This window comes from Dermochelys coriacea, chromosome 24 (assembly GCF_009764565.3).
Source record: "Dermochelys coriacea isolate rDerCor1 chromosome 24, rDerCor1.pri.v4, whole genome shotgun sequence".
Taxonomy (NCBI): domain Eukaryota; kingdom Metazoa; phylum Chordata; order Testudines; family Dermochelyidae; genus Dermochelys; species Dermochelys coriacea.
In genome coordinates, this window is record NC_050091.1 from 16435070 (window position 1) to 16570914 (window position 135845).

The window sequence follows — 135845 nt, forward strand, 5'->3', positions numbered from 1 at the left end:
CTGTCCCTGGCAACTCACTTCCCTGCACTGGAGCTTCCACGCCCCCCTGCAGGGTGGATTGCCGGTGCCAGGCCAAGTGGCTCTCCCTGACCTCAGCCACAGGCAAGGACCAGGGCACCGTCTGGCCAGTTCTTCAGCCCATCCCCCACCTGCACTTCTGCAGGTAGCTGATCATGCACCCCAACCTCTTTGGGGCCCCCATTCAGATGTGTTCTTGCTACAGGATCTTAACTGAGGGTCCAACCACCCCCAGCTTCTTAGTTTTTCCCTTGTGCTACTAGCCAGGGGGAAAAGTATCCACCTCCCTGCCAGCCAGGCCATTTATGGGCCATTCACATGCTCACTGACTCCTGCCCTCTGCACTTTCCTATCTCTGGGTTCAGCTCTTTGGCCGTTCTTGGCACGGGGTACAGATTCTGTCTTAAAGAGACACTGTCACTTCCCAAGAGTACATCTTTCGGGAAGGGATAGCCCAGTGGTTTGAGCATTGGCTTGCTAAACCCAGGGTTGTGAGTTCAATCCTTGAGCGGGCCATTTAGGGATCTGGGGCAAAAATTGGGGATTGGTCCTGCTTTGAGCAGGGGGTTGGACTAGATGACCTCCTGAGGTCCCTTCCAACCCTGATAGTCTATGATTCTATGATTTCAGAGTAGCAGCCGTGTTAGTCTGTATTCGCAAAAAGAAAAGGAGTACCCGTGGCACCTTAGAGACTAACAAATTTATTAGAGCATAAGCTTTCGTGAGCTACAGCTCACTTCATCGGATGCATTTTGTGGAAAAAAACAGAGGAGAGATTTATATACACACACACAGAGAACATGAAACAATGGGTTTATCATACACACTGTAAGGAGAGTGATCACTTAAGATAAGCCATCACCAACAGCAGGGGGGGAAAGGAGGAAAACCTTTCATGGTGACAAGCAAGGTAGGCTAATTCCAGCAGTTAACAAGAATATCAGAGGAACAGTGGGGGGTGGGGTGGGAGGGAGAAATACCAGGGGGAAATAGTTTTACTTTGTGTAATGACTCATCCATTCCCAGTCTCTATTCAAGCCTAAGTTAATTGTATCCAGTTTGCAAATTAATTCCAATTCAGCAGTCTCTCCTTGGAGTCTGTTTTTGAACAATATAACCACATTTGCTCCAACCCCTCAGACAGAGACAAACACCTACAAGATCTCTATCATGCATTCCTACAACTACAATACCCACCTGCTGAAGTGAAGAAACAGATTGACAGAGCCAGAAGAGTACCCAGAAGTCACCTACTACAGGACAAGCCCAACAAAGAAAACAACAGAACGCCACTAGCCATCACCTTCAGCCCCCAACTAAAACCTCTCCAACGCATCATCAAGGATCTACAACCTATCCTGAAGGACGAGCCATCGCTCTCACAGATCTTGGGAGACAGACCAGTCCTTGCTTACAGACAGCCCCCCAATCTGAAGCAAATACTCACCAGCAACCACACACCACACAACAGAACCACTAACCCAGGAACCTATCCTTGCAACAAAGCCCGTTGCCAACTCTGTCCACATATCTATTCAGGGGATACCATCATAGGGCCTAATCACATCAGCCACACTATCAGAGGCTTGTTCACCTGCGCATCTACCAATGTGATATATGCCATCATGTGCCAGCAATGCCCCTCTGCCATGTACATTGGCCAAACTGGACAGTCTCTACGTAAAAGAATGAATGGACATAAATCAGACGTCAAGAATTATAACATTCAAAAACCAGTTGGAGAACACTTCAAACTCTCTGGTCACTCGATCACAGATCTTAGAGTGGCTATACTTCAACAAAAAAGCTTCAAAAACAGACTTCAAGGAGAGACTGCTGAATTGGAATTAATTTGCAAACTGGATACAATTAACTTAGGCTTGAATAGAGACTGGGAATGGATGAGTCATTACACAAAGTAAAACTATTTCCCCCTGGTATTTCTCCCTCCCACCCCACCCCCCACTGTTCCTCTGATATTCTTGTTAACTGAAGGAATTAGCCTACCTTGCTTGTCACCATGAAAGGTTTTCCTCCTTTCCCCCCCCTGCTGCTGGTGATGGCTTATCTTAAGTGATCACTCTCCTTACAGTGTGTATGATAAACCCATTGTTTCATGTTCTCTATGTGTGTGTATATAAATCTCTCCTCTGTTTTTTCCACCAAATGCATCCGATGAAGTGAGCTGTAGCTCACGAAAGCTTATGCTCTAATAAATTTGTTAGTCTCTAAGGTGCCACCGGTACTCCTTTTCTTTTTATGATTCTATGAGTACATCAAAGCTGATGTGCTGAAGGACCCCAGCTAACAGTCCTGCACCCCAATCCTTCCTGTGTCTGCACAGGAACCCCGGGTGAATGGCTGCCATCTGGGAGCCTTTCTCCAAGTTATACAGCCCCATAACAGCTGGTGAGGTTGAATCACACCTACAAGAGTTTCAGTCCCAGAATCGCTTCACTCCGTGAATGTCTCCTCACTGACCTGGGGCCTGAGTCCAGGGGTCACAAGCAGACATATTTGCTGGGCTTGGAGGGGAAGCCTGTCTGCCTTCCCCCTTCCCCTGGCCAGCTCTGCCCCAGGAGCCGGCTGGGTGACACGTTCCCAGGTCAGGTTTCATAGTAGCAGCCGTGTTAGTCTGTATTCGCAAAAAGAAAAGGAGTACTTGTGGCACCTTAGAGACTAACAAATTTATTAGAGCATAAGCTTTCGTGAGCTACAGCTCACTTTATCGGATGCATTTGGTGGCTCACGAAAGCTTATGCTCTAATAAATTTGTTAGTCTCTAAGGTGCCACAAGTACTCTTTTTCTTGTTCCCAGGTCACTCTCTCAGCCTTTGTTACAGGCTGTCTCCCCTTCACCCGTTAACCCTTTGAAGATTCTCTTGGGTGAAAATTTCCTGTGTCTTTGGGCATGACACCACCTTGGATCCTTTTTAGCCACGGTAATTACATTTCAGGTCCCTCAAATCCCTCAAGGGGGGTTGGCTCACCCCAGCCTTCATGGGCACCCCTGAGTTGGGCTTCCTGGAGTCCCACCTTTGAGAGGTCTCTGGGTGACTCCCCTTCTGAGTCCTGATGTGGGTCTCCCTCCCGCCCTGAATCTGCTGTCCACAATTCATCCGCCAGTGCCCCTGCACAGTGCAGATCTTTAGGCTTCCAGTCCACTAACCACATCTTAAGGTCTGGAGGGCAGATGTCATACAGCTGCTCCAACCCCACCAGGTTATACACGTCCTTGACGGTAGCGGCTCCTGTGCCCTTTCCCCACTTGCAGAGAGATGTTCCCCCACCAGGTTGGCGACCTTCTAGTAGGTGATGCCTGAGGTCTTGAGTACACCCCCGAATCGTTTCCTGTATGCCTCAGGGTCAGTTTGAACTTCAGCACCAAAGCCTGTTTGAACAGGTCATAGTGCCCCGTCTCAATACCATCCATTTGGCTGACTGCATCTATGGCCTTGGGATCCAGCAAGGGGGTCAGACAGTGGAGCCTGTCTGCAGGGTCAATCTGGTTCAGATCACAAGCCTTCTCAAAAGATGTGAGGTAGACATCAAAATCCCCCCCTTAAACTGGGGTAGCAGTTTGGTGTCTAGATTCCCTGCAGAACTGGTGTCTTGGGGCCCTTCCCCACTTACCCCCCGGCAGGCCCTCTTGGCCCACTGCTCATCCAACTCCAGCTCATGTTGTCACTGCTCCAAGCAGTCAGCTAGACTCTGCTCCTCCAGCTCCAGCTCCAGCTCCTTCACTCTCAACTCCAGTTCCCATCTCTTCACACGCACTGGGGGGAACCCAGGTGGGAAGCCCCGATCCTGGCTGCGGAACTGGGTCCAGTGGACCCTCTGCCACTACCCCAATTGCCCCCCTGCTACTCCCAGGCTCTCCGGGCATCCCAGAAGCCCTGCTGGGATCTGGAACTTGGCCCTTGGACAGGTCAAGCTCTACCAGACAGGCAATCAGCTGCTCCTGGGTGAGCCACCCAATGCTCAGCTCTCTCTTCCTGCATAGACGTGCCAGGTCCCTCTTACGGAGCTGGTTATAGGCCATTTCTGCCCTGGTTCTTTTAATTCCATCGTTTTATCGCGGGCAGCCACTCACTGCAAAGCACCTGTGCTCGCAGCCAAGTGTCTACAGGGTGCATCCGCCAACCATCCTCTGCTACCACATTGTCACGGACTCCCAGGTCATGCCCACTCCTGGCCCCATAGGGTCCCTGGGGGAACCCCCTTCAGTGAGACAGCCCTTCTCGGTGGTCCACTCTCTCTCTCAGGTTTAAGTCCTCTACCTCCTGGAACTACACCTCTCAGAGCCTTAGCACACCTGTCTCTTGCTGTGGGCCCCCTCAGGGAGTCCACTTGCTCTGAACCCCTGGGGCCTCCACTCCCAGAGGGAATAATGCCCCCCTGTTCTCTAGACCGGAGCGACTCTCAGCCAGAGTAAAAAAGGAGGGTTTATTGAGCGTCGGAACCCAGCATAGGAAACTCTCAAGACCCTCAGGCCTGGCCTCCCTCAGCAAAGTACATCTAAGCCTCCCCTGCATCCAGGTGGGCTCTGTCTGCTCTCCCTCTCCAGTCCAGAGACCCTGGGCTTCCCAGCTGGGCATCTGATGTCACCGGCCCCAACAGCTCCTCCCCTGTCCTTTGTCTTCGTACCAGGTAAACAGGTCGCTGGGGTCCTCTCTCCTCTGCCCTTTGTCCTCCCACTGGCCAGAACAAGTTGACAGCCAAGCTGGGGTGGGCCTCTTAGTCACCAGGTCACCAGTTGTTAGGGTTCCCCATCTCCCGGTCGTTGTCCGGGGTCCCAGCTGCTAGGCGAGGTAACATCTGGTCCTCTGCAACAACAAACCCTCTCCCACCATGCAGCACACAGGGAAACTGAGGCGCACACACGTTAGTCATGTAAAACACTACAAAAATCCTCAGCTTTGTCACACCCCATCCTGATGCTGGGCTGGAGGTGACCCATGGCTCCCCACCATCCCACTGCGGGGCTGACTGTGACCCATGGATTCCCTCCCACACACACACGTCCTGGTGCTCAGCTGGCTGTGACCCATGGCTATCCCTATCCTGGTGTGGGGCTATCTGTGACCCACAGCATCCCCCATCCTGGTGCGGGGCTGGCTGCGACCCACAGCATCCCCCATCCTGGTGCGGGGCTGGCTGCAACCCACATCTCCCCCCTATTCTGGTGCGGGGCTGGCTGTGACCCACATCTCCCCCCATCCTGGTGCGGGGCTGGCTGCGACCCACAGCATCCCCCATCCTGGTGCGGGGCTGGCTGCAACCCACATCTCCCCCCTATTCTGGTGCGGGGCTGGCTGTGACCCACATCTCCCCGCATCCTGGTGCGGGGCTGGCTGTGACCCACGGCATCCCCCTGTCCTGGTGCGGGGCTGCCTGTGATCCACAGCTCCCCCCTATCCTGGTGCGGGGCTGCCTGTGACCCATGGCTCCCCCTATCCTGGTGCGGGGCTGCCTGTGACCCACAACATCCCCCGTCCAGGTGCGGGGCTGCCTGTGACCCATAGCTCCCCAAATGTTGGTGTGGGGGTTGCTGTGACCTACAGCTCCCCAAACCTTGGTGTGGTGCTGCCTGTGACTCACGGCTCCTCCCTATCCTGGTGCGGGGCTGCCTGTGACCCACAGCTCCCCCCTATCCTGGTGTGGGGCTGCCTGTGACCCACAGCTCCCCAAATCTTGGTGCAGTGCTGCCTGTGACTCACGGCTCCCCCCTGTCTTGGTGCAGAGCTGCCTGTGACCCACTGCTCCCCCCTATCCTGGTGCGGGAGTGGCTGTGACCTATGGCCTCTCCCTATCCTGGTGCGGGGGTGGCTGTGACCCACAGCATCCCCCATCCTGGTGCGGGGGTGGCTGTGACCCACGGCATCCCCCGTCCTGGTGTGGGGCTGGCTGTGACCCACATCTGGTCCCATAGCCCCCCCCCCACTGACTCAGCCCCAGTGGCTGGGCGGTTTAGGGACTGTCCCGCGGGCAAGAGCCGGGTGAGTCACTGCAGGGCCTAGCAGACATTGTCGCCCATCTTCCCCCCTCCCTGCCGCCCGCGGTACCCATTGGGAAGGAGGGGGAGCCCCAGGGCCTCATAGCTGGGGGAGGGGGACTGCTGCATCCCCCCTGGTAGATTCTCTCTGAGGCAGGCCACTAACCCCCTCACAGGCCTGGGGTTCCCAGCCAAGGGGCTGAACAGCATCAGGGCTGGCTGTGGGCAGAGGGAGAGGAATGGGATGATATGGGGTCTTTCCCCTCCCGGGGGAGCCAGCTCTCATCTGGCCCCAGGGTTGGGGCAGGGAATGGGGCTGGGTGGCTGGGCAATTGAACCTGTCTGCCTTAGATGTCAAGACAATTTCAGACCGGATTTGGCCTGGGGCTATGACCCCTCCGCCCCCAAGTCTCCTCAACCAGCCCCTCTGGGAAAACCCTAAGCACCCCCTGGAGTACCCCTCCCTGCCCTGCCAGCAAGGGGGTTTCTAGCCACAGCTGCTTCAAGGGAGGTGGCTGCAGAGCCATTGCTATGGTGATGACGACCCCCCTGCTCCTGCACGGCCCCCATCCCACCCTGCTGTCATGGGACTAGGGCCATCAGAGGGTCCTGGGCAGCCACACAGAGGAGGAGTCAGGGGCTGGATGAGAGACTGAGCAGCAAACTCCAAACTGGGGGGCTCAGCAGGGGGCGCTGGGCTGCAGGGAGCAGGGTGGGGGCTCAGCAGGGGGCGCTGGGCTGCAGGGAGTGGGGCAGGGGCTCAGCAGGGGGCATTGGGATGCAGGGGGCGCTGGGCTGCAGGGAGGGGGCGGGGGCTCAGCAGGGGGGGCTGGGCTGCAGGGGGCGGGGCGGGGGCTCAGCAGGGGGTGCTGGGTGCAGGGGGCGGGGCAGGGGCTCAGCAGGGGGCGCTGGGCTGCAGGGGGCGGGGTGGGGGCTCAGCAGGGGGCGCTGGGCTGCAGGGGGCTGGGGCTCAGCAGGGGGCGCTGGGCTGCAGGGAGGGGGCGGGGGCTCAGCAGGGGGCGCTGGGCTGCAGGGAGCAGGGCGGGGGCTCAGCAAGGGGCGCTGGGCTGCAGGGGGCGGGAGCTCAGCAGGGGGCGCTGGGCTGCAGGGGGCGGGGCGGGGGCTCAGCAGGGGGCGCTGGGCTGCAGGGGGCTGGGGCTCAGCAGGGGGCGGGGCGGGGGCTCAGCAGGGGGCGCTGGGCTGCAGGGGGCGGGGCGGGGGCTCAGCAGGGGGCGCTGGGCTGCAGGGAGCGGGGCGGGGGCTCAGCAAGGGGCGCTGGGCTGCAGGGGGCGGGGGCTCAGCAGGGGGCACTGGGCTGCAGGGAGGGGGGCGGGGGCTCAGCAGGGGGTGCTGGGTGCAGGGGGCGGGGCGGGGGCTCAGCAGGGGGCGCTGGGCTGCAGGGAGGGGGCGGGGGCTCAGCAGGGGGCAGAGCAGGGGCTCAGCAGGGGGCACTGGGCTGCAGGGGGTGGGGCGGGGGCTCAGCAGGGGGCGCTGGGCTGCAGGGAGGGGGCGAGGGCTCAGCAGGGGGCGGGGCAGGCTGTGAATAGCGGTCGCTCTCCTCACACAGTCAGTGCCAATACTGCACTACAGCACTAGGGGGCGCTTTGCTCCCACATCTGCACCCAAGACCCTTTTCCCCAGGGATCCCACTGTCCCAGCTCAGGGGATTTCAACCTTTTTTCATTTGTGGATCCCTAAAAAATTCTGATCTGTCCCCAGGATGTGTGTGGGGGCGGTATGGCTGGCTTAGGAGAACTGGGAAAGGGGCATGAGGTCTTTCCCCTCTAGGGGGCACCGGCCCCATCTTGCTGGGGTGGGGGGAGGTGGCTGGCACAAGTGGGGGGCAGAGCTTGGTTACCAAGGGGAGGAAGGGTGGCTGCGTGCTGCTCCCTCCAGCAGGGGGGTCTGAGATTCAAGTGGCAGCAGGTCAGCAAAACAATTCTCGTGGGGTTTCATTTCCTGGAAATGGGCCCTCTGCCTGGGCGATGATTCAGCCTGTCAGTGACGCCCAGTGGGGCTGAGCACCGGAGCGGGGGCAGGAAATGCTGCCTGGGCCTTGGTGATGACAGTGCCTGGCCTCACCAGCTCCTGGAAATGCCCCATCCGCTGTCACTCACCTAACGGCACGGGAACCAAGCGCAGCATGTCAGCAGACGCATGGGGGCTGCGGGTCGGGAGTGAGGGGCAACGGCAGAGCTCGGGGGGCAAGACTGGGCTAGCAGGGGGCTGCGGGTCGGGAGTGAGGGGCACCGGCAGAGCTCGGGGGGCAAGACTGGGCTAGCAGGGGGCTGCGGGTCGGGAGTGAGGGGCACCGGCAGAGCTCGGGGGGCAAGACTGGGCTAGCAGGGGGTTGCGGGTCGGGAGTGAGGGGCACCGGCAGAGCTCGGGGGGCAAGACTGGGCTAGCAGGGGGTTGCGGGTCGGGAGTGAGGGGCACCGGCAGAGCTCGGGGGCAAGACTGGGCTAGCAGGGGGCTGCGGGTCGGGAGTGAGGGGCACCGGCAGAGCTCGGGGGGCAAGACTGGGCTAGCAGGGGGCTGCGGGTCGGGAGTGAGGGGCACCGGCAGAGCTCGGGGGGCAAGACTGGGCTAGCAGGGGGCTGCGGGTCGGGAGTGAGGGGCACCGGCAGAGCTCGGGGGGCAAGACTGGGCTAGCAGGGGGCTGCGGGTCGGGAGTGAGGGGCACCGGCAGAGCTCGGGGGGGCAAGACTGGGCTAGCAGGGGGCTGCGGGTCGGGAGTGAGGGGCACCGGCAGAGCTCGGGGGGCAAGACTGGGCTAGCAGGGGGCTGCGGGTCGGGAGTGAGGGGCACCGGCAGAGCTCGGGGGGCAAGACTGGGCTAGCAGGGGGCTGCGGGTCGGGAGTGAGGGGCACCGGCAGAGCTCGGGGGGCAAGACTGGGCTAGCAGGGGGCTGCGGGTCGGGAGTGAGGGGCACCGGCAGAGCTCGGGGGGCAAGACTGGGCTAGCAGGGGGCTGCGGGTCGGGAGTGAGGGGCACCGGCAGAGCTCGGGGGGCAAGACTGGGCTAGCAGGGGGCTGCGGGTCGGGAGTGAGGGGCACCGGCAGAGCTCGGGGGGCAAGACTGGGCTAGCAGGGGGCTGCGGGTCGGGAGTGAGGGGCACCGGCAGAGCTCGGGGGGCAAGACTGGGCTAGCAGGGGGCTGCGGGTCGGGAGTGAGGGGCACCGGCAGAGCTCGGGGGGCAAGACTGGGCTAGCAGGGGGCTGCGGGTCGGGAGTGAGGGGCACCGGCAGAGCTCGGGGGGCAAGACTGGGCTAGCAGGGGGCTGCGGGTCGGGAGTGAGGGGCACCGGCAGAGCTCGGGGGGCAAGACTGGGCTAGCAGGGGGCTGCGGGTCGGGAGTGAGGGGCACCGGCAGAGCTCGGGGGGCAAGACTGGGCTAGCAGGGGGCTGCGGGTCGGGAGTGAGGGGCACCGGCCGCCCTGCGGGATGAAACACTCGCTCCCTTGGGACAGGGCTGATCCTGGGGCGCTGGAGCTCTGGCTCCCCCTTGTGGACACTCTTGGGAACCACAACCGGCTCCAGCTGCCCCGTTCAATCCACCCACCCAGGTGCAGACTCAGAGCCTAGCCAGGCCCAGCAGAGCCCCTGCCCAGCACAGAGCCCCATCCCCGGGGGCCTGGCTGTAGTCTGTGCTCCTCCCACCAACCAGCCGGGCTGGCCCCTCCAGCACGTTCCCGCCACCAGCTAAATGTCCGCCCGGTGCCTGTTTGTACCTGGCAGGTACCAGCCCGTGTTTTCTTGCCAGCTTTTCCCCCTGAGCCCTCGTTGCCTGGTTCGTGACCCTCCTCCTTTGGGGGAGCAAAGCCAAGTTTGCTCGTGCCGCCGAGCACGGTTCTTCCATCCCTGGATCCCTTCTGGGCCTGGCCCTGCACCCGCCCCTGATCTTTTGCTTTAATCTCCTTCTGCAGCATGCTGGGGCCGGTGCCTCGTCCCCAAGGAATCCTCCCCAAGGAATCCTGCTCCCATCTCCCCTCCTCCCCCCCACCTGCTGAGTCTCAACCATTTCCCGGCCCTAAAGCCATTTGCCCCCAGATGTGGGAGCTGCCCTTGATATTGGTGTCATAGACACACAGGACTCATGCTCTCTCTCGGCTCCATACGGTCCCTGGGGGAAACCCCCCGTCAGTGTGACAGCCCTTCTCAGGGGTCCACTCTTGGGCTTAAGGCGTAGGCCCCTTTGCCTCCTGGAACTGCACCCCTCTGAGCCCTCAGCACATCTCTCACTGTGGGCCCCCACAGGGAGTCCACTCGCTCTGGACCCCCGGGGCCTCCACTCCCAGAGAGCAAAGCAACCCTGGTCTCTAGCCTGCAGTGACTCTCAGCCAGCGTCACATAGGAGGTCTGCCTGCTCTCTCCTCCTAGCCCCTGCTTTCTCCTCCCCGCTGGGCATCTGATATCACTGTCCCCCAAGTCCCGCCTCTGTCCTTTGTCTTCTCTCCCAGGTAAACAGATTGCCTCAGCCTCTTCTCCTCTCAGCCTCTCCTCTCGTCTCCTCCGTCCTTTGCTCCCCTGTGGTTGGAACCGGCTGCTCAGGCCACCGGGATCCTCTCTCCGCAGCCCATTGTCCTCCCACTGGCCAGAACCCACTGTGACTCCCGAGCTGAGCCTCCCGGTCACCAGTCTCTGGGGTGTCCATCCTCCAGGCCGTTTGCTGGTCCTCTGTAACCAGAAACTCCCTCCCCCATCACCTTGTTAAACTAAAAAGAAAAGGAGTACTTGTGGCACCTTAGAGACTAACAAATTTATTAGAGCATAAGCTTTCGTGAGCTACAGCTCACTTCATTGGATGCGTGAGCTGTAGCTCACGAAAGCTTATGCTCTAATAAATTTGTTAGTCTCTAAGGTGCCACAAGTACTCCTTTTCTTTTTGCGAATACAGACTAACACGGCTGCTACTCTGAAACTTGTTAAACTAGTAACACCCAGGGAAACCGAGTCCCACCCCCTCTGCATACAAACCACTGAAAACAATAAGAAACACGCCTGCTTCGTCATGCTTGGCCAGCCCCCGCCAGGGGACCAGAGGCCATTCCCGGTGCTGCCCAGCAGTGCCCAGTACATTTCCATGCCCCAAGCTGCTTGAGCACCACCATTCCCTGTAGGGCTGCAGCTGTGAGACTGCCCTGTGGTTCCTGCTGCCAGCCCCTGGGTTTTTGTCTCTCAGGCTCTGGCAGCAGGGGCAGGGTCTACCTGGACCGTGACTGCAGACTGTCAATAACTCTAAGCGCAGTGGGCAAGGACAGGACGGAAGTGAATCTTGTGCCAATGTCTCAGAAGGGTAAATGGGACCCTGGGGTAATTCTAGACCAGCCAGTCTGACACTGATCCCAGCAAAGTAATAGGATGGCCAACAAAGGCTCCAGCGCTAAGGGGATGACGAAATGAATCTCACCAAGCTTTCTGGATACCTTCTTTGCCGAGTTTGGCCGACAAAGACCAGAGTGCTGAGGTGCGGGAACTTTAACAGGCCTTCGCCTTGGTGCCACACGGCATTTTGAATGAGAAGCCAGAACGATGCATAATTAACGTGGTTTACAGTAAATGGATTAGAAACAGGTGGATGTATGTCAAGGTAAAACTGTAACCAGAGAATCATCACTGAGTAGGTGCGTTTCCAGCAGGTCCTGTGGGGAGCAGTTCTGGGCCCTGCTATGTCACATCTTTAGCAGTGACCTGGACAGTTCGCAACTGACACAAATTTGGGGGAGTGGGAAATACTGAAGAGGGCAGCCAGACGCAGACTCACCAGCGGCGCCTCCGGCTGCTCATCTTGGGGAATTAGCATTCCAGCCTCTGGAGCACCCTCTTCAGGGTGGTGTCTCACCTTGCTGCTGGCTCCCATGTCCCTCCCAGGACCCCAGGACCCCTTTCACTGGGTGCTACCCCCTGGCAGTATACCACAGTTCTGGGTCTCCCCCTTCCAGGGGAACCCCCCACCCACTATCCCTACCTTGCCTCAGTCATAGGCTCCAGTCAGTCACCAGCTAGCCCCTGCACCCTGGGGCAGACTGCAGTATGAGCCACACAGGCAAGGGGATTTGGACCTGCTGACTCTGCCTACCCATGGCTGCCCCTGCAACCCCCATACCTAATAGGCCTTACTAAGCCCTCAGCCTAGGGCTTTCCTAGGCCAGAGCTCCCAGGCTCTAAAGTGGGTGTCCAGCTTGGCACCTTACAACCAGACCCTTCTCTCTCAGCAGGCAGAGAGAGAGTCTCCCTGGGCTTCTGGCTCACAGCCTTTATCGAGCCAGCTGGGCCCTGATTGGGGTGTGGCACCCAGCTGAGGCTGCTTCCCCGATCAGCCCCACGGCCTTCTACAACAGCCCTCGCCCAGGACTGTTCTAAACCTCTCTGGGCCTGAGTAGGTGTCCTCCCTGCTCTAGGAGGGAGGATCAGTCTGCCCTGCTGGCTGGAGCTCTCTGTCTCCCTCCCTGGAGAACCGCTGCTGGCTAAGACCCCTTCTGGGAGCTGCTGCTGCTACCGCTGTGGGGAAGGGGGGGGGCTTTGCTGGCCTGCCCCATTCCCACCCCTCTAGAGGAAGAAGCGAGGACCCCACCACCACCGTTGTCACCTCTTCTGCCTGGGTCCTTACCTGGCTGCTTCTTTGCCCACCACCATCCAGCACTGTTTCCAGCAGCGAGCAAGGACTGGAGTGAGCCCCACAAGCACTGGTGGGTGCACTCCCCCCTCTTTTGTTTGGATTTGGCCCCCCTCCCTCAGTTGCATTTGGGTGCGGGGCCTCCCCATTACTCTCCAGCCCAGTTTTTTCCTCCCTCCTGTGGCTCCCTGGAAGATTTTTCCCTGGTTGTTTGCCTGTCCCACCTTGACCCCATCCTAGGTTTTTGGGTTTGTTAGTGTGCCTGCCCCATCCCAACTCTTGCAAGTTTGTTACTTTCCCTGCCCTGCCCTTCCCCAGGAGTTTGGTTCCCCTCTCCTTGTGCTCTACTTGCCCCGTCCTCAGTTGTTTGCTGTTTCCCCTGATTCCTGCTGACCCCTGCCTCACCCAACCCGCAGTTTGGTGTGCCCACGTCCCCTTTTGAAGCGCTTGTGCCCCCCCCCTTTTAAATTGTTTATCCTGATCACTGCACCTCCCTTGATGCAATTGAACTCCTTCCCCATTCGAGTGCAGCTGGAGGAGCCGGCGCCCCCCCTCCCGTGCCCGTGATTGTCCCCCTCTCCTTTGTTGTCCCCATGTCCTTCTGTTGTTAGCACCCTCCTCCCTTGCCTGCAGCCTAGCGGGGAGGAGTTGCTTCTTCCCTTTCCCCGGTGCCCCCTCTACTGTTCCTCCCCCCCCCCGCCCACTCTGGTGCCCTCCTTCCTGTATACAGTCTAGCAGGGAGGAGTGGTTGGCCCTGTCCCACCTTCCCTATTCCCAATACCCTGTTTGCTGGATGCTCCTCCCCTGCCTGCTGTCTAGTGGGGAAGAGCAGTTGTCCATTGTCCCACACCTGATTTAGGGCCTCCTCCTGCCTCTTTCCACTATGGAGGAGGACCCTGCCCCTGGCCCCACCCCTGTTCCTGCTCCTGCCCCTACTGCTCCTATAGTTTCCCCTTTGCCACCACCCTCGCCCACCCCAGTGGCTACCCTCTCGGCCACCACTAGCCTAGACTCCGCCGCTGCCATGGTTGCCCCTTCCACTGGCAAAAAGGGCCAGGGAAATAAAAAGGGCAAAGTCCCTGCCCGGAAAACAAAACCTCCTGCTGGCGGGGCTGCCCTCCCTGCCGCGGCCCCGACATCTGCCATGGCCCCTTCCTCCCCAGCCGTTCCCACCACCAGCTCTGGGGGCGCTCCATCCCTAGCCCCCAGAGTGTATGCCCAGGTGGCCACTGCCCCCCCCCGCATGCCACCACGCCATCTGCCCTGATTGCCGACTCCAGTACTATTCCTGGTGGCCGGGGCCCCTTCCCCTCCATGCCGTCTGCTGCCTCCTGGTGTCCACCTTGCCCCACGCTGAAACGTACATGCGGGCGCTGGCGAGGGTGGTGGGGCCCATGTCCATCGTGGCAGCCTCCAAGATGTATGGTAAGGTTGTGTCCTTCCTAGCGTCGGAGGCCGCCGCTCAGGAGGCGGTGGAGAAGGGCATGGCGGTGGGGGGCGTGTTCATTCCCCTAGAACCCCTGGAGGACTTGGGCGTACGGGTGGTATTGACCTCTGTCCCGCCCTTCCTGCCCAACGTTGCCTTGTTGCCTGCCCTCTCCACCCTGGGGAAACCTATCTCCATCATCAGCCCTCTCCCGCTGGGCTGCAAGGACCCCGCCCTCTGCCACGTTCTGTCCTTTCACCGGCAGGTGCAGATTCAAGTGCCACCGGTGACACATGGCGGGGTGGCGCTCGAGGAGTCCTTCTTGGTGCCCTATCAGGAGGCCCATTAGTGGGTTCATTATTCAACAGGGGAGAACCGGTGCTTTCTCCGCCGGGCGACGGGGCACATCCAGAGGGACTGTCCCCTGGTCTGGCCTGGAGGAGCGTTTGGGACCCCCGAGACCTGGGAGGGCGCTGGCCCTGTCACCGCCGGCATCCCTGGCAGCCTGGCTGCCACTGCCGCTGTCCCTCCTCCCATGGAGGAGAGGGCGGCAAGACCTCTGCCAGCTGAGGGAGAGGGCCCGCCTCAGGGGGAGGTTTCCCTTCCTCCCGTTGTCCCGCCTTTGCCACCCCGAGCCCCAAAACGATCGCCCTGGCCCTGCCGCTGCTGACTGGCCCTCCACCTGCTCTTCGGAGGGCTGGGTGCTCATCCAGGGGAAGCGTGGCGCCTGTAAATCGTGGGCTCGATCCCTCCCCTCTGACGAAGAGGGAGAGGAGGCCCCCCGAAAAATGCTGCGGGGGGCTGACGCTGTTACATCTTCTGCTGCGCCCCCAGATGGAGCCCAGCAGGAGACGCCGGCCATGGCAACAGACGGAGGTGTCACCGCCCCCATTGTTAATTCTCCTCCTGAGGAGGCCTCTGTAGGAGTTCCTCCAGCCCCTTTGCTATCTATGCCCCCTGCTGCTGTCAATACTGGGGCTATTACTGCCCCAGTTCCTGGAGGAGAGGACTCTGGGGCCGCGGGGACTGAATTTACTTCCATATTCGAGGAGATTGAGACCTTGGGTCTGACCCTGGTCACCCAGGGGTACGATGACACACCCCCACCCCCCGCCAGCCTTGATCTGGGCAGCAGCTCCATTCCACCGCTCCCTCTCCCTGCCCCTCACTCCCAACTGTAGCCTCTGCTCTGGACCTGGGGGCTCCCCTGGCTCTCCCTATTTGCCCGGCCGCGGATGGCACCTCACCTGAGGCTACCGAGCCCCTAGAGGCGACAGCCGATGCCAAGCAGTCGGGTCCCAAGCCGCTGGGTGTGCCCTCTACACCTGGATGGAGCGGTTGGCTTCCCCTCCAGAGGGGGGCCCCACTGAAGTTTCCGTAGTGCCTGACACCGTGGCTGCGGGTGACGTGTTTCTCACAGCTCCCATGCCCAGCGTCAATGAAGGCCCGTCTCTAACCCCTGTCCCATTGTCCCCCACTCCTAGCCGAGAGGAGCCGCACCCCGATAGCCTGACTGCCAGGGACAGTGACCCCATCAGTGTCCTCGCTCCTGTTCTTAACCCTGCTCCTGGCCCCTCTCCTGCCCTGGTCCCAATATTAGCCCTTGTCCCTGCTCCCATCCCTACTTCTGTCCTCATCCCTGGCCCCGCCCCGATCCTATTTCTGTCCCCAATGAGTCACTCGCCCCCTTCCCTGCCCCCACCCATGTTATTGCTGCCCCCGAGGTTGTCTCGTTTCCTCTGTCTACGGACAATTCTCAGGGGACGGTTTTTGTGTCCTCTCTTCCCAACATCATGGGGGCTACACTATTCCGTCTGGGGGGGCCCCCCCCGCCTGTGCCGAGGATGGGGACGGGCTGCTCGGCGCAACTGGGCCAGGGTTCCACTCCATGCCTGCCCGTCTCTGCAGGCCGCGAAGATCTTTAGGCGCCTCACCGGAGGACAGCAGTGGGTTGGCTGCCGCGTCCCCCTCTGTGCTGAGGGAAGAGCTGCGCCATTTCCTGCTGGACCCTCGTGGTTCAAAGGGCAAGGTGCAGCTCGCCCTCCAGCGCTGGGGAGACTTCCATCGCGTCCTCCGGTGAAGGGCCTTCTCGGGGAGGGGAGAGGGACCAGGAGGCATGGCCTCCTGGCCTACCGGCGGGCCCATAAGTTCCGCGACTCCCTGATGACCTTTGGGGTCGAACATGGGTTGTTGCGGGGCCCACTAGAGGCCATCAATTCCCCTGCCTGTGAGGATTCGCCCCAGCCCTCCCTATGAAGGATCACCATCTTTGCTACGTTGAACACCAGGGGCTGTAGCGTGGGTCTTTGCAGGAGCCAGGTGCTCTCCTTGCTTCTGGATGGGGGTTGATCTTCCTGCAGGAGACCCACACGGCTCCAGCTGTCAAGGCTAGCTGGCGGCTGGAGTGGAGGGACGAGGTTTACTTTAGCCACCTCGGCGCCCATTCGGCTGGGGTGGCGACCCTGTTCTCCCCCTGAGCTACAGCCCAAGGTGCTGGGGGTAGCCGAGGTTGTGCCGGGTCGCCTGTTGCATGTCCGGGTCTGCATGGAGGGGCTGAGATTAAACCTGGTCAATGTTTACGTCCCGAACGTGGGCCCGGAACGTGTGCGTTTCTATCAACAGGCGTCAGTCTTCCTCGGCACTCTGGATCCTCACGAGTGCCTGGTCCTGGGCGGGGACTTCAACACCACCCTCGAGGAGTGGGACCACTCAGGAGTAGACATCCCAGGCAGCCGCGGGTGTCCTCAGGGAGATCGTGGATCATCACTTCCTGGTGGACATCTGGCGCGACCACCACCTGGACGACAATGTTACCTTTACTTATGTCCGGGTGGAGGGGGATCGGTCGCTCTGCTCTCGGTTGGACCGCATTTATATTTCGCTCCTGACCGCCAGCAGCTTCATTGTCCCCACTGACATTGAAACCGTTGTGATAAAGTATCTCCTGAAATGTTCAATCCCACATGTCCCAGTGACAGAAATACGTCCTCACTGGGCTGGGGAACAGGGCTGGCTGTCTCGTCAGCTTGGCAAGAATCCCTCACGCAAGTGATGGAAGACCTGCTTGGAGCCTGGAATTTACTGCTCGAGTGACAACCTATGACTGATGCAGGCACATGGAACGGCAATGCCAGTTTCCTGCTCTAACTGCCAAGCCTCCGCTAGCTCCAAGCCTTGCCCATCAGTGGCTGCCTGCCTGAGCGCACGTGGAAGCCGAAGCATGGCTGTGTCAGGGGTTTTTGGTGCCCTCCCTCTTTTTCTTCACAGGCCTCGCAAACGGGATGTAAGAAGTCAGATGGCTCTGCCCTTCAGCAGTTATGTGGTAATTCACGCCAGCAAAACAAACACTTGTTCTGTGGTCAAAGGCAGCCGCCTTTGTTCTCTGTTCGTTGATCTCAAAGGCAATTGCAGAGTCTCTTTTTAGGGAGCATTTCTGGACAAAACCACGCAGCATCTCCAGGCCATCGGTGTCACAGAACCAGATTGTCTAGTAGGGAAGACACTGGTGTCTTTTTCTGGGATCACTGCACTCACCACACGTGCTCCATCAGTTGCAGATGTGCTTGCTTTCTGTAACCAGTGGATTTTGCCTTTGTCAGGGGGTTGGGCACAGCAATTTCTATGCCACACAACTGGTACTGTCTGTTCTGAATGAAAGATGGACTCCGTTCTGTCAATGGTCTCGCTGCATTTGACATCCTGCAGTTTCTTTCTACTGGCTGTTGCCTCCTTATTCTATGCAATCACACACATCTTCTTTACTCAAGAAATAAAATAATGCAGCGAGTGCAGGAAACTGGCACAGATCTCTTGAGATTTACAACTGGTTCCATGGTTTACCTTCAACTGGACCCAATCTGAGTGGCATAAACCACCACCTCATCTAACTCCATCCCCATCACATCTACGTTAATTCTAGTCTAACTACAAAGCCTCGTGTACAATAAAACAAACACTAAGCATGTGAGAAAATGATTTCACATATTACAGGAAAAAACTTTTTTCTGTGTCATGATTAACGTAGTTCGAGTGTTCCACGAGGCAGATGACTAAACACTGTGAGAAGTTGCAATCAGGGTGCAGTAGATGTTAAGACCATGGTGCATGTCCTCTCATTTCTGGTCTGAATAGACTGAACAGGAGTTTTGCCAAACCCTTTGATTTTGCTGACAAGTCCCCACACACACAGTTGACAAATCAGCCATTGCTGGTGAATGTTGGTGACTATATTTATATGCATGGGCCTAAACACCAAACATTTGTCTTGATAACAGCCGGGTTTAAAACCAGGAGGGTCAAATGATGTTGGAAAAAATTACCACCAAACTTTTAACACAAACTACTTCTGGGGCCCATTTTCCCCCCCTGCACACTCTTGTAATAATCAGACCCCTTAGAGAGGTCAATTCTGCAGTTTCTGTCTAGTCTATCCGTGGTTAAAATAGTTCAGGGTGAAGTTTGGTTCTCCAGCAAAGGGTTGAGCCAAAGAGTTTGACAGGCGCTTGGGGCTCTCTTGCAAACCAGCGGGGCTCTTATGTCCGCAGTGGGGTGACTCAAGGTGACATGCTTTGGCCATTGAACTTGAACAGCACTTGCACAGCATGAGTTTGAGCCTGGCCCTGTGCAGTGTCCAGAGAACGTGTCTTGGGTGTGTGTATCCCTTGCATTCTGCAGGAGTGCCTTCAGGAAGCTTTGCCCTTTGACCCGAGTTTCTGGAGTAAAAGGCGATATTTCAATAGCTCCAAAATCCACTTTGGACCCTGATTCTGCTTCACAAACACTGACTAAGAAGAAAAGGAGTACTTGTGGCACCTTAGAGACTAACAAATTTATTAGAGCATAAGCTTTCGTGAGCTACAGCTCACTTCATCGGATGCATTTGGTGGAAAAAACAGAGGAGAGATTTATATACACACACAGAGAACATGAAACAATGGGTTTATCATACACACTGAAAGGAGAGTGATCACTTAAGATAAGCCATCACCAGCAGCAGGGGGGGGAAAGGAGGAAAACCTTTCTTGGTGACAAGCAAGGTAGGCTAATTCCAGCAGTTAACAAGAATATCAGAGGAACAGTGGGGGGTGGAGTGGGAGGGAAAAATACCATGGGGAAATAGTTTTACTTTGTGTAATGACCCATCCACTTCCAGTCTTTATTCAAGCCTAAGTTAATTGTATCCAGTTTGCAAATTAATTCCAATTCAGCAGTCTCTCCTTGGAGTCTGTTTTTGAAGTTTTTTTTGTTGAAGAATTGCCACTTTTAGGTCTGTAATCAAGTGACCAAAGAGATTGAAGTGTTCTCCGATGGGTTCTTGAATGTTATAATTCTTGACGTCTGATTTGTGTCCATTCATTCTTTTATGTAGAGACTGTCCAGTTTGACCAATGTACATGGCAGAGGGGCATTGCTGGCACATGATGGCATATATCACATTGGTAGATGTGCAGGTGAATGAGCCTCTGATAGTGTGGTTGATGTGATTAGGCCCTATGATGGTATCCCCTGAATAGATATGTGGACAGAGTTGGCAACGGGCTTTGTTGCAAGGATAGGTTCCTGGGTTGGTGGTTCTGTTGTGTGGTGTGTGGTTGCTGGTGAGTATTTGCTTCAGATTGGGGGGCTGTCTGTAAGCAAGGACTGGTCTGTCTCCCAAGATCTGTGAGAGCGATGGGTCGTCCTTCAGGATAGGTTGTAGATCCTCGATGATGCGTTGGAGAGGTTTTAGTTGGGGGCTGAAGGTGATGGCTAGTGGCGTTCTGTTATTTTCTTTGTTGGGCCTGTCCTGTAGTAGGTGACTTCTGGGTACTCTTCTGGCTCTGTCAATCTGTTTCTTCACTTCAGCAGGTGGGTATTGTAGTAATTCAGGAATTCTCTGATATTCTTGTTAACTGCTGGAATTAGCCTACCTTGCTTGTCACCATGAAAGGTTTTCGTCCTTCCCCCCCGCCCCCCCCCCCCGCTGCTGGTGATGGCTTATCTTAAGTGATCACTCTCCTTACAGTGTGTATGATAAACCCATTGTTTCATGTTCTCTGTGTGTGTATATAAATCTCTCCTCTGTTTTTTCCACCAAATGCATCCGATGAAATGAGCTGTAGCTCACGAAAGCTTATGCTCTAATAAGTTTGTTAGTCTCTAAGGTGCCACAAGTCCTCCTTTTCTTTCTGCTCCCAGCTGAGGTGCAGGTGACCTCTAACGCCTTGCCAGCCTTGACCCTCGCCCCAGGGCACGCTGGGAGTTGTAGTCCCCACCCACAGTAGGCGAAAACCGGTCCTGCCCGGGATCCCCGCCTGGCACCCTCCTGAGCCTCGCGCTCTTGGGGACCGACGAGCCCAGAGGGACAGCGGGGAGCGCGCCCCGCTCAGTCCCGCCAGAGAACGAGACCAGAGCGCCCAGAATGCATCGCGGCAGGATGGCGGCTCGCCCATTGTATTGTGAAGGAGGACTACGGCCCCCAACATGCACCGCGGGCCGGAACCGATCCCGGGACTACAACTCCCGGCATGCAGCGAGGCAGGCGTCTGCGCTAGGCCAAGCTCAGGGAGTCGAGTAAGTGCTTCGATGGGGGCAGACGGGCCCCCTGCCCCCAGTGCGGGGCTCTTCACAGGGGGGCGCTCTGGGCTCCCCGTCCCCAGCGCGGGGGGTGGGGGGCTGCGCGGGGGGGGCTCCCCGTCCCCAGTGCGGGGGGTGGGGGCTGCGCGGGGGCTCCCCGTCCCCAGTGCGGGGGGGGGGCTCTCTGGGCTCCCCGTCCCCAGTGCAGGGGGGGCTCCCCGTCCCCAGCGTGGGGGGTGGGGGGCTGCGCGGGGGGGGCTCCCCGTCCCCAGCGCGGGGGGGGCTCCCCGTCCCCAGCGTGGGGGATGGGGGGCTGCGCGGGGGGGGCTCCCCGTCCCCAGTGCGGGGAGGGGGAGGGGCTCCCCGGGCTCCCCGTCCCCAGTGTGGGGGGTGGGGGGCTGCGCGGGGGCTCCCCGTCCCCAGTGCGGGGGGGGGGCTCTCTGGGCTCCCCGTCCCCAGTGCAGGGGGGGCTCCCCGTCCCCAGCGTGGGGGGTGGGGGGCTGCGCGGGGGCTCCCCGTCCCCAGTGCGGGGGGGGGCTCTCTGGGCTCCCCGTCCCCAGTGCAGGGGGGGCTCCCCGTCCCCAGCGTGGGGGGTGGGGGGCTGCGCGGGGGCTCCCCGTCCCCAGTGCGGGGAGGGGGAGGGGCTCCCCGGGCTCCCCGTCCCCAGTGTGGGGGGTGGGGGGCTGCGCGGGGGTGGCTCTCTGGGCTCTTCAGTGGGGCGAGGGGTGTGTGGACGCCTAGGCTGACCCCATTGCTCCTCCCCCCAGCTGTCCGTGGGGCCGGGGCTGGCATGAACCTAGAGCGGGTCTCCAACGAGGAGAAGCTCAACCTGTGCCGGAAATACTACCTGGGTGAGTCCAGGGGGCCCCGGCATGGGGCGGTGGGCAAGGCCCACGACACCAGGTTGCAGGGGGAGATGGTGCGTGGGGGCCCCCGTAGTTGGGGTACTGGGTTGGGGAGTGGTGGGGGGAAGGAGGAGGAGGAGAGGGGGCACCAGGCAGGGAGGGTGGGGAGGAGAGAGGGCATGGTGGGTGCCCAGGTACTGGGATGGGGGGTGGAGTAGGGGGTACTGGGCAGGCAGGGTGGGAGGAGAGGGGGCGTGGTGGTTGCGCAGGTGCTGGGATGTGGGGGAGAGGAGGGCAGGCAGGGTGGGGAGGAGAGGTGATGTGGCAAATGCCCGAGTGCTGGAGTGGGGATTGTAGGTTGGGGAGCAGGGTTGGGGGGTAGGGAGTAGAGGAGCAGCGGGTGTAGATAGCAGCCACCCAGTGGGCCATGTTTTTCTGCCAGCCTTGGGGCTGCCTGCCATGTGACCCCTATGCTGGTGCCTGGAGTGCTGTGAGCTCCTAGTGGCAGTGCCCTGACTGGCAGCCTACCACAGCAGGATGGGGTGGGGGTCAACTTCCTCTGGGGCCTGACCCTCTCTGCTGCCCTCTCCCCAGGTGGCTTTGCCCTTCTGCCCTTTCTCTGGCTGGTCAACGTGCTGTGGTTCTGCCATGAGGCCTTCCTGGCACCCGCCTACACCGAGCAGCCGCAGATCAAGAGTTGTGAGTGGGACAGAGCCTGCTGAGGGGTGTGGGGGGCTGGGCACAGAGCTGCAGTGGGCTGGGGTGGGTATGGCTCTGTGATGGGAGCAGTGCCAAGGGCATCAGGGGCAGGGAAAGAGTAGTGGGAGCTGAGCTTGGGGGCAGGCACCAGGGGCATGACAGGTGGTTCCTGGGAGGGCAGGAGGGGTATTGGGTGTAGACCATGAGGGTAAGAGGGGGGCATTGGTGGTGCAGTTAGCAGGCATGGAAGATAGTGCCCAGTTGACTGGGAGAGGGTATTGGGAGCTGAGCTAAGGAACAGGGCCCTGGGGGGCCATTGGGGCAGGACCCTGGGGGCAGGAGGGAGCGGCCATCAGGGCAGGACCTACGTGTGGCGGGCACCGCACTCAACCCTCCTTCTCTTTCAGATGTCCAGCGCTCGGCCGTGGGGCTGCTGTTCTGGGTGATCATGCTGACCACATGGGTCACCATCTTCCAGACACACCGGGCCCGGTGGGGCGAGTTGGGCGACTACCTGTCCTTCACCATCCCACTGGGCATCCCCTGATGGCGCCCGGCGTGCTCAGAGGACATCCAAGAGGCCCCCTCCAGCTGGGACCAGCAGGGGTCACATCCCTGCCCCTCCTGCTAGAGCTGCTGTTCCTGGCTGGGGGTGCTGGTCCTCCGTGTACCCAGTTCTGCCCTGTGATCCCACCTGGGCTGTGCCCCCCACTCCAGGAGAATCAATAAAGCTGAGGCCCGTTTCACCCTGTCCCACTGGCTCTGCAGCTGTGTGGGGGGTGAGTTCCTGGGGGAGAGGTGTGTAGGGGCCCAGAGAGGCAGCGGGACAAGGAAGGACACTTCAGTGATTCAAGCCAGCTGAAGTAGGGGGGAGAGTAGCATGTGAGGAAAGGGGGCACCCCCAACACGATAGTCTTGGCTTCTGCCTTTCCTGGGGGACATGCACATTCCTTGCAGGGGTGGAGAGCAGAGTGGTGTCATGTAACTACGCCTGGGCGAGAACCAGAGCTACTGCTGCACAGCTATGTGGTGAAATGGACCAGGGGTGGGAGCAGGGAGTGCTGGGACACAGTCACCCCTGGGGAAGTTTAGCTGTGGAACAACAGTACATAACACCACCCAGGAACGACTACCTTAGTGCTGAGATGCAGCCACATCTGCAGGGGAACAACCACCCATAACACTGCATAGGGACGGCTCACCCAGTGCTGAGATGCAGCCACTTCTGGGGTAGGGCAGCTGGGGAGCAGCCGTACAGTGACATTCCAAAGGCAGCTGAGTGCACTCTGTACAATCATAACTGCAGGGGGCAGGAAAGAACCCTCGGCTTGCTAATGATAATGAAGGATCCCTCCGCCATCAAGCCTCTTATGAAAGGCAGGGCTGTAAGCTAGGAGAGGAGGGGGCAGATGCTCCTGTCATCTCCACGCCTGAGTTCAATAGGAGGATAATTATTATTTTTGGCAGCTTGGAATCCTGGGCATTGAGCAGAGGGGCAGGGAGAGAGAGTGAGGGTAGGATGTGGCCAGGAGCGGGACTGGAGAAACAACTGAGATGTTGGCACATTAATGCCATGCTGAAGCCTGGGCCCCAGAAGGGAACTGGGGCAGGCCATGACACTGGATATAGACTGGCAGGATTTGATTATCAGAGGTAAACGTGGATTTCACTGTGGCTGGCGCCCAAGTGTCTCCATCCTTGAGAATTGCCTGCTACAGCGCGGCAGCATAGTGAAAATGCAAGTGGCTCAAGTAGAGCTCAGGTAACATACGGGTGTGTTTTGGCCGGGGATGTTCCCCAGGGTGTTGGAACGGGGTTAAAGCTGGCGCTGTCATTAAACAATGGTCTGATCCTCCCATTGTGTGACATCCCCCCAATTTCTCACAACTGTGACTATTTAAATCAAAAGAAATGGGGGGGAGGCTTAAACCCCATAATTTTGTGCCACTGTGAAAATTTAAGTTGCTAAATATCTTTAAAAATGCTTAAAACTAAACCCTAATATCTGCCAAAATGATCAAAAATCAGAATCGGATTCTTCCGGCTTGCTTAGGACCAGCAGAACCCCAGGGCCCAGCCCTCGTGACAGAGCTGAAGGGTACATGGTGTTCAGAAGTGATGGAAGTAAAGGTAAAAGTTGGGGGGTAGCATTGTACCCGCACTTGACAGGATTTTATTTTTGTTTTATGATTTTGATGGATAAGATCAGTTTCTTTTAAGCTTTTTTTAATTCAGATTTTTGATTTACATTTTTCCAGTTGCATGAGCTTAGGGGTTTCACCATTCTCTTTATGTTCATCAATTTAAATTTCCAATTTGTCCCTGTTTTCACTATTCAGGGCTGCCATAGAGGCCCCCCCCCACCGCGTTTTTGGGTGTCTGAGTGAGGAGGCTATGGAACTTGGGGAGGAGGGCGGTTGGTTACACAGGGGCTGTAGCGGCGGTCTGTGCTCCTGCTGCCTTTCCTGCAGCTCAACCGTACGCTGGAGCATATTAGTTTGATCCTCCAGCAGCCTCAGCATTGAATCCGCCACCTTTCAGCTTCAGCCTTCTCTTCAGCCCGCCATCTCTTCTCCCAGAAATTTTGTGCTTTCCTGCACTCTGACATTATCTGCCTCCATGCATTCGTCTGTGCTCTGTCAGTGTGGGAGGACAGCATGAGCTCAGAGAACATTTCATCGCGAGTGCGTTTTTTTTTTTGCCTTCTAATCTTCGCTAGCCTCGGGGAAGGAGAAGATCCTGTGATCCTTGAAACACATGCAGCTGGTGGAGAAAAAAAAAAGGGACAGTGGTATTTGAAAAGACACATTTTATAAAACAATGGGTACACTTTAACGGTAAACCTTGCTGTTAACGTTACATACATAGCACATGTGCATTCATTACAAAGTTGCATTTTGCCTCCCCCCACCGCTTGGCTAAGAGCGGGGAACATTTCTGTTCAGCCATAGGCAAACAGCCCAGCAGGAACAGGCACCTCTGAATGTCCCCTTAAGAAAAGCACCCTATTTCAACCAGATGACCATGCATGATGAGGATAATACAGAGAGATAAAGAATGGATGTTGTTTGAACGCCAGCAAACATACACTGCAATGTTTTGTTCTACAATGATTCCTGAGTATGTGCTACTGGCCTAGAGTGATAAAATGTCCTACCATGGTGGATGGAATAAGGCTGCCCTCCCCAGAAATCTTTTGCAAAGGCTTTGGGAGTATATCCAGGAGAGCCACAAATGCCAGGGCAAATTAATCATTAAACATGCTGGTTTTTAAATCTTGTATAGTATTTTAAAAGATACCCTCACCAGAGGTCCCTTCTCTGCCTGGTGGGTCCGGGAGGCAGCCTTGGGTGGGTTTGGAGGGTACTGGATCCAGGTCCAGGGTGAGAAACAGTTCCTGGCTGTCGGGAAAACCGGTTTCTCCGTTTGTTTGCTGTGAGCTATCTACAACCTCATCATCATCCTCATCCCCAAAACCTGCTTCCGTGTTGCCTCCATCTCCATTGAAGGAGTCAAACAACACGGCTGGGGTAGTGGTGGGTGAACCCCCTAAAATGGCATGCAGCTCATCATAGAAGCGGCATGTTTGGGGCTCTGACCCGGAGCGGCCGTTGGCCTCTCTGGTTTTCTGGTAGGCTTGCCTCAGCTCCTTAAGTTTCACGCGGCACTGCTTCGGGTTCCTGTTATGGCCTCTGTCCTTCATGCCCTGGGAGATTTTCACAAATGTTTTGGCATTTCGAAAACTGGAACGTAGTTCTGATAGCACGGATTCCTCTCCCCATACAGCGATCAGATCCTGTACCTCCCGTTCGGTCCAGGCTGGAGCTCTTTTGCGATTCTGGGATTCCATCAAGGTCACCTCTGCTGATGAGATCTGCATGGTCACCTGCAGTTTGCCACACTGGCCAAACAGGAAATTGAAATTCAAAAGTTTGCAGGCCTTTTCCTGTCTACCTGGTCAGTGCATCTGAGTTGAGAGTGCTGTCCAGAGCGGTCACAATGGAGCACTCTGGGTTAGCTCCCGTAGGCCAATACCATCTAATTGCGTCCACAGTACCCCAAATTCGACCCAGCAAAACCGATTTCAGCACTAATCCCCTTGTCGGGGGTGGAGTAAGGAAATAGATTTTAAGAGCCCTTTAAGTTAAAAAAAAAAGGGCTTTGTCATGTGGATGAGTGCAGGGTTACATTGATTTAACGCTGCTAAATTCGACCTCAGTGCCTAGTGTAGACCAGGGCTTAGCCTTTCCAATCTCAACAGTGCTTGTTGTTGACTATTGGCTGACCCTGCATGCTGTTGTCTGATCCCCTCCCCCCCCCCTCACAATTTCCTGCCATGCTCAAAGTGTCCCTGGATACACCTTGCAAAGATGACACTGAGCGCTGTAATTGTGCACAGCTGGGACCGTGCCAAATACTGCAAAACGCAATGTCGCTCTTGTCTCTGATGGATTTGGCCAGGGCTGGCTCTGCCCCAGGGCAGCAGCTGCTCTGAGTTAGGGAGTGCAGCACTGCCCTCTGTTGAGCCCCCGACCCCGCTCGCCAGAGCTAGTAGCTCTAGGGGGCAAGGGTCTTGCACCAGCCGCTAGGTGAAAGAGGCAAGTTGCCCTAGGGAAGCGTGGCAGGTTGGCAACCAGGGGTGTTGCCCTGACTCCGAAGGTTGGGATGTTGTGCCCCATGGCTCTGGCTGGAGTCTCATTTATTTAATCTCTTCATTAACGAGCTTGACCCAGCATGGGCGGGTGAAACCTGCTGATGGCAGGAGGGGGAAATTGGGCAACCGGGAGCGGGATCAGCCCTGGGTGACCTTGCCCACGGGAGGAGCAGACAGGGGATGCGACATCGTGAAAAAGCTGGGGCGTGGCATAGAGCCCCTGGTAGGATCGACAGGGGCTTGTCAGTCGGAGGGAACAGGCACACAAAGCCCACAGCCAGCCCCCGGTGCTGTGCTAACAGCCAGCATGCTGCCAGCGCGCATCAGGCATGGCATTTCCAGCAGCGGTAGAGTCGGGTTAGCGCTGCTGGCCAGGGGGCAGCTCAGAGCCCAGCTCTGCTCTGTTCCCCCATGTTCTGGACCTGGGGGTTCACACTGGACCCGGGTACAGGGAGGGGCTGAGCCCAGGCACAGAGAGTCCATCTCAAGTGGCTTGTTTGGCTGGGCACGCAGAGACCTCTCATAGAATCATAGAATATCAGGGTTGGAAGGGACCTCAGGAGGGCATCTTGTCCAACCCCCTGCTCAAAGCAGGACCAACACCAACTAAATCATCCCTGCCAGGGCTTTGTCAAGCCAGCCTTAAAAACCTCAAAGGAAGGAAAAAGAAAAGGAGGACTTGTGGCACCTTAGAGACTAACAAATTTATTTGAGCATAAACTTTCGTGAGCTACAGCTCACTTCATCGGATGTATAAAATAAATTTGTTCGTCTCTAAGGTGCCACAAGTACTACTTTTCCTTTCGCGAATACAGACTAACATGGCTGCTACTCTGAAACCTGTCAAAGGAAGGAGATTCCACCACCTCGCTAGGTAACCCATTCCAGTGCTTCACCACCCTCCTAGTGTGAAAGTTTTTCATAAAAACTGTCCCCCCACAATGCAGACATATCCTTGGCAACAACCTGCTCACATGCTCCCTGATGGCACCTTCTCCCCACGCACACACTACACACAACAATACGCACACATGTGTCCGTGCCATTAACCCGTGTCCACCCGTTCCCCAATGGCATCTTCTCCCCACACACATAATACACACACACACGACAATACGCGCACATGTCTATGCCTACACACACCCCCACATTCTTCCCTATGGTATCTCCCCCACCCTCCGCACATAATACACCCCCCCCAATATGCACACACATACCCACCCCCTGGCAGTGCACACATGCAGGCCCACACACCCTCTGGCTGATGGATGCACACGTGCCCCTGCACACGCATGGATCCGGTGGCAGTTGTCAATTTCCACTTGTCTATTTTGGGTGCTAATTATATCGCTGCCCAGCTGGGAACCCAGCTTTGGCTCAGCCTCAGCCCCCTGCTTGGAACCAGCCAGCCGCGGGAAGGGCTTGGGATAGTCCCCATTCACCGCCCCCAGCCCAGGAGAGACCCCCCCGCTCGAGGGACTGTGCGTGAGCTTGGCCACTCCCTGCTGTGCCCTGTCTGCTGTGGGCCGTCCCAATCTGCAGCGAGCACATTCCACAGCCACTGCCAGGCAGCAGCCAGGCTGACATGGCCTGCAGCCAGCACTGAGTCAGGGCCCCAGTTTACCTGCTGACGTCCCCAAAGCCCCTTCTAGGGGCCTCGCCCAGCTCCCAGTCACAGGGCTGAACAGGCCCAGGCTAAGGGCCCCCCAGGCCTGGAGAGCTCAAGTACAGCCTGGCAACAGGACCCCTGCAGGGTCACTCAGCATTGGTAGAACCCAGGCATCCTGGCTCCCAACCCCCTGCTCTAACCACTAGCACCTGCCCCAGGGATAGAACCCAGGAATCCTGGCTCGCAGCCCCCCAAATCTAACCATTAGACCCCACTCCCTTCCCAGAGCTGGGGCTAGCACCCAGAGGCACCTAGTCTAGAGGATGAGCCCTGGCCCTAAGGGGACGCGACGGGTGGGGTGTTTCTGGGGCAAGAGGCACCAGGACCCAGCCTGCTCCCCAGGCCCAGCTGCTCAGACAGGTCCTGGGCGTCAGGCCGGCACTAATTACAGGGCCCCACCAGCTCCTGCGTTCAGAACAGGTGAGACAATCAGCCCAGCCCTGGCACATCAAAGTGGGAATGGGGTGTAACATCCTGCTCCTCGGGTCAGCGTTCTCTGCCCTACGCAGCCCACACAGCTGCGTCCCAGCTGCTCTGCCTACAGCAGGCAGTGTGTCAGCACCGGGTAAGCCATCCCCACGTGGTGTTATGTGCGGCTGTTCCCCAACTGCTCCAGCCCAGAGGTGGCTACATCTCCACACCCATTGAGCTGTCCCTGAGCAGTGTTGCTATGCAGCTGTTCCCCAGCTGCCCTGGCCCAGAGGTGGCTGCGTCGCCAGGCGAGCCGTCCCCAAGTGGCAATATGTGCAGCTGTTTCCCCCTGCCACCTACAGATATTGGTGTCTAAGCACCAGGCCCTTGCTCTGAGGGGGTTAAACCCCATGAGACAGACACTGCAACACTGATTTTTTAAGTGAAACTTCCCAGCCCCTGGGTCAATTTTTATGGTCCAGGTCTGAGCTGAGTTAGATCAGCTGTTTTGCATTAGGGAGATAAAAACCCTTTCCTTGCCAGAATGTAATGCTAGAAAGGCGGAGACAGGATGCCTGGGTTCTCCCTCTGGCTAAGGGAGGGAAGTCTGGGGGGGTTAGAGCAGTGAGGGCTGGGAGCCAGGACACCTGGATTCTCTCCCTGACTCTGGGAGGGGGGTGGGGTCTGGTGGGTTAAAGCAGCAGGAGCTGGGAGTCAGGTCAGGATGCCTGGGTCCTCTCCCCAGCTCTCTTCCCTTTGCCCAGCCTGCACTGTCTCCCTGCTCACAGGATCAGCCTGTCACTGAAGGGCCTTTGTGTGTCAGCTGCTGACGCCCCCTGTGCCCATGACCAGGGGGCGAAGCAGCAGGATGGAGCTTTTTGGTGGTTATTGCGCTGCTATGGGGGGGGCTGGCTGCAGGGAGCCTGGGGGAGGGAAATCCACCCAGGCCTGGGGACTCCAGAGGCTGGGCTGGGGAATCGCTGCAGCTGGTGCTTTCAATTCTGCTGTGATTCCTTGCATGCGGCTTGGCTGTGCGTGTATCTGGCTCTCTGGGTTTGCAGCTGTTTCAGGGCTCAGGCTGTGGCTGTTCTGTGTCTCACTGTGTTTGCGGCTGTGTGTGTCTGGATGTGTCTGCATCTGTTGTGGGGTGTGGGCTGTTCTGTGTCTTGTGTTTGTGACTGTGTGTGTTTGAGGCTTTGTGTTTCTGGGTGTGGGTGGCTGGCTGTGTCTGTGGGCTGTGGCAGTTCTGTCTCATGTTTGCAGCTGTGCGTGTCTGGCTGTGGGTATGGTTGTGTGTCTGACTGTGTTTGCGGCTATGCATGTGTTTGTGGCTGTTTGTGGCTATGTTTGCGCTTGTGGTGGGGCTCAGGCTGCGGCTGGGTTGGTGTTTGGGGTGTCTTTAGCCATGTCTGGGGCTGCGAGCCAGGTGGCATGCATGTCTGGCTGTGGCTCTGTAACTGGGTTCATTTCTTCGGCAGGCGCCATGCCGGGGGCATCGGGCAGTGTGCGGGATTTGTCGTGGTGTGCCCCTGCATGGGGTTTTGTGGCTGCCTTTGCTGGGCTGTTCCCTCCAGGGGGTGGGGGGTTGTGCGGCAGAGAATGTTGTGTGTGTTCGTGTCTCTGAAGTCCAATACAATCAAACCACAGCATTCAGGCCAAGCTCAGACCCACAACACTCATTACATGGAGACCACCAGCTGGGCAGGGACCAGAGCTTGCACTCCTTAGAGGGGAAAGGCCCCATTCCCTGCCCTCCTGAGCCAGCCAGTCCCCTGCCCTGGGGCTGGATTGAACTGGTGCCCCCTAGAGGGGAAAGGCCCCAATCCTCACCCCCTGAGCCAGCCATACCCCCCTCCCTATGTGCGGCAGGCATGCACTTTAGCCACAGTCCCTTGGTGGATGCCTGACACATGGGCTAATCCCTGATATAGTAATATGAGCACATTTGGCCTCAGGCTTTGGGCACCAAATCCCTGGGACAGAGAGACGTAAAGAGACCCCCTACTTTAACCCCCAGCCCCCACTGCCCTTTCAGAGCTGGGGAGAGGACCCAGGAGTCCTGGCTCCCAGCCCCCTGCCCCTCCCCCGCTCCAAGCACTACACACAATGTTTTTGCTTATCCAACCCAGCTAGGGACACTGCTGCTCTGAGCTTCCCCACAGCAGTGCCCAGCTGAATACCCTGCCGCTGTGAGCTTCCCTGCAACAGTGTCCGGCCTGACAGGACCTCAGCGCTGCGAGTTTCCCCATGGCAGTGCCCAGGTGCTGCGAGATTCCCCGTGGCAGCGTCCAGCCAGGCAGGATCCCAGTAGCGCAATCTTCCGGGCAATGCTCCATTGTTCTGTGGCCAGCTGGCCCAATGTCTGGGGCGCAGCTCCCCGAATGAGATCGGAGAGGATGGGAAACCAGTGCGCCCACGTGCCTGGGGCAGGGTGCAGGTACCAGATATGCACCCCCATCCCACTGTCTCTCCATTCCCCCCATTCCCCTGCCTCTCCCCAGCACACACCGCATGCAGCACGCTCCCTGGGCAGTGGCCCACAAATGTGTGGGGTGAGTGCTCGGAGGCTGGGAGGAGGGGGAGGGGAGCCGGGTCCTGGTGGGATGGGGGTCAGGGGCGAGGGGCACAGTCTGTGTTGTGTCTGGCAGCCCCCTCTCAGAAGGGCTGACATGGGGGTGGGGGTGCACAGAGTAGGGCTCAGCCCCTCCAGCAGGGACAGAGGGACACACACACACACACGTGCACAGTTTATGTGTGTGTGTGGGGGGGTGTCTGTCCATCCCCCAGCTGGAGGGGCTGAGCTGTCTGTCTGCCTGCGCTCACAGCTTCCCTCCCCGCCCCCCCCCGTGGAACTCCTCCTCTCCCCGGGATCCAGGCCTGCGACCTGCCCCAGACTCGGTCTGTCTCTGGTGACAGCCAGCTGGGGACGGGGGGTTCCCCACCCTGTCTGTCTGTCCGCATCAGTGCAGTTCGGTCTGTCTGTGCTGGTCTCGCCTGGCCCCGCAGGCCTGGCAGGCAGCCCGGCCCTCCCCTTGGCCCGGTGCCCAGCCATCCCTCCTCGCCCAGGCTTCTAGCGCCTTCCACGCCCGTGGGATATAAGGCCCCGACGGAGAGCGGGCGCAGATGGACGCCCCAACCCAGCTGCCATGGACATCGCCATCCAGCATCCTTGGCTGCGCCGGCCCCTGGGCCCCGGCTTTGGCCCCTTCCTCGCCAACCGCCTCTTCGACCAGCGCTTCGGCGAGGGGCTGCTGGAGAGCGACCTGGCAGCCCTCTGCCCCACCGCCGGCCACGGCCCCCTCTACGCCCGCCCCCCTGGCGTGGCCCTGCCCGACACCGGCCTCTCCGAGGTGGGTCAGGGGTGGGCGCCCCTCGTTGCCCCCAATCCCTGCTCCCCCTCCCTGCTCCCAGTCCCCGCACCCCCTCACTGCCCCAATCACTGTAACCCCTCACTGCTCCCCCCACTGCCCCAATCCATGCACCCCAGTCCCTGCTTTCGCTCACTGCACCCCAAATCCCTGCACCCCCGCTGCCTCAAATTCCTGCACTCCCCCATCTCTTCACCCCTCCTTCTCCCAAATCCCTGTACCCCCTCACTGCATCAATCCCTTCCCCCACTCCTTGCCCCACCCTCACTGCACCCATAAACTCCTGCCCCCCAAATCCCAACATCACCTTCACTGTGCCCAATCCCTGTATCACCAATCTCTGCTCCCCGACTGCCCCCAAAATCTCTGCATCACCCTTACTGCTCCCCACATCCCTGCTCCCCCCCCTTCGCCCCCTGGATCTGTGTGTGGTCTCCACCCTTCCTGTACAGCTGCACCCAGGCCCCACACACTGCTGGCCCCCCAGAGCCACGTGGGCCCCCACCCATTAATATCCACCACTCTCTCTGCTTCCCTAACTCCATAATCCACACCCCTTCTGTACCTCTCTGCATCTCCATTCCCTGCTGCCCCCTCTATCCAGATATTCCCTCTGCTCACTGTACCCCCAGACCATGCATGGTCTGCATCCTCTCTGCACCCCTGAATTCTGCTCTGCCAGGCCCATACCCCAAATACCAAAGTCTCACCCCAGTGCCACGAGCTTCCCCAGGGCTGTGCTGGGAGTGGGGGGCTGTGGGGACTGCTGCTGTACACAGCCATATTGGGGTGCGAGAGCCTCCCACCCCTTGGGGCACCAGTGAGCAGGAGAGGGATGACGGGGGTGGCACGGAAGCCGAGGCTGCCCTATTATGGTAACATTTCTGTGCCGTGCGGTGCCTGCTGCCAGCTGGTTGGGCTGCCGGCCATGGGGAAGGGGGGAGCAGCTAGCTCCCCCCAACTTTGGACCCCGTTATTCCACCCTCCCCCAGGCTCTGCGTCCCTCACCGCACCAGCATCTGCAGGGCCCGGCAGGGGCAGCGCTCAGAGGGGTGGGACTCCAGCACTGCGAGTTCCCCCTCCCCCGGCAGTGCCCAGCCCTGGCCCCCGGTGCTGCAAGCTTCCCCCCCACAGTGCCCAGCCCTGTGAGCTTCCCCCCAGGCAATGCCCAGACCTGGCCCCCAGTGCTGCAAGCTTCCCCCTGACAGTGCCCAGGACCAGTACTGCAAGCTTCCCCCTGACAGTGCCCAGCCCCAGCCCCTGCAAGTTCTCCCCCACCCCACAGTATCCAGCCCTGGAATGTGGTGCTGTGAGCTTCCCTCTGGCAGTGTGCAGTACCAACCTGCAGTGATGTGAGTTTCCCCGTCAGTGCCCAGCCCTGGAGCTGTGAGCTTCCCTCCAGTGGTGCCCAGCCTCAGGTGCTGCAAGCTTCCCTCTGGCAGTGCCCAGCCCCAGCCCTGAAAGCTTTTCCCTGGCAGTCCCTGCCCCTAGCCCTGCAACCTTCCCTCTGACAGTGCCCAGCCCCGGTGAGCTTCCCCCCAGCAGTGCCCTCACCCACTGGTCTGCCCCCACAGATGACACTGGACAAGGACCGGTTCTCGGTGCTGTTGGATGTGAAGCATTTCTCACCCGAGGAGCTGAGCGTGAAGGTGGTGGGTGACTACGTGGAGGTGCACGCCAAGCATGAGGAGCGTCCGGTACGGCCCCCCCAGCCCAGGGTGCCCCTCTCAGCCCTCCCCCCCCACACTGACACCTTCTCTCTTGCCCCCAGGATGAGCATGGCTACATCTCCCGTGAGTTCCACCGGCGCTACGGGCTGCCCCGGGGTGTGGACCCCGCCACCATCACCTCAGCCCTCTCGCCAGACGGAATCCTCTCCATCACGGCGCCCACCAAACCAGAGGGCAAGGCCCAGGAGCGCACCGTCCCCATCACCTGCCAGCAGAGCCCTGCCGTCACTGGGAAATAGGGGGCAGAAGGATCCGCCTCTATCCCCCCCGCCACCAGAGCCAGGGGGTTCCCCTCTGACCACTAGGGACACACCCTGGCCTGGTGGGGATCACCTTCCTCCAGCCCCTTGGGACAGCAGAATTTATGGGGTTCTCCCTTTCCAGGCCTGGGGGAGCAGAGAGCTGGGATTCGCTCCTGCCCCTTCCCCCCCACCAGCTGCTTTGCAGGATTTTTTCTTATCTACGGCTGGTGCTGTATGAAGCCAGGAGCTTGGCCAATAAACTCCACCCACCTGCTGGACCAGTGCCTCCCTGTGGTTGTTTTTGGGGGGCATGGCTGGGGGGGTGGGATTTCATCCAGGGGTGCTGCCTGGGAGGAGAGTGGGGGTAAGTTACAGTGCATGGTGGGAGTTGGTCTGTGCCTGTGGGGGAAAGGGAGGACAGGCATGGTGGTCAGGATAAACAGGGTTGTTTAGCAGTGGGGGCAGGTGGTACGAAGCAGAGAGGATGTGTTGGGGTGCACCTATTTGAGGTTACAGGGCAGAATAGATGTGGTGCCCAGGGCTGGGCATGGCGGGCGGGAGCCCCTGGTGCCCAGGGCTGGGTGTGGCGGGCGGCTGTTTGGAGTTGTGTGTCGGAGCATAACAGGTGTCTGGCATGGTGTTAGAAAGCACCTGTTGCATAGGGCTGAGAGAGACAGCCGGGGGGCCCTGGGCCAGCTGTTGGTACCTATTGCTACATATGTGGGGTGAGGGGAGCTGCAGGAGGTAGACATGTACCCATACTCCAGGGGCATGGGTTACAGTAACATCCCACCCTGCTCTCTTACCTCATTCTCCCCCCAGTCCCACACACTGCACCCCCTCACTAGAGCCCCTGGGGCCCTGCCTCCCCCCACAACACCCCGACACGGGCCAGCCCAGCCACCAAAGCGTGGCCAGTGCAAACTCCCTGCTCTACCCCTCTGCAGCAGTATGATATCACTGTGACACACCCCTCTGCTCCTGAGGGGAGGGGGGTAACTCAAGGCTGATTAACCCTTTGTAGAACAGCTCAGGTGGGGTTTACAGAGGTCTAGCCCCCCCAGAGCCCCCTTTACCCACAGGGGTGAGGCAGAACCCCACTTCCCAGCCACCCCTATCTCCCCGCCCCTGCTGCACTGCCTCCAGCTGTGAATTCTCCCCAAAGGGGGCTTCTCCCTGGACCACTCCGGGGTGTCATCTCCCCATGACACACGTGAAACAGGTGCCAGGGACTCCATTTATTGGCTGTGTTGGAACTGGTGGGGGAGGAGAGGAGTGAGGTTGGGATGGGAGACTAGGCCCCCTTCCATGCACTAGCCGCTGCCTCCATTCAGGGGCAGTCCCACCCCACTCAGAGCCCAGGGGACAGAAGGGGAGCATGAGGGGCACCCCCGCCCTCTCCCCCACACCACGCCCAGGGTATTCAGCTGCTTTCTACTAGGAGTGGCCTCCCCAGAGGCGGGGTGCCCACGTGGCCCCATTCCCAGTGGCTGGGCCTCAGTACAGCCCCACCCCCAGAGACAGGGGCCTGGGCCCCTCACTGCCGCTCGTACATCTCCTTGAGGATCTTCATGCTCTCAGCATAGCGCAGCTGGTTCCGGTGCGATGCCTCCTTCCACCTGTGGGGGCAGCAGAGAGCAGAGATGGGGCAGGGGGGACAAGAACTCCCCTCCCCCATTCCCTCCCCAAGGCTGAAGCACCCCCAGCCCTTCCCCCAGGCAGAGTGTGAACACCCTCCCTCCATCCCCCACCACTCTGGCACACCCACCGCTGGCGGATCTTCTTCCAGCGCTCCATGTTCTTATAGATGAGAGATGACATCGAAGGCCGTGGGTCAGGGGTCTACGTTGGCAGCGGGGGGGGGGAAGGGGAGAGAAGAGAGAGAGAGAACGAACACACATCAGGTTGGGGGGGGAACCTGGGAGAGCAGGAGCCTACAGGGGGTGGATCCCCTGGAGGGGAGGGACAGTGTCATGGTAGGAGCATAGTGTGTGTGGGGAGATGTGTAGTTGGGGGGTGGACCCCAGGGGAAGCGGGTAGGAAAAGAGCATGGGGGGGAACCAGGTGGGAGATAGGGGGCAGGCAGCCTTCAAGGCTGGGACACAGTATCGGGGACCCCATGGGACCCATGGAGAGTGGCGGGGCAGCAGTCCAGGCTGTGAGAGCAGAGCAGTGGATGGGGGGCAGACTGAGGGGGGCTGCAGCACCCCCTGCAGATGGAGGAGGGAAGAGGATAGAGCTCAGCTGGCATGAGGCCCTGGGTGGGGCAGGGGGTGGACATAGCTGCCTGGGGTCCCACCCTCACCATGTCAGGGGGCAGCCCCCCATCCTCAGGTGGCAGCGGGGAGGGTATCCTGGCGCTCACAGACTCCCCACCAGCACTCTCCAGGCCAGCACACGGCGGGGGCAGCTTGTACACATCCTGGCTCTTCCCATTCAGCCCCTCAGCCCCCTGGGAACACAGAGCAGGTCACAGCAAGGGGTGGGGAGACCCCGCACAGCCCCTCCCCGATCCCTGCCCCTCAGCCCCCTTGGAACACAGAGCAGAGGGAGGGGACACCCCATACAGCCCTTTTCCCATCCCTGCCCCATGGCCCCCTGGGAACACAGCAACGGGAGGGGACACCCAACACAGCCCCACTCCCATCCCTGCCCCATGGGGGATAGGACCCCATACAGCCCCTCCCCCCACATACCCCCCACCTCCTCATCCTCAGGCAGGGCAGGCAGCGGGGGGCTGGGCGAGCGCTCCCTCTCGCGCACAGCGGGGCTGTTCCTCATCCAGGCCCGGCAGATGGGGTACAGCGGGGTGCTCTCTGCAAACTGCGCTAGGTCCACACTCCTGTCAAACAGCTTGATGATGTAGGTGTCTGGGGGTGAGGGCAGCGAAACCATCAGACGGGAACCCCCAATAACCAGCCTGCCGCTCAGGATCTAAGCCAGCACCCCCTGGGGCAAAGACCCCATGACCCATTCCCTGTCCCCCAACCCAGCCATGTTCTAGTCCCCCCACCACCCCATACCAGCCAGTCCCCTGCCCTGGGCCAGTTAGGAGTCAGCACCTCCTAGAGGGGAAGGCCCTGTGCCCCACCCCCACTTACTCTGTCTCTGCTGGCCACCCTCAGTCAATCCGTCATCTGTCTCCTTCCTCTTCTTGCGCCGGTGATGGGAGAACCGTGCTGAGGGCCTGCCGTGGGGGTGGGGACAGATCAAAGGTGGACAGCCAAGCCCCAGCACCTCCAGGGACTGAGGCCAGGCCATAGAAGGGACTCCCCACCATAGGGCTGAATAGGGGCCCAGACACATGGAGCCTCAGGCATGATCCTGGGAGAGGAGCCAGCCCTTCCCCACACTGATATCTCCATCCTAGCACCGTCCTGCCACCCGCTCCCCACAAGGGCTCCTTGCACAGGAAGCCTCGCCCAGCACAGAGATGCAGCCAGCTCTGGGGTGGGGCAGCTGGGAAACATCCACACAGTGACTATTGCCGGAGAATCTCTAAGCCCTTTAACAACAAAACTTCAGCCTCATAATGCCCTTCCAAGAGTTGGGGGTGTCACCTCTACTTCACAGACAGAACTGAGGTGCTGATTGCAAAGGAACTTGCATCAGGTCAAATGGCTAAAGAGGGAGAGAACCCAGGAGTCCTGACTCCCCCTCCCTCCCAACCCACCAGATCCCACTCCCCACCCACAGCTGAGAGAGAACCCAGGCATCTCTGGTTCCCAGCCACCCTGTTCTAACCCACTAGACCCCAGGGCCTCCCCGCATCTACTCATCCATCTCCCATCAGGGTGGTGTCTGGGCCTGACAGCCCTATGGTGCACAGCGAAGCACAATGCCGCTGGAGGTACCCACCTCTTCCCAGTCGCGGAGGGGGAGGAGTCCCTGCAAAGACAAGAGGAGAGGGGAGGTGAGGCCCAAGGTGCAAGGCCCCCCCACCCTTCCCAGGGGCAGCAGGCCCCCGCTGCTAGACATGGTGCCCCCTGCTCCAATCCTGCCCACACCCCTGACCCAGGAGAAGGAGGGGTGTCTGAGGAGCACGGGTGGTGTTTGCAGGAGGTCAGCATGGGGGTGGGGAAGAACCAAGGGCTGGGAGCTGAACCCGGCTGGGGTAATGTGGGGCTCTGAGTGAAGGGGACAATCCTGCCATCCCACAGCTCCGCACTGGAATGTTACGGGCACTCCCAGCTCTGACCTGGCTTCCCAAGCAGCCACAGGAGAAAGGCTCCCCCCACACAGCCCCCCCAACAGCTCCTGGTCAGAGGCTCCTTACTTGCTGAGCGGGTCACTGGACGTCTTCCCGGCATCCTCGTCCATCTGCTCCCTGCAAGGAGCATGTCCGTCCAAATCAGAGCCGGCCCGATCCCATCCCCCATGGCATGCGACCCTGGGGGCCCAGCCCCCGAGCCAGCCGACCCATTGCTGTGGGGCTGGAGGGACCCATCACTCCCCAGAGGGAAAAGGCCCCATTGCCATTCCCCACACCCCTGAGCCAGCCAGTCCCATGCCCAGGGGTGCCCCCTAAAAGGGTAAGGACCTGTGTCTCTTTTCCTGCCACCCCAAGCCAGCCCGCTTGACCCCTGCCCTGGGGGTGGATTAGAACCGGTGCCCCCTTGAGGTGAAAGGGCCCCATATTCCCCCAGCTCTGTTCCAAGCCCAACTCCCAGCCTATGATCTCCACCCACCGGTCCACATCACTCTTCTCCAGCAGACACTGCAGCACAGCATCAAGGCGGTTCCGGGCATTGGTCATCTCCAGATCTGCGGTGGGAAGCGTAACTCAGACACATGGAGCCCTGAGTGCGATAGTGGGAGAGGAGCCTGCGCCTTCCCACACGGCCAGCCCCTCTGCAGCCCCACCCAGCTCTGCACATCCCAAAGGGCTCCACGCACAGGGATGGCTTGCCCGGCACTGGAATGCAGCCATCTCTGGGGTGGGGCAGCTGGGGAAGAGCTAAACACAAGCTACAACTGGCCAGAGCAAAGGGGTTAGCACCTTGTCTCTTGGGGCTCTTGCAGGGTTAGAATAGAACCCAGGAGCCATGACTCCAAGCCCCCCCTTGCCATAACCACTAAACCCCACTCTCCTCCCCAAGCTGGGAAAGAACAAAGGAGGTCCAAAAACTGCTTTGGGTCAGGAACTGAAGAAACCTGAACACAGGGGGAAGCAAAACAGAATGTCATGTTGTGGGGTGCAATCCAGATGGGGAAAGAGTTGTGTCTCCCCTTACCCCCATGGGTTTCACAAAACCTTGTTACTGCAGCTGCCTGCTCCCAGTCAGGACCGAGCATGCGCTCTATGGCCAGCCCTCATCCAACGCTTTCGCTCCAGGAGTTGGCCTGTAATACCCAGCTTTGGTTATCAATAGGTCAAGTGAGTCCACGCTCCATCCAGCCTGGAATCTCCCCAAACCATGTGTTCTGAGATGTCCAACTCAGTCCTGGGACAATCAGAGGGAGGTTGGGTCTGTTGCTTCTTTACAGAGTCAATAGCTCACAGTTTGCTACGTGAACCGAAGTTCCCCAACAGCTGAGTTCAGACACAGCCTGGGATGCGCCGAGATTCAACATAAACCATGTTCATGTAATTCCAAAGAGCTTTGCAATGAGCTTAAGTGGCAGGAACGGTTACAAGAGAAAGGGAGAGAAAACGTGGTCCAGTGACTGAAACTTAACAAGGCAGACATGGTGGAAGGTAAAAACCTCCCCACATCTCCGCCAAGCCAGCTGACCAAACCCCAGGGGCCAGATCGATCCCCCAAAGTCAAAGGGGGATAGATCCTCTCTCGTCTTAGGGGACAGCCAGATCACTTGGGGTCTCCTGGCCCCTCTGAAATGTCAATGACAAAAGCCTATTTCCAGCTGTGAGGTGGCACTGTGGGGTCTGTCCCCCCACCACCCCGTTGGAGTTGTCTGCAAAGATGGAAATCATTTAGTCTTGCCTCTGCTGGCATAACCGAATGAACATGAGACATGTGATTGGCTATCTCCCTCCCCTCCCCTCCGCCGTGGTAGTGCGCCATTCGCCTCCCACCTTTGAGAGTGTGGTGGGCCGGTTTACACGACATTCTCACTACCTTTCAGAGTACTGTGGGAGTGGAAAACTCACCCTTCTGGCTACGGTGGGGTAGCTCCTGCTCGGCTGGCAACCCCTTGTCAATTATCATTTCAGTTTACATCCATAACTTTGCACCCGTTGCCTGCAGCCATGTTACACGATGATATTAATACCCAGTGAGTCATGAGCTTTCCGCTGGCACCTCTCAAGGCATATTTTGTACAAAGGGTATGAATCCAGGCATGCTTCGGGTCACCTGCCCCCCTTACAATGCTGCAGGAGGGTTACCCACTGGCTGATCCAAAGGCCCTGTTTCCTGGACTAGGGTCCCCATTTCCTTTCTGTGTACAATTTCCATCTCATATTCTTAGAGCGTCATGCTCCATCAGAGTAGTTTGGGACTGGAGCCATTATTCTAATGCAGAGTGATCGGTTAGGCCCCAGAATTTCTGTTGCACTGCCCACGCTCCGGCCGAGCATTCTCTCTCTATGACAGAATAATTCTGTTCAGTGGGTGTCAGATTCTTGCTTCATAAAGCATTGGGGGAGTTATTACTGTCCCTTGATTGCATTAGTGCAGCCCCTAACCCAGCACGTGAGGCATCTGAGCACAGCTCAAGTCTGGACTAGCCAGAACAGGCTTCTCGGCCCTCAACATGCTTTCGAACACACACCATTGTCTGGCTTTTTGCACATATCTGTGATTGCAACTACAATGTCACTGAACCCACATGCCCAGAGAAACTAGGTCAGAGTTCTACTGTCAAAAGCAAACATTGCAAAGGTTGATTGGGCTATAAAGACAGGGCGGGGGGCTGAACCTCAATGATAAGCAATTGACCCAACAGGTTGCATATGATATTATGTATCATCAGAGAGTATCAAGTGAGGTCTTTTCTGAAAACTAATGACACTTGGTGATGAATATCTGGGGAGATGTCTGTATTAATGCTATGGGAGAAATACTGACACTTAGTGAGGTTACGTTTTACAGCCTGTGTCCACACACAGGGAGAAACAGCTCACTCCCACCCAGTCAGCTCCCTGCCTCCCAAGAGATTAAGCAAGATGTGATCAGAACTGATGACAGGCCCATTTACACAGAAACCATATAGGGGGCAAACAGTCTGAGGTCAACCTGCTGCTTAGACCAAGTTCTCTGAAGGTATAAGGCAAGGACAGAAGCCACCTTTGGCACCCGTCACTAGATGCAAGAGATCAGAGCTACTGCAAGCTAAGAAAAATGGGTCCTTCCACCACAGGGGGGTTGAAGTCTCTAGAACTGAATACAGGTGAGAAATCTGCTTAGGTAAAGATCTTGCACCTAAAAGGACAAGGGAAGCCAGCATGTTGTGCTTTTGTGAAGGTCCTGATTGAGGCTGGGAAGAGCAAGCAGGCAGACAGACCATCTTGACCAACACCTGTATCTTGACAAATTGTTTTAGATGTTTCAGAGTAGCAGCCGTGTTAGTCTGTATTCGCAAAAAGAAAAGGAGTACTTGTGGCACCTTAGAGACTAACAAATTTATTAGAGCAAAAGCTTTCGTGAGCTACAGCTCACTTCGAGCTGTAGCTCACGAAAGCTTATGCTCTAATAAATTTGTTAGTCTCTAAGGTGCCACAAGTACTCCTTTTCTTTTTGTTTTAGATGTATGTTTTCACCTGCGTTTTGCCTGTACCCCTTTCTAACTTGATTGTTTTTACTTGGCATGACTTATTGTGTCCTATTGTTCATAAACGGGTCTTATTCTTACAAGCCAACTCACCTCTGTGTTTCAACGGCAGGTGCATTCATCCCAGTGAGGTTAATAAGCTGTGATGCATGGGTTTCTTTCGAGGAGCAAAGGAACTGCACTATTTCTCTGAACTGGCCAGGAGAGGGCTGGACATGGCAGAGCATACTCTGGGGGAAATTCGGGACTTGGAACACGTTGGGGTCAGCTTCCTGGTGGGGCTGCAGACAGGCTGCTGGGCCAGGGCTTTCTAGCACACACTCAAGGAGTGACCTGCACGCTGGTAGATTGGCTGCGAGCCTCTTAGTGGCACTGGAAGACACCCCAGGCTACCAGACAAGTGGAGACAACCCCCACTGGGCTGGATTGCACCGTGAACCCTGACTGGACCATCATAAAACTTGTCCCTTTGAATGGGCGTGGATGCCGGGTGTGCACCCCAAAGATCCTGATGGCAAGCAATTGGGACCCTCCACTCGCCAAAGTATTTTGAGGATCAAAACATGCCCAGGGTGGGTAGAGCCCATGCAGAGACAGGCATGTAACCCCCAACTGCCTCCATGACCACCCTCCCCCAGGGGGTGTAGGTTCTGTGGCCTCCTTAGAATGGATCAGCTGCTGGGCACATAGCAGCTGCGGGGTGGGAATGTCTTTCAGTGCCTGGCTGGGGGGCAGCCGGAATCCCAGACTAGGTAGCTGAAGGTGCCCACCCTGCCACCTGGTACCACCAGGGCTCTTCAGGCAGATCCACAGAGGTACAGAACCTACCCTGCTTCTCGATTTCCACCTTTGTAGGCAGCATGGCGACCTGGGGCCAGGAACCCTGCGAAGAGAGACCTGGAGTCAGAGAACGCGCTATATAGGCATGGAGAGCAGGATGGTGGGTTACAGCTGGGGGGGGGGGTGTCGGGAGTCGGAACTTCTGGGTTCTATCCTGGCTCAGAAGGGGGATGGGGCAGAGGGAAATAGAACCCAGGAGTCCTGACCCTTTCCATGCTGAATCAGGTTGCCAGATTTTTCAACAACAAGCTCTATTGGCCCTCAGGAGCCCAAAATAAGTCACCAACCAGCTTTTAAAGAGAACCGGAGTGCTCAGCGCTACAGGATCACAACACAGCAGCAACGAAGGGACAGACTGCCCAACGCAACATGATAAAAAGCTTTTGCTTGGCCTGTTTTTCTAGCAGTTGGGTAAAGCCACACAGACAGAAACCAGGGTAATTTCCCTTCTCTTTGTAGCTTAGCTAGCCAATATGATGGGCTGAAATGGGCCAAGTGCACAGCCAAGTTCTCCAGCCACACTCAGCTCCAGCTGACAGACTGAAGGGGACGCAGCCCTAAGGTGAAATGTGCTAGCCCGAAAGCCCCCCCAAGGGCAGGGGGAGAAATGGAGCAGCATTTCACAGATGCTTTTTCGCCTCAGGATGCTGCACAAAACCTGCACAATCTTCATGTCTGCAGCCAGCCAAACTGACTTCCCCTAGAAAGGGGACAAGTTGGGATTTCAGGGCTTTTGTCTCCTTGCCATTGGCTGCAGTACCTTTTTCCATTCTGGGCCCATTTCCTCAGGGATGGTGGATTGGGAACCATGAGCCATCCATCTACCAAAAGTAGCAGCAAAACCAGAATCAACCAAGCTTGCAGCAGGGGACACACCTCCTCGATTTCCAGACCACTCTGCTTTGACAAAGCCGCACGCCGGCTAGAGGCAGTAATGCCCAGGTGGCACTGGCCAGTTTCTGGCCAACTCAGGAACAAGATGGTACCTGGGGCAGGGCTGTGCTGGGAAACAGTTGGATTTTGAACTTCAAGCACAGTTCCATGGGTGTTCTGGGGGCAATGAGGCAGCTAGTGGGCCTGCCGTTCCCCAGCCCACATGCAGCCCCTGTAACTGGCCAGCCTACTGCCATGGGCGTACACCCCCCACCCAACACAGACCAGGCTCAGCCACAGTACGACGCATACACCACCCCATACACACCAATGCGGACCAGGCAAGAGCCCAGTAACACACAACCCCCACCACACATACCCCCCCCCTCCTATGGGCCACGCCCAGCCCCAGTATCAGCACCACACACCTCACTCTCCCCCACAGGTATCTTGCCCCCCCCCCCACCATACACCTCTCAACCCTACCCCCACATACCCCACAGATCCCCCCACACCCTACATTCTTTCCATTCCCACATCCCCAACTCTCCCCCCCACAGCTTTACCTCCAACCCCACCCCATACACCCCTTATGAACTACCCCCCACCCCCCAAACTCTCCCTCCCACAGCACCATCCCCACCTCCAACCCCACGTCCCCATACACCTCCTACGCTTCCCTCCCATGCACTCTCCCAGCTACCCCACACATCTCACCTCCCCACCCCCAAACTTGCCCCTCACAGCACCCCCACCCCACGTTCCCCATACACCCCCTACGCTTCCCCCCCTTCCTACAGACACCGCTCCAACACCCCATACATCCCCCCACCCAGATCCCCAGCCCCACCCACCCCACACAGCTTCACCTCCAACCCCACATTCCCTACACACCCCGTACGGCCGCTTCCCCCCACGCACCCCTCCGAGCTACCCCATACATCACCCCCTCCCACATCCCATGCGTCTCCGCACCCCCTACATCCCCCACCCGCATGGCTCCACCCTGATCTCCGCCCCCACGTTCCCCATACAGCCCTGTCCCACCCTCCGCCCAGCTACACCGCCCCCACACCCCGTAGACCGCCCCACGGCCGAGACACCCGTCCCCGCTCTCACCGCCCTCCAGCAACGACTCGCGCCCGCCCGAGCGCGCCCAGCGGCCCAGCCGCCCGCACCCCTCCCATTGGTGAGCATCGCCGCCAATCAGAGCCCAAGGCCCAATCGCCGCCCGGCCTCTCTGGCTAGGCACGCTGGGAGCTGTAGTCCGCGCCGTGTCCGCGGACCGGCGCTTTGCCTCCTGGGAAGGGTAGCGCGAGAGCGCCCGGCGGCCCTTTTCAACGGGTGGAAGTAGACGGGGAGCTGTAGCCACGGGCGCTGCGACTCGCAAGCGACGTAGCCATCGGACGCCCGGCCCGGCCCGGCCCGGCCCGGCGGCCGTTTTGATCGAGCTGCGCGGCCCCCTGGGAGCTGTAGCCGGTGGCGAAATGGCTCACGGGAGCTGTAGTCAAAGCATTTCCCCAGCGCTCCCGCGGTGCATCGAGCGCGTTAAAAGAGGCGCGGGGCACCATGGGAGCGTAGTCAAGTGGCGCTGTGCCTCATGGGAAGCGTAGGACCCGCCGACAGGCGCCTGGGCGGTAATTTTCAGCGGCGGGGCGGGGGCAAATCGCGGAGAGCGTGGTGCATTATGGGACACACGCTCACTCTACCCGACATGCCTGGCGGCCGTTGCTAGGTGACGGCCTGGGCGGCGAGTTCGGTTGGGGGAGGCCCTAGGGGTTGCTGGGGCAGAGGGTGGAGGCCGGACGCCTGGGTTCCCATAGCCCCCGCGGCCCCGCACCTCAGGGGCCGGGAAGGATGGAGTCCAGGTAGGGTCCTCCCGCCTCCCCAACCTTCCCGCCCGGTACCCCTGGGGCGCCCCCAGAGCTGGCCGCATCCCAGCGTGCTCAGGCCGTGGGGCGGCGATGCCGTCTGGTGCTGGGGACGGGGGGCAACTAGGGGGGCGACGGTGTCCGGCCCCGGGGTGTGTGGGGGAGGGAGGAGGGGGGGGGGCGACGGTGTCCGGTCCCGGGGTGAGGGGGGGGGGCGACGGTGTCCGGTCCCGGGGGGAGGGAGGGGGGGGGCGACGGTGTCCGGCCCCGGGGTGTGTGGGGGAGGGAGGAGGGGGGGGCGACGGTGTCCGGTCCCGGGGTGTGTGGGGGAGGGGGGGCGACGGTGTCCGGTCCCGGGGTGAGGGAGGGAGGGAGGGAGGGAGGGGGGGCGACGGTGTCCGGTCCCGGGGTGAGGGGGGGGGCGACGGTGTCCGGTCCCGGGGTGAGGGGGGGGCGACGGTGTCCGGTCCCGGGGGGAGGGAGGGAAGGAGGGGGGGCGACGGTGTCCGGTCCCGGGGTGTGTGGGGGAGGGAGGAGGGGGGGGCGACGGTGTCCGGTCCCGGGGTGAGGGGGGGGGCGACGGTGTCCGGTCCCGGGGTGTGTGGGGGGCGATGCTTTCTGCTTCTAGGGGTTGGGTTGACGGGGGGGTGCCCTGCCCTGCCCTGCCCCGCCCCGCCCCTGAGCCCTGCTAATTCCCTTTTCGCCTGCAGCACAGCTCTGTTCTCAGTCCAGGGGAGCCCCTTCGCCATGGGGAGCCCAGTCCGGAGCCACTACCACCCTTCGCCTGCCCGCCTGCCCGGCCCACAGCACCAGTGCACGGTCCGGTGGGGGAGGGCGTTGGGGGGGGCTGGAGGGGGCAGCTGGGTCATGCTGTGTTGTGGAGTTTGGGGGGAAGCTGAATCAGGGTGGGGGCTGCAGGGAGGCATTGGGGGTCCTGGGAAAGGCTATGTTTGGGGAGTTGGGGAAGGGAAGCTGGGTTGGGCTGTGTGGGGGAGTGCTGCAGAGGGGAGCTGGGTCACATTGGGGGCTGCACAGGGGGAGCTGGGTCAGGCAGGGGCAGTTATGGGGAAATTGGGTTGGGCTGTTGAGGTCTGTGGGGATCCTGGGAGGGATCCTGTGGGGATCCTGTGCATCCTGGGAGAGATGGGGGTGCAGTCTCTGCCCAAGCTGGCCCCCATCACACTCCTGAGCTTTCTCCATTTTCCCCTCAGGCCCTGAGCCCAGCCCACCTGCTGCCCGGTGTCCCTGCCATCGCCCCACACCGACAGCGTCCCCCTGAGCCCACAGCCTCCAGCCCCCAAGACCTCAGCTTCCTGCAGGGCCCCAGCTGCTGGGGGACAGCTCTGGACTCGGACTCCACCAACCCCTTCCTGGAATCGTGGCCCTCGACTGAGTGCAGCTCCCCTAGCACCCCCCAGAAGGCGCCAGACTTGAGGCAGCCGCTGGGCCCCCTAGCCTCAGCCCGGGATGGGGAGTCCATCATTGCCAAGTGAGCTGCTCCCAGGGCAGTGGAGCCTGGTGGTTAGAGCACGGTGGGTGGAGGCTGGGAGCCAGGGCTCTTAGGTTCTATCCCAGCTCTGAGAAGGGAGTGGGGGTCTAGTGGTTAGAGCAAGGGAGGGAGGATTGGGAGCCAAGAGTCCTGGGTTATCTGCAGTTTCTGGGAGGGGAGTGGGGTCTAGTGGTTAGAGCAGGGGAGTGGTGAGTGGAAGCCAGGACTCCTTGGTTTTAGGCCTGGCTCCGGGTGGGGCAGGTGACCATTAACACCATCTCCTTTCCCTGCAGGTACATAGAGCGTTTCCGCCATGGGCAGCCGAGCAGCCGCAGCCAGCGCCAGGTGCCCCCCATCCCCACAGCCAGGGAGTTCTGGTGGCTCGAACCAGCACCTCCCTCTGACAGCTCCACCCCGAAAGGGGGGGCAAAGCCAGGTACCCCTAGCTTAGGGTCCCTACTTGTGGGAGGGCACTTAGACTAAGGGGTCCATACCCCTCCCCTGCTTGAGGTCCCTGCGGGTGGAGGGTCTGGTTGGTTCCCTGGACCCTCCTTTAACTGGGCCATCTCCTTGCAGACTGCGCCAAGCTGGAAGAGGCAAGACCCCCGCTGTGCCCCATGGTCAGTATGTTGCTTGCAGGGACGCAGAGCTGGTGGGCACCAGGCAACCACTTAACAAGGAAGAGGGGCAGGCTGGCTCTGGGGTGCTCCTGGGTCCCTGCCTAGCTCCTCTCTATCCACTCTGGGGATCCCTCTGCCCCCAGGTCCCTGCCCAGACCCTCTCTATCCACTCTGGGGATCCCACCCCCAGGACCCGGCCCATGCCTTCTCTATCTGCTCTCAGGATTCCTCTGCTCCCAGGACCCTGCCCAGCCCCACTCTAGGGCAGCAGGGGACCATGTACTCTGGCTGGCTCTGTGGGGGACAGTCCCTGGTGCTGCCAGCCCCCTGGGACCTGGTTGTGTGGCTGTTGCTTGCACTGCACACTCACTCTGTTCCAGGGGGTCCCCTCAGACACCTCCCTGCTGGAGTCGCCTGAACCCAACATCCGCAGCCTGCAGGAGAGAGCTGCCCGGCTGCTGCTGAGAAGGTACTGTCCTGACACACCCCCCCCCTGCACTGGGTATTCCCCCCCCATGGCACCCTCTTCCCTGCTGTGTACACATCCCCACCCCTGCAACCCCCCCATCTCACCCCCTGTTGGGCACACACACACCCCCCACTGGGTATCCCCCCTCCGGCCCCTCCTGCACACTGGGGAGGGGCAGGATGCCCTCCAACGGACAAACCCTCTGCCCCCTCTAAGCTTGCCTGCTCTTCTTGCAGTGAGTCCTCCCTGAGCAGCACCATCCCCGTCAGCTCTGAGGGGCTGCGCTCCACACCTCCATCCAGCATCCCGGACTCGGACCAGGTGCTTCCCAGCCCCCCTCACCTCTCCCTGCTGGAGCCCTCCCCAGGTAGGAACCGAGGTACTGGGCCTTTCCCCTCTAGGGGGAACTGGCTGGCTCTAGGGGGCAGGGAATGGAACACAGAGCCTTTCCCCTCCAGGGGGCGCCAGCTCCCATCTGGGCCCAGAGCGGGTTATTCCCTGTCTCTTGTTCCTCCCATGACACCCTTTGTCTCCCCCCCAGGGCCCCTGCCCCCTGCCTGCTGGCCTCCTGCCCATATCCCACAATGCTCCTCTTCCACTCGGCCGGAGGATGACATCCTGTTCCAGTGGCGCCTGCGTCGGAAGATGGAGCAGGCAAGCCAGGGCGGCAGGTCACTGCCCCTACTGGGCTGGAAGAGTCAGCAGGCCTGGGGCCCAAGGACGGTAGGAGCCCAAGGGTGATTTGAGGGGATGATTCTGGGTGACCTGCCTCTCTCAGCATGGATCATGGGGGGCACAGCCAGCTGTGGGGCTGTTCCCTGTCTGCCCTGCCCGAGAGCTGGCTGCATTTCAGTGCTGGGCGAGCTGCCCCACTGCAAAGTTATATGTGCCTGTTACCTGCCTGCCCTGCCCCAGAGTGCTGGGCAAATCAAACTACCCTGGGGTCATGTCACGGACTCTCATTCCCCGTGCTCTCTCGGCTCTGTATGGTCCCTGGGAGGAGCTCCCGTCAGTGTGACAGCCCTTCTCGTGGGTCCACACGCTCTCCGGGGGTTAAGCCCTGCACTCTAGCGCTCCTGGACCTGCACCCCTCTGAACCTTCCATGGGCCCCCTCAGAGTGTCCACTCACACTGGATCCCGGGGCCTCCGTGCCTAGAGAAAGCAGTGCAACTCCGATCTCTACCCTACAGTGACTCCCAGCCAGCGTAACACCAGGAGAGTTTAGTGAGCATCTGAACCCAGCACAGGCAGTTCTCGGGGCTTTTGAGCCTGGCCAGTCTCGGCATCATCCATGTGGGTCTGTCCCAGTCCTGCTGGGCTCAGGCTGCTCTTTGTCCCCAGCCCAGAAGCTTCCTCCTTCCAGCTAAGCACCCTATATCACCTTCCCTACAGCCCCTCCTCAGTTCACTGTCTTGGTCCCAGGTATATGGGCCACTGAGGCCCTCTCTCTTCCATCCTTTGTTCTCCCACTGGCTGGAACCCAGTGGCAGAGGTCCTCTCCTCAGCCCATTGTCCTCCCATGGGCCAGAATCGGCTGACTGCCAAACTGGGGGGGCCTACTAATCCCTAGGGTACCCAATCTTCAGGCAGTTGTTGGGGTCCTGACTGCCAGGTAAGGTCACACCTGGTCCTCTCCAGCAACAAACTCCCTCCCACCACCTCGTTAAACACGCAGTATGCAGGGGAACTGAGCCACAGACCGCACTCATGCAAGACACTAAGAAAATCCCCCCACTTCATCATAGTTCACCTACCGTTTCTGTGTAACCCCCCGCTCCACTCAGAGCACCCCGCACCAATTCTTGCACCAGTGATGCTCCCCGGTGAGCCTTTGTGTGACAGGGCATCATACAGCTGCTGCCTTTCCTAGCCACAAACTGCTCAGAGCCTTTCTGGTCAGCTCCCCTGTGCGCTGTATTCTCGGCTCTTGCCCTGTCTCAGTGCTGTCCAGCCCATAGCCCACGTGCTGGACCTCACCATCCACCTCTGGGCCACTGCTCTAGAATGAGAATAAATAGGAGGGGGGGAGACCAGAGAAGGGTTCAAGGGTTAAAAAACCTGCCCGAGAGCGACAGATGGAGGCCTGGTCTGCACTACTCGGTTAGTTCGACATAGGCTGCGTTGGGTTGTCCTAGTTGCGCAAGCGTCATCCCTAAGCTCTGGTCTACGCTAGAGTTAGGGTGATGCAAGGTAGCCAGCTTACATGGACACACAGTCACCGTTCAATAACTGCAGCAGCCACGTGCCAATGTAAGTTAGATCGACGTCATTTTGTAACATGGCCGCAGCCTGAGATTATAGCTTAACGAAGAAGGAAGGTGAAGGGGTGATTTATCGTAGCCAGGTCAACCCTGTGACAAAGTGGGGATTTTTCCCTTGTTATGTTGTATGTGAGTCTTACTGTTTTGCATGAGTGCTGTGTGTGCGCCTCAGTTTCCCTGTGTATTGCACCAATGTCTAGGTGGTGGGAATAAGGGTGTGTGACTTCTGCGGGGGCTGATCCAGCTGCCCACATGGATGCTATGGCCGCCCCTTCGTAAGCTGAGACCCAGGAGGGGGATGCGAACAGGAGACTCTTAGTCCAGGAAGCGAGACAAAGGCTGAAGGAGGAGCAATGGCAGGGCAGGGGCCAGGCAGCTGGAAGCGAGTTGGTCTTGGCTGGCTTGGGGCACGGGAGAGAACCAGAGCCCTGACTCTGGGCTCCCCTCCCCCCCAAGATGGACTTGGCTGAAAATCACTGATTTCTGTGCTAACAAGTTCTGCCCTACGCTGAGTTCCTGTTGACGAATAAACTTTCTGTTTTACCGGCTGGCTGAGAGTCATGTCTGACTGTGGAGTTGGGGTGCAGGATCCTCTGGCTTCCCCGCTCGGGCAGTTTGGAAGGGGATGCTGAATGCTCTGAGGTCAGACCCAGGAAGGTCGAAACTGTGTAAACTTCTTGCCCTGGAGACAGTATAGCTCAGAGAGAGGAGTCTCCCCCAGAGTCCTGACTGGCTTCGTAAGGAGTAGTTACAGAGCATCAGCCCAGGGATTCCGTGACAACTGGTGGCAGTGGTGGGATAGATCACCTTCTATGATGAGATAAATGGCTCTGTGGATATGGGGAAAACGGTAGATGTGATACATCTTGACTTTAGCAAAGCTTTTGATACAGTCTCCCACAGTATTCTTGCCAGCATGTTAAAAAAGTATAGATTGGATGAATGGACTATAAGGTGGATAGAAAGCTGGCTAGACTGTCAGGCTCAACGGGTAGTGATAAATGGCTCGAAGTCTAGTTGACCGCCGGTATCAAGCGGAGTGCCCCAGGGGTCAGTCCTGGGGCCGGTTTTGTTCAATATCTTTATTAATGATCTGAATGATGGTGTGGATTGCACCCTCAGCAAGATCAGAGATGACACTAATCTGGGGGGAAAGGTAGATATGCTCAAGGGTAAGGATAGGGTCCAGAGTGACCTAGACAAACCGGAGGATTGGGGCAAAAGATATCTGATGAGGTTCAACAAGGACAAGTGCAGAGTCTTGCACTTAGAACAGAAGAATCCCATGCACCGCTACAGACTGGGGACTGACTGGCTAAGCAACAGTTCTGCAAAAAATGACCTGGGGATTACAGTGGACAAGAAGCTGGATATGAGTCAGCAGTGTGCCCTTTTGCCAAGAAGGCCAATGGCATATTGAGCTGTATTAGTAGAAGCGTTGCCAACAGATTGAGGGAAGTGATTATTCCCCTCTATTCGGCAATGGTGGGGCCACACCCGGAGTATTGCGTCCAGTTTTGGTCCCCCCACTACAGAAGGGATGTGGACAAATTAGACAGTCCAGCGGAGGGCGATCAAAATGATTAGGGGGCTGGGGCACATGACTTGCGAGGAGAGGCTGAGGGAACTGGAGTTATTTAGTCTGCAGAAGAGAAGAGTGAGGGGGAATTTGATAGCAGCCTTCAACTACCTGAAGAGGGGTTCCAAAGAGGATGGAGCTAGGGTGTTCTCAGTGATGACAGAACAAGAAGTAATGATCTCAAGTTGCAGTGGGGGAGGTCTAGGTTGGATATTAGGAAACACTATTTCACTAGGAGGGCGATGAAGCACTGGAATGGGTTACCTAGGGAGGTGGTGGAATCCCCATCCATAGAGGTTTTTAAGGCCCTCCTTGACAAAGCCCTGGCTGGAATGATTTAGTTGGTGTTGGTCCTGCATTGAGCAGGGGATTGGACTAGATGCCCTCCTGCGGTCTCTTCCAACCCTAAGAGTTTATGATAAACTGCACTCTGTGGACGGAGCATCCTGCAGTAAGTGACTGGGGAGCAGTAGAACGAAAGGGGATTAGCGAGAGATGGGTGTGCTGAAGGCTCTGAGAGCAGAGGTTGCAGGAAGGTTGAAGCTGTGTAAGCTTCTTGCCCTGGAGACAGTGTAGCTCGGAGGGAGGAGGCTCCCCCACAGTCTTGACTGGCTTTGTAGGGAGTAGTTCCAGAGCATTGCCCGGTGACTCTGTGACAAACCCCAAACCCAGCCACATTGTAATGAACCCCACATTCTGACACTGTCTGTCCGTCCATCCAACCTCCTTGGTCAGGTCCCGGGGAGAGCCCCCAGACCTCTCCAGCAGCCCAGGCTTTATTCCCCCCACCTCGCACTTTCCCTGTCCTCTGTTCTCCAGCTGGGTCTCTGCTCTGCTCCCTGTGGAGAGGCGGGCAAATCAGTCTCCTCTGGGACGCTTCCGCCTACAGGCAGCGTCCTGGTGACTGCTTGCCATTGTCTTCTAGGCTTTTCTATTGATACAGGGCCTGCCTTGGCCAGTCCTTTTGAAGGACCCGGACACCCTTCATACCTTTGTCTCCTTTCCCAGCCCATCCTGAGAGCAAACAAGCCTTTTCCTCTGTCACGGAGTCACAGTCTGGGTGCTCTGGAACTGCTCTGTATGAGGCTCAGCCCAGACTCTGGTGTAGCAAGTCTCCCTGCAGGGGCCCTTCCACGAGAGCAAGAAGCATCTTCAGCTTCGGCTTTTCCTGGGGCCAACCTTGTAGCGTTCAACCTCATGAGCTCCCTGCAGTGAATCCACCTGGAACAGAGTCCATCTTGATGAGTGGGGTGTGGAGCCCTGCACTCCACCTGCCCCCCTTCTCCCCGCCAGTCCCAAACGAGGAGACTGACCCTTTCAGCTGCCCACTGCCCCTCCTCCTTCCTTTGTCTCTTTCCTGGGCCAGTAGGTCTCCTGGTCTGCACCAGCGCCTCCGGCTTGTTCTTGCAGAGGAGGGGGCCTGGCCATCAGTTGCCAGGATACACTGTGTGGCCGTTCTCTGCAGCCCACCAGCAGTCACACCTGCCCTCTAGGGGTCTCTGCAATGATCATTCCCCCTTATCCCACCACCTAGATACTTGAGTAACATATAGGGCAGGGGTGGGCAAACTTTTTGGCCAGAGGGCCACATCTGGCTATGCAAATTGTATGGCAGGCCATGAATACTAATGAAATTGGGGTTGGGGGTGAGGGCTCCAGTTGAGGGAGCGGGCTCTGGGTTGGGTCCAGAAATGAGGAGTTCAGGCTGCCGGAAGGGGCTCCAGGCTGGGGTTGGGATACAGGAGGGGGTGAAGGCTCTGGTCGGAGGTGTCTGCTCTGGGGTGGGGCCAGGGGTGCAGGAGGGGGCTGGGGGTGGAACAGAGGGGTTTGGAATATGGAAGAGGGCTGAGGCAGGGGGTTGGGGTGTGGGAGGGGGTACAGGCTCTGGGCTGGGGATGGGCTGTTTGGGGTGTAGGAGGGTGCTCCGGGCTGGGACTGAGGGGTTTGGAGGGTGGGAGGGGGATCAGGGCTGGGGCAGGGGCGCGGGAGGTGGTGCTTACCTCAGCCAGCTCCTGGAAGCAGCGGCATGTCTCCCCTCTGGCTCCTATGCAGAGGTGCAGTGCCAGCCAGGTAGCTCTGTATACTGCCCCATCTGCAGGCACTGCCCTTGCGGCCAATGGGAGCGGCAGAGATGGCGCTTGGGGATGGGGGCAGCGTGCAGAGTCCCCTTGTGGGGGACGTGCTGCTGCTTCCAGGAGCCATGTGCGGAGCGGGGCAAGCTCCTGCTCCCCAGCAGGAGCTGGAGGGCCGATTAAAAGTTCTAATGGGCTGGACGCGGCCCACGGGCCGTAGTTTGCACACCCCGATATAGGGGAAGCTGAGACGCACACAGTATTCAGAGAAAACATTAAGAACATTCCCATTTTGTCCCATTTCCCCCACTGGGTAACAATGCGTCATATAGGGGAAACTGAGGCACACATTGGCATCATGAAAAGATGACAGAAAATTCCCCCATTGCCACGCAGCTCAAGGAATTCTTTAGGACAGTTCTCAGGTTGTGTTACACGGGGGCCAGACTAGGTAATCACTATGGTCCTTTCTGGCCTTGGGATCTAGGAATCTGTAGCAACTCTTAGCTCCACCCAAGCAACCCCATCTGTCTGTGAGTCTCCCTTGTCCAGCTTGGGCCCTTGGGCTGGGCTTCCTGTTGCAGGTGAGCAGTTGACAGCGGGTTTCCCCTTGGGCTGCTCTGGAGGGTGTCTTCCCCACCACCCGAGCATCTCCTAGGCACCCCGAGCTGGTGTTGGCTGGCCCATTGGTTCGGAGAGTGCCTTGAAGCTTGTAGCATTTCCCAGGGTTGCCATCTGGTGTGTCTCCCAGCGAATGATGATGAACAGATGATCCCATGGTGATGCGCAAAATGTTTGTTTTTAATGCAGCGAGCTCCGGCGATACTTAATATTATTCCAGGATATTGCAGGCAATGCCCCTTCATTGGCACACCTCTCCCCTTATTCCTGCAGGGCGATGGGGCGTGCATGACATGTCCAGGCCTTGGGCTGCTGCCAGGCGTGGCAGCATGGAAGAGTGGAGATGGCATTGCGTTCCCAGCACCTGCTGCCCAGCCAGAAGTGAGATCTGGCCTGGAGTGGGCACCAGGATCCTCTGTGCTTCGCCAAGGGATTGGGCACCCCCTGGAGGTGCCCTTCCTGAGTGCTGAGCCAGCTGTGAGGCAGAACCCCATAGCAGTTCATGTCCTGGGGCAGCTGGCATCTGTTGCAACTCCCTCCAACACACCACAGTGTGAGGGAGATGGAGGAGGAGCTGCAGAGAGGTGGAGCTCCAAGGATGCTCAGCTGGGAATGGGACTAGCAGAGCAGCCCAGCTCCCGGGATTCTCGGCAGGGAGCAGGACCATCGGAGCGGCCTGCCTCCCAGGATGCTCGGCGGGCAGCGGGACCATCGGAGCGGGCCGGCTCCCAGGATGCTCGGCGGGCAGCGGGACTGTTGGAATGGGCCGGCTCCCGGGATGCTCGGCGGGGAGTGTGGGCAGTAGGTGTGGCACAGAACATACTTAAAGAGACCCAGCAGCCTTCCAAACCTCAGCCATCGCAAGGCAGAGCTGCCCTGGAGCCAGAGGCCACCCGCAGCTGGAGGAGGAGGAACAGGAAGGGGAAGTCATCCATCCACAGTGCTCTGGGGCAGGTGCAGTACCCATAGAGAGCCTGGCTGTGGGGAGTGGGGTGGGGTCGCTGGCTGGGGGGGAGCTCCTCTCCCAGCAAGGGGCACTGTGGGGGGCAGGGGTGTGTGGGGAGCACCTGGCTCCCTGCAGAGGGGGATGGGGCTGGGGTGCTGGCTGTGGGGAGCAGAATAGCAGTGTGGGCTAGAGGTGCAGAGAGCAGGGCAAGTGACCTCCTGTATCTCTCTCTTTCCCAGGTGATCTCTGAGAGGCTGTTCTCCCCCACGGCATCCCCCCACCCCACCAGAGGACACCAGTCAGGGCAGGGAGCAGTCTCCCCTTCAGAGCAGGGTGCAGCAGGGGAGCTCCCGGCCCCTGGCTCCCAGCACCCACAACTGCTGCAGCTGGCGGCTCAGCTGCTAGAGGAGGCGGAGGGTGAGGGGGTGCAGGGGGTGGTTGGCAGTCCGGGTAGGGAGGAGAGGGCTGGTGGGGGGCTCAGTCAGGAGTGGCAGCAGGAAGTGGGAGATCTGCTCAGGTCTCATTTCAGGGTGTGGATGGAGGGGCTCTTGAGCAGGGCTAGGGAGTGATCTAGCTAGGGTCCCCGTGGGGGCTGGGGGGAACTGGATGGGATTTTGGGGGTGGGGGATCTTGCTGGGGACTGAGCGGGGGTGTGAGTGCGGGCAGGTGGGATGTGGGGGGACGTGGCTGGGGTGTGAGTGGGGGCAGGTGGGATGTGGGGGGACGTGGCTGGGTTGTGAGCCAGGTTCTCTCTGTTGCCCCCAGAATCAGATGGCACTGAGTTCGAGGAGGATCCACTGCTGGAGGTGCTGCGGGGCCAACGAGAGGATCTGCGCAGCCAGCTCCGGTAATTACCCCAGCGCAACACTGGGGCTGCTCTGGGGCAGGGCAGAGGATGGCTGCCATCCCCATAAGGCAGCTGCCCCACCCCAGAGATGGGCTGCCCGGCTGGGAGAGGCAGCTGTCCAGTGCACTCTTGGCGCTAATTTGTGCTCTCTCTCCCCCCAGGGCCGTCGACATCGCAGTGTCCAGACTCGTGTCTCAGGGCTTGGCTGAGCTGCCCGGCCGCCCCTGCTGAGGGTCTCTGGGTCTCCCTCTCTTCCACCCCTGCTCTGTCTGGAATCTGCCTTGGGGGGGGTCGGTAACAATATCCTGAGCCAGGGCAACTAGCTGTGAGACCACATGCCCCCATCTCAGGGCCAAGTCAGCCCAGAGCATGGGTTGGGCGAATCTGCCAGCTCCCCTCGAGCCAGATAGGCTACCTAGCACAGCCAGGGCCTCGTGCCCCTTGGGGTAGGGTCATTGGCCCAGCGGGAGCATGTCAGGGAGCGGAGCGGGAGCACTGGCGGTGGGTGGAGCTCCCAGCCCCCCAGCCTGGCCCAGCAGGGGGCGCAGTAGGGCACAAGTGTGCTAGGGGGAACTGTTCCCTGGCCGGGTGTGTGTAGTTTTTGCTGTTTTCTTAGGCAGTGTAATAAAAGTGTGATTCATAATTGGCATGGAATGGGCTTGTCTGCAGCCGGCTCTGAGAAGTGGAAATGGGGTATAGGGGGTGCCAGCTCCTATCTGGCTCCATGACAGCAGGCTGGCTGGCTCAAGGGGGCAGGGAATGAGGCAGGGGGCCTTTCCTCTCTAGGGAGTTTGCCCCCCAGAAAGAGCTGGTGCTCCCTAGCAGGGAAGCCTCATCCTGTACTGCCCCACAGGTGAGGAAGCTTGGCCCTCTGCCCAGTCCCCTGTGCCCAGCTCTGGCTCTCCCTGGCCCAGGGCCAGCACCCGTGTCAGGCCCACAAGTGCCGGCTCCTGGCTCCCCCGGCCCCTCATAATCAGCCCTTTGTGTGTCCAGTCTTCAATGGCCGTGTGTGTGCTGCCAACTCCGTAGCCCCCACCCCACAGGGAACCACAAAGTCAGGGGCTCTGCTCCCTGCCTATGGCAACCACATCCTGCCAGGGCAGCTCCGTTGGGGGGAACTGGGTAGTGGGGTGCTGAGTGAGGGGGCTGTGAGACACTGCTCTTGGCTGGGGGTGTACCCCACTGCCCCATGTTGAAGAGCGGGGTGTGTACACATACACCTCACTGCCTTCTGCTGGCTGGGATACCAGCTGCATTGCTGTGTGTCCTGCACCCTATCCCGCTGGTAACAGAAGGGGATTTTCCTCTGTTCCGGCCGCCTCCAGTCCAGCAGAGTGATCCCTTCCCCCCCCCAGCGCTCTGGGGCTGGGCCCAGCTCGGTCTTGTGCTCAGGAAGTGAGCACAAGCTGGAGGCTAAATTGGGCTCTCGGCGCTTCGGCCCCAGCTGCCTGCAAACGGGAAGTGGGAGCCGGTGGGGGCGGGGGCGGGGGCGGGGACAATTCCCGTCCCCAAAGCTACTGGGGGGAGAAGGGCAGGGGGACCTACAGCCCCCTGCTGTTCCAGCCTCCCTCACCCGCCAGCTCTGCTGTTACCCCTCAATCCCAACCCGCAGCATCCATTGGAGCCCCTGGCGCCCCCGGACACGGGCTCTGAGCCGCCACAGGTAGGAGGGCCTGGGGGGATGCCACCAGTGCCCTGGCTGCCTGGGTCCCATGGGCTTGGCAGCACCAGCTGTAGAGTCCCGAGGGGGCGGAGACACCACCTGAGTCCGAGGGATCCTGACCCGCTTGTTCGGTGGGGGCCTTCCCGCTCTGTCGCTTCCTGGTCACATCCCACTCGCTTGGTCTGCAGCCTGCACCCATTTGCACTGTCTGCCCCGGGGGCTCTGGCTACCCATCAGGGTAGTGCCTGGCTGGTCTCCTGCCCCTCCCCATACACCTTCTGCCAGGGGGCTCTGGCTGGCCTTCTCCCCATGCAGCCCTTCGCTCCCCTCCTGCACGTGCCCCTCCATCCACCCTGCCACCCACCCCTCCCCACACGCTCCTGCCATCCCTCCACTCGCCCCTCCCTATGTGCCCACTCCACCTTTGCAAACTGGTGGGGGACAGGAGAGATCCCGGAGGCCTGGCAAAGGGAAACATCGCACCTGTCTGTGTGTAGGCACAATCCAGGAGCTCCTAGACCAGCCGGGGAGAGAGATTGGCCCTTAGCAGGTGAGGCGGTGAGATCTGACTGTTTGGGGCACATGGGTTTGTCCAGAACAAATCATGTCCCTGACCCACTCTTCTCTAACAGGGCCTAGCCGTGGGGCGGGGGGGGGCGGTTGACATGAGCTATTGCCCCTTCAGTGAGGCTGTTGATATTGTCCCACGTGACCTCCTGAGCAAATCAGGGCCATGCAGCCTAGCCGAGCCTGCTAGGGGGCAGAGCTGGGCAGATGCCCTGGAGCGGGGCAGGAACCTCCGCAGGGAGTCCCCGCACAGGAGGCTTCTAAAAGCAGGGCAGACAAAGCCCTGGCTGGGCTGGATGCCCTCTCCAGGTCCCTTTCAGCCCCACACTGCTATGGGTCTATGATCCCTCTATCTGCCCCCCTCTACACATCCATCATCGTCCCACCAATCTACCCTGCCCCACATGCACCCTCCATCTGTCCTTCCCCACACCCACCCCTCCCTCCATCTGCCCCCCACATGCCCCTCCACCCCCCATTCTTCCCCACACCCATCCCTTTCCCTGCCCACACATATCCTCTACCCCTCGATCCATCTGTCCTTCCGCACACCCACTCCTCCCTCCATCTGCCCCACCACATCCATCCTCCACCCATCCATCCATTCTTACCCAAACCCACCCTGCCCACTCCCATCCTCTACCCTTTCATCCATCCATCCCTCCGACCGTCCTTCCCCCACATCCACCTCTCCCTCCATCTGCTCTCCCACATGCACTCTGCACCCACACTCACCCACCCACCCGTCCATTCCCACATCTACCCCTCCACCCCTGCCCATACATATCCTTTACCCTGCCATCCATCCATCCCTCCATCCATGCCGACGTCTGTCTATCCATCTGCACATGTACACCCCCCACATTGGCCCTGCTCCCAGACGTCTACCAGAGCCACTCTGGCTCCTGACGCAGCTTCTTCTTGACTCTTCGGGCCACGTGGGGCTCCACCCCACGTCTGTGCAGCTGGCATGTGTGTGCATGTGAACACTGCCCCCCCCCATAGGGGATGAGCCCAGTTCTGTGTGTGTGCTGACCCCTGCTGGAGGAGCTGAGTCCCCCTCCATATGTGTGTCTGTCACTCACTGCCCCGCAGCCCCTCTCCTGCAAGGAAGTCCTTTCTCCCCCAGCCTCCTGGGAAAGCCCCAGCCCAGCTGTCAGCCCATCCACCTTCCCAGAAGGCAGGGGGGTGGAGAGGAGGGAGGGAAATCCCTTGTCCCCACCCTCCTTCCCTATACAGCCTTTTTTTTTTTTTTTTTGGCTCCCTCCTTTCCCCCCTCCCCACTTGCACTTCCCCCTCTGCCTGTCTCTTTCTTCTGTATTTCCCTCCCTGCCCTCCACCCAGTCTTTGCACCCCCTGCCACCAAGATCACCAGTAGGGAAACAGTGAATATCAGGGACACTGGACTTTAGAGATCATGGGGAGGCATGCAGGCCAGCTCCCCCCCCCCGACACCCCGTGATTGGGTCAGGCTCTCAGCAGACCCAGGCAGCGTTGCTGGGTTGGTCACATGTGGGGCAGCTCCCCCTTCTCTTAGTGACAGGCGCAGGCTCTCGGCAGATCCAGGCAGCTTCTATCCCAGGGGTTCTCAAACTGGGGGGTTGGGACCCTTCAGGGGGTTGTGAGGTTATTACATGGGGGGTTGCAAGCTGTCAGCCTCCACCCCAAGCACCACTTTGCCTCCAGCATTTATAATGGTGTTAAATATATAAAAATGTGTTTTTAATTTATAAGTGGGGGTTGCACTCAGAGGCTTGCTGTGTGAAAGAGGTCACCAGTACAAAAGTTTGAGAACCATTGGTCTATCCTAACCACTAAGGCCAGAAGCTTTAGCAGCCCGTGAAAGCTGAAGTTCTGTGGGACATGATGGCACCAGCACAGCCATGGACCACGCTGGAGGTGACGGAGCTAGCTCACAACTGAGACTCTAACAAGCAGCTGGCTTGGGAGGTGGGACTGCGGCATGAGGCTTTTCCCCTCCAGGGGGCGCCAGCTTCGATCCAGCCTGTGCTAGGGGGTTCTGCTCTCTGACCCCCCAGCCTTGCTCCATCTGCAAACTTGGTGCGCAGGGGCCCTGACATACCTGGTAGAGCCCCACAGCGCTACCGCCCCAGCCCTGCTCTCTGAAACCTGCTGCCCTGCGTGGCGAGTCTCAATCCAGCTGGGGCTGCCCTGGCGCTGATCTTGCAGCCTTGGGCTGGGCAGGGACGTGGGTGGGAAACCTCCGGAACAGCCAGGGGGCTGCAGGGACCAGGGTGGGAGATCAACAGGGGGCTCTCTCCCCTTGCAGTCAGGGCTGGCCCCAGTGTGGTGTCGCTGAGCGGCTCTTCCCCAGCTGCCCCATCCCAGAGGTGGCTGCATCTCATTAGTGGACGAGCATCCCTGTGTGGAATTATGCGTCACTGTTCCCTGGCTGCCCTGCCCCAGAGGTGGCTGCATCTCAGCACCAGGCGAGCCTTCTCTGTAGGCAGTGGTGCTGGACTATTGATAAAGAGGACAGTTGTGGTGAGCACGAAGGGCATCCTAGTGCAAAAGGCATGGGGGGATGTGCATGGTGGGGCAGAGTAGCCTTGTGCACTGGGCACAGGTGAGTGTATCCAGGAGGATGTAGGTCAGGGGTGGGCAAACTATGGCCTGCAAGCCGTTTTAATCTGACCCTCAAGCTCCTGCTGGGGAGTGGGGTCTGGGGCTTGCCCCGTTCCAGCCAGGGAGCAGAGTCGGGGGCTGCTCCAGAAGCAATGGAATGGCCCCCTTCTGGCTTCTACGCATAGAGGCAACCTGTGCTGCACCCTCAGCTCCCACTGGCCAGGAACTGTGGCCAATGGGAGCTGTGGGGGAGGCGCCTGCAGATGGGGCAGTGAGCAGAGCCACCCAGCTGTGCCTCTGCGTAGGAGCCAGAGAAGGGCCATGCTGCTGCTTCCAGGAGCTGCTTGAGGTAAACATTGCCTAGAGCCTGCAGCCCAAGCCTCCCACCACACCCCAACCCCCTGCCCCAGCCCTGCTCTCCCTCCCACTCTCGAAACCCCTTGATCCCAGCCTGGAGCACCCTCCTGCACCCCAAACTCCTCATTCCCAGCCTCACCCCAGAACCTGCACCCCCAGCCACAGCCCTCACCCCCCCCAGCACCCTTCCGTCCCAGTCTGGAGCCCCCTCCTGCACCCTGAACTCCTCGTTTCTGGCCCCATCCCAGAGCACGCACCCCAACCAGAGCCCTCACCCCCTCCCGCACTCCAACCCCAATTTTGTGAGCATTAATGGCCCGCCATACAATTTCTATTCCCAGATGTGGCCCTCGGGCCAAAATATTTGCCCACCATCAAAAAATATTTGATGTAGGTGCACAGGGCCCAGGCTAGCGTGTGTGGCAGGGAGGTGCTAGTGCGAGACTTGTGAGCAAGCATGCACAAGGGGATCTCAGTGCCAGGAGCACAGCCGTGCCAGCCTGCACCCAGCTCACCCTTAGCTACGGGATCTGGCGACCCCCAGCTGCTTCCTGCTGCTGTTCCCAAATGCAGGCAGGAAGCAGAAGCAGCATCTGCAGGAGGAGCGAGATCTGATCCAAGCAGCTTAGACCTCTGGGGATGCTCGCCCAGCATTGATGTGCAGTCACCTCAGGGGCAGCTGGAGAACAGCCACACATAACACTGCACAGGGATGGCTTGCCCAATGCTGAGATGCAGCCACCTCTGGGTTCAGGACAGCTGGAGTAGTTGTGCATAATACCACACAAGGACAGCTCACCCAGCGCTGAGAGGCAGCCACCTTTGGGGTGGGGCAGCTGGGGAACAGCCACATGTAAGGCTGCACAGGGACCTCTTATTAGTGTCCCTGTGTGGCAGGGACCCTGGTCACAGCTGGACCCCATCAATTGACCCTCTCCCTGCTTCAGAGTCTCCAGCCCCCCACCATGGAACCCCATGTGCTGCGCCGATTCTCCTTGGTGGACAACAGCCAGCAGAAGTGGACGCCCCATCTGCGCTCTCTCTCCACGGTAGGGAGCAGAAAGGGAACTCAGCATCCCCCGGCCCCACCATGGGGCAGGGGTGCAGGGTCTGTGTGGGCACAGTGGGTGTTGGGGGGCAAGGCAGGGATTCCTGGGGGGGTCTGGGAGCTGCACCCCAATGCTGCTCCCTCCCCAATGCACAGCCCCCCAACTTCTCTGCCCTGATCCAGATATGCGGTCCCCCTCCCGAGGAGTCTCCCCAGATTGGTAACTCCAAACCCAGACAGCGCCCCAGCCCACACAGAGCAGACCCCCAGCCGGGGGCAGCAGGGACTCCACCACTGACTCACACAGGTCCCCTTCCCTGCACAACCCCCCAATCCCTCCACAAACCCTCCTGACCCTCAATACTTTCCATCCCCCCAACTGTTAGATGTCAGAGTAGCAGCCATGTTAGTCTGTATTCGCAAAAAGAAAAGGAGGACTTGAGGCACCTTAGAGACTAAAGTGCCTCAAGTACTCCTTTTCTTTTTGCCAACTGTTAGAGACTCCATGACCCACCCCATCACTTGCCGCCCTGCATGGAATATCCTGGCCACCCCATAGCCTCCCTCCCTCCCCCCCCCCTTCACCCTGATCAGTCCTCCCCACAGCCCCCTCCTGCACCCTTCAGCTCCTTACTCCACCCACCCTCAAGCCCCCCATTCAGCCCCCAATCGCCTCACTCGTGTCATCCCCTCCCCATACCAAATACCCCCAGCACTGACACCCCCCACACCCTAACCTGTCCTGTTCCTCACACTGGGTAGAGAGTGGGCTGGGGGGCTCAGGTGGGGAGGAGGATTTCGGGGGGTCAGTCTGGGGAGGGCTGGGGTCAATCTGTGGGGCACCGGGGCTCAGTCTGTGGGGCACTGGGGCCGGGGGTCAGTCTGTGGGGGAAGGCTGGGGGGGTTCCTGATGTATCCTGTGCTGATAACACGCAGCCGCACACAGTGACATACGAGCATCCTCCCCCAGGGATTCCCACCCCCGACACTGCCACCAAGGGCCTGGGGCTCAGGAGGGGAGTGGGGGGCTGGGAGCTGGGACTCCAGGGTTCTCTCCCTGGCTCCGGGAAGGGAGTGGGGTCTGTCCGGTGGTTAGAACGGGGGGGGGGGCTAGGACTCCTGGGTTCTCTCCCTGATGCGGGGGGCTGCGCGAGCCGGGCTAACAGAAGCCCCTTTGTGCGGGTTGCCCAGCTGCTGGCGCCTGGCCCATTGTGCTCTGCCCCTTTGCATCTCAATGGGAACGTACCAGCGGGCTCGGGAGGGCCTCCGCCCTCCCCGCCCCCGCCCCCGCCCCCGGGGGTGCTCCCTGGGACACCTTCCCGGTGGGGCCGGGCATGGGGGCACCCCTGGATCCTGCCCCCGCCCTCCTCTCCCAGGGGCTTTTCCGTTCTCTCCTCCCCCCGGCGTTGGGCTGTCAGGAGCGCTCCCCCCTCCCCGTCTCCCCCATCTGTCTGTCTCCGTCCGCCTCCCCCTCCACGCCCCTCCCTCCGCCGGGCTCCTTCCGTCCCCCCATCTCTCCGCCGGGCTCCGTCCCCCGCTCCGCGGCTCAGAGCCCGGCGAGGCTCTGCCCTGGGGGTAGGAGCTGAGCTTGCGCCCGTCCCCCCCCTCCCCATCTGCCTCCTTCGCTCTCCCTCCGGCTTCTCCACCCTCCCGCCCCATTGTGCCGCTCTCTACCCACGCCCCCTCCCACGCTCCCCCCTTGGGGGGCTGCGGATGGGGGTTCTGTCCCTGCTAGATGCCGCCCCCCGTCTGCATGGCTCCGGCCCTCACCCCCGGCTCCTCCTAGCGGTCCGGAGACACAATGGTGGTAAGTGGGGGGGGGGGGGGTTATTGTCTGGGCTGACGGGGAGGGGTCCCCACTGGATTGTGCCCCCATGTTTCTTTAACCCTCTACCCACCCCAAAATGCTGCCCGCCCTTCCCGGCTGGCTTCGGCGCCAACGCTCCCCACACATGCACCTGTTCCTTAGCCCCATCCCCCATCCCAACTCCCATTTATATATTTAGGGTCCCCTCCTCTGCACCTCTACTCCCCCTTCGGGGCGTCTCTCAGATTGGGGGATCTATTCCAGTGTGGTATTTAGGGTCCCCTCCCGTGACCCCACAATCCCGCCTCGGGGCATCTCTCAGATTGGGGGTTATGGAGTTTTAGCGGTGTCTTCCCCCCATAAACCTCCCTGACCAGAAAGATTTGGGGGGAAGACACGGTACACACCTCTCACACTTTTGTGGGGGGGGGGGGGCAGGGAGATTTTGCAGGGAATCCCAGTTCCAAAATCCCCACACCCCCAAAATCCTCTTTTGGGGTGCCAGGGGAATTTCCCCTATAAATGCTCCAAGATTTGGCAGTCCCACTCCCACGCTGTAGGTATTTTGGGGTGCCCAGTTTCTCTCATCAGTTTTTATCTGGGAGGGGGCTATAATTTTTCCAGCTGTCTTGCTCTGTATTTTGGGGTCTTGGCCCCTTTCTGCCTGAAATCATCTAGCACCCAATCTTAGCCTCCCATGAGGGGTTGTGCACCCCACTTTTGCACAGGAAATGGGGCTCTCTGTTAATCTACTGCGGGGATATTCAGCCCCCTAACCCTGAATGATACAGCTAGATGGGGGAAATGGGGACGTACACCACAGTTGTGCAGGGAGAGAGCCCCAACCCCAAACTATTGGGGTGGGTTATAAGGGGGCCAGATAGGCTGGGGGTGGGTTATGGGGGACCAGCTCACTGAGGGGCAGGTATCGGAGGTGCAGCTAGGTAGGGGGTGCGATATAAGAGGGGCAGCTGGGCTGGGGAAGAGGGAGCTTGGTTATGGGGGGGCATCTTGTGCTTTTCCTGGGTCCCCGTGGGAGGAACTGGGCCATTGCAAGAAGCTGTTATGTAACCCCCACCACGTGTCTTAACCCCCCCCGTCCCAACGTGGAGGTGGCGGGAGTGGGGGGGTGTCTCCTACGCAACCCTTTGTGGGAGGAAGGGAGGCAGTGGGGGAGCAGGGATATGGCTAGGTGTTTGTGGGGGTCAGTTCATTGCGGGGGGATGGGAAGGTAAGGTGCGGGGGTGGGGGTGTTACACTCCTGTGTCTGTCTCACCCTTTGTCTTCTTTCTCCCTCCCCCAGATCTGGTCTGTCGGGCTATGCCCCACAGAGCCCAGGTGCCTCCTTCCCCCCATGGCATCCCCCACTCCCACCCCCCCCCCCTTACACCCATCCCGCTCGGAGAGAAGGGCTAGGCCGGGGTTCTGAGCCTGACTCGGTTCTGAGGCCATTGGGGCTCCCCCACTTGCAGTCAATAACCGGAGCCTCCATGCAACTGACAGAGAGGATGTGGTCTCCGATCCAGCCCCAGGGCAGGGAATGGGGAATGGGGCCTTTCCCCTCTAGTGGGACGCCAGATCTGATGCAGCCCCGGGTTGATTTGGATTTTGGGGTGCAGTTTGGGGCTCTGTATGCATTTGGGGCTGTAGTGGTGACTTCTACCCCTCCTGAGCTGCCTCTGCCCATGCCTGTACCCCTACCTCGCCACCCCTCAACAAGGTCCTGCCCGCAAATCTGTCTGGTGGAGATAGGAGGGGAGATGTCCCTTTCCCAGCAATCCCCAGCCTCTCTGCACAGTGCCAGGGATTTGGGGTTGATGGGGGACTGTCCCAAAGGGTAAAATGGGGAGCTGCAGGGAGGGATGGGGGTCATGGCAAAGAATATCTAAGCAGGCAGCTATTGACGGAAACCTGATACATGGAGATTGTTGCTCCGCAGGCTGCTAAAGCTAAAGGGGATGGGATTACATGGTGCAGGGGGGAGAACTGGGATGGTTGGCGTGTAGCAGGGATGCAGCCGCCTCTGGGGTGGGGCAGCATCTCAGTGCTGGGTGAGCTGTCCCGGTGCAGCATTATGTGTGGCTGTTCCCCAGCTGCCCTGCCCCAGAGCTGGCTGCATCTCTGCACCAGACAATCTGTCCCCGTGCAGTGTTGTGTGGCTGTTCCCCAGCTTTCTCCCCTGTAAGGTGGCTGCAACTCGGCCCCAGGCCAGCACTTTGGGCTCCTTTTGGGAGATGGTAAATTGGGGCTGAGGTCTGTTTGATTCACCCTTGCAGGCCCGCAGCACGGACAGTCTGGATGGGACCGGGGATGGGCCAATCCGCCCCCTGGGGAACACAGCCACCAGTGTCAAAGGGAAAGCCCCCAAGAGGTAAGCAGGGGGAGCCCTGCTCTGGGAGGGGCATCCCTAGTGGTGAGTGCGGCATGACGTGTGCCTAGCTCATCCATGCAATGGGGGAGTGAGTGGGTTCTCCGTTGGGGTTCTTGTGGGCTGGGCGGTCGCCGATGGGAGAGGAGGGTTCAGATCTCAGGCTCCCCTCTTGGGGGCACGTGTCCTATGGGAGTCCAGCTAGAGAAAAGAACAATTAAAGGGACAATAGAAAGGACAGCATCCTCTAATACGTGGGCTGAGATATAGCTCCAGGGGAAGAATGGGGCTGTGTCTGAGTGCCAGAGAGTCCAAGGGGCTACAGTATAGTGTGGGGCCGGGGATATGTCTTGGTGCTGGGAGGCCTGGGGGTCTGGGATATAACAGGAGGGAGGGTGTGTCTCGGTGCAGGGGGGTTCCAGGGCTGGGATATAGCTCGGGGGAGGATGGGGCTATCTGGATGCTGGGGAGTCTGGGGCGCTGGGATATAGCGAGGGGATGGGGACATGTCTCAGTGCCATGGGGGCTGGGATGTATGGGGCGGGGTGTCTAGGTCCTGGGGTTCCAGGGCTGGGATATAGAGGGGGGGAGTGTCTAGGTGCTGGGAGTGTCTGGGTGCCAGGGGGTCCCAGGGCTGGGATATGGGGTGAGAGGAGCATGTCTGGGTGCTGGGGGGTCCCAGGGCTGGGATATAGAGGGAGCGGCATGTCTGGGTGCTGGGGGGTCCCAGGGCTGGGATATGGGGGGCGTGTCTGGGCGCTGGGGGGGGCATCCCAGGGCTGGGATATAGAGCGGGTGTGTCTGGGCGCTGCGGGTTCCCAGGGCTGGGATATAGAGGTGGGTATCTGGGTGCTGGGGGGGTCCCAAGGCTGGGATATAGCAGGGGGCAGGGGAGACACTGGGCTCTGTCTCGCTGTTGGGTACATGGCTGTTACCTGATGAGGATATTGTGGGTGCTTGGGGTATTCTGGGGGGGCTGTATGCTGGGCAGTTGGAGTTTGGGATATAACAACAGGATAGTGTTCTGTCCGCTGTCGGGGTCCCCAGTTGGGATTGGGGTACAGCTGAGGGGGGATGGGTTCTGTGGGGTGGGTTGGGGTACAGCTGAGAGGGGATGGGTTCTGGGGGGTTGGGGTCCCTGGTTGGGGTACAGCAGAATGGGAATGGGTTCTGGGGGGTTGGGGTACAGCCGAGGGGGATGAATTCTTTGGGGGGGATGGGTTCTGTGGACAGTTGTAGTCCCTGGTTGTGTATAGCAGGGGGGTTGGGTATCATGGGGTGGGGGGTGGAGTACCCAGTGCTGTGTGGGTGTCAGGGTGTCAGGTTACTCTATGCTACCTGGCATACCACATGGGGTTGGGTACCTCATGGTGGAAAGGATATCATGGGGAGTTGGTATCCCATGTTCTCTGGGGTAGAGTGGTGTTGGGGTTCCCTGCGGGTACTCCATGCTGTCTGGGGTACAGCAGTGTTGGGGTACCCCAAGCTGTGTGGGGTACCATGGGGTGTGTACCCTGCATTGTGTGGGGTACAGCAGTGTTGGGGTATCCTTTGCTATCTAAGTGCTGTCATAAGAACAACCAGGCTGGGGCAGCCCAATGTCCAGGGCCTGGCAGGGGCCTGGGCCAGGGAAACAGAGCAGGGCCAGGAGCCATCCAGCCCCTGGCTGCCAGTCAGCGGCTCAGGGACAGCGCGTGCCCGGCCCCTCCTCCAGGAACTTAGCTCGTTCTCTGAACCCTGTTACGCTTCTGGCCCCCACCACAACTCCTGGCGGTGAGTTCCCCAGGCTGGCTGCCGCTGAGTCCATCCTTCTGTTTGTCTGAAACTGCTGCCTGGTAATTTCTCTGGATGCCCTTGGCCCATGTTAGCTGAAGGAGTAAATAACACCCCACGGTCTCTCCCTCGACCCCAGACAGGCTTTTAGAGCCCTCTGGCCTGACCCCTCAATCTGCTCGTTTCCAAGCTGAACAGTTCCCAGGCCTTTGACTCTCTCCTCGACCCCTGTTCCCTTCCCTGCACTTTGCCCAGGTCTCTGCTCGGCACTGGGCCTGGATCTGCAGGCAGGCAGTGTCCCCGGGGCGGTGCCCTGGGATAGTGTCCCCAGGCAGTGTCTGTCACGGAGTCCCCGGGCGATGCTCTGGAACTGCTCCGTATGAAGCCAGCCAGGACTCTGGGGGAGCCTCCTCTCTCTGAGCTACACTGTCTCCAGGACAAGAAGCTTCGACCTTCTCGGAGCATTCAGCATCCCCTTCCACACCGTGCACTTCCTGCAGTGAGTCCGCCCGGGCAGGGCTCCCGGGGAAGCCAGAGGGCCCTGCACCCCAACTCCGCAGACAGCAGTGACTCTCAGCCAGCCGGTAAAACAGGTGTATTATTCGACAGGAACACAGCGTAGAACAGAACTTGTTAGCAAGTGCATTTTGGGAGTCTTGGGCCAGATGCCCTGGACTCCCCCTCTTCCAGTCCCCACAAGTAGAGTTCCAGCTTCCAGTGACCTGAACTCAAATACCCCCTGTTGCTCCTCCTCCTTCTCTTTGTCTCACTTCCCGGCCAAAGAGTCAGCTGGTTGCATCCCCCTCCTGGTCTCAGGTTAGGAAGGGCACCGGTCATATGTGCAGGCAGCTGGAGCAGCCACACCTGCCCCAGAGGTCTCAGCCAAAGTCACACACCCCTATTCCCACCACTGAGGTATTGGTGCTGCACACAGGGAAACTGAGGCACACACAGTATTCATGCAAAACAATAAGATTCACATAGGCTCACATACAACATAACAAAGGAAAATCCCCACTTCGTGGTGGTGTCCCCAGGCGGTGTCCCCGGGCATGTCTGGGGCGTGTGCACCCAGGGTTCATACGGTGTCGGCGTTACGAGATTTTTCTCTCCGATGATCTCACCCTGTCCCAAGGGTTTCTGGTGCTGATGCTTTTTCGCCTGCTGCTGCTTGGTTGCAGAGAACAGCCCACATGGATGCCTGGCTCTTGCTCATTCACACCCCACCCTTCTTCTAGATAGTGGGATTATTTATAGCTGGGTACCACAGCATGTTGGGGTAATCTGTGCTTTGAGGGGTACCATGAGGGGATCAGGGTACTCAGTGCTGTGTGGGGTACATCAAGGATGGGGTACAGTGGGGTGCTTCATGAGGCACAGTGGAGTACAATTGGGGTGCTGTGAGGTGCAGTGGGGGTGGGGTACAGTGGGGTGCTATGTGGGGTACACTGGTGTACAGTGGAGACAGCAGGGGTGGGGTGCTGTGTGGGATACAACAGGGATGGGTTACAGTAGGGTGCTGTGTGGGGTGCAGTGGGGTGGGGTACAATGGGGTGCTATGTGGGGCACACTGGGGGACCGTGGGGATGGGGTGCTGTATGGGGTACAGTGGGCATGGGTTACAGTGAGGTGTTGCGTGGGATACACTGGGGGACAGTGGGGATGGGGTGGGGTGCTGTGTGGGGTACAGCGGGTGTGGGGTGCTGTGTGGGACACACTGGGGGACTAGGGACAGTGGGGGTGGGGTGCTTTGTGGGGTACATCAGGGTGGGGTTCAGTGTGGTGCTGTGTGGGTTGCAGCAGGGGTGGGGTACAGTAGGATGCTGTGGGGGCACAATGGGATACAGTGGGGTGTCCTCTCCCCCCAGGCTGTCCATCACCCGAGCCCATTTCCCCAAGCTGGCTGAATGCGCCCACTTCCACTACGAGGCTGTGGACTTTGGACACATCCAGGTGAGTAACCGCCGTTGCCCCCCGGGGAGCCCCAATCCCTGATACCTGGGTCTCCCCTGGGATCCCTCCTCCTGTACCCCTGGTCGCCTCCCCAGAGAGCCTCTTCCCGGACTCCTGAGTCCCATCTGGGCAATCCTCTTCCCAGGTGCTGCCCCAGTCCTTTCTGGGCAAGGATGGTTGGTCACCCACATGCCTGGGTCCAATTTGGAGAGCTTTTCTGGTTGCCTAGGTCCCATGTACAGGGACAGGTGGGGGGTCATCTCCCAGACAGCTGGGTCCTTGGGGAGGTGAGAGTGTCTCTTGCTGGAGCAGGAACTGGGGAGGGCTACCTACACGTTGGGTCCCAACTGGGGATCAGATGCAGGTTTGGTGTCGGGTTGGGGACTGAACTCCCAGACGCTTGGGTTCTCTCCCGGATGCTTGGGTTCTCTCTCCTGGGATAAGGGGGGACATTCAGGGGATCTGGACTGAGTGTGCACCAAGTGATGCTGGGGAGACAACTTGCCCTGGATGCCTGGGTCCCGCAAGGGCATCTCTCACTCACTGTGTGTCCACAGCTCCTGCTGGCGTCCGAGCAAGGGGAGGGGCTGCCTGGTACCCTGGGGGACGGGGAGCTGCTCTTCATCATCCAGGTTACCTGCCAGGTGAGTGGAGCACCCCCAACCCCTGATTCCCAATCTTCCCCAGAGCCCCCCCTTCCTGATCCCCCCCATTCCCATTCCGGGTCCCTTCTCTCCAGTTGGGGTCCCCTCTACCATGCCAACTGCTGTGGGGGAGAGGGGACCCCTGTACCCCCAAACCCACCCCCTCCCCTTTCCCCTGCAGTCCCCCCTTGGTTCATCCTGTCGTGCCCCACAGTGGCACCCCACACTGTGCCACTGCTCCCCACTTTCCTTCTTTAGAACCCCCAGATCCATCCCCTGCTCTGTCCTCAGCTGCCACAGCACCTCCCAGCCCCACCTCACCAGTGTCCCCCTCCCTCGCCCCCAGCTGACATCCCACTTTGCCTACCACCCCGCAGGGGAAGACGTGGCCCGTTCACCGCAGCTATGAGGAGTTCTGCAGGCTGGACGGGCACCTGCACCGCTGCATCTTCGACCGCCGCTTCTCCCAGCTGCCCGAGCTGCCACCGCCCTGCCAGGCCCAGGAACAGGCTGAGGTGAGTCATGGGGGGCGCTGAGCAGAGCTTGGGGAGTTGCTCTGTGGCTGTTCCCAGGCTGCCCTGTCCCAGAGGTGGCTGTATCTCAGCACTGGGCAAGGTGTTACCAGGCAGCATTATGTGTGGCGGTACCCCGGCTGCACAACACCCGAGGTGGCTGTATTTCAGCACTGGGTGCTGTTTCAGCTGTTCCCCAGCTGCCCCACCCCAGAGGTGGCTGCATCTCCGCGCCAGGCAAACCTTCCCCAGGTGGCATTATGTGCGGCTGTTCCCCAGCTGCCCCGCCCCAGAGATGGCTGAATCTCAGCACAAGACGAGCCTTTGCTGTGGGGCAGACATGAGGGGGGTGGTTGCCAGGCCCTGACTCTGCTCCTGCCCCCTAGATGCTGGCCCCAGTCCTGCGGCAGTACCTGGAGAAGCTCTCTGCCATTGTGGACAGCAACATTAACTGTGGGCCCGTCCTCACCTGGATGGAGGTGAGATGGGGGGGCAGGAAAGGTAGGGGCTGTTCAGCACGGGACCCACCCCCAGTCAGACCCATGGGCCCATCCCACCCAGTATCCACCCCCACACTGGCCCCCAGCCCTGTCCAGGCCAGTAACCCCACACACCCCCATCAGACCCACAGGCCTGTTCTTCCCAGCATCCACCCCCACACCGTCCCCTGGCCCTGTCGAGGCCGGTAACCCCACACACCCTCGTCAGACCCACAGGCCCGTCCTGCTCAGCATCCACCCCCCACACCGGCCCCCAGCCCTGTCCAGGCAGTAACCCCCCACCCCCGCACCAGACCCGGCCTCATCCAGACCGGTAACCCCACACCCACACGGCCCAGCCTGCCCAGCATCCCCCACTTCCTCATCAGACCCATGAGCCTGTCCAGCCTGGCATCCACCCTACCCCTGGTCAGACCCACAGCCCCTCCTGCCCTCCCCCTGCCAATCACACTTACAGTCCCCCAGCCCTGTATCCCTCCCATCAGACCTATAGGCCATCCAGCCCAGTATTGGCCCCACCCCTGAGCACCTACACCCCCCACCCCCCCAGATCAAACCTACGCCCCATCCAGTCTCCCCCTTGCCACGTACTCATTCTTGCACCTCCTCTGTTGCAGATCGATAACCATGGCAACCGGCTGCTGGTGAACGAGGAGGCCTCGATCAATGTCCCAGCCATCGCGGCCGCCCATGTCATCAAGCGCTACACGGCCCAGACCCCTGATGAGCTGTCCTTTGAGGTGAGGTGTGGAGGGGCACCACCAACCCTGGAGCCCCCTCCCCCTCAGGTTGGGGCACTGTCCTGGGGACGCTCACAGCACCAGAGCCCCCTCCAGCTGGAGCACTGTCCTGGGGAAGCTCACAGCACTGGACCCCCCCTTCTAACCCAATTGGGGCACTGGCCTGGGGAATCTCACAGCACCAGAGCTCTCTCCCCTTCTGACTGGGGCACTGCCCTGGGGAAGCTCACAGCTCCAGAATCCCCTCTGGGGCACTGCTCTGTAGGGCTGGGAGTCCCCCTGACTGTCTCTCTGCTCAGCGCAGGTCGGGGACATTGTGTCTGTAATCGACATGCCCCCCAAGGAGGAGATCAGCTGGTGGCGAGGAAAGCACAGCTTCCAGGTGGGTGTGGGGCTTGGGGAGGGTCTGTGGGGGTGGGAGGGCTCCCCCATGCCTGGGTGGGCTGCATGCGAGAGCCAGGGGCATGGGGGCACATGGGAGGGTGGGAATGCAGGGTGGGGGGGCAGCTCGGCGCATGGGGGGAGTCACAGCTCCGGCTGAGCTGCCCCCCCCTGGCTCCTGGGGTCTGGGCAGTGTCTGGTCCCTGGTCCTGGCACTGGGTCCCCTCAGCACGCACCCCATGGCTGACTTCCCCCCCCCCCCGGCTACGGGTGTGAGCCCCTATGGCTCAGATGCCTGGCACTGGCTGTCCTGGAACAGGGTCAGGCCTGCCCGGGGCGTCACGCATGCTTAACCATTGCTCAGTAGCTGCCTGGGTGGACGCTTGCCATCTGCACTGCAGGTGCCTGGCCCCAAGGAGGCGAACCCACTTAGCAAGGGAATGAAGCTAAACCGAATTCAGGCTGCTTCAGTTTGGGAGGAGGAACTGAATGCGATTTAACTTGAGCTTGGTCTACTCTGAAAACTGATCCTGGTACAGCTCCCTCAGTCTGGGGTGTCAGACCTCCCCATCCCAGGTCAGAGCAGAGCAGACCCAGCTGTGTCGACAGAGGACTTCCATCGGCGTGCTGTGCTGGGTGTGTATGTAAGTGCCTGCAGAAGAGACTCTGTTGGCGTAGGCTGCATCTACACCACGGGGCTCTGGGGGCAGAGGGTCTGTCATAGCCATTGACACTCAGGAACGGGCATCCAGATTCACGGGTGGAGGTTTAATTCGGATTTAGTGTTAGTGGGTTAATTTGGATTTTCTGTTGTTGGGTTAATCTGAATTCGCAGTTAAAGTGGTTTAGGAAAGGAAATCTGGATTCACTGGTGATGGGTTAATACAGATTCATTATTAAAGTGGATTAGGACAGGAAATCCAGATTTGTTGTTGGTGGGGTAATATACATTCACTCTAGTTTGGTTAATCCAGATTCGCTGTTGGTGGGTTAATCCAGATTTACCAGGAAAATGGATTAGGAAAGAAATCCAGATTTGTGATTTGTGGGTTAATCTGGATTCACTGGTGGTACATTAATCCAGATTAGATGTTAAAATGGATTAGTTAAATGGCGTTGTGGATGTTGTGACGGAGTCATAGGCCCGATCTGTTGGACCTGCTCTGTATGAAGCCAGTCAGGACTCTGGGGTGGCGTGACTCCCCTCAGGGCACACTGCCCACGGCCAGGAGCCTCTTTGGCTATGGCTTCCTTGTCTGACCTCAGAGCATGCAGCATCCCTGTTCATACCATACACTTCCCCTTGGCAAGTCCAGCTGGACCGGACCCCTGGGGAAGTCAGAGGGCCCTGCACCCCCACGCTGCAGCCAGCAGTGACTCAGTGAGTAAAATAGAAGGCTTATTAGTTGACAGGAACACTGCAAAGAACAGAGTTTGTTAGCACAGAAATCAGTGACTTTCAGCAAAGTCTATTTTGGGAGGATCCCGGGCCGAATGCCCTGGACTCCTCCATCTCCGAGTCCCCCACAGCTGACTGTCCAGCTACCAGAGACCCGACCTCCGACACACCTGTAGCCCTCCCTCCCGGTCTTTGTCTCGCTTCCCGGGCAGTGTCCCCTGGTCACACCCCTCTCCTGGGTCCCAAGTTATGAAGCCATAGCATATGTGCAGACAGCTGGAGCCACCTCACCTGCTCCAAGGGTCTCAGCAAAAGTCACACACCCTTATTCCCACTACCGAGGCATTGGTGCAGTACACAGGGAAACTGAGGCACACACAATATTCATGCAAAACAGTAAGATTCACATAGGCTCATGTACAACGTAACAAGGAGGAAAACCCCACTTCATCACAACGTTTTCCTTCTGAATGGGAGTGGGCAGCATCTGGGTGAGTGTCACTCCCTTTGGAAGTGGATTAGGAAGAACTGCTGCCGTTGGGAAGCTAAGCGCCCACCCAGGGGCTTAATTCAGTTTAAGGAATGCACCTTGAGTTCACACCTTTGGCTGCTCCGGATTCAGCCCTGGGGTTCATTGGATCCAGTGGCCTCCGTCATGTCACATGGACCGATCCCCATGCCATCCGGGGGGTGGGGCAGGAATTCACCACACGGGATGGGTGGGTGTCTGTCTTGGGGTAGCATGTATGGATCCCCCTGTAACAAAGCGGCCTTTGGCAGGACAGTACTGAGAGTATCAATTCAGGACAAATTGCTTAGCATAGGGCAGTCACAGCCCAAGGCTGGAGGTTCCTTCACTACTAATGCACACCAAACCAGCCAAACAGAGGACTTCGGTTTCACCCCACTGGCTAACCAGAAGTCATACAAGCAATTCCCTTAGACGCTCCAGTTTCCCAGTATCACCACCAGTGCCACTTGTTATGGGGATGAATGGTTATGAAAACCAATACCCCAGTAACCAAAAAAAGGTTCTCCCGATCCCAAAGAACCAAGCCCCAGACCCAGGTCAATATACAAGTTAGATCTTACCCACAAATCACGCTGTTGCCAATCCTTTAGAATCTAAAGGTTTATTCATAAAAAGAAAGAAATATAGATGAGAGTTAAAATTCGTTAAAGAAATCAATTACATTCAGTAATGGCAAAGTTCTTGGTTCAGGCTTGTAGCAGTGATGGAATAAGCTGCAGGTTCTAATCAAGTCTCTGGAGTACATCCGCAGCTGGGTTGGGTCATTCAGTCCTTCATTCAGAGCTTCAGTTTGTAGCACAATTCCTCCTGAGGTCAGAAGCAGGATTGAAGACAAGATGGAGAAGATGCAGCTGCCTTTTCTAGTTCCTTACCATGCAGCCTGTGCTTCCTTTGTTTTAAACACAAGCTGCCCAGCACACGGCTTGAAAGCCTCAGAGTTCTCCTCATAGGCAGGTCCCTGCATGCCTTGCTGAGTCCTAAGGTGTATCTGCCTTCTCTCAGTGGGTCAGGCGTATAGCTGATGGTCCTTAATGGGTCATCAAGCAGGCTAGGCAGAGCTGATGCCACATTGTCTGGGGTGTCACCCAGAAGCATAGCACAAGTTTGAAATACAGACCGTAGAGAGCCCATACTTATAACTTTAAATTAAAAAACGATACACACATATAGACGGCATAATCATAACCAGCAGATCATAACTTTTTCATAGATACCTTACTTGACCTCCTTTGTACAAGATTTGGTGCCACTCTAGGACCTTGGTTGCAACAATGATCTATACAGTCACAGTTCATGTCAATACATCACACCCCCATGTTCAGCTATTGGGGTTGGGGCAGTGGACCCTGACTCCATCTGTCTGTCTCACCAGGTCGGCTTCTTCCCCAGTGAGTGTGTTGAGCTCTTCCCGGACCGCCTGGCGCTAGGACTCAAAGCAGGTGATGCCTGGGCCCCATAGCTGGGGTGCTGCTCCCCCACAAAAAGGTGGCCCTGAGGATTTGGGAGGGTAGGGGGCAGGGTGTTTAGGGGGAGACGGTGAGGGGTGCAGGTGTATGGGGGATATTGGGAAGCTGGGGTGGGGGCAGGGTGTTTAGGGGGAGACAGGGTGAGGGTGCGGTGTATGGGGGATATGGGAAGCTGGGGGGGGCAGGAATTGGGAGGAGATGGTGTGTTGGGGTAAGGAGGGAGTGGGGTAAGGGGTGCTGGATTGTGAGGTACAGAGGGGGCAGGTAAGGGGTGCTGGGATTTGGGGGCACGGAGGGGATGGGGTGTAGGGGTAGGGCAGAGAGTGTGGGGGGGAAGGGGTGTAGAGGTGGGACTGAGGATGCTGGGGTGTGGGGGCATGGAGGGGATGGGGTGTAGGGGTAGGGTAGGGAGTGTGGGGCATGGGGTGTAGGGGTGGGGCAGGTGGTGCTGGGTTGTGGAGGTATGGAGGGGATGGGGTTGGGGGTGCTGGGGTGTCAGGGTACAGAGGGGATGGGTTGTGGGGTGTGGTAAGGGGGTGAAAGGGTGTGGCAGGGGTTTGGGTGTAGGGAGGGGACAGGATGTAGGGGTGTGGCAGAGGATGTGGGGCTATGGAGGGGACAGGGGTTAGGGGGCACTGGGGTGTCAGGGTACGGAGGGGATGGGGTGCAGGGGTGGGGAAAGGGGGTATTGGGGTATGGAGGGGATGGGATATAGCAGCGGGGCAGGGGGCACTGGGGTGTCAGGGTACAGAGCGGATGGGGTTCAGGAGTTGGGTAAGGGGGTGTTGGTATATGGGGGCATTGGTATATGGGGGCATTGGTATATGGGGGCATCCTTTCCCCCTAGCTGGGGTCTCCCCAAGGACTCCGGGGTCTTTCCGACATCCTGCAAAACACCTTGGTTTCTGGTGCTCAGCAGGGCCGGGCCATGTCCGCTCCATGGAGGGGCGACCCAGGGTGATCCTTATCTGGCATGCTCGGGGGGGGGGGCTCTGTATCCACCATCCCAACCCCTTTTCTTCCCCTCTGTTCCCCCTAACAGACACAGACGGGATGGGCACCAGCATCCCTGGGGTCCTCACGCCCCAGGGACCCCTCTCCCCCACGTTGGGTAAGTACAGCTGGTACAGGTGGCCTAAACAAGGGAGGTGGGGGAAACACTACAATAACATTCTGCATCCCAGCATTGGGCAAGCTGTCCCCATGAGGCATTATATACAGCTGTTTCCACTTGCCCCACCCCAGAGGTGGCTTTGTCCCAGCACAGAAAGAGCCGTCCCCATGTGGTGTTATGTGTGGCTGTTCCTGTCCGCCCTACCCCAGAAATGGCTGCGTCCCAGCGCCGGTGAGCTGTCCCCGTGTGGTGTTATGTGTAGCTGTTCCTGTCTGCTGTACCCGAGAGGTGGCTGTGTCCCAGTGCTAGACGAAACGTCCCCATGCGGGTTTATGTGCGGCTGTTCCCAACTGCTCCGCCCCAGAGGTGGCTGTGTCCTAACACTGGGCAAGCTGTCTCCGTGTAATGTTATGTGTGGGTTTTGCTGGCTACCCCACCCCAGAGGTGGCTGTATCCCAGCGCCAGGCGAACGGTCCCTGTGAGGTGTTATGTGCAGTTGTTTCCGGATGCCCCACTCCAGAGGTGGCTGCATCCCAGCACCGGGCGAGCTGTCCCCATGTGGTGTTATGTGAAGCTGTTTCCGGATGCCCCGTCCCATAGGAGCTGACTTCTACTGGTGCTGGTGGGTGCTTGACCCCCCCTCTGCCTCCAGTCCCACCCCAACTCCACCCCAGCCCTGCCCTCTCCCGCCCCCATTCCAACCCCTTCCCCAAATCCCTGCCCCAGCTCCGCCTCTTCCCTGCCTCCTCTCACCTCCCTCCCAGAGCTTGCTACAGCTGTCTGGTGGTGGCAAGCACTGGGAGATAGGTGGAGAAGCAGGGATGTGGTGCGTTCAGGGGAGGAGGTGAGGTGGGCTGGGTGCCAAGGAGCTTGGCTGCCTCCCAGCACCAGCTGAGCTGTACCCATGTGGTTTTATGTGCGGCTGTTCCTGGCTGCCTTGCTCCAGAGGAGTCTGCGTCCCAGCAGTGGGCAAGCTGTCCCTGTGAGGTTTTATGTGCAGCTGTTCCCAGATGCCCCAACCCAGAGATGGCTGCGTCCCAGTGCCAGGCGAGCTGTCCCCATGTGGTGTTATGTGCTGCTGTCCTTGCTGCCCCGCCCCAGAGGTGTCTGGATGAGCTGTCCCTGAGTGGTGGCACGTGATGCTGTTCCTGGCTGCCCCGCCCCAGAGGTGTCCACATACCGATGCCGGGCGAGCTGTTCCCATGTGGTGATTGTCACAGACTCCCAGGTCGTACCCACTCTTGGCCCTGTATGGTCCCTGGGGGGAACCCCCTTCAGTGAGACAGCCCTTCTCGGGGGTCCACTCTCTCTTGGGGGTTAAGCCCCTCCACATCCTGGAACCACACCTCTGAGCCTTAGCACGCCTGTCTCTCTCCGTGGGCCCCCTCAGGGAGTCCATTCGCTCTGGACCCCCGGGATCTCCACGCCCAGAGGGAATAATGCCCCCCATCTCTAGACCGGAGCGACTCTCAGCCAGTGTAACACAGGAGGGTTTATTGAGCATCTGAACCCAGCAGAGGAAACTCTCCGGGTCTCAGGCCTGGCCTCCCTCAGCACAGCACATCTAAGCCTCCCCTGCATCCAGGTGAGCTCTGCCTGCTCTCCACTGCCAGCCCAGAGACCCTGCGCTTCCCAGCTGGGCATCCAATATCACCGGCCTATACATCCCGCCTCTGTCCTTTGTCTTTTGTCCAGGTAAACAGGGTCACCTGGGTCTCCTCTCCTCTCAGCCCTGCTTTGTACCCCGCTGGCTGGTCAGCTGACCAGGATCCTCTTTGCACAGCCCAATGTCCTCCCGCTGGTCAGAACCGGCTGTGGCATCTGAGCTGGGCATCCCGGTCACCAGTATCTGGGGTACCCATTCTCCCGGCCATTGGCTGAGGTCCCAAGTTCTGTCGCTGATCCTCTGTAACAACAAACTCACTCTCCCATCTCCTCGTTAAACCAGTAATGCCCAGGGAAACTGAATCCCACCCCGTGTGCATGCAAACCATTGAAAAAATCACGAAAATCCCCCACTTAGTCACATCTCTCCCCCCTTCGAGTCTGAACTGAGCGGGGTCACTTAGCCAGTGACCTGGGGAAGTTCAGGGCCCCTGCCCCATGATAAAGCATTGGCTATAACATTGGCATTCCCCCACACATGGACCACCTCCATGTCATAACCGTGGAGGAGCAGGCCCCATCTCAGCAGCTTGGCATTAGCCCCTTTCATTTGGTGCAGCCACATCAGGGGTGAATGGTCAGTGTACACAGTAAAGTGCCACCCAAATAGATACGGCTTCAGCTTTTTAAGGGCCCACACCATGGCCAGGCGTTACTTCTCTATGGCCGCATAGTGCTGCTCCTGGGGCAGCAGCTTCTTGCTCCAGTACACTATGGGGTGTCTCTCCCCCTTAGTATGAGTTTTCATCAGCACCGCACCGAGCTCGGTGTCTGAGGCATTGGTGAACACCAAGAAGGGTTTGTTAAAATCTGGGTTTACCAGCACCGGACTTTGGATAAGTGCCCCCTTCAGCGCACAGAGCGCCCTCTGGCACTGCTTGGTCCAGACCATCTTATCCGGCTTCCCCTTCCTACAAAGCTCCGTGAGGGGAGCTGCCAGGGAGCTAATAGAATATCAAGGTTGGAAGGGACCTCAGGAGGGCATCTAGTCCAACCCCCTGCTCAAAGCAGGACCAATCCCCAACCAAATCATCCCAGCCAGGGCTTTGTCAAGCCTGACCTTAAAAACTTCTAAGGAAGGAGATTCCACCACCTCCCTAGGTAACGCATTCCAGTGCTTCACCACCCTCCTAGTGAAAAAGTTTTTCCTAATATCCAACCTAAACCTCCCCCACTGCAACTTGAGACCATTACTCCTTGTTCTGTCATCTGCTACCACTGAGAACAGTCTAGATCCATCCTCTTTGGAACCCCCCTTCAGGTAGTTGAAAGTAGATATCAAATCCCCCCTCATTCTTCTTTTCCGCAGACGAAACAATCCCAGTTCCCTCAGCCTCTCCTCATAAATCATATGTTCCAGTCCCCTATCATTTTTGTTGCCCTCCGCTGGACGCTTTCCAATTTTTCCACATCCTTCTTGTAGTGTGGGGCACAAAACTGTACACAGTACTCCAGATGAGGCCTCACCAATGTCAAATAGAGGGGAATGATCACATTCCTCGATCTGCTGGCAATGCCCCTACTTATACATCCCAAAATACCATTGGCTTTCTTGGTAACGAGGGCACACTGTTGACTCATATCCAGCTTCTCGTCCTCTGTAACCCCTAGGTCCTTTTCTACAGAACTGCTGCCGAGCCATTCGGTCCCTAGTCTGTAGCGGTGCATGGGATTCTTCTGTCTCAAGTGCAGGACTCTGCGCTTGTCCTTGTTGAACCTCATCAGATTTCTTTTGGCCCAATCCTCTAATTTGTCCAGGTCCCTCTGTATCCTATCCCGACCCTCCAGCGTATCTATCTCTCCTCCCAGTTTAGTGTCATCTGCAAACTTGCTGAGGGTGCAATCCACACCATCCTCCAGATCATTAATGAAGATATTGAACAAAACCGGCCCAAGGACCAACCCTTGGGGCACTCCGCTTGATACCAGCTGCCAACTAGACATGGATCACTACCCGTTGAGCCCGACATCTAGCCAACTTTCTATCCACCTTATAGTCCATTCATCCAGCCCATACTTCTTTAACTTGCTGGCAAGAATACTGTGGGAGACCGTGTCAAAAGCTTTGCAAAAGTCAAGGAACAACACGTCCACTGCTTAAGCTAAAGTAGGGCAAAAACCTCCAGTAGTACCCCACCATCCCAATGAAAGCCTGGACCTGCTTCTTAGTCTGGGGAGCAGACCAATCTTTCATTGCCTCCACTTTGGTGGCTCTGGCTTCAGGTGGCTGCTCCCCACCTTGTGGCCCAGGTATGACACCTCTGCCATCCCCACCTTGCACTTTCCAGCTTTTATGGTCAGCCCTGCATCCTGGAGGCGACCCAGCACCCTCTTCACTTGGGACACATGGTCCTCCCAGGTCTGGTTAAAGACACAGATATTGTTAATATATGCTAGAGCAGTGCTACTCAAAGTGGTGGTCCGCGGACTGGTGCCGGTCCGCGAGCCATCGGCAGCTGGTCTGTGCGCACATTGGGGGAAAAAATTGCTGGTCCCCCACATCAGAGAGCTTGAGAAGCGCTGGGCTAGAGCAAAGTCCTCCATCCCCCTTAGTAACTGATCCACCAGGCGCTGGAAGGTGGCAGGTGCCCCCTTGAGGCCAAAAGGCAGGACCAGGAACTCAAAGAGCCCGGGGGGGGGGGCGGTAAAGGCAGACTTTGCCCTGGCCTCTGGGTCCAAAGGCACCTGCCATTAGCCTTTGGTGAGATCCAGAGTAGTACCAGGCACTCCACAACTTGTCAAGGATCTCATCGGTCCTAGGCATGGGGTAGGCATTGGACATGGTGATAGCACTGAGCTTCCGATAGTCCACACAAAACCAGATTGATCCGTCCTTCTTGGGGACTAGCACCATGGGAGAGGCCCTTGGAGGACGGTTGGATCACCCCTAAATCCAGTATGTCTCCGACCTGTCTCTCCAAGTCCTGGGCTGCTTTCTCAGTGATCCTGAATGGGGAACACCTGATGTGGGGGTTGGCTCCTGTCTCCACCTGGTGAACAGCCAGGTTAGTTAGCCAAGGCCAGTTGGAGTTTGGGGGCACGGAGGGGACGGGGTATGAATGCAGCACCCGGTGGACAGTTCCTCTACACAGTTCACCTCGTTTACCTGTCTGATGACTAGGCAGCTTACAGATCATTCTTCCTCATGGGGATGAGAAACATCACCTGGTTCCCAGTACCATAGGAGCGGGCGTGTGCTGAGTGGTTGTACCAGACCGTCTGCTTCCTCTGTGCCCTGGCTAGGTTTCCCCTGGCCAAGCCCTAAGCTCCACGAGCCTTTCCCGGAAGGTCAGTACATACTCCACCACTGATTCTCCATCGGGGGAGGCCTTTCCCCCGTGGATTCCTGGGGCACTTCCCTGTATGGAAACAGCAGGTGGGATAAATACTTGTCCCAGTCCTGGGTGCTGGTCCATAAAGGTTTTCAGCATCATCTTTAGGGTCCCATTGAACCTCTCCACCAGCCCATTGGACTGAGGATTATACGCCAAGGCCCAGATGTGCTGGACCCCACACTGCTCCCACAAGCACTGGAACAGGGTTGACATGAAGTTGGACCCCTGGTCTATAAGGACCCACTTGGGGAACTCCACTCTGCTGAAAATGGTCAGCAGTGTGTCTGCCATGGTGTTTGCCTAGATAGAGGACAAGGCCACTGCCTCGGGGTAGCATGTAGCAATATGTCCCCATGCAGCATTATATACAGCTGTTCCTACCTGCCCTGCCCCAGACATGGCTGTATCTCAGTGCTGAGCGAGCTGTCCCCATGTGGTATTATGTGTGGCTCTTCGTGACTGCCCTGCCCCAGAGGTGGCTGCGTCTCAGTGCCAAGCGAACCGTCCCCATGCGGGTTTATGTGCGGCTGTTCCCAGCTTCCCTGTCCCAGAGGTGTCTGCATCTCAGTGCCAAGCGAACCATCCTCGTGAGGTGGTTATGTATGGCTGTTCCCCTCTGCCCCACCCCAGTGGTGGCTGCATCCCGTTGCTGGGTGAGCCGTCCCTGTGTGGTGTTATGTGCGGGTGTTCCTGGCTGCCCTGCCCCAGAGGTGGCTGCATCCCAGTGCCAGGCGAGCTGTCCCTGTGTAGTATTATGTGCGGCTGTTCCAGGGTGCCCCACCCCAGAGGTGGCTGCATCCCAGGACCACGAGATCTGTTCCTGTGTAGGGCTATGTGCCACTGTTCCCAGCTGCCCCACCCCAGAAGTGGCTGTGTCCAAGCACCGAGCAAGCTGTCCCCATGTGATGTTATGTGTGGCTGTTACTGTCCGCCCTACCCCAGATGTGGCTGCATCCCAGGGCCAGGTGAACCATACTCATGAGGTGTTATGTGCGGCTGTTCCTGGCTGCCCTGTCACAGAGGTGGCTGCATCCCAGTGCTGGGCGAGCTGTCCCCATGCAGTGTTATGTGCGGCTCTTCCTGCCTGCCCTGCCCAAGAGGTGGCTGTGTCCTAGCGCCAAGTGAGCTGTCCCAGTGAGGTTTTATATGCAGCTATTCCCAGCTGCCCCGCCCCACAGGTGGCTGTGTCCCAGTGCCGGGCAAGCTGTCCCCGTGCAGTGTTGTGTGTGGCTGTTCCCAGCTGCCCCGCCCCAGAGGTTGCTGTGTCCCAGTGCCGGGCGAGCTGTCCCCGTGCAGTGTTGTGTGCGGCTGTTCCCAGCTGCCCTGCCCCAGAAGTGGCTGTGTCCCAGTGCCGGGCGAGCTGTCCCCGTGCAGTGTTGTGTGTGGCTGTTCCCAGTCCGTGACGCAGTGTGTAAGAAGCACGGGAAGCTCCTCGGTTTCCTTCGCACCTTCATGAAGTCCCGGCCCAGCAAGCAGAGACTGAAGCAGCGCGGGATTCTGCGTGAGCGCGTCTTCGGCTGCGACCTGGGGGAGCATCTCCTGAACTCGGGGCATGATGGTGAGACCCCTGGCATATAGGGCGTTGTCTCCATCCCCCACCGCGCTGCTTCTCCCAGCCTTGTGCTTTGAGGGATTGCCTCCCATCCCCCCGGCTGGATCTCGGCTCCCTGCCTGGCGTTATGGGGTGCTGCCTCCCATCCCCCTGCCCACACCCCTCCCACAGCCTGGCGCTATGGGGCACTGCCTCCCATCCCCCAGGCCATCCCCCGCCCATGCCCTGTCTCCCAGGCTGGCACTATGAGGCACTGCCTCATATTCCCCCCTCACTGTCCTCTGTCCACACCCCGTTCCCAGACTGGCATAATGGGGCACTGCTTCCCATTCCCCCCGACCGTGCTCCATCCGTGCCCCATCTCCCAGCATGGCACTATGGGGTGCTGCCTCCCATCCCCCCAGCTGCACCCTGTATCCTGGCTGCACCCCGTCTCCAAGCCTGGCACTATGGGGCACTGCCTCCCATCCCCCCCAGGTGCGCCCCATCCTCCGTCTGCACCCTGTCTCCCGGCCTGGCACTATGGGGCACTGCCTCCCATCCCCCCCAGCTGTGCCCTGGCCACGACCCATCTCCTGGCCTGGCACTACAGGGTGCTGCATCCCATCCCCTGGCTGTGCTGCCCCCCCGCCACCTCCCCCAGCCTGGCACTGGAGGTCTTGGTGCTGCCGTCCGTTCCCATGACATCTGCTTACCTCGTGCCTCTTGCAGTTCCCCAGGTCCTGCGCTGTTGCTCGGAGTTCATCGAGAAGTACGGCATGGTGGACGGGATCTATCGCCTCTCGGGCGTCGCCTCCAACATCCAGAAGCTGCGGTGGGGCCTGGGGATGGGCAGCTGGGGGTGCCCGGTGGGGTGGGCACAGTGGAGTGGCAGGCAGCGGGGGGATTTGGGCACAGGACAGGCGCAGGGTGCAGTGATAGGCAGGGAAGGGTTGCGAGGTGCAGGGCAGGGTGCAGATTGGCTCCCAGGGTTAGGGGGTAAGGTGAAGAGGCAGGGCAAGGGAAGAAGGGTGCAGGGAGAAGGGTTAGGGGGCTGGGCCCAGGGGGAGCAGGCTTAGGAGGCAGGGGGACAGGGTCTGAGGGCAGACTGTAAGACACAGGGGGACAGAGTGTAGGATGTAAGGGGCAGGGCATGGGAGAGCAGGGTTAGAGGGCAGGGTTGGGGGGTGGGGCAGAGTGTAAGGAGCAGGATTGGATGGCAGGTTTGGGGGCAGACTGTATGGCACAAGGTGTAGTGGGCAGGGAACAGGAGAGCAGGGTTGGGGGGCAGGGTTGGGTGGCTGGGTTAGGGGGCAGGGATTGGGGGCAGACACTGGCCTGCCCATACCCGCTCTCCCCTTCCCCCAGACATGAGTTCGACAGCGAGCGGGTGCCAGAGCTGGGCCGGGCGACCTACCTGCAGGACATCCACTGCGTGAGCTCCCTGTGCAAGCTGTACTTCCGCGAGCTGCCCAACCCGCTGCTCACCTACCAGCTCTACCGCAAGTTCTCGGTGAGCCCAGGATGCCCCCCGCCTGCCCCCCAACTCCCCTACCCCTGTATTCCCTGTCCCCCAACCTCCCACCCCCGCATCCCCCTGCGTTAACGCCTGACCCCCAACCCGCTGCTCACCTACCAGCGCTACCGCAAGTTCGTGGTGAGCCCGCGGCTGCCCCCTGCCTGCCCCCAACTCCCCTACCCCTGCATTCCCTGTCCCCCAACCTCCCACCCCTGTGTTAACACCTGAGAGCCCCCCCCCCCGATAACAGCCCATTTGCCCTGCAGGAGGCCATGGCGGTGCCCAGCGAGGAGGAGCGCCTGGTGCGGGTGCATGATGTCATCCAGCAGCTGCCCCCACCCCACTACAGGTACCCGCCCCACAGGGCCGGGGCGGGGGTTGGTGCCCCGCAGACCCATGGGTGACAGCTGGGGGGGTCGGAGTAGTGGGTGATGGCTGGGTGGGGATGTTGGGGCCCTGCGGGGCTGTGGGTGACAGCTGAGGGGGTTGGGGTGGTGGGTGATGGCTGGGGGGGGTCAGGGCCCCATGGGGTCTTTGGTGACAGCTGGGGGTCTCGGGGCCATGGGTGATGGCTGTGGGGGGGGAGATCAGGGCTCCCCAGCACCGTGGGTGAAAGCTGGGGGCGGGTGGGGGGGTGATGACTGGTAGGGTCGGAGCCCCATGGGGCCATGGGTGATGACTGGGGCGGGGCTTAGTGCCCAGCAGGGCTGTGGGTGACGGCTGGGTGGGGTGATTGAGGGCTGGGGGACCCTAAAAGATTTGGATAACAGTTGGAGGGGGTCAGGGCCCTGTGGGATTGTGGGTAATTAGAGGGTAGGCTGGGGCCGGGTCCCCCTCACCAGCTGCTGCCCCCCTCAGGACCCTGGAGTTCCTGCTGCGACACCTGGCCCGGGTAGCCACGCACAGCCCGGACACCAGCATGCACGTCAAGAACCTGGCCATCGTGTGGGCCCCCAACCTGCTCCGGTAAGTGCCCCCTGGCCTCTCTCCGGCCCCCCTGCCAGTCCCCCGCACCAGCTGCCATCCCCCCAACCTGCTCCGGTAATTGCCCCTCTGATGCCCCTCTAGCTCCCCTGCCCATCCCCCACCTACAATCCCCCCAACCTGCTCCACTGATTGCCTCCCACCAGCCCCCCCTGCGCCGGCTCCAATCCCCCAGCCTGCTCCACTGAGCGCCCCTCTGCCCCCCAGGTCACTGGAGCTGGAGGCTGTGGGGCTGAGCGGGGCAGAGGCCTTCCATGAGGTGCGGGTCCAGTCCGTAGTGGTCGAGTTCCTGCTCAACCACGTCCAGGTGCTGTTCAGCGACAAGTTCACCTCCATTGGCAAGGACTGCGCAGGTGGGGCATGCGGGGGGGCCTTGGGGGATGGTGCAGCATGGAGGGACAGTGTGGGGTGGACACTGTGGGGGAGGGGACAGCACAGCACAGGCTGGGGGGCAGCGTGGGGTGGCTCTGGGCATGCAGTGGGTAGCAAGGTGTTTGGGGGGGCATACAGAGACTGGCTGGCTGCTGAGCTGGGGGGGGGGGGACAGGCTCTGCCCTAGAGGAGGCTGGGATCTTTGCTGCCTTGTTTGTGATGCTGCACTGGTGGGCATCGCCCACTTGGACCTGTCCCTTGGTCCCCAGCAGTGGGGATGGGGGTGGGGCTGGGTGGGGGCTGCTGCTCTGAGGGTGGGGACCTGCCCCCAGTGGCATTGGGCGGGATGCCTGGGGGGGGGAGGGCCACCAGCAGGATTTGGGGGGTTGTCTCCTTGCCTCACCCCGCCCCAGACCCTGCTCTGCGCTTCTTGCCCTCTTGCTGTCTTGTGTCCTTGGGGGTCTGGCAGGGAGGGGCTCGGGGGGATGGGGGCAGCAAGGGATGGATGAGACACATGAGGGATTCTGAGAGCTAGGGGTGTGGGGAGCTGGGGAAGGTTGGCAACAGTGGGGTTTGGAGGGATGGAGGGGCATTGGGGAGGCTGGGGACAGTGGAGTTTGGGGTGATGGGGACAGTTTGGGGGAAGTGGGGAAGTTTGGGGGCAGTGGGGTTTGAGCTCCCTGCAGTAAGTCCACCTGGAAGGGACACCTGGGGACCCTCAACCCCTTCAAAGGGCCCTGCACCCCGACTCTGCAGTCATAGGGACTCAGCCAGAGTGTGACACAGGAGGGTTATTAGTTGTGGGGAACACAGTGTAGGTCAGAGCTTGTTAGCACAGAAATCAGGAACTTTCAACAGAGTCCATCTGGGGCGGTGAGGGGGAGGCCCAGAGCCCTGGGCTCCACCCCCCCTCCCAGTCCCAAACCAGGAGACTGACCCTTTCAGCTGCCCACTGCCCCTCCTCCTTCCTTTGTCTCTTTCCTGGGCCAGCACCAGCGCCTCCGGCTTGTTCTTGCAGAGGAGGGGGCCTGGCCATCAGTTGCCAGGATACACTGTGTGGCCGTTCTCTGCAGCCCACCAGCAGTCACACCTGCCCTCTAGGGGTCTCTGCAATGATCATTCCCCCTTATCCCACCACCTAGATACTCCCCTTATCCCATCACCTAGATACTCGAAGGAGGACTTGTGGCACCTTAGAGACTAACAAATTTATTTGAGCATAAGCTTTCGTGAGCTACAGCTCACTTCATCGGATGCATTTTTTTCCACCAAATGCATCCGATGAAGTGAGCTGTAGCTCACGAAAGCTTATGCTCTAATAAATTTGTTAGTCTCTAAGGTGCCACAAGTCCTCCTTTTCTTTTTGCGAATACAGACTAACACGGCTGCTACTCTGAAACCTAGATACTCGAGTAACACAGGGGAAACTGAGGCACACCACAGGTTTCAGAGAAAACATTAAGAACATTCCCACTTCATCACACTGGGAAAGGCTGGGGGCAGTGGGGTTTGGAGGGGTGGGAGGCAATGGGGCACTGGGAAAAGTCTGGAGGCAGTGGGGAATGGGGAGCTAGTAAGGCAGCCAGTGCCGGGCCTCTCCCCATGCTTTGCTCCCTGTGTAGCAAGCTGGTCTGTTCTCAGCAGCTACCTCCCGGTCCCTGGCCTGGAGGCTGGCCCCCCCCGCCCTGCTGTGTGTAAGGGTCCCAGGCCCAGGGAGAGGGGGCCCTGTTCTGGGCATGGGGGTGCCTCTGGGCTCTGGCATGCTGCCCCCCCAGGCCACCCTCTAACCCTGTTCTCTCTCCAGCCCCCCAGCCGGCGCCCCGGAAGCTAGCCTGGTCCCCCAAGACTGGCCAGCTGCTCACCCTGCCCGAAGCCCTGAGCAAGGCCCAGAGGGAGCCGGAGACGCAGCAAGACGGGGTGGAGGGTGCCCTGGAGGCACAGGGGGACTGAGGGGTTGGGGAGGTCATCCCCTTGCCCCAGATCAGATTCATGGACCCATGCACCCTGGTGTCCCACTCCCTCTCTGCCGCCCACAGGCCCCTCTACCCCAATATCCAACCCCCTCCCTGCCACCCATGGGCCCCTCTACCCCAGTATGCCGCCCCCTCCCTGAACCCACAGGCCCTTCTACCCTGGCATCCCACCCCCCTCCCTGATGCCCACGTGTCCCTCTACTTGGGCTGTGGAGTACCATAGCTCTGTGACCCCCTGAAATCCTGATGCAGTCAGCTGCATCCCCAGATAAGCGCCAATCCCAGACACTATAGTGGGGAGGTGCCCAGTGGCAGGGAGTTCCGGCGGCCCAGGTCACTGATTGTGGGGCAGGAGCAGGGCAGCACAGCTCTCCCTGCATGGGGCCCTGTGGGCTCTCAGGGCTTGGGCAGGGCAGGGCAGTGCAGGACAGGGGTAGTGCCTGTCCGGGGAGGGAGGCTCAGGTCCTGGGTTTAACTGGCTCCTGTTGAGAACAAGAGAACATTAAATGCTCAGCTGGCAACGCCCCACATTGGTGATTCATGGTGCCCGGCGCCCAGAAGCTCGCCTTGGGGAGACAACTTGCTGGGGGGGGCTGACATTGACTGGGCCTGATGGGGGGGGGACACTGAGCCCTGCAGTGGTGGGGGTGGGGGTTGCTGAAGTGGGGGGCTGCCAAAGCAGACTGGGGAGACAGGTGCAAGGGGGCATTGAGACAGGCTGGGGAGGGGGATGCTGAGATGAGTGGGTGCCAAGGCATGCTCAGGGGCAGCAAGGTAGGCTAGGGAAGGGGGATGCTGAAGTGGAGGGGTGCCCAGACTGGCTGGGGAGGGAGATGCTGAGGCAGGTAGGGGGCCTTAGGTGAGGAGTGCCAAGGCATGCTGGAGGGGTGCTGGGTGGCACCACAAAAGGCTAGGGGGTGCCAGGGCAGGCTGGGAAAGGGGGTGCTGAGTTGGGGTGGTGCCAAAATAGGCTGGGGAGGGGGGTGCTGGGGATGCCCAGACAATCTGGGAGGTGCCCAGACAGGCTAGCCCTGTGGTGGGAGGGAGGGGTGGACAATCCTGTGACCAAATGCAGTGGGGTATGGAATGGGGAGGCCCATAGAGTGGCTGGGCACGAGGCCGACGTGAGCTGCAGTGGGGGGGGAACCCCCCCAACACACATCCCAGGGAAGCTGCCTTCTGCCCCGACCAGCTGGGACCTGCGGAGCCCAGCACCCGGCCGTGCTAAGGGGGATGGGCCCTGCACTGGCACTTGGCTGCCCGCCCCTCACCCAGGTAACAGCTCCCAGTGCCCAGCTACACTGCTGCTTCTCTGTGGGGTTGAGTCTCTCCCTCTCCCCATGGGCTCACAGTGCCATCACTGGTGTGAGAAGTGGGATCCCTGCGGCCTGCCAAGGTGTTAAATCCTATCCTGCTGCTAGCACTAGGGGGCACCATAGTGCTTGGGGCTGAGTAGGGGATGCTGTGTTGCAGGGAGGAGCAGGGGGCGCTGTGCTATGGGGAGTGGGATGGGGGCTCAGCAGGGGGCTCTGTGCTCTGGGGAGTGGGGGCCAAGCAGGGGGCACCGTGCTCTGGGGAGCAGGACAGGGGGCTCGGCGGGGGTCGCCGTGCTGTGGGGAGCGGGGTGGGGGAACTGCAGAGAGGGGCTTGGGGGCTCAGCAGGGGGCGGTGTGCTGTGGGGAGCGGGGTGGGGGGCTCAGCAGGGGGCGGTGTGCTGTGGGGAGCGGGGTGGGGGGCTCAGTGGGGGTGCTGTGCTGTGGGGAGCAGGGTGGGGGAGCTGCAGAGAGGGGCTTGGGGGCTCAGTAGGGGGCGCTGTGCTGTGGGGAGCGGGGTGAGGGGTTAAGCAGGGGGCGCTGTGCTGTGGGGAGCGGGGTGGGGGGCTCAGTAGGGGGTGCTGTGCTGTGGGGAGCAGGGTGGGGGAGCTGCAGATAGGGGCTCGGGGGCTCCGTAGGGGGCGCTGTGCTGTGGGGAGCGGGGTGGGGGCTCAGTAGGGGGCGCTGTGCTGTGTGAGTGGGGGGCTCAGCAGGGGGTGCTGTGCTGTGGGGAGCAGGGTGGGGGAGCTGCAGAGAGGGGCTCAGGGGCTCAGCGGGGGAGCTGTGCCGCGGGGAGGGACTGAGGTTCCTATGGGGCAGGCCCAGCTGACCCCCCTTCTGTCCATCTCCCCATCCCCCAGGTCGCTCCTGCCTCCCGCGCCCCAAGTCCCTGCTGGGCAGCTGCCCCTCGACCCGCCTGCTCTCGCTGGAGGAGGCTCAGGCCCGGACGCAGGGCCAGGTCCAGCTCACGGCCCCTGGCCAGGCCAAGAGCCCTGAGGCCAAGCCTGGATGGGGCCCCCCAGGGACGCTGCCCCTCATGCTGGACTCGCCCCATGTCAGGTAATGGGGCCTTTCCCGCACTAGGGTTGCTGGCTCCGGGGTAGGGGCTGGTGAGCTCAGGGGGGCAGGGGATGGGGCATGGGGGCCTTTCCCCCCAGGGGGTGCCGGCCCTGATCTGGTGGTGGGTTCAGGGGTGTGTGGAATGGGGCTGGCAGGGCCATGGGTCGGGCTGACACTGTCTCTCCACAGGCACCAGACGCGGGGCGGAAGCTGGAAAACCTTCTTGGCCTTGGGCAGGGCACCCGCCAGCAGCCACAAGAGAGTGCAGCACCCGGGCGGGCAGACGGGTGAGTGAGCCCTGCCCCATGCAGCCCCCCTGCCCCACGCAGCTCTATGCAGCCCTCCTGCCCCACACAGCCCCTCGGCTTCCCCCAGACCCACACAGCCTCCCAGCTTCCCCCTGCCCCACATAGCCTCCCATTTCCAGCCCTGACCCACATATCTCCCCCCAGTTCCACACCAACCTCCCAGCCCCACATCTCTCTCCCTCCTGTTCTCGCTGTCTCTCCCCCTGCCCCATGGAGGGGGGATGAGGGGTGTATGTTCAAGTGCTTGCTTATGTCCATTCCACGCTAGGTGTGCGCAAACCCACAGGCCCAGCTGTCGGAGATTTTTTCCCTTAGCAGTATCCGTAGGGTCGTCTCTGGTGCCCCATGGAGCCCTGCACCCACGCTCCGGTATATGGGGTGCCGCTGGCCCTGCACCCCCTCTATTCCTTGTCTCCCTTTGCGATTCCAAAGTGCTCCGAGCAGTGTAACTTTATAGTTGTTGGATCTAGATCATGAAGTAGTTAGTTAGGTGAATAATTAGGTTAGATAGTTGTGTAAGCGGGGGATTGTCCCGCTATTGTGGGGAACTTTTCTGAGTTATACACGACCCCGGTGAAGTGGGCTAGCAAAAGGATCCAAGTCCTCACTCCCAGTCCCTTTACCAAAAGACTTGCCTGCCCTCGAGGGCTCCCCTTCCATCTCCTGTGTGGCAGAGTCCTCATAACCCCAACAGGGCTGGGCCCACGATTCCAGGGGGGCTCAACCCCCAACCTTGTCATGGTCACTTATGGCAGGGGCCAGGGTGTCCCCACTCTGGGTGCTCTCTCTGCACTGGACACTTCCCTGACCCACTGATCGTTACAAACAGTTCAAAGCAAATACAATTTATTAAACAGGAACTAATTAAAAAAATAAGGAAAAAACGGGAAAGATGAAAAAAACGGGGACGTCACAGCCAGCATCTCTGGGATGTCAGGGCAGTTCAGTCTGTTCCTCACACATCCCAGGCCCCTGCCCAGGCCCTGGCAGTGCTGCAGGGAGGCTGCAGGTCGGGCACTTGCTCTGGCGGTGGCCACACGTCCCCAGGCTCCAGGTGGAAGGACCCTTCTTCCCAGCATCACCTCCGCCCCATCGGGGTTACGATCCCCCCCAAGTCTGGCCTGCCAGGCATGTTGGCTGGGGGGCGTCTCCCTGCGCTGGGCCCGCTGCCAGGGTCCCCCTCGCTCTCCCCAGCTGCTCCCCACACCTGACTCCAGACAGCTCCAGTCCCAGCTCCACCACTCTGCCTCTAGCCCCCTGGGCTGCTTCTCTGGCCCCTTTGGCTCCAGTTGCTGCAGCTCTCCCCCTCCCAGCACAGGTCTGCTCTGTGGGCTGCTGTGACTCTGCTCCCAGCACTGACCTGCTCCCTGGGCTGCTTCTCTGGCCCCTCTGGCCAGTGTGGCCCTGCTCCCCCACTCCACTCGGGCCCCTGCTCTCTCCTGAGGGTTAGGAACTGACCCAGGCAATTCTAGCTCATTAGGCGGACTGGACCCCCCTGGCCTCCTGACTCCCTCATTAGCCTGCCCGCCCTGTCAATCGGGCTGACCTGGAGTGTTGGCCTCTCCCCATTGCCCCTGGGGACTGTCAGTCTCAGGGTCCTGATTTCCCATCGACCCTTCCCCTTCCTTTTGGTCCTGGGAGCTCGCCAACCAAACCACCTCCACTGAGTTTTAGTAAGGGGACAATTAGTCCCCTTAGGGACTTTGTCCCTGGCATGGGGCTTGCCCCCTTCCCAGGGATCCCAGCAGTCTGCCATAGACCTATGCTGGTCAGTGAGCCCCGCACCAGCTGTCTGATTCTGGGGGAATCGCACATCAAAGAGAAATGCCAGATCTGTCAGGGCTTCACGGCGCACTTGGAAGAACAGGGCCATTCATCTCCAAGTCCTTCTCTCAGACGGGCCTCAGAACCCTCCCGCTCGGACTCAACACTGAGTCCCTCTGCCTACGGCGAGCCCCACTGGCACCGGGTTTTTCCCAGCACTGCTCACCATCACCGGGGCCACCACAGTGCTAACACCTGGGACTGCAGCCAGCAGGCGTTGGGGAGACACGGTGCTAACACCTGCGACTCCAGCCGCATAGATTTTCCGGCCCTCAGCGGCAGAGCCAGGCCCTGTGCACCGCTCAGGAGGCCGTCGGCAGGCATTCTGAGGGCATGCCGGAGGCCGGAGTTGCAGTCTCCTCCCAGGATCCACCCCCCCCCCCCCCCCGTTTGTTTTGGGACCGCCTGACTCCCTTTCTCCTGCATGGGCCAAGGTCACCTCAGGCCGCTGGGTGCTCAACACCATAGCAGTTGGCTACATTCTGGAGTTTTCCTCCATTCCCCCCTTACACCCCAGTTCCCTGTCCCTCTTCAGGGACCCTTCTTACGAGCAGCTCCTCATCCAGGAGGGCGATTCCCTCCTACATCTGCAGGCTGGGCAGGAGGTTCCCCTAGACATGAGGGTAAAAGGGTTTTACTTCCGATATTTCCTCATCCCGAAGGCCAAGGGGGGCCTCAGACCCATCCTAGGCCTGTGTCGCCTCAACAGGTATCTGAAGACATCAAAGTTCTGCATGGCCTCCCTGGCCTCCATCATCCCCTCTGGATCCAGGAGGCTGGTACGCTGCTCTTGACTTAATGTGCGCCCACTTCCATATTTCCATCCTTCATGGCCACAGGAGATTCCCCCATTTGGTGGTGGGACAGCGCCTCAACTAGTTCACAGCACTGCCCTTCAGCCTCTCCTCTGCTCCGAGGGTCTTCACCAAGTGCATGGTGGTGGTGGCCACTTCCCTGAGGTGCTGTGGCATTCAAATCTACCCATCCCTCGAGGACTAGCTAGTCAGAGGCAGGTCCCAGGCTCACATGCAGCACATGTCGGGATCTAGGCCTGCATCTCAATGACCAGAAGGCGACTCTGTCCCCCGTTCAGAGAATAGAGTTTATAGGAGCAGTGCTTGACTCCACCCACGCCAGAGCCTACCTGCCGGAGTCCTAATTCCGGGCATGTCAGAGCCCAGCCGCTCCCAGCCACCCAGGTATGCCACCAGCGGCTGGCTCACATGGTGGTGTGTACTGACATGGTGCAACATGCATGGCTGTGGCTCGGTGTCCAGATGTGGCTGGCATCGTTCTTCTCACGACTTGGAACTAATGGTCACAGTTCCGTCGAGTGTCCTGTTGTCTCTGATTGGGTGCCCAGCCCTGTGAGCTGTTTTGGACGGGGCCCCCTTCGTAGCACCACTCCTATCGGTAACGTTGGTCTCTGATGTGTCGGATCGGGTGTGGGGAGCCCAGCTTGGCAGCTGCAGTACAAGGTCTCTGGTTCTCTTCACAGAAAGGCCAGGCAGCTCAGGGCGATATGCTCGGCTTGCCATGCATTCCTTCCTATCTAAGAGGCAGAGTGGTGCAGATCTTGACGAACAATACTGCAGCAATGTTCTTCTATAAGCAAGACGGGGCCCACTCATCTGCCCTGTGTCGAGAGGCTCTTCGCCTGTGGGACTTCTGTGTGCAGTAGGCTGGTCATCTCAAGGCTTCACACTTCCCGGGCGCCCGAAACGCGCAGGCGGATCTCCTTGGCAGGTCCTTCTCCTCTCACCATGAGTGGTCACTCCACCCAGAGGTCGTCAGCATGATCTCCCCCAAGTGAGGGACTCCCCAGGTGGACCTATTCATGGCCACTCAGAACAGGACGTGTCAGCCGTTATGCTCATTTCACGGGCTAGCCGGCTGCTCCCTGTCCAATGCTTTCCTGTGCCCTTGGATGGGGCCCTGCTGTGCGCCTTCCCGGTTCACAAGGTTCTAGGGACAAAGCAAAGGACCTCTAGTGGGGTTGCCATCGAGAGGTCCAGCATGGCCACAGCAGCTTTGGTGCGGCAGGCTTTAGAACCTCTCGATGGCAACCCCACTAGAGGTCCCACTTTGCCCAGACTTGCTCTCGCAGTATCAAGGCTGTCTGCTCCATCCGAACCTAGCGTCACTGCATCTGACAACGTGGCTTTGCATGGCTGAACGCAGAGGAGCAGGCCTGCTCGGAGCAAGTCTAATACATCCTGTTGAGTAGCAGGAAGCCCTCCACCACGGCAACCTACCTGGTCAAGTGAAGCGCTTCATCTATTAAGGGCCGCAGACTGAGTCTCCCGATCATTGCTACAATCCATCTTGGATTACCTGCTCCACCTCAAGCACCAGGGTCTGGCAATCAGGGTTCACTTGTTGGCCATCTCAGCCTTTCACCCGCTGATCCAGAGCAGGTCAATCTTTGCTCATGACATGATGATCAGGTTTCTGAAGGGTCTGGAGAAGCTATACCCACAAGTTTGGGATCCTGTCCCTCCTTGGGACCTAAACCTGGTGCTAGTGAGGCTTACAGGTCCCCCTTTTGAGCTGCTGGCTTCGTGTTCTTTGCTGCTTCTCTTGTGGGCCGTGTCCTTCTTGGCGGCTATCACGTCGGCCCACAGGGTCTCTGAGATTAGAACGTTGATGTCAGAACCCCCTTATATGGTGTTTTACAAGGACGAGGTCCAGCTGAGCCCCACCCAGCCTTCTTACCTAAGGTGGTGTCACGGTTCACAATAATCAGGACCTCTTCCTAGCGGGTTTTTTCCTGAAGCCTCACAAGGAGAACAGGGAGCATCGGTTACACTTTATGGATGTTAGGCAGGCCTTAGCCTTCTGCATCGTGGACAAAACCCTTCTGTAAATCAACGCAGCTCCTCGTCACAGGGCGGACAGGATGAAAGGTTTGCCTGTGTCCGCTCAGAGAAGCTCCTTGTGAATAACTGCCTGCATCAGGCTCTGCTGTGAGCAAGCAAAGGTGTCACTGCTGGCCATCCTTCCTGCCCATTTCACCAGCGCGCATGCTTCGTCAGCGTTTTTCCTCACACAGGTACTGATCCGGGGTATCCGCAGAGCCGCCATCGGTCTTCAGTCCATACCTTCCTGTCCCACTATGCTATCAGCCAGCAGGCCCGGGGCGAGGCCAGCTTCGCAGAGCAGTGTTGCAAGCAGCACATCCATGAACTCAGAGCCCACATCCAGGGATACTGCTTGGGAGTCACCTAACCTGGAATCGACACGAAGAAGGAAAAATGGTACCTACCTTTTGTAACTGCTGTTCTTCGGGATGCGCTGCTCACGTCCATCCCACAACCCGCCCTCCTGCCCCTCTGTCGCAGTTGTTGGCAGGAAGGAACTGAGGGGGCGATGCCCCTTGCATGGGCACAGGGCTCCAGGGGGTGCCAGAGCCTGCCCTATGGACACTGCTAAGGGAGAAATCTCTGGCAGCCGGCTGTGGGCGCGGACACCTAGCATGGAATGGACACAAGCAGCACACCTCAAGGAAGAGCAGTTACAAAATGTCGGGAACCGTTTTTTCCAGGGGAAGGAAGGAGAGTTGGGGGGCCTGTCTTGGGTGTTCCTGGGAGCAGAGGTGGGGACTGGGGGTAGTGCTGGGGGCAGGAGCAGTGGGAGTAGAGGGTGTCAGTGGGATCCAGGCAGGGGATGGATAGGGAGGTGGCTGAGGGAGGACTGGGGGGCTGACATTCTCACCCCTCCCCTCTCCCTGCAGGACTCCAGGCCGGGGCCGACACTGTCACGCTGCGATCCGCCAAGAGCGAGGAGTCACTCACGTCCCAGTCCAGCACTGCGGGTACGAGGGGCAGCGCCAGGGTCAGGGAGGGGATGTTCAGGGGGAAACCAACCCCAGAGGAGGCTGTCTCTGTGTGTCAGGCGAGCCGTCGCCATGCAGCGTTAAGTACAGCTGTTCTCCAGCTGCCCCGCCCCAGAGGTGGCTGCATCTCGGTGCCGGGCAAGCCATCCCCATTCAGCATTATATACAGCTGTTCCCCAGCTGCCCCACCCCAGAGGTGACTGTGTCCCAGTGCTGGGCGAGCAGTCCCTGTATGGTGTCGTGTGTGGCTGTTCCCAGATTCCCTGCCCCAGAGGTGGCTGCATCTCAGCCAGGTGGCGTTAAGTGAGGCTGTTCCCCAGCTGCCCCCAACCCAGAGTGGCTGCATCTCAGTGCCAGGTGAGCTGTAACCCTGCGACATTATGTGGCTGTTCCCCAGCTGCCATGCAATCTCAGGGTTGTTTAGCCTGCCTGCTTTGTCCATCTGTCCCAACAGGCCTGCGCAAACTCCACGACTGCGGGGCCACGCCAGAGCGACGCCTCTACGGCCCTGCCCAGGGCTCGCCCGGGTGCCCCAGAGCCCTGTCAAGCCGCCGCTCGTGTGTTGAGTAGTGAGTCCCGGCATCCGGTGGTGCAGGAGAGCTGGCCATGCCGGACTTGGCACCCCCACCGCGGCCTCCTCTGGCTGGATGACGAGGGCGAGCTGGACTCGGATCCGGAGCTCAGGCCCCCGGGCTTCCTGGATTTGGACCCACTCCCCTTCCGGCACAGCCCCCCCCGGCGCCCCTCACTCTCTGATGCCTCCGACTCGGCTCCTAGCCCTGCCCGCCTTCCCTTCGCCTGTAAGGTGGCCCGGGCACTGTCACCCTGCGGCCCGGAGCCCCCCACAGCCGCCCTGAAGATCTCTGAGCCAGTAGCCATCTCGCTGCCCACCAAAGTGCTGGAGATGCTGGGGGGGAGTGAGGCCGGGGGGGTGCTGAGGCCCAGACAGCGCCGGGGGACGCACAGTCCCCCCCACATGATCTCCCGACTGCTGCAGGCCGGCGACGGGATGCTGACTGACAGCTGCCAGCGCGAGGTGCGGCACAAACTGACCCAAGCTGAGAGCGGAAGCCTGGCCCAGAGTGAGTGTGCCAAAACCTCCCACCCCATCCAGAACCCCTGCCAACCGGAACCCCCCCCCCCCGCCAACACCTCCCAGCCCCATCCAGAACCCCTGCCAACCGGAACCACACACCCCCGCCAAAACCTCCCATCCCATCCGGAACCCCTGCCAACCGGAACCACCCCCCCCGCCAACACCTCCCAGCCCCATCCAGAACCCCTGCTAACCGGAACCACACACCCCCCGCCAACACCTCCCAGCCCCATCCGGAACCCCTGCTAACCGGATCTGCACCCCCCTGCCAAAACCTCCCAGCCCCATCCAGAACCCCTGCCAACCGGATCCGCATCCCCCCCCCGCCAAAACCTCCCAGCCCCATCCAGAACCCCTGCCAACCGGAACCCCCCCCCCGCCAACACCTCCCAGCCCCATCCGGAACCCCTGCCAACCGGAACCACACACCCCCCGCCAACACCTCCCAGCCCCATCCGGAACCCCTGCCAACCGGAACCACACACCCCCCGCCAACACCTCCCAGCCCCATCCGGAACCCCTGCTAACCGAAACCACACACCCCCCCGCCGCCAAAACCTCCCAGCCCCATCCAGAACCCCTGCCAACCGGAACCGCCCCCCCCCGCCAAAACCTCCCACATCCATCTGGAACCTCCTGCCAGCCTGAACCCCCACTCCGCCAAAACCTCCCAGCCCCATCCAGGACCCCCCGCTAGCTGGAACCCCCCTCCCTCGGAACCTCCGAGCCCCAGCCAGAACCCCCCGTCATCCAGAACTCCCTAGGCCAGAAGCCCCCAGCCGGATCCCTGCCATCCAGAACCCCATGGCCGGACCCTCGCAGCTGGAACCCCCCCACAGCTGAAACCACCTGGCCAGAACCCCCCAGTCACAACTGCCCAGCCCCAGCCAGAACTGCCCAGCCAGAACCATCCCCACTGCAGCCAAACCCGCCCCCCACAAACGGAACCCCCCGTGTCCCCTGCTGGGGGAGTTGGGGAGCACACAACAACCCCCCAGCCAATGTGCCCCAGCCTCCTACAGCCCCCCCTTGTTGGGGGAAGTCAGGGCTGGAGTATCCAGGAGCTCCCCGCACAGTAAGCGCTCTGCTCCACCCCCCTACAGTGCCCCCTGCTGGGTGCGGTTGGCACTGACCACCCTCTTTTCTCTTCTCCCCCTTCAGGTCCGGAGTTGGAGGCTTCCCCCCCACTGCCCGGGGCGCTGTGCCTGTTTCGGCACGTGCCGCCCCCACCGCCCCCGAAGAACCCGGCCCGGCTGATGGCTCTGGCACTGGCGGAGAGCGCACACCGGGCCACCCGGCAGCAGCAGGGGGTGTCACACAGGGAGCAGCGTGCCCAGTTCCGGCGCTCTCTGTCCCTGGAAGTTGGCAGGGAAGGGGCAGCAGCGGGGCCAGGAACCCTGTACTCCGTGGTGCGCCCTGGCCCTGCTGCCCAGCTCCCTGGCCCCTCTCTGCAGCGCCAGCAGAGTGAGGAGGAACCCCGGGGCCAGCACCAGGAGCGGGCAGGGGGCCCCCAGGTGAGTGGGGGTGGAGGGGAAGGGATCACTAGTTGGGGGGTTGGGCAGGAGGGAGTTAGGGGCATTGGACCCTTAGGGTGTGGGAGGGGAATTTGTGGCTGGGTTGGGGCAGGGGGCTTTGCTAGTTTGAACAAGATGGGTTCTGGGGGGCTGGGAGGAGGGCAGGTAGGTGGTGGGGTTTGGGGGGTTGTGGAGATGGTGGGGGGCAGTGGGTTGGGCTGGGGGCAGTAATGGGGGTAGGAGGCAGATAGGCAGTCAGGTTGAGGTCAGGTTTGGTGGCTGGGGGATTCAATGGGATTGCGGCTGGATGGGGGAATTGGGGGTGCAGTGGGGGGGCTACACTGAGGGAATTCAGGCAATTGTGGATGGATGGGGAGATTGGAGGCTGCAGCAGGAGCAGTTTGAAGGGCTGTGGTTGGGTGGTGGGACTGAGTGGGATTGGGGGTTCAGGGGGAGGGATGAGGACTGGGGGGCTGTGGCAGGGGTTATTTGGGGGAATGCAGCTGGGTGGGGGGATGGGATTGGTTGTGCAATGGGAGGGACTGAGGGATTGGGGGTGCAGTGCGGGTGCTGGGGGTACAGTGGGCTGCTGGGGTTGGGGCTGTGATGAAAGGCTGGAGGGTTGACTAGCGGGAGCTGTGTGTGTGTGTGTGGTTCCCCCCTCGCTGACCCCCCTTCTCTCTTGCTACAGGTCCTATTGGTCCAAGCCCCTACCCCGGGTGGAGAAGGGGGCAGGGCCCCCTCAGCAGCCCCTCCCCATTACAGCAAAGCCCCCCCCAACACCCACCACTGGGACCACCCACGCCACCTGCCCTGCCAGACCCAGCCGCTGCCCTTCCCCAAAGTACTGGCCCCTGGCCCCCGCCACCCGGTGGCCCCGCCCAAGCCCCCAGCCCCCCTGCACTTTCACACGCCCCCCGCGGCCTGTTTCAGCGTCACCCCCCCATGGATGGGCCCTCTCTCCTCTGCTCCTCCGTACCCTGTGGAGCCGCAGCTGCACCAGCGCCACCGCTTCCTGGCTCCCCACCCCCCCAGCGCTGCCACACCCCCGCGGCGCCCAGTGCTGGAGCCCACAACCGAGAACCTGTACTATGAGATTGTCCCAGAGCCGCCCGTCTACCGGCCCTGGCCTCTGGGCCCCCCGCAACCCCCAGCGCCCCCTGAGTACCTAGCCGCCCTCAACGCCTCTTACGGTGTCTTCCAGCGGCCCAGGCCTGGCCCCTCAGCCCCAACGCCACCCCTCTGGGCCGTCTTTGAGGATGGGCGCGTCCACTACGAGCCACCAGAGCCCGTCTACGTCAACGTCCCCTTTGCTGGTCCTGCGGCAGGGCCAGAGGCCGGGGGGCACTGCCGTGGCAGGGCCAGCCCCCCTTCATCCTCATCCTCTGCCTCGGCCTCCCCTCTGCTGGAGGGTGGGCACCTGCGCAGCCGCTCTGACCCTGGCGCTGCCTGCGCCGCCCTGCGCCGCCCCCCGGTTCCGGCCCTTCCACAGAAGCAGAGGCAGGGCCTGCGGGCAGCACCGGGCTGGGCCTATGGGCCCCCGCCGGTGCCGGGACTTTACCGCCAGCTGCTAGACGTGCTGCCCTGCGGCAGCACCATGCTTCGGTTCTACCGCCCTGTGCCACCTGGCTGGGAGCCAGCCGGCGCCTGCACCACCCCCTTCACTGCCTATGCTGAGCCCTCACCCCGGCCTCCTGCCCTCCTCAGCCCCAGCCTGATGGACGGTTACCGGCTGGGGCCCTGCCCCCCCTACGCCGAGCGCCTGCCCCCCCAGTACAGCAATGTGGAGAGGAAGGAGGGCCCCCCACCACCACCCACGTGCCTGGCTTCTAACTGGACGGTGCGCTCTGAGGGGCAGACCCGGAGCTACTGCTGAAGGGGGGGCCCAGGCTGGACCACGAGGGAGCCTGGGTGGGAGGCTGGAGGACCTGTGTTGAGCCCCCCCCCCCAAGTGCTGACACCCCCCCCGGGTGCAGGATCTGAGCATTGGCTGGGGACCGTTGCTGAGACAGTCAGGCTGTGACATCAGAGGAGGCCCTAATGACATCACCGAGGTCTGTATGAGACGCCTGAGCTGGTGCAGGACTGGAGTGACATCACAATGGGATCATCAATGGCAGGAGGATGGGCACTGTGACATCCCAATAAGGCCACCAGTTGCAACAGGACTGGTACAGTGACATCACAACAGGGCCATCAATGGTGTTGGGATGAACACCTGATGTGACAGCAGCCCAATTGCATCGCTGCTCCCCCATGATGTAACAGCTGCTCTCCAGTGACATCACCACATTCTGTATGATATCACCGGGCTGCGGTCGCCATCACACCCAGTATGACATCATCGCCCTCCTTGGCTAGGCGTCCACCTGCTGATGCTCAGTGACTGCATCAGTGTGATATAGGGAGGGGGCACTGGTGACATCACCAGAACCATGATTCCTGCCTGACTCCACACCCCCCCCAGGGAGGCCAGTGTGGGGCATAAAACTATCAGGGTCTTGCCTCACTACCAGCCCTGGGAATAGGGGGACCCTCCCTGCCCCCCTGTGTGTAGGGGGGCGGAGGGATTTTCTATAAAGCTGAGCAAGATTTCTAACGTTTTAACCTTCCATTAACCCAATTAAAACACCCTTGCCCTGAGATGGGATCCCCCAGGGAGAGGGGGTGCCAAGGGTAGTGGTGGGAGGCTAAAGGAAAATCCCTCCCCAGCCTACCTGTCTGACCTCCCTGGTCAGCATAGGCTGAGGTGGGGGCATACTCGGGGGTGGGGGGGGTTTGTATGTATCTGCCTAGATCTAGGGGTGTGGGGGTGTGCCTACTGCCCCCTGCTGGAGGAGCTGAGCCCTGTTCAGGGGGTGTGATGGTGGGTGCTCGGTTGTGTTCGTGGCTGTAGTTTTCTGGTTGTGGCAGGGGGTGTGTGTGGGGGGGGTATGTTATGGGGTAGCAGAAGGAACTGGGGGCACCCCCTGCTGGCCCACCCAGTGGCTGAGAGCAGCAATTGCCGGGGGAGGGTGGTGACTGGCTGATGTTATTGCACTGACTCCCACTGTGACTTTGGGGGTCCCCTGGGAGTTATGACCTTTGACCTCCCCATACCCTGTAATGCCCCCAACCCCATGATAAAGGGGCAGTGCTGTGACCACCTGGGCCCAGTGTGGGTGGGGTTACCCTGGGAGTGCTGACCTCCACCAACACCCTAATCCTCCCAGCCAGAGTCCTACAGACAGTGGGGGGGGGCTAATCCTGGTTCACCTAATTCAGCCCCATCCCCACTGCAGGGCCCTAAGGTGTTGGCTGGCTTGGGCAGGGGGGCGGGGTGCTGCTGTGACTGTTCCCCTGGTGAGTGTATTTGTTGAAGATCCTGCCCTCCCCCCATTCTGTACTAAATGGTTTCAACCAACCCCATTAACTAATAAAGACAACAACAAAAAATAAACACCCCAAACTGCCCATGTAGTTTCCTCCTCCTCAGAACACAAGACGTAGGGGTAACCCAATACAATTACTAAGCAGCAGGTTTAAAACAAACCAAAAGAAGGTCTTCTTCACACAATGCACAGTCAACCTGTGGAACTCCCTGCCAGGGGATGTTGTGAAGGCCAAGGCTATAACAGGGTTCAGAAACAAACTAGATAAGTTCCTGGAGGATAGATCCCTCAATGGCTATTAGCCGGGATGGTGCCCCCAGCCTCTGTTTGCCAGAAGCTGGGAATGGGGTTGGATCACTTGTTCTGTTCATTCCCTCTGGGGCACCTGGCATTGGCCACGGTTGGAAGACTGGACCTTTGGTCTGACCTAGTAGGGCCATTCTTATGATCTTCAATTTGGGGGTAGGGGCTGGAAGCCAGGACTCCTGAGTTCTGTCCCCAGCTCTGGGATCCGGAGAGGAGTAGGGTTGAGTGATTACAGGGGTGGGGCTGGGAGCCAGGATTCCTGGGTTCTATCCCCAGCTTTGGGAGGAGTGAGGTCTATAGGGTTAGAGTGGGGCTGAGTGTGATGGAGTGGGCATTCGGTTTCCCTATATGCTGCATTGCTAATGAGGTGGTGGGACAAGGTGGGTGCCTCACTGCACAGCCCCAGTGTGGCTGCTTGGCTGGTTGGGGCTGGGCCCACTCGGGGTACACGTTGCCCTTGGGATCCCACCAGCGGACTCGCTGAAGAGAGCACCTGGTAGGGAGCAGGAGGCTGGAAGCCCCAAGGTGCAGTCCCAGGGGACAGAGAAGCCAAGTGGCTTCCTCTGGTGGCTGAGACAGACCATAAGGGGGGCTGGCCCGTGGATGCCCACCCCCAGGGCACCAGGCCTGGGGAGCTGTGACAGGCGGTCACAGGCAGCAGTGGATGGACGGATGTTGAAGGGACTGGCAGTGGGAAATGGCCTGTAGCCAGTCCCCCCAGCTGTGCCGGGAGTAAGGAGCAGGCACGGGGAGGCTCAGCAAGGTGCAGAAGGGCATCCGCTCCAAGAAGCAGGTTCCAGGCCCGAGTGTGGGTCATGAGGCTCCGGGAGCAGTAGAGGCAGCAGCTGGGCTTCCCCCAGACCCAGTTCCCCATCCGGCAGGGGAGTTTCATGCCCTGGAACTGAGATTGAAGGAGATGGAGGTGCGGGAGAAGCAGTGGAAGCATAAACTGGAGATGGAGACGTGGAGAGGCAGAGGGACCCATCAAGGGACAAGCTGGGAAAGATGCTACTTCCACAGGGAATCTAGATACTGGTGGGGGTGGGGGGGGCAGAGAAGGGGGCATATAGAAACCTAGCTCCTTACTGGGGGGAAGGCCTGTGATATGACCCTGGCTGCACCTGCAGCATGGCTCCACTCACTCACCCCAGGGGGATCATCTCCGCAAATGGGGCAAGGGTGCAAGCATTGCTAGGGTGGGGGGGGGGCACATGTTTCACCTGGCTGGGTTGGCACAGCTGGGTGAGATTCAGCCTCGGGACCTGACAATAGGGTTGGGGGGGCCGTAAGCCCAAGGATCTGTGCAGGGTATGCAGGCAGGCAGCTGTGTTTGCAGACAGTGTGAAAAGACACCCAAAGGGGACTGGCCTAGGTTGGGGGGGGGGTCACTCAGGGCACTCCAGAAGTGGGAGTCAGGCAAATCCAAACCAGGGGTGATGGCCACTGGGGACAGACTGCGGAGACCTAAGCTGTAATTAGTACAGGCAAACAGGGCCCAAGTGGGCACAGTGCCCGAAGGGTAAGGAATTAGTGGCCAAGCAGAAGGGTTAACTGGGGAGGGAGCCCAGCTGGGGGGGGAGGGGGCACCAGCTTCCCAGGGGTGGGCACCAGGAGCACTCAATTTACAGGGTGGGAAGACCCAGGAAGCAATCGCTACATCCCCCCTTGAGGTGGAAGGGAGGAGAGTCCTGGGGTACCAGGCCACAGGGGCTGAGAGGACGCTGGCCTGGCCCCAGGTGGTGGACTCAGCCCAGTTAGTGCCCAATGATATCTCATTCTGGGGGGACTGGCCCCCAGTTACAGTGCCTGTAGCGAGGGTCTGAGATGGGGCATCAAGGAGGGGCCCAAAGAGTTGCGGTACAGGTGGGGCTGATGAGGAATGATCTGGCAGCTTGGCTGGGTGATGCCCGGAGTGCCCAGGTCTTTCCCTGGAGCTAGAGCCAGATGGCCACCCCGCCTTGGTGCCAGGGGACCGGCTCTACAGGGCTTAGCAAGGCTGAGCTCAAGGCGTTGTCATAAGGTGGGGAAACCAAGGCACAGCCAGTGAGGGCTGGGACCCCAGGCCAGTGAGGAGAGGCAAGTCCCCCCCTCTACCCCAGCAGCTGAATTTCAGCCAGAGCTGCAGAAGGATCCCTGCTTGGAGGAGCTGAGGGCCCTGGTTGGCTGCAGCATGCAGGACCCCTGAAGAAAGCCAGCAGGGCTGGATTCCTGTGGGAGAAGTGATTCCTGGAGCAGATTCCCAAGGGAAAACTGAACTGTGGGGGATCAGGAGGCAGCTGGGCAGGGGGTCCCCCAGAAGGGCCACTGCTGACTATTGTACAGGGCCTTTGACAGGACATCCGGAATCCAGCACACCCAGCAGAGGCTGCTGCAAAGTGTGACAGTCAGGCAGCACCGCAGGTCCCATGACCCCTGCCAAAGGGTGGGGAAGGCCCAGAATAAGTTAAAGCAGCCTGGAGACCCCTGCCCATCACAGAGGGACCTGTTCAGAAGGTGGCTGCGGACATAGTGGGGCTCCTCAGCAAGGCAACTTAGGCCAGGACGAAATATATTCTGGTGGCAGTAGATTTCACCACCCAGAGGCGGTGCTCTGTCCTCCAGCGAGGCAGACACATGGCAGATGTGCTGCTGACCATCTTCAGCAGAGTGGGGTTCCCCCGAGAGGTCCTTACAGACCAGGGGTCCAATTTCATGCCAGCCCTGCTTCAGGGCTGTGGGGAAAACTTGTGGGCCGGCGCAACGCCCTCAGACCAACGGGCAGGCGGAGAGGTTTAATGGGACCCTGAAGCTGATACTGAGGACTTTTATGGCCCAGCACCCACAGGACAGGGACAGGTATCTACCCCACCTGCTGTTTGCACACCAGGAAGTGTCCCAGGAACCCATAGGGATCTTTTTGAGTTGCTCTACTAGGGGAGAGTGAGGGGACCCCTGGACTTGGTGAGGGACAAATAGGAGGGGGAAGGTCTCTCCCACCGGAGAATCAGTGGTGGAGTACATGCTGTCCTTTCAGGAAAGGCTCACTTGAGCTCATGGGCTGAGCCTGGGAGAACCTAGCCTGGGCCCAAGGGGGGCAGAAGGTCTGGTATGACCACACAGCATGTGTTCTCTCCTACGGCACTGGGGATGATTCTCAGCAGAGTGCAGCAGAATGAGCTACAAGCTCTCTGGGATGGGCCCTTTAAGGTCATCAGAGACCTGAATGAGGTGAACTACATGGTGGTAGTGTCCAAATGGGTCCACAGCCACCAAGTGTGCCATGTCCACATGATGAAGCTCGGACATGTACTTTGACAGGGAGAGGTTGGTGCTGGTTGCGTGTGGGCAGTGGGAGAAGGGGGAAGATAGCCCTGAAGTCCACAAGGGTGAGTTAGCTTCCTGATGGAATCAATTTCCCTCTCTGTCCAGCTAACCCCTGCCCAGCAGGTAGAGATTAGAGGTGCTGCCAGCTGCTGTTCTCCAGCTGGCCTAGGCTCACTAACTTAGCTGTCCAGGGGGTGGACACAGGAGCCAACCCTCCCATCAGGTGTTCCCCATTCAGAGTTACTGGGAACACAGCCCAAGCCCTGGGGGGAGGTCAGGGACCTAGGAGCATCCCCAAAGAAGGGTCAGCCAGATCCAGTGTGGACTAGTGGCTGCTCAGGGCCATCACTGTTTCTGAATCCTGCCCCATGCCTGGGATGGGTGAGATTCCAGACAAGCTGGGGGACCTGGTTCCTTACCAGCACAGACCTCACCATGGGTCACAAGCCAGTGCCCTTGGCCCCAACCACCAGCCTGAAATCTGCCTTCACCACCCCAGTTGGGCTCAGTGAGTTCCTGGGCCTGCTGGGGGCATGTGCCAGGGCCAGGTGGGCCAGTCACTGAGGGGGAGGGAGGACTTAGCCCAGGCATACACTGACCCTAGCTGAAGGGGAGGCTGGGTAGAGATGTGTAACGTGGGCTGGGTGAGGTAGCAGATTTGGCTCACAAAATGGACAGCAGCTGCAGCTGGCCTGAGCCAAGGTGGAGATAATTGGAGACTTGCTGGGCACTCCGTGAGGTGTTTGGGCCCAGGAGTGCCCATGGCTGAAGCAGGAGCAGGACAGGGTGCTTTAGCCTGAGCAGTGCCAGGCCCCATTCTGAGACCCCTGACTTTGCCACACCCAGCCTGGTGTTCACAGCCGCCTTGGGGCTGGGCATGGTGCAGACACCGGAGCATGTACCTGAGCAAGAGCCAGCTTCCCCTGGAGCAGAGTGGGGCTGCTGGACGGCCCCAGCTCCAAAAGCTGCAGCAGAGCAGGGTGGGCAGTGCCTTAGGGTGCTCCCAGCCCCTCTCCAGCTGAACGGGGCCAGGGCCTGAGCTGATGCCCCACCCTCCCAGAATTCAGAACTGAGTCACATTAGTTGGCAGGGGACCTTATAGCAGCTGCCTTGCCATTGCTAGGAGAGGGTGAGGATGCAGCACAAGCTACTGGGTGGGGCTAAGGCTGCAGGGCCACAATCCCCTCAGTGGGCTGGGGCAGGAACAGCTCTCACCCCTAGAGGGCATGGTAAGAGCTGCTATGAGACCCAACTTCCTGCCCCTGCCCCAAGTGCTGCAGCTAGGGCCACCCACCCCCCTGGGAGCCAGGCCTCCTAGGGTCTAGCCCTGACTTTCCACACAGTCTCACCCCAGCCAACAGGGTGGGGGCCACCCCAGGAGCTGCCAGCAGCAAAGGGGGCCCAAGGTGTTGCTGAAAAATTCACAGCCCAGTGAGGGCAGCCAAGGGATGTAACCACCCCCTGCCCTGCAGAGCAGGCAGCTGTTCCCATTCAAAGGGGCAGGGCCCTTGTGCTGCTGGGGCAGGGGACTTCCCCACCCATGAACCAACACCAGTGCACAGCAGCCTGCTGTTACAGGCCAGGGACATTTACAACCCCACCTCAGGACCCTAGCCCTCAGCACTGCCTCTCCCTGACCCCCCAGCACACAGACCCAAATGGATTTTGAGGGGTTTAATGGAGACATTTAAAAAAAACAAACAGGTCACCAGGGGTGTTTTACACAGTGATCAGCTCTGAGGTGCTGCCTCCCACCCTCAGCCACCCCACAGCCAGCACGATGGTGTCAGGAGCAGGGCTGACAGGGGCACAGATGGTCACCAGGCTGGCCTCCCCAGCTCAGAGAGACAGGCTGGGGCTGGTTGCCTCCCCTCACTGACTCTGCAGATGGCAGGTCAAAGGAGCCCTGCCCCATGGCAGGTGTGTGTGTGGGGGGGATCACAGCATGGTGTAATGGTACATGGCCAAGAGCATCACTGGGCACTGCAGGGAGAGAGAGACCCTCAGATCATACCCACTGGTCCACCTAGCCTGGTGGCCCATCTGCCCTGGTATCCCATCTTCCAAACCTGCCCCTGCCCCCCCAAGCCCATCTGCCCTGGTATCTGCTGAAGAGGATTTAGAACCTCCCCTCCCCCCTCCAGGGCAGGTTCTCTCATCCCCCACCCCCCATGCACACACTCCCTCCCCCCTCCAGAGCAGGATCCTTCATCTCCCCCCTCCCACACACTCTCCCTCCCCAGCCCAAGTTGGAGCCCAGACCCACCGTGAACATGAGGATGGCGAATCCAAACCAGGAGATGCCCCAGGTGTAGCTGTTGATGGCATTTTCAATGTGCTCAAAGCAGCCCTAGGGAGACAGATGCTGAGTGCTGCACAGATGGACATCTGGGTAGGGAGCGGGGGCTGGAAGAGGAACTGGAAGCCAGGACTAAGGCAGAGCTAAGTAGTTGGGTGCCAAGGAACAGCAGGGGGCTGTGAGTGTGGGGCACTGGCAGAGATGGTGGGGGAGCCTGGGGCTGGGCTGGCAGGGAGCTGTGGGTCAGGAGTGTGGGGCACTGGTAGAGCTGAGGGGGCAGGGCTGGGCTGGCAGGGGGCTATGGATCAGGGCTGAAGAGCACTCCTTACCTTGGTGTTGATATAATCCACATGCCCCACACGGCAGCCCTCTGGGCTGAGGATGACAAAGTTGGCATCACGCTTGCAGCAGAGGAAGGGCCATGGCGCCAGCCCCTCGGGGTAGAAGGAGCGGAAGGTGGATGTGTGGTTCACCCAGTCCAGGGGGCCTGTCGTGCCACAGCACTGTTGCTGAGCGAGGGAGGGGAACAGATGACACAGCTGTTAGCCCTGCCCAAAGTCCCCCCCTACCCAGCATGCCTGGTCCCCCCAGCCCCTTCTCTGCCAGGCTCCCCTCCACCCCACCAGACAGTCCTGACCCCCAGAGCCCACCATGAATATGGGGGGGACAAAGCTGAGCACAGGCCCCACCCTGCCCAGGATCAGGCTCCCTCCATCTGCTGCAAAGGAACAAGAAAGGGTTAATCTAGACCTCCTAGCCAAGGCTTTCATCCCTGGGGTGGGATTCAACCACCCACTGCCCCCCCGCTGGCCTCCCAGCTAGGGTTGCCATCTTTCTACTCCCACAAAAACACCCCAACTCACTCCCCCACCCAAGGCCCTGCCTCTCCATGTTGGTCTCCCCATCCTCACTCACTTGCACTGGGCTGGCTCAGGGGGCTGAGGGCTCCAGCTGGGGGTGCAGGCTCCAGGGATGAGGGGTTTTAGGTGCAGGAAGGGGCCTCTGGCTTGGGGGTGGAGCCAACAGGTATGGGAGGGAGGCTGAGGTAGGGGTGTGGGAGGGCTCTGGGCTGGGGTGGGGCCAGAAATGAGGGGTTTGGAGGGGGATCAGGGCTGGGGCACAGGAGGGCATCAGGGTGGAGGCTCCAGGCAACGCTTACCTCAGGCAGCTCCCGGAAGCAGCAGCAGCATGTCCCCGCTCTGACTCTTATGCAGAGGTACGGCCAGGCAGCTCTGTGAGCTTTCCCCATCCACAGGGACCAGCCCCACAGCTCCCATTGACTGTAGTTCCTGGCCAATGGGAGTTGCAGAGCCGGGGCTTGGGGAGGGGGCAACACATGCAGCCAGGACCAGCTCTACATTTTTTGCCACCCCAAGCAACCAAAAAACAAAAACAAAACCCCACCCCTGCCAAATATGCCGCCAGCAGAGAGAATGGGGGGAGCTACTGCCGAATTGCCCTCGACAGCGAGACCAGAGTCAGAAGAGTTGCAGTGGGAAACAATGGAGAGGTGCTGCTGCCAAATTGCCACCAGGGCTGCTGCCAGAGTGCAGCCCTTCCTCTTGCTTAGCTGGTGCTGAGAGCCAGCCCTGCATGGAGCCCCCTGACTGCCCCTACACAGGAGCTGGATGGGGACATGCTGCTGCTTCCAGGAGCCACAGGGAGCCTGCCTTGGGCCCCTGCACTACCAGCCAGACTTAACAGCTCAGCCAGCGGGGCAGGGCGGTGGGGGTGGCATCACAGGGCAGGATAGACCCACCTCCATCATGATCCGGTCCCACATGCGGGTCAGCTCCCGGCCCTGGGCTGTAGGGGCCGCGTAGAACATCAGCATCTGCTTTGTGACCATCCTGTGATTGGAGACCACCTGGAGGGGCAAGAGGGACCCATGGGGGCAGGGCCAGGCTGATACCCTCATGGGCCCATCCCCCAGCCTGCCCCACCAGCCTAGGTATCCTGACTCCCAGTCTTCACCCACCCCCCCCCCCCGCACACACACCCCCAGAGCTGGGATAGACCCCAGACATCCTGGTCCCCAGTCCCCCAGCTCTACCCACTAGACCTTCCCTCCCAGGGAGGGAACCCCGCATCCAGATGCCACACTCACAAAGTCACGGTGGGTGTAGGAGGTGATGCAAGAGGCACATTCGAAGATGTAGACTATCAGCATCAGTACCAGGTACTGGGGGTGGGGGGAGAATAGAAGAGAGCTGGTGAGACCCTGTTGTGGGGGGCCTGTGTGGGGCATGAACCCCTGAGCACCCCCCCCCCCCCATGACCCTGGCTGCCTCACTGGTTTCCCCACTCCCTGCCCCCGGGACACTCCTCTCCCCAACCCCCCCCTTAGGTCTTCTCTAGTCAGAGATACCATGTGGCTGCCCTGCACCTCCCCCCCCCGCCGCATCAGCCGTTTGTCCCATGGCACAAGCCTCCTACTCTCCAGTGCCCCCCAAGCAGCCATCTCCTGCCCCACAATGCTCCCATACAGCTTTCCCTCCCCCTACCACCTGCCCCACAGCACCCCCATACAGCTCTCCCTCCCAACAGGGCCCTGCCCCAGGCACCAGCATGAGCTGCAGGCGGCTGCCCCTGGCCAGGGCCACGATGCCGAAGACGCCAAGGCAGAAGAAGGCGAAGCCGCAGAAGATGGCAATCCAGGCACCGGCATAGACGTCATCCTTGCCCGACACACCCAGGATGGGGTAAACCTTATATTGGTCAGCTGTGACCCAGACAGTCTCCGCGTAGAGCGCGATGCCGCACATCTGGGGGCAGGGTTTGGGGTGAGCCCTTGGACCCTGAACTTCAGCCCCCAACCCATCCCCTACATTGCATGTCTGGGGCAGGGGGTAAGCTCCAGGACCCCAAACCCCACCCCAATGCAGTCCCCCCCAGCACTCAGGTCACACACCTATGGGGCAGGGGGTTGGGGGGTGTGAGCTCCCTGGGACCCCCAAGTCTGGCCCAGCCCCCTGAATCCCCCAATGGCATACAGCACCGGCCCAGCCAGCTGTGAGGGATCCCTTAGAAATTCAAATTTCCAGATCCACCCCAAACAGCCTCAAAAGCCCCACAGACATACCCACCCCCCTCAGCCTGGCAGGCCCCCCAACCACCTCACCAGGATGATGATGTTCCCAAGAATCAGCAACCCCACAATAAAGGGGTTTCCTTTTTCCATCATGTTCTGCCTTTGGGGGGCTCTGCCAGCTCAGACCCTGCAACAGACAAGGGGGTTTAGAGACCAAGTGCTACCCCCAATCCTGCAGAGCGGGCCTCTGGATTGGCATGCTAGTTTATGCAAATGCAAGCCCCCACCCAAAAGTGAGCCTGGAGTTCTGTTCTCCCTCACCTCCCAGAGCCTGCAACGAGTCCTGAACCAGCCACAGCAAGCATGGACAGACCTGGGTGTGTGTGTGTGCGCGCGCACGAGGGTCAGAGTCATCAAGGCCAGGCTGGGTCAACACCCCAGCACAGTGCTGGCCTTCAGTGGGGTCACAACCCCACAAGTGGCCAGAGAGGTCTGGATCTTCCCCTGGCCTCACTGTCCACCCTCTCTGTGGGCTCACTGCAGCCCACCCCCAGGGACTCACCCAGCCAGATTCCTCTGGCCACAGGGGAGCTCAGCAGGTTTTTCCAGCTGCCCCACATTTCTTCCCCTCTCCCCCAGCATTTTACAGATTCCCTTCCCAGGCACACCCAGCCCCCCCAAGCCAAAGCCCCTCCCCACTAACCACCAGCCCCCACTCCCCTGGGAGAGCTGAGGAGGGAACCCAGGAGTCCTGGCTTCCAGAGTTTAGGAGTGAGAAGTCTTCACCCCTCCAGCCCCACATGCCCTCCAACACCTGTTACATGCCCCCCCAATACATCGCCCTGCTCCTATCAACCCATCAGCATCACCTGTTCCCTATACAGCTGCTCCCTTACCCCCCACCTCACCCATTGGCCTGCCTCTACCCTCACCCCAATCAGCCACATCCCAGCTCCCCATATCACTCTGCCCCACCCCTGCTCATCCCATCAGCCAAGCCCCACTCACCTGCTGTTCACTCCTGCAATAGCTAGCTATAGCCCTAGCCCAGCCACCCCTTTATACCCACCTGGCTGGGAGGAGCCAGCGAGGGAAGCCCCAGGCGGAGCTGATTAGCAGCCAGGGGGCAGGAGGTCCAGAGTCCTGCCCTACCCCAGCCAGGCTCCACCCCAGCCCTGCAGCCCCCAAAGGGTTAATGGGTCCCTCCTATAGTGGGTTGCCTGGAGAGGGAGATGGGTTTGGGAGCCAGGCTCGTGGGGGGGGGGGGTGGCACCACTGTGGGGAGGCACCCCCATAGGGAGCCCTCCCCGCACACCACAATGGTTCTCATGCCCCAGTGTGTCCTTAGCATCTCCAGCAGCACTGGGAACACCCCATTGCTCCCCACCACACAATCCATCTGAGCGCCGCCCTTTCATCTTGGTGCAGAACATGCCACAGTTCAGGTACAGGCCTGTTTGCAGCTGGCTGAGGAGGGGAGGCCTTGTATCCTCACCCCCAAACCCACGGTGCTGTGTGAACAGGGATATGTTGAGGTCTTGTAAACTCATCACACATCAGAGTAGAGAGTGGTGACTGTGGGAGGCTAGTGGCAGGATAATTACCAAGATTCATGGCTGCTGAATTCAGGATTCCTGGGTTATATCCCCTGCTCGGGGAAGGGAGGGGGGGTCTAGTGGGTTGGAGCTGGGAGCCAAGACTTCTTGGTTCTATCCTGGCTATGGCAGGGGAGTGAGATCTAGTGGATTAGAGTGGGGGGTCTGGGACTTGGGATTTACGAATCACAAGTTTTGTCCCGGCTCCCTGAGGCCACTGCATTGTAAAGTTTGAGGAAGGGGCCCAAAACTCCAAATCAGAGCACATCCCATCTGAAAGGCGGCACCTAGGGGTGGCCTGGGCAGCAACCTCTGCTAGGACAGCAATAGGCCATGGCTGCCCTAATGAGCAGGGACAGGGCCTTGTCAGTGACTGGGGCTGTGATGCTCCTAGACAGAAGACCTGCTGGCCTTAGGCTGAGCTCAGGATTCCAGGCAGAGAGCACCTTCCCCTCGGATCCAACACAAAGAGCGAAGAGCTGGGGCGGCCAACCTGAGCCTGAGAAGGAGCCAGAATTTACCAATGTACATTGCCAAAGAGCCACAGTAACACGCCAGCTCCCACCCACCCTGCTCCCAGCTGGCAGCTCTGCTAATCAGCGCTGGCTGGGGACATGGAGTGAAGTGCAGACGTGGTTGTAAGTACTGTGCAAAGTACTGTGGCTGAATGCTCCGAGGTCAGACCCAGGAAGGTGGAAGCTGTGTGAGCCGTTTGCCCTGGAGACAGTCTGCTCACGGAGAGGAGACTTCACCAGAGTCCTGACTAGTGAGGGGATGGCAGGCTCAGGGGAGGGGGCAGGAAGGGGTGGAGTGGAGGCAGGGCCTGTGGCAAAGCCAGGGGTTGAGCAGTGAGCACCCCCTGGCACAGCGGAAAGTTGGCGCCTGTAACTCCAGCCCTGGAGTCCGTGCCTAGATAAGAGCTGCATGTGGCTCCGGAGCCACAGGTTGGCCACCCCTGCCTAATAGCTTGAGCAACACAGCGTCCCCTAGTGCTATACTGGGCCAGCAAGAGGTGAGCGAGCCTACTGAGCCCCCGGTGCACCCTCCTGAACCCCCCCACTTGCTCCTTGCACCACAGTACCCATCCTGGCCCTGCCCCCCTCCTTGCAGCATGGCACCCCCTGCAGAACCCCCTCCCCCTCCCTGCAGCACCATGCTCCCTATTGAACACCCTACATCACAGCACCCCCTAGCTTTAACACCCCATATGGCAGCATCTCTCCTTGCCCTGCCTCCCCCAACTTCAAGCAGCACAGACAGTCCAGGCACAAGGTGGGTTTCAGGAAGTGACAATATTTTATTAGTTGGGGTGGCGGCCGGGCAGGATGACCCCCTTCTCCCAGCGAGTGATGTTCTGCATCTCGCCATTCTCAGCTGGGCAAGCCCCAAAGAGTGCGAAGCAGAGCAAGTGGCCTGGGAAATAGCACACACCTGGTGCCCTGCAGCCAGGGCACAGAAGGATTAAAGAGAGGCACACGGGTTGGGGGGGCAGAGACCTGGCAGGTAGGTATGTTTGGTGGGGCAACCACTCTCCTCCTGTCATCCCTCCCTTCTCTAATCACAGACATGCAAAATAGGGGCATGCCAACAGCTGGGGAGGGCGTATATGGGGGGTGGAAAGATCAAGGGGACCCTCCCTCTGGGGTGCCACTGGTAGGGAGAGGGATAAGTCCCCCGATCATTGGTTTGGCCCCCCACCTAAGGAGCGCAGGTGGGAAGTGCCAGCGTCACTGCAATCTCCCTCCTCCCAGCGATGAAGTTGATGCAGCTCCTGCAACGCCCCCCGCTCCAGGGGGTAAGATGGCAAATCCCCAATGCAACCCCCCCGCTCCAGGGGGTAAAATAGCATATGCCACTGCAGGTGTAAAAAGGTAGCTCGCGACTGTACCCATTGTGCCTTCTACACGTGACACTGGTATATCCCGAATACCCCCTAACTGCGGCAGGTGGTTCATCCTGCCAGACTCCTCCCAGCCCCAGGGCAAAGGCCAATCCCCCAGACCTCGGGCGCTCTGTTACCGGTACGAAACGTAGAGGGAACGAAGGACAAAACCCAGCGTGCACGGAACTGTACGCAGAGAAAATAAATTACCCTCATTTTTTATTTCGTTAACCCCCCCATCTACCCCCCTGCAGGGAGTAAGATGGTTTGTCCCAAATACACTCCCACCCCTAACGGCAAGCGACAAGATGGTATATCCCAAATACCCCCTAAGATGGTATATCCCCAGTGCTGCCCCTCCCTGCAGGGGATAAGATGGTATATCCCGTTTCAGCCGTTCTCCGGAGGTGGGGAGTTTCCGGAGTCACGTGTGTGGGGAGTTAAGTTGAACACACGTGTTCATACAGACTGGCAGGGCAGGGGGCCAGCGTAGGCTCTGGAGCCCCAGGGCGACGTTGTCTGGTCCTGCCTCTTCCAGGCACCCTGCTCTCCAGTCATGGGAGGTAGATTTACCCTATCCCATTCCCCCATCCCACTTCCCCCCCAACCACCGCCCCGCCCCACAGACAGTTCATATCCCACCAACTGAATGGACTGGCCCCCGGAAGCCCTCCACACGGGTTTATCCGCCCCTCTCTGACTCCCCATTAAAGTGCAGCTGAATATAGTAGTGGGGGATTTGGGGAGGGGCATGTGTATGTGTCTCTGCCACCCCCTACTGGAGGGGATGAGCCCTGCTCTCTGTATGTCCATCCAACCCCCATCCAGCTTTGAAATAAATTAAGTACAACTAAAACAAGGAGGCGGCTAGGGGCACCTTAAACACTAACAGATTTATTTAGGCATAAGCTTGCAGGGGTAAAAATCCACTTCTTCAGATACATGGAGTGAAAATTACAGATACAGGCATTTCACTCCATGCATCTGAAGAAGTGGTTTTTTACCCACAAAAGTTTATGCCCAAATCAACGTGTTAGTCTTTAAGGTGCCACCGGCCTCCTCGTTTCTGTGGATACACACTAAGACGGCTACCCCTCTGATACTAAGTACAGCTAGTGAAGGGGGGGTAATATGGATGCACCTAACAGCCAGGCGGTGAGCTAACAGCACATGGATTTGGATGCAAGTGTTGCTGTGTGCAGGATTGGGTGGAGGTTATGGTGCCATGTCTGCATTGTGTGAGTGTACGTCTCAGCATTGCCTGTGCGAGAGGGTGAACGTTGACGGGGTGCACACCCAAAGCCCTCCTCGTTGTAGGGACATGATTCCATGGGAGTTGAGTGGATTGTTTAGAAAGCAGGGTGGGGGAGGGGGAAAGGGACTGGGGGAAGCACTAGGGGTAGGGTTGTCAGGGGCTGGGAAAACACTGGAGGGGGACACACGGGGGGGGTCGGTAGCATTGTGGGGGGACAGTGGGCAAAGGGGAGATGGGACAAGAAGGCGTGGGGGGGAGCGGGTTTAATCCTCTCCTGTAAGTGTTAGGGGAGGGGGAGTGGTTTGTGAATGCTTCACGCCGTGTCCCCCCACTGCCCCTCCCGCCCATGGTACAGTTGGCCTCTCAGTGCATCTCCTCGAAGAATTTGTAGGTGGGGTTCTCATAGCCGTGGTTCTGCATCTTGCTGAGTTGCCGCTCCTCGGGGCTCACCATGGGGTCCACCTGCCCCAGGGATGGACAGACAGACAGAGGGGTTAGGGGTGTCAGGGCTGGAGGCTCCACACCCTTTCCCCACAAATGAAAAGATTTAGGGTGACTACTCCCAAACCTCATTGCTAGGAGGCAGCACAGTGGGGCTGGGAGCCGGAACCCCTAGGTCTCTCCCCAGCTCTGGGAGGGGAGTGGAGTCTAGTGGGTCAGACCGAGGTGGGGGTCTAGAAGCCAGGATTCCTGGGTCTGTCCTGAGCTCTGGGGGGAAAGTGGGGTCTAGTGGGTCAGAGCAAGGCCAGGGGCTGGGAGCCATCTTTGGCTCTGCCTGGCTGTGCCCCCCCACCCGTGTCCTATGAGGGCAGCAGTCCCTGTGAGGGATTGAAGGGGTTGTTACCTCGACAATGCCGTGGCTGATGGTCCCATAGGGCTTCCGGCGAACCATCAAGAGACTGATGATGATCACCATGGCGACTGCCACCGCCACCACCAGCAGGCCAATCAGGGCACCCCTGTTAATGGTTACCAGGGTGTCCGGCTCCTGTGGGGGGACAGAGAGAGTCATGTCCCCCCTCCCCTTTCTTGGTAGACTCACTGGGGGAGGCTGGGGGGCTTAGCAGGGAGAGGGCGAGTCTCACAGCCCTAGAGGGAGGAGCCCCAGTTTAGGGTTCAGGTTAGTCAACCCCCCATCCCTCCCGGGGGGGGTGCAGGTCAGGGACAACCTAGACTTTCTAGGGCAAGGTTGCAGCATCTGGGGGTGCACAGCAGAAGGACGGGGGCTGCAGATGGGGGAAGCACTCAGCAGCAACTATAGGAAGAGGTGCTACTGGACAGGGATTGCGTCCAGTGGTGGTGGAGGGGGCAAGTGAGCAGGAGGCACCATTGCAGGGGGGGCAAGCTAAAGGGTGCACACAGCTGTGGGGGCATCAATGCAAAGGGGGACACTGTGGTAGAAAGTACATATCTGTGTGTGCATGCAGGAGTGGAGGGGCTTAAGGGAGAACCACAGGGGGAGGCAGTGCTGCAGGGGGACTGAGATGCAGAGCGCACAAGGCAGCACTACAGGGAGACAGTTTCAAAATGCACATGGTGCAGGGGGACATAGTTGCAGGCCACACACGGGGGGAAGGGGGGAAGTCAGCACTGCAGGGGGGCACAGTTGCAGTGCACGCGGCAGGGGGGAAGGCAGCACTGCAGGGAGACACAGATGTGGGGCACACGTGGCAGAGTGGGGGGAAGGCAGCGCTGCGGGACAACAGTTTCAAGGTGCATGCCAGGTGGGGGGAGGCAGCACGACAGAGGGACACAGTTGCAGAGTGCACAGAGCGGGGGGGAAGGCAATACTGCACAAGGACAGATTCAGAGCGCACATGGCGGGGGGAAGCAGCGCTGCAGGGGGACACAGTTGCGGGTCACAAAAGCACACCCAGCAGAGCAGGGTGGGGGAAGGTACACTGCAGGGGGACACACTTGCAGGGCACACACAGCGGGGGTGGGGGTAGGCAGTGCTGCAGGGGGACACAGATGTAAGGCACACGCGGCAGAGCCAGGTGGGGACAGGTAGCACTGTAGGGGGACACAGTTCCAGAGCGCACACGTCGGGGTGGGGGGAGGCAGGGCTGCGGTTGCGGATGTCGCAATTGCTCACCAGCTCGTCACGCTGGATCTCCGGGGACTTGTACACCACTTCCTTGATGTCCCCCATGGAAATGTTTACCTGGGGGGTATGGGGAGATAGAGACATTAGAGCTGAGAGGGGGCACCTATCCCTCCATGACAACAGGGTGCAAAGTACTGTGTGTAAACGGTGCTTAGCCGCATTCCCCTTCCACACGGCCATCATACAGTCTTAGAGGAGATCATGTCTCCCATAATGCACTGTGCCCTCATTCCGTTCAGGGGGAGTCACATCAAGCCACTCTCAGAATGCACAGCACCTATCTCCCATCACGCATTGCACCCACATCCCCAGCTGAGGGGGGGGTCATGTCAAGCTGTGCCTCATTCCATCCAAAGGTCTTGTGCACCCCAGAGTGGCTGTTCCCCTCCCACCCCTACTTACTAATGTGGGGTGGCCCCTGAGTCCCCAGCCCTGCTCACCCTCTGCTCATCCTCGCCCAATGGGGTCTTCTCGCTGGTGAGGTAGTCATACTCGGCCACCATCCCCGAGGCTGTGGGGAAGAAGAGAGTCCCGTAGGCAGTGGGGGAAGTAGTCCTGGTGTGTAAAGGTCAAGCAGGTTGACCCCTGCAAGGGGATGGGGTGCAGTCAGCCACCCCCAGGCACTCACCTTTCTTTTCGACTAGCTGGGAGTCTGCTGAGGAGGGGTCCCCACGGGAGCGGCGGAAGGAGACGGCCCGTGGGGTGGAGGAGCAACAGAAAGAGAGACAGAGCAGACACAACAGATGTGTTGAAGTGTGGGCTGGGGGGCCCATCCTGACCTCTCCCCCAGGGAAAACAAGCTGCCCTGTCCCCCCCCCCCACAGCCTAGGGTAGGCACAGGCACATGGGGGGGGGGTATCCCCCTCCCTGCCCCACAGCACTGCTCCCACCAGCTTTAGCCCCTTCCCCTGATGTTTTGGCTTATGGCCCCACCCCCAAAGGTTCTGGTCCCAGCCCTGCACCTTTCACCTTCTCTACACTCCCAACCCTGTAGGTTCTAGTCCTGTCCCAGCAGGTTTTGGACTCCTAATCAGTTCCTGCCCCACAGGCTCTGGCCCCACCCTTGTGAGATCCACCCCCACAGGCTCTGACCCCAGCCCCAATGAAATCCATCCCCACAGGCTCTGGCCCCACACTTGCAGGTTCTGACCCCACCCCCACAGGATCCATCCCCCCCAGATTCTGGCCCCACCCCCTCACCTTCCCCCTGGAAGAGGTCCCCGGCCCTCAGGTGTGTGTCCTCGGGGCTCAGGTCCTCACTGCTGTCTAGTGGCAGGAACTCCTCGGTGGTGCGTGTCTCGGAGATGGATGTGGTGAGCAGGCTGCTGGTCCCTGCCTGCTCTGCCCGCAGCAGCTCCTCTGAGGAGACAGGGGGACATGGGTCAAAGCAGCAGAACCCCCACCCCACCTCTTGGGAACCTGGCACCCCTGCACTAACCACTAGACCCCACTTCCCTCCCAGAGCTGGGGATTGAACCCAGGAGTCCTGGCTCCCAGTCCCGGCTCCCAGCCCCCCCTGCTCTAACCACTAGATCCCATGTGACATAGCATATTTCTATAAAACATATGGAGTGCAAACGAGTGTGAATATAATGCAACTGGAATATGCTTCATATAAAAGGTCTCTTGTAAGATATCATTACAAATCTTATAATCCACTGAGTGTGTTCATCCTATTTGTATGTATGTATTATTCTTGCATCTGAAGCTAGAAATATGGAGTATTACTCTGAAGTCCTATTGTAACTATGCAAAGTGTGGGCCATTAACGGTGGCTTGGAATCTTGATGGCTCCCATTAACTAGGACAATTGGTTGTCAACAGCTCTGTTTACTTGTAACCCTTCCTGTGGGTGCCAGCCAGTGAGTAATGAAGTCTCGCAGGACATGTGAATATGGACACGGAATCTATCTTAAACCTGATGCTTTTCCATTTAGAAGGAAGGGTGGAAACTCAGAGACAGACAAAGATATAAAAGGAGGTGGAAGTGAATAAAGGGGGCTGTCAGTCATGAGAAATCCCCTAGTTACCACCTGAGCTGGAACTAACAAGAACTGTACGGGGGGGGGGGGGGGGGGAAATGATTAGACTCCTTTTCAGTCTGGGCCCAGTGTGTGAAAAAAGCTTATTGGAACAGCTCCGAGGGTGAGATTTACCTGTATTCAGTTTCTTAAATGTATTAGGCTTAGACTTGCGTGTTTTATTTTATTTTGCTTGGTAGCTTACTTTGTTCTGTCTATTATTACTTGAAACCACTTAAATCCTAATTTTTATACTTAATAAAATCACTTTTGTTTATTCATTAACCCAGAATAAGTGATTAATTCTTGGGAGAGCAAACAGCTATGCATCTCTCTCTATCAGTGTTATAGAGGGTGGACAATTTATGAGTTTACCCTGTATAAGCTTTATACAGAATAAAATGGATTTATTTGGGGTTTGGATCCCATTGGGAACTGGGAGTCTGGGTGCTGGAGATAGGAGACTCGCTGAGCGGTTTTTGGTTAAAGCCTGCAGCTTTGGGGGGCGTGGTTCAGACCCTGGGTCTGTGTTGCAGCAGAGTAGCGTCTTGCTCAACAACGCAGGGTTCTAGAGTCTCAAGCTGGCAGGGAAAACTGGCTCAGAGGTAGTTTCAGCACATCAGGTAACAGTCCCAAGGGGGTCTCTGTGACCCAACCCATCACACCCCACTCCCCTCCCAGAGCCAGGGATAGAACCCAGGAGTCCTGGCTCCCAGCCTCCCTGCTCTAACGCACTAAACCCCACTCCCCTCCCAGAGCTGAGCACAAGGGTGTCAGGGCAGGAGGCATCTCAGGTGGGTGTGGGCAGGGGTGGCAGGTTTATATAATTTTTGGTGGTGCCCAGAATGGGTCCAAGTCCCGCCCCTCCCCTCCCTAAGGCTCTGTGGGGGAGTTTGGATGCGGGAGGGGTCAGGCTCTGGGAGGGAGTTTGGGTGAGGGGTCTGGACTGGGTCAGACGTACAGGAGAGGGTGAGGGGTGCAGCCCTTACCTCGGGCTGCTCCCGAAAGCGAATGCACCCCCTCTGGCAGCAGCTCCTAGGCGTGGGGACAAAAGGGTCTCCACGCACCACTGCCCGCAGACACTGCCCCCGCAGCTCCCATTGGCCACTATTGGCAGAGTTGGCGCTCGGGGTAGGGGCAGCACGTAGAGACACCCTCACCCCCTGCAGGGACGTTCTGGCCACTTCCGGAAGTGGAGAGGGCTTAATCCCATTGTGCTGCCAGTGGTGGCAGCCTGGGGGTGGCAGGCGGGGCCAGGGGAAAGACCCGGCCCCGAACTTTGGTGGAGCGGGGCCCCCATGCTCGCATATTGGTGGAACACAGGCACCACGGGCCCATACAACTCGCTGCCCCTAGGTGTGGGAGCTGGCATGTACGTATTTCCACACCCCGTCCGAGAGCCGGGCGAGGGCAGCACATGCATGTAGCTGGTGGGGTGAGTGTCATGGGGAGAAGGTGGGAGGAGTATTGGGGGCAGAGTTGGCAGGAGGGTACCCACAGGTCCCACAGCCTCCAAGAGCCAGGGGTGGGTGAAGGCGATGTTGAGGGGGGTTGCTGGGGGAAGGCGATGTAAGGGAAAGGGGGCATCAGTGGGGCCGGGCCATTGGGGACACTGGCCACTGGGACATTGGGGGGAGGGGTGTCAGGTGGCCATTGGGAGCAGAGGCCTTTGGGATGCTGGGGATGTTATGGGGTGGCCATCAGGAGAAGAGATGTCGGGGGGGGGGTCAGGCCATCAGGGTTTGTCCCGCAGCCCCGTGGAGAGCCAGAGGAGCCGGCAGGGGGATGGGGCCGTCGGGGTATGTTCATGTTTGGTTCTGCAGCCCCACGGAGACCTGAGGGGCATTATCGTGGGAGGACATATCAGGGGGTGTAAGGGGGTCATTGGGGTACGTAGGCGTCTGGTCCCTCAGCCCTACGGAGAGCCAGGGGACTGTCAGGAGGGAGGGATGTCAGGGGCCCAGGGGGCCATTGGGGTATGTATGTATCTGGTCCCGCAGCCCTGCGGAGAACTGGGGGAGGGGCCATTGGGATGTGTATGTTTCTGGTCCCTCAGCTCCACGGAGAGCCAGGGGGGAGGGATGTCAGCGGCCCAGGGCCATCAGGGTATGTATGTATCTGGTTCCGCAGCCCCACGGAGAGAAGGGTGAAGGGCCATTGGGATACGTACGTATCTGGTCCCGCAGCCCTGTGGAGAGCCGAGGGTTCTTGTAGAGCAGGGCCAGGCTCTGGTTCATGCGCTCCTCGATGACGTGCAGGTGGGTGTACACCTGGGTACAGATGGAGGGGGACAGACAGATGTGGGGCTGTTAGGACAGGCGCTCCCCTCCCCTGCCCGCTGGGGATGGGGGATGGTTGAGGGCACAGGGGGATCCCCACCTGGAACTTCATCTGCTCGGCCTTCTCGGGGTCGACGGCGCAGACATGCTGGTAGTGCCGCAGCGTGTGCCGCTGGTCCTTCTGCTCCGCCCGCACATACCGCCTCAGCGCCTGCAGCACCCGCTCTGGCTGGGCAGCCAATCGCAGGGGAGAGGTGGAGTCAGAGCTGGCTAATCAGCACCCCTACTCTAGAACACATTCTGGATTGGCGCACCCCTGCCAATACACTCAGCACTTGCTCTGGCTGGGCAGCCAATTGCAGGGGAGAGGCAGAGTCAGAGCTGACTAATAGAAATCCCAACTCTAGAACCTGTTTGAGAACCAGTTCTAGACTGACCCACTCCCACCAATCCATGCAGCACTTGCTCTAACTGGGGCACCGAAATACAGAAGAGAGGAGGAATCAGAACTGGCAAATCAGTACTCCTACTCTAGAACCCCTTCTGGAACCTGTTCTAGTCTGGCTTATCCCACCAACCTATGCAGAACTTGCCCCAGCTGGGGCAGCGAATCCCAGGGCACAGGTGGCATCTGAGCCAACCAATTAGCACCCCTGCTCTAGAACCCATTCTAGGCTGACCAGCCCCCCCCAGGATCCAGTGCCCCCGGATCAAGGCTGTCTGGTCCACCTGTGGGCTGTCGCTCTGCACAGCGCTCAGGTAGCTCTCCAGCGCCATGCGCCGATTGTCGTTCAGCAAGGCCACCACCCGGGCCAGGTGTGTCTCCACCAGCCGCTGCCTCTCGCCCGCCACCTGCTCCTCCAGCGTCTGCAGGATGGACTGGAAATGCTGCGTGGGGAGAGGCCAGAGGTCAGCAGGGGCTAGGCCACGAGCCCTCAAGGGGGCGGGGCTGAGAATCTGGGGGAAAGTTATTGGAGATGGGGCAGGGAACCCTCCATGGAGGAGGAGCATGGGGGGCAGCAGGGCCATGGTCAAGAACTCAAATGGGTGAGGCCAGGGAGGTCAGAGGAGGCAGGGCTAGTCAGTGGTGGCGGGGCCAGGAACCCATAGGGGAAGAGGGAGTGGCCACAGTGGGGCAGGGGTGAGTGAATGGGGTCCCCCAACCCCTCAGGCAGACTTGGTACCACTGCTGGGTGGCTGTGGGACAGCCCTGGGTGTCGGGAGTGAGCGGCCATAGAGGGGGCGGAGTCAGGAACTGGTGGGGGAGGCAGCCCCACCCTGCTCTCCCTGCAGACATGGGCCTCACCTCATTCAGCGCCTGCCGGTCAGCCTTGGGCAGCTCCTTGGCCTGGTTGTCCGCCTCGGCCCACTCCTTCATCACCTGGGGGGGAGCAGGGATGAATGGGGAGCCTGGCCCTACGCCCAGCACCCTCCCTGTCATCAGCCTTCAGCCCCCAGGCCTGCAAGCTCCACAGTCCGGCTCGGGATGGGGTGTGTTCTCCATGCTCGCCGGCGCACAGGCCACCAACATGGGTCACATACAGACATCATAACATGCCCTCGTGGCCCAAAGCAGCAAGGGGGTCAGAACCTGACAGGACCTGCTGACTGGTGAGTCAGGAGCAGCCCTGGCCATGTGGAACTGATCACGGAGGACATGGGGACGGAGCCCATGTGTGGGCTGCTGTGCTGGGGAAGACCAAGGGGGGGGCAGGGTAGTGGATGTGGGGGGGCCCAAGTCCCTCCCCCCCAAGCACCTCATTAATTTGTTTCATCCTGCGCTCCTCTAGGTCCATCTTGGCTCGCAGGAAGTTGGCATGTTCACTCCCGTCGCCTGGCATCTCGAAATAGATATCCACGCCATCTGTGGGGTGCGGAGTAGGAGTGGCTGTGGGAAGAGGGGTTGTCAGCATGGTGCCTCCTAATGAGCCCCCATCAGACCATGCCTCACAGCTCAGCGCCCCCTGTCAAGCCCCGCTGCCCCCGCAGTATGGCATCCCCCACCTCACTCCCCACAGCATGGCACCCCCCGCCCTGCAGCACAGCGCCCCCGCCGAGCCCCTACCCCGCTCCCCGCAGCCCAGCGCCTTCTGCTGAACTCCTGCCCCTACAGCTGAGTGCCCCCCTAGCACTGCACTTAGGCATTGGGCTGCAGTTTCTCCTGAGCCCGGGCACGGTGGAGGGTCTCTGGCGGCTGCCTCTGAGCTTGGTACAGTTGGGCACTGTGCCACGCAGAACAGGAGTCGCATTGTGATGTGGGGAGGAGATGAAAACAGTCCAGGCAGCTGAGCATCCCATCTCCCATGCCCCAATTCACGGGTGCATCAGCTCCATGCCAGACTGTGCCATCCCCCTTCGCCTGGGAACTCCTGCTCCTCCTGAAAAGGTCAGCACAGCAGTGCCTGCCCCAAGGGATGGGAAACTACCAGCAGTACCCCACCCTAGGGGATTCTGGGAAATCGCCAGCTCCCCCTCCCCAGCAACACCTGCCCCAGGGGATTCTGGGAAACCGCCAGCTCTTTCCCCACCCAGCAATGCCTTGCCCTGCCCTGCCCTGCCCCCGGGGAATTGTAGTAAACTTCCAGCTCTGCCGCTGTAGTCATCGCCCTGGAGGATTGTAGATGACCGCTGCCGCCGCCCCCCCTCACCCACCCGCCCGCACCCAGTGCAGCTGCACCCTGCCCGGGGACTGGGTCTCACCTTTGCCCTCCTCCTCGGTGCTCCGCGTGGTGGTGGTGATGGTGGTCTGGGTGACGCTATCATCGTAGTAACCCGGCTCCACAAAATAGTCATCCCAGGTGGCGGGGAAAGGGTCGGTGTCAGCTGCGCTGTCCCTGAGGCCTTGGTTCTCTTCCTCCTCCTCAACATCCTCCTCCCCATCCCCATCTGCCTCCAGTGTCTCCTCTTCTGTGGGGGCCCGGCCTGTTGGGAGCCTCTCACTACAGCAGGGTTGAGGGGCAAGAATCAGGGATGGGCTGTGAGCTTCCCTCACAGCGGTGCCCTGAGCTGCAGTGGATGGGAATTCTGTGAGCTTCCCTCCCAGCAATGCCCCGAGCAAAGGAGACAGAGTGCAAGCTCCCCCATAGCAGTGCCCTATATGTCCCCTCACCTGCGCTTGGGCTCCTCCTTCAGATGGGCCATGTTGCGGGGAACTGGGGTGGGTTCCTCCAGCCGGAGAGGGAGGGGGCGTGAGGGACAGCACACATACTCCACGCCCCGGAAGCGGTCAGCCCCACAGGGCAGCAGCATCCCATAGCTGTGCAGCTCCAGCCCCTCACTACTGCAGGCCTGGAAGGGGGTGAAAGGAGAAGGAGAAAGAGCAGCATCAGACACCCCTACACAATCCAGGATTGGTATATCCACAAGCACCCCCTTGCCTACCTCCAGGGCAGTGGTATCTCCCAATAGCAATGGTCCTGAGAGCTCCCCCCACGCAACAGCAGTGGTATCTCCTAACACCCCCAAATAGCAACAATATTTTCCCCAAGAACTCCCCCCGGGCAATGGTATGTCCTGAAAACTGCCCACTCCCCAGACTTACCCTCCCTACTAACCCTTTCTGATTGCCATGGTATCCCACTAGACCAGTAGTTCTCAAACCTTCGAACTGGTGACCCCTTTCACACAGCAAGCCTCTGAGTGCGACCCCGCATATAAATTAAAAACACCTTTTTATATATTTAACACCATTACAAATGCTGGACGCAAAGCGAGGTTTGGAGTGGAGGCTGAGAGCTCACAACCCCTCACGTAATAACCTTGCGACCCCCTGAGGGGTCCCAACTCCCAGTTTGAGAACCCCTGCGCTAGACCTTTCCCAGATGGCAACGATATCCCCCTTAATAGCAGTGGAATCTTCCAAAAACTGCCCCCATCCTGATATCTCCCACAAACTCCCTGCTCCCAAATGGCAATGGTATCTCCCAAGAATTCCCTCCCAGACGGGGAACAGTATCTCCCAAGAACCCCCTCCCCAGATGGCAGTGGTATCTCCCAAGCCCCTCCCTCCATTGTCTGTCCTGAACACCTGCCTACCCCCATGAGAGTGGTATCTCCCAAGAACCCCACCCCCAACTCTCCCAGAAGGCAGTGTTACATGCTGGCACCTGCAAGGGGCAGTCTTCCCAAGGGGGGTGCACTGGTGGCCCGGGGGCAACATGGGGATCCCCTGGCACCCCTGCCCACACTCACCTCCTTGGCCACGCCGTGCCAGTAGATGTAGCTCTCACATGAGTCCATCTTCTCCTGGTGCAGGAACTTGCAGGTGTCAGGCACAAGAAGAGCTTCACTGACAAACTCACCCACTGAGGGAGTGGGGAATGACACACACACGTGGTCAGCATGGCCCCCCCACACCCTGCTTGCACCCCCAGACCTTCCTCCCCTCCCAGAGCTGGGGAGAGAACTCAGAAGTCCAGGCTCTCACCCCCCCGCAACACACACTCTACTCACTAGACCTCAGTCCCCTCCCAGAGTCAGGGATGGAACCCAGGCATCCTGCGCCCTACCCCACTCACCCAGGCACCTGTAGGGCACCACGATGTGCCGATGCCCCTTGCACTGGGGACGTCCTTTCTTGCACCAGTTGTCAATGGTGACTGGCTGGGTGCCTTCCACTGCATTGGTGATCTGCAGCTCAGGGTACACCTGTGGGGCAGTTATCACCGGTGGGGTCAATAGAGGCACAAAATCCTGCCCTCCCCTCCAAAGATGGGGGCAGACAGCAGGGGCTGTGGGGAGGAACCATGGGGCACCAGGGATTCAATAAGGGTCTCGGTCCCTTTTTCCTCACCCTGGGTCTCCCCCAGGGATGGAGCAGCTCCACACCCCCAATAGCCCTTTGCACTGTTGTGTGAAGAGCACAGCATGGGGAGACGCGGGGGCGGTACAGACTATGGAAAAGGACCTGGTGGGTGTGCATAAAGGAGTGTGGGAGAGAGGGGGTGGGTACATTCTGGCAGTAGGCAAGGATCTCCGGGCAGGGTGCATGTGTGGAGGGTGCAGGGGGAAAATGATGGGATGTGGGGGAGCTGTGGGGCAGGTACCTCCTGGGAGTAGGCGAATATCTCCTGGCAGGGTGCAGAGAGAGCCCATGGGATATGGGGGAACCGTGGGGCAGGGGGCCACGGGGCAGGTACCTCCTGGCAGTAGGCGAGAATCTCCTGGCGGCTGCGGAAGCAGCTGCGGGCACCAGCAGCATCGGGGTCCCACCTGCCCGTCTGCAGGTTTCGATGCATGGTCAGTTTCCCACAGAACACGGCCACCTGGGGCTCGGACACAGGCGTCCCCGCCATGCCCAGCGCCTGCCACAGAGGAAGAGATTAGTAACCATCCAGCCCCACTCCCGCCATGCCCAGCCCCTGCCATGGGGGGAGGGGTTAGAACCTGCCTGGCCGCACCCCCACCGCCACAGGGGTTAGTGCCCATCCATCCACGCCCCCGCCACACCCAGCACCTGTCACAGAGGGGTTAGTGCTTGGCCAGCCCCCACCATGCCCATGCCTGCCATGGGTGGAGGGGTTAGTACCTGGCCGGCCCTGCCCCACCACGCCCAGTGCCAGCCACGGGGGGGGAGGGGTTAGTGCCTGCACTGCTCCACCCTCGCCACACCCAATGCCTGCCATGGGGGGAAGGGTTACTGCCCAGCCTGGCCTGCCCCTTCCCCACTGCACCCGTCGAACATGCCAACCCTGCCCGTCTTGCTGGGATGAGAGCAGAAGATGCCAGCTCCCTGTGGCCAGGTGGGGGAGCCCTGATCCTGATGCCGGATTGGGCCCCCAGCTGATCCACCCCTCTTCCCCTTCGATGTGCACTGAGCAGAGGCTGAACCCGGGGCCTGGAGACGCAGGCAGGACAAACCTGACTGCACTGGCCCAGCTGTCCCCGCACATCGCCCCCTGAGGACAGGGGCAGGACACGGGGCCTTTCCCCTCGAGGGGGCGCTGGCTGCGATCTGCACAGGGCAAGGACTGGCAGGCTTAGGGGGACAGGGAATGGGACATGGGGCCTTTTCCCTCTAGGTCAGCAGCTGGAGGGCTGTGGGTTGGGGGACACTGTCAGAGCTGGGGGACCCCTGAGGGTGGCTAAGTGACACATTTGTCCCTCCCCCCCCACATCCATCTCTCTCTCTCTCCCAAGCAACAACCGGGATGTTGTTGCTGTGGTAATTGCTCTCCATGGAGTTGCCCGATCTTCCTGGTCGCCATGGAGACAGTCTCCCAGAAGGAATTTTAAATAACCCTCCCCGCCTCATCCTCTCCCCCCCCGCCCAGTAACCCCCTCCAGGATCACCCTCCCCCATCCCAGCCCCTCTCCCCACCATCTGCCCCCCAGGATCACCCTCCCGCATCCCAGCCCTCCCTCCCCCCCATCCCAGCCTCTCCCCCTCTCACTCATTCCCCCATCCCCCACCATTACCCCTCATCAGTGCTGAAGAAATGGGATCCCCACCCCCCATTTGCCCCAATACCCCCCCATCTTCCCCAGGGAGGAAGGTTCCTAGCAGGGCATGTGGGTCATCCCCCTTCCCACAGGGAGCCCTGGGGCTGAGGAACCAGGTGCCATCCCTGCCCCTGCCAGGCACGGTGCCAGCCTTGGCCCTTTAACAAACTGCCTTTCACAGCCTCACCCGGCCCAACCAAAACAACAACAACAAAGGCTCATTCTCACCCTGCCAGGGCAGCCAAGGGGCTGCGGGTCGGGAGTGAGGGGCACCAGCAGGGCTGGGCTAGCAGGGCCTGTGGGTTGGGAGAGAGGGGCACTGGCAGAGTGGTAGAGGGCAGGGCTGGGCTAGCAGTGGCTGCGGGTCAGGATTCTCTGCCCTGTTTTGTGGCACTGAGCCATAATCCCAAGGGCCTCACCCTTGCCCCAGAAAGAAAAGGAGTACTTGTGGCACCTTAGAGACCCTTGCCCCAAGCTCAGATGCCCAGTGAAGGTCAGAGACCCCAGGGTTTTGGGGGGCCTACACAGATCCCCCCATATGTCAGGAGGGCTCTTCCTTTCTCAGCCCCCACTTAGGTACCCACTGGGAGGAGTATCAGGTTTCGGTGGAGGAGGGGAGGGGTGCAGAGTGTTTCCCTTCCCATCCCCAGTAGGGTGATCCTCATCTCTCTGTGGGGTGCATGGAAGATGGGGAGCCCTTAGATGGGCGAGGGAAGTGGGGAGCAGGGAGCTGTGTCTCTATGGAGGTGGGGTGGGGCACTGGCTGAGTAGGAATGGGGGGCAGGGGTCTGTGTCGATGCAGTGGGGGAGGAGCACTGAGGTGGGGGGCATGTGGCTGTGTCTTGGGGAGGGGCACGGCTGGGCAGGGATGTGGGGGCAGGGGGCTGTGTCTCTGTGGGGGAGGGACACTGAGGATGTGGGGTAGGGAGCTGTGGAGGGGCACTGGCTGAGCAGGATCTGTGGGGGAGGTGCATTGGTTGGGCAGGACCACAGGGGCAGGGGCAGTGTCTCTGTGGGGGAGGGGCACTGGCTGGGCAGGGGGCTGTGTCTGTGCAGTGTGGGAGGGGCAGGGCTGGCACTGGTGGGGGAATGCCAGTGGGGCCTGGCCCCTGTTCAGCCTGGATTACCCCGGCTCTCCCTGGCTAAGCTGCTCACTATCGGCTTTTCAGCAGCTGCCTTGATTTAGCCTGGGCGGACTCCGGCCTCCCACCAGCCCAGTACCTTTGGGGGGCAGGAACAGGGGGGTAGATGCTGCATGGGGCAGCTAATGGGATGGAGGGCTGTGGCAGGAGGGGGACCAGTGGGGGAGGGGGACAACAGAAGGAACGGAGGTTGCCAGGGTGAAAATTACGAGCTGTGCCCCCAACCCATCCCCATCCACCCTTCCCTCTACTTTCTGTCCCTCCCCCACCCCCCTCCATCCCCTCCCCTTGTCTCCCCCCCAGCCCATGAATTATCCATGTTACATCCATCAGTACATTAAGGCACCAGATGGCGAGCTGGAGCCCATGTCCTGGGGGACAAAGGGGGGGGAGGAGAGGAGGTAACTATCAACAACATAGACCAGGAGTCAGATGGAAGGATCTTTCCAAATTCATGGGGGCGGCAAAGCCATGGGGAGCAGCATCCCCCACTACAGAAGAACCCCCTCCCCACACACACTCTCCCCATTCCCCTCCCAGAGCTGGGACAGAACCCAGGAGTCCTGGCTCCACACCCAAGCCTCCTCACTTTTCTCCAGTTTGGCTTTCTGGTATCAAGGGGCCCAGAGCCAAGAGCTCCCCTTCCACCCGGCTTGAGCCAGAGCCAGCAGCTGGCATGGGATATAGCTGGGTGCCCAGGAGGATATGGGGGGGAGGAGATCCCCACATGGCTCCTTAGCCCAGCGAGCACGAGCCCCACTTACCACCACCCCTGGGGCCCACTGGTAGCAGGACAAGCATGGCCATTGTGGCGCTGCCCCATGTGCAGTGCCAGCTGGTGGCACCAGGGACGTGAGTGCTAACCAGGCCTGCCTGGGGCATCACCAGAGACTGGGGGCTCCCAGGGGGAGCTCAGCAGCAGCTGGTGTTCAGGGGGGTTCCCCTGTGCAGGGCTGAAGCCCCAAAAGCCAGAAGTGGGGCCCACAGCTCAGCAGTGATCGTGCTATCCAAGGAGGTAGGTTCCCCTCTCCGAGCCACCAGGCTGCCCCATTGGAATGGGGCACAGTGACCCCCCCAGGAAACTCTCATGGGGGATGAAAAGGGTAGCTTCAGGCCAGACCCGCCTATGCTGTGGGGCTGCCAGGCCCGAGTACTGGGTCCCAGAATGGAGCAGTGGGGAACACCTGAGGAAAGGGGGCACTGCAGGGATACGGGGCTTGGGGTGCAGGACAGATGTATGGGGCTGGAGCAATATGGATGGGGTGGGGGATGCCTGGTTGAGGGTGGCGAGGGGGACCTCAACCACATGAGACCTGGAGCTGGAGGTCCACCACTGCTGCTACTCCCTATCACATCAGAGCACTGGTGGGGCACCACATGGCATGGAGTAGGGGGCCAGGACTCCTGTGTTCTCTCCTGGCTCAGGGAGGGGACTGGGGTCTGGTGGGTTAGAGCAGGGGGCTGGGAGTCAGGACTCCTGGGTTCTCTCTCTTGCTCATGGGGTGACCTTGGTAAGTGCCTCTGTGCCTCGCTCCCCCCCTACCCCAACCACCTTCATGAACAATCACATCTGGAGAGCCCCCGCTAAGAACCCTCCCCCCACCACACACAGGGGCGGGGGGCTCAGCCTATGTCGTGGCCTGCCCCAGGTGAGGGAAGTGGGTGATTTACACCCCTCTTCGCTTCCCCCCCCCGCCTCCAGGCCTCCCATGGCTGCACAGGAACAACGCCCCCTCCAGCAAACCCTCCATAGGGCGCTGCCTGTGCCCCCCCAGCCCCGTAACCCTGGAGTCCCCCAGACCCCTCACCTGGCTGGCGGCTCCGGCGCTCAGCACCAGCTGGATCCAGGCTGCCCAGAGCCCCGCGGGCAGAGCCATGGCCGCGGCTCCCGGCGAGCTCCCTCACCCCCGCGTGCCGGCCGCAAGCTCGCCTCGCCTCGCCGGGCTTGGAGCCGGGCAGGCGAACCTGAGCTCCGCGCTCTCAGCCGGGGCCCCCCGCGCTCGGCCCGGCGCTCTCCCCAAGCTCGCCGCGGATGTACCAGCCCCGGCGCTGCGGCTCCCTCCAGGCTGGGCTGTGACAGGAGGAGCCTGGCCCGCCAGCTGCGGCGGCTCCCGGCTGCTGCAGCCCCCGCCCCCAGCCCGGACACCCCCCCGCGACAGACGCGCAGAAACACCCCTCCCGACAGCCAGGGAGCGGGGACAGACCCCGCCCCCGCCAGACCCACAGAGGGGAGAAGCCCCGCTTTTGGGGATGTGGCAGCCCAACCCCCCCTCAGGCCAGGGACACTGGTCCTAGCAACACAGAGCAAGCCAGACCTGCTCCGGAAAGGTGGGTGTGGGGGGAGACCATGCAGCGCCGAGAGAGGGAGGGACACACAGATGGGGGCAGTTTCTCCAGCCCCCCCAAGCAAGGGAGTCAGGACACAGGCTCCAGCCACTGCAATGTGGGGCCTGCACAGAGGGCCCACACGCCCTGTAGCAGGGAGTTCCACAGGTCAATGTGGTTCTGTGCTCTTCCCAAGACACTGAGCAAGGCCTGGCAGATGATGGGCACCATTGCCTTATAGACTTGGGGCTCTAACCCAGCAGTCCTGAGTCCCACCCCACCACACACCCCCACTCCCCTCCCATAGCCAGGGACAGAAGCCAGGATTCCTGGCTCCCAGGCCCCATCCCCCCACACACTGTAACTCACAGGACTCCCCTCCCTTCCCAGAGCTGGAGATAGACCCCAGGTGTCCTGACTCCAAGCCCCAGCAGAGGGGCACCCCCTAACAAGACAACTTGGCCCTACCCCACCAACCCATTAGAAGCCAGCATTCCTCACATGGGGGTTTGAGCTCCTGCCAGAACTCAGGCTAGAAGCCAGGGGACCAGTAGCTCTGGTCTGAGACAAAAGCCACAAAGGCTATGTTCCCAGAGGGGATGATGGCCAGGGGACTGGCTGCTGCCCACAGTGCCTGGGGAGACAGAGGGGATCTTAGTTCAGTCCCTGCCAGGGGCTGCCACGAGCTACTGAGCAACAAGCTGTGGGGACGGCTCACCAGGCTCTGAGATGCAGCCACCTCTGGGGAGGGGTGGCTGGTTATACAGGGACCTCTCGCCTGGCGCGGAGATGCAGCCACCTCTGGGGCGGTGCAGATGGGTTAGAGCTACAGAAGCTCGGGACAGGAAGTGAAGGAGATCCAAAGGGGGGTTTTAGGGAGGGAGCAGAGACTTACACCATATAGCATCCAGCCAAGATACCTGGGTTCACACCAGGGCACTTGGGGAGAAAGTCTTGAAATTCCAGGCATCCAGAGTTTGCTTTTATACCTTATTAAAACACACACCCACCCATCCCACCGGAGGCCCTAAAGAGCCCCCTGCCCTGTGGTGCACCCCCCAAGGTGCCCCTCACTGAGTATCCCTGCAATGCCTCCCCCATACCCCAGCGGTGTGCCCCAAGCCTCCCCTGCCCCCCTCACTGGACAAGGAAGTTCCGGAGGCCAGGGTTCAGGGTGTCGTATACCCCCACAAATGCAGCCAGCTTTTGAGGGGGTTGCCCCAATCAGAAGCAGAAGGAGCCATTGGGGGGGCCACTGCACAGCTGTATCTAAGGGGTTCCCTTCTGCCCAGGGTCCTGCAGTTTCAGACCCCCCCAGAAGTCTCTGCCCCTACCCTCACTGTTCAGCCCTGAGGAAGGGTCCCCAGGACACTGGGGTAGAAATGCCCCCATGTCTCTGTGTTTCGGGGGTTCCTGCAGGGGAGGGAGCACTCACAGTCACCAAATGGTTTCATGGTGCACGGGTCAGCAGCTGAGGAGAGGAAAGGGGGCAAGTCCAGCTGGGAGAACGCCCCATCCCTGGTGAACCCCCCCCCCATGCACAGGCTGGGAAAACCAGAGCCCCAGCCACAAAGAGCCCCCCATCCCAGAGTGCCCCCCCACCTCACAATCTCACCCCCCCTTTCTCAATGCCCCTCCTGGTGCATTCTAGGCACCCCTCTCTCCTCCCCCATGTATCCCCTTTTTGGGACCTCCCCAACACTGCTCCTGGCCCCTCCACCCCACTGAACTCCTTCCTGGTGCAGTGATTAATCCCCCACAGCACCCCACATGCCCTAGGTCCAGCTGGCAGAATCTGGGCAATTCCCCCCACCCCTCCATGCCAGCCACTCAGGCATCTCACCCACCAGAGAGCTGGACACCTGTGATCAACGTGCAGGGTCTGCAGCAGGCTGGCATGGTCCTGAGTGACATCCAGCAGGGCCCCCGTGGCTGGGAGCAGGAGGTTGGCAGCAGGTGCTGGCACCTTGAATCGCAGCCAGATGTAGCAGAGGATGCTGCCATTGCTGTGGAGAGAGAGGGAGATGGGTCGATGAATCCTTGAGATGCACCCACCTCTGGGGTAGGGCAGCTGGGGAACTCACCTGAAGGCTGTGACAGCAGAAGCCCTGAAGAAGTTAGACAGACCAGAGACCCTGCTGTAGGGATCATTCAATTGGGGACAAGACAAAGGAAAGTGGGTTAGATTCTAGCCTCAGCGCTGGAGATAGAACCCAGCCCCCCTGCTCTAATCCTCTGGCCCCGCTCTTTCTGGTGCACAGTAGGACATGTGGGTTGGTGGCACCCCTTAGTGGCAGGGA

The 135845-nt window shown here is 59.8% G+C and overlaps 7 protein-coding genes across 25 annotated transcripts; 4 read left to right on the top strand and 3 right to left on the bottom strand.

The window, feature by feature from the left end:
- Positions 1–12373: 12373 nt before the first annotated feature.
- Positions 12374–22904, top strand: PSENEN (presenilin enhancer, gamma-secretase subunit). 2 transcript variants are annotated; one of them, XM_038382910.2, is made up of 5 exons: positions 12374–12701; positions 20232–20606; positions 21377–21460; positions 22049–22153; positions 22561–22904. In XM_038382910.2, exons 3-5 carry the CDS (start codon positions 21400–21402, stop codon positions 22698–22700), a joined length of 306 nt encoding a protein of 101 aa, XP_038238838.1. In that variant the 5' UTR covers positions 12374–12701; positions 20232–20606; positions 21377–21399; the 3' UTR covers positions 22701–22904. The 2 variants fall into 2 exon arrangements, with proteins under 2 accessions (XP_038238838.1, XP_043357942.1); XM_043502007.1 differs by lacking the exons at positions 12374–12701; positions 20232–20606 and having other exon boundaries at positions 21295–21460.
- An 8745-nt stretch (positions 22905–31649) lies between these two features.
- HSPB6 (heat shock protein family B (small) member 6) lies at positions 31650–34505 on the top strand. Its single transcript, XM_038382884.2, has 3 exons — positions 31650–32237; positions 33830–33952; positions 34027–34505. The coding sequence occupies exons 1-3, from the start codon at positions 32034–32036 to the stop codon at positions 34222–34224; spliced, it is 525 nt and encodes a 174-aa protein (XP_038238812.1). The 5' UTR covers positions 31650–32033; the 3' UTR covers positions 34225–34505.
- A 945-nt stretch (positions 34506–35450) lies between these two features.
- Positions 35451–48421, bottom strand: LIN37 (lin-37 DREAM MuvB core complex component). 11 transcript variants are annotated; one of them, XM_043501991.1, is made up of 11 exons: positions 44797–44996; positions 43311–43322; positions 42790–42847; positions 38916–38991; positions 38504–38554; positions 38086–38115; positions 37329–37414; positions 36931–37097; positions 36533–36679; positions 35996–36069; positions 35451–35846 (listed from the first exon to the last, which is right to left on the bottom strand). In XM_043501991.1, exons 1-11 carry the CDS (start codon positions 44869–44871, stop codon positions 35765–35767), a joined length of 858 nt encoding a protein of 285 aa, XP_043357926.1. In that variant the 5' UTR covers positions 44872–44996; the 3' UTR covers positions 35451–35764. The 11 variants fall into 11 exon arrangements, with proteins under 11 accessions (XP_043357926.1, XP_043357927.1, XP_043357928.1 ...); XM_043501992.1 differs by lacking the exon at positions 43311–43322 and adding an exon at positions 43328–43339 and having other exon boundaries at positions 42790–42848; positions 44797–44972; XM_043501993.1 differs by lacking the exons at positions 43311–43322; positions 44797–44996 and adding an exon at positions 48416–48421 and having other exon boundaries at positions 42790–42844.
- Positions 45186–57875, top strand: PROSER3 (proline and serine rich 3). Of its 7 annotated transcripts, XM_043501979.1 has the most exons (13): positions 45404–45542; positions 46256–46379; positions 46757–47034; positions 47328–47470; positions 47611–47654; positions 48035–48123; positions 48360–48490; positions 48665–48846; positions 54931–55247; positions 55338–55611; positions 55843–56020; positions 56369–56450; positions 56612–57875. In XM_043501979.1, exons 1-13 carry the CDS (start codon positions 45532–45534, stop codon positions 56679–56681), a joined length of 1923 nt encoding a protein of 640 aa, XP_043357914.1. In that variant the 5' UTR covers positions 45404–45531; the 3' UTR covers positions 56682–57875. The 7 variants fall into 7 exon arrangements, with proteins under 7 accessions (XP_038238924.1, XP_043357912.1, XP_043357913.1 ...); XM_038382996.2 differs by lacking the exon at positions 45404–45542 and adding an exon at positions 45186–45311 and having other exon boundaries at positions 46256–46364; positions 54931–55611; XM_043501977.1 differs by having other exon boundaries at positions 45298–45409; positions 54931–55611.
- Positions 57876–62570: 4695 nt separating this feature from the next.
- ARHGAP33 (Rho GTPase activating protein 33) lies at positions 62571–103807 on the top strand. The gene is made up of 22 exons (XM_038383217.2): positions 62571–62672; positions 66755–66849; positions 70488–70572; positions 71130–71216; positions 71594–71731; positions 72115–72207; positions 72846–72968; positions 73273–73350; positions 76653–76719; positions 77789–77857; positions 84179–84418; positions 85124–85226; positions 85760–85904; positions 86177–86259; positions 86769–86876; positions 87102–87247; positions 91413–91611; positions 91801–91898; positions 97477–97622; positions 98069–98660; positions 99836–100188; positions 100880–103807. Exons 1-22 carry the CDS (start codon positions 62589–62591, stop codon positions 102062–102064), a joined length of 4317 nt encoding a protein of 1438 aa, XP_038239145.2. The 5' UTR covers positions 62571–62588; the 3' UTR covers positions 102065–103807.
- A 5020-nt stretch (positions 103808–108827) lies between these two features.
- Positions 108828–113530, bottom strand: UPK1A (uroplakin 1A). The gene is made up of 8 exons (XM_038382969.1): positions 113507–113530; positions 112589–112685; positions 112032–112232; positions 111575–111649; positions 111227–111334; positions 109797–109976; positions 109435–109518; positions 108828–109151 (listed from the first exon to the last, which is right to left on the bottom strand). The coding sequence occupies exons 2-8, from the start codon at positions 112649–112651 to the stop codon at positions 109107–109109; spliced, it is 756 nt and encodes a 251-aa protein (XP_038238897.1). The 5' UTR covers positions 112652–112685; positions 113507–113530; the 3' UTR covers positions 108828–109106.
- A 1840-nt stretch (positions 113531–115370) lies between these two features.
- On the bottom strand, positions 115371–133344 carry APLP1 (amyloid beta precursor like protein 1). Of its 2 annotated transcripts, XM_038383178.2 has the most exons (17): positions 133029–133344; positions 128776–128940; positions 128155–128284; positions 127829–127941; positions 126747–126925; positions 126338–126576; positions 125395–125525; positions 124944–125018; positions 124367–124525; positions 123738–123866; positions 123529–123628; positions 120538–120696; positions 119966–119989; positions 119778–119848; positions 119326–119394; positions 118075–118218; positions 115371–117692 (listed from the first exon to the last, which is right to left on the bottom strand). In XM_038383178.2, the coding sequence occupies exons 1-17, from the start codon at positions 133095–133097 to the stop codon at positions 117594–117596; spliced, it is 2055 nt and encodes a 684-aa protein (XP_038239106.1). In that variant the 5' UTR covers positions 133098–133344; the 3' UTR covers positions 115371–117593. The 2 variants fall into 2 exon arrangements, with proteins under 2 accessions (XP_038239106.1, XP_043357910.1); XM_043501975.1 differs by lacking the exon at positions 124367–124525 and having other exon boundaries at positions 133029–133341.
- Positions 133345–135845: the final 2501 nt, after the last annotated feature.

Excerpts from the sequence above, each read along its gene's own strand:
- PSENEN (XM_038382910.2), top strand. The coding sequence starts at position 21,400 with ATGAACCTAGAGCGGGTCTCCAACGAGGAGAAGCTCAACCTGTGCCGG. Across the intron at positions 21,461-22,048 it reads GTGCCGGAAATACTACCTGG|GTGGCTTTGCCCTTCTGCCC; the intron begins GTGAGTCCAGGG and ends CCCTCTCCCCAG. Across the intron at positions 22,154-22,560 it reads GCAGCCGCAGATCAAGAGTT|ATGTCCAGCGCTCGGCCGTG; the intron begins GTGAGTGGGACA and ends CTTCTCTTTCAG.
- HSPB6 (XM_038382884.2), top strand. The coding sequence starts at position 32,034 with ATGGACATCGCCATCCAGCATCCTTGGCTGCGCCGGCCCCTGGGCCCC. Across the intron at positions 32,238-33,829 it reads CCGACACCGGCCTCTCCGAG|ATGACACTGGACAAGGACCG; the intron begins GTGGGTCAGGGG and ends CTGCCCCCACAG. Across the intron at positions 33,953-34,026 it reads CCAAGCATGAGGAGCGTCCG|GATGAGCATGGCTACATCTC; the intron begins GTACGGCCCCCC and ends TCTTGCCCCCAG.
- LIN37 (XM_043501991.1), bottom strand. The coding sequence starts at position 44,871 with ATGCTCACCAATGGGAGGGGTGCGGGCGGCTGGGCCGCTGGGCGCGCT. Across the intron at positions 38,116-38,503 it reads TCCAGTGACCCGCTCAGCAA|GGACTCCTCCCCCTCCGCGA; the intron begins GTAAGGAGCCTC and ends TTGTCTTTGCAG. Across the intron at positions 37,098-37,328 it reads GGGTGGCCAGCAGAGACAGA|ACACCTACATCATCAAGCTG; the intron begins GTAAGTGGGGGT and ends CCTCACCCCCAG.
- PROSER3 (XM_043501976.1), top strand. Across the intron at positions 47,471-47,610 it reads GAAAGGGGGGGCAAAGCCAG|ACTGCGCCAAGCTGGAAGAG; the intron begins GTACCCCTAGCT and ends ATCTCCTTGCAG. Across the intron at positions 48,491-48,664 it reads CCTGCTGGAGCCCTCCCCAG|GGCCCCTGCCCCCTGCCTGC; the intron begins GTAGGAACCGAG and ends TCTCCCCCCCAG.
- ARHGAP33 (XM_038383217.2), top strand. The coding sequence starts at position 62,589 with ATGGAACCCCATGTGCTGCGCCGATTCTCCTTGGTGGACAACAGCCAG. Across the intron at positions 71,732-72,114 it reads AGGCCCAGGAACAGGCTGAG|ATGCTGGCCCCAGTCCTGCG; the intron begins GTGAGTCATGGG and ends CCTGCCCCCTAG. Across the intron at positions 72,208-72,845 it reads CCGTCCTCACCTGGATGGAG|ATCGATAACCATGGCAACCG; the intron begins GTGAGATGGGGG and ends CCTCTGTTGCAG.
- UPK1A (XM_038382969.1), bottom strand. The coding sequence starts at position 112,651 with ATGATGGAAAAAGGAAACCCCTTTATTGTGGGGTTGCTGATTCTTGGG. Across the intron at positions 112,233-112,588 it reads TTGGGAACATCATCATCCTG|ATGTGCGGCATCGCGCTCTA; the intron begins GTGAGGTGGTTG and ends CCCTGCCCCCAG. Across the intron at positions 111,335-111,574 it reads CCTACACCCACCGTGACTTT|GTGGTCTCCAATCACAGGAT; the intron begins GTGAGTGTGGCA and ends TTGCCCCTCCAG.
- APLP1 (XM_038383178.2), bottom strand. The coding sequence starts at position 133,097 with ATGGCTCTGCCCGCGGGGCTCTGGGCAGCCTGGATCCAGCTGGTGCTG. Across the intron at positions 120,697-123,528 it reads AGGGCTGCGGGACCAGATAC|AGGAGCTGCTGCGGGCAGAG; the intron begins GTACGTATCCCA and ends CTGTCTCCTCAG. Across the intron at positions 118,219-119,325 it reads AGATCCAGCGTGACGAGCTG|GAGCCGGACACCCTGGTAAC; the intron begins GTGAGCAATTGC and ends GTCCCCCCACAG.